General features: G+C 48.3%; 3 protein-coding genes and 1 long non-coding RNA gene across 9 annotated transcripts in view; 2 read left to right on the forward strand and 2 right to left on the reverse strand.

Annotated features, from left to right (window-relative positions):
- The first annotated feature begins 8,539 nt into the window (after positions 1-8,539).
- Positions 8,540-62,548, forward strand: CSRNP2 (cysteine and serine rich nuclear protein 2). 2 transcript variants are annotated; one of them, XM_077328926.1, is made up of 6 exons: positions 8,540-8,827; positions 26,649-26,738; positions 43,919-44,167; positions 46,214-46,473; positions 53,123-53,419; positions 56,723-59,331. In XM_077328926.1, the coding sequence occupies exons 3-6, from the start codon at positions 44,017-44,019 to the stop codon at positions 57,605-57,607; spliced, it is 1,593 nt and encodes a 530-aa protein (XP_077185041.1). In that variant the 5' UTR covers positions 8,540-8,827; positions 26,649-26,738; positions 43,919-44,016; the 3' UTR covers positions 57,608-59,331. The 2 variants fall into 2 exon arrangements, 1 of the variants encoding a protein (XP_077185041.1); XR_013229584.1 differs by lacking the exon at positions 26,649-26,738 and adding an exon at positions 61,327-62,548 and having other exon boundaries at positions 8,543-8,827; positions 56,723-61,209.
- A 1,840-nt stretch (positions 62,549-64,388) lies between these two features.
- Positions 64,389-78,573, reverse strand: LETMD1 (LETM1 domain containing 1). Its single transcript, XM_077328927.1, has 9 exons — positions 78,311-78,573; positions 76,081-76,232; positions 74,204-74,319; positions 72,873-72,955; positions 70,830-71,016; positions 70,125-70,226; positions 68,209-68,361; positions 67,201-67,297; positions 64,389-65,619 (listed from the first exon to the last, which is right to left on the reverse strand). Exons 1-9 carry the CDS (start codon positions 78,427-78,429, stop codon positions 65,546-65,548), a joined length of 1,083 nt encoding a protein of 360 aa, XP_077185042.1. The 5' UTR covers positions 78,430-78,573; the 3' UTR covers positions 64,389-65,545.
- An 8,587-nt stretch (positions 78,574-87,160) lies between these two features.
- SLC11A2 (solute carrier family 11 member 2) overlaps positions 87,161-101,148 on the forward strand; it is a 70,088-nt gene continuing 56,100 nt past the window's right edge. For 2 of the 5 annotated variants that reach the window (XR_013229585.1, XM_077328928.1), the window contains exon 1: positions 87,161-87,289. Coding sequence is in view for 1 of the 5 variants with exons in the window: in XM_077328928.1 (XP_077185043.1) it covers positions 87,250-87,289 (40 nt within the window). In the remaining 4 variants the exon portion in view is untranslated. Of the gene's footprint in view, positions 87,290-89,618; positions 89,673-90,160; positions 90,272-92,966; positions 93,145-101,148 lie in introns of those variants that run through there. The other 3 variants (XM_077328932.1, XM_077328930.1, XM_077328931.1) reach the window with 3 other exon arrangements.
- The window catches only part of LOC143833304 (uncharacterized), a 19,934-nt gene continuing 7,082 nt past the window's right edge, over positions 88,297-101,148 (reverse strand). The window contains exons 3-4 of the long non-coding RNA XR_013229586.1: positions 89,807-90,544; positions 88,297-88,871 (exon numbers count right to left, since the gene is read on the reverse strand). This is a non-coding gene — a long non-coding RNA (uncharacterized LOC143833304). The remainder of the gene's footprint in view (positions 88,872-89,806; positions 90,545-101,148) is intronic.

The raw sequence follows: 101,148 nt of genomic DNA on the forward strand, positions 1-101,148 counted from the left end.
GTGCATTTGCTGGCAGGGAGCTCATGGGAATTGTAGTCCATGGAGGCCCGCAGGTTGACTACCCCTGCTCTGAAGGACCAACAATAGGGCATAAAGGCCTTCTCCTGATGTTGCTTCTTGGCACTGAAATTCAGGGATTAACTGAACATGGAGGTTCCCTTTACTCACTGTGGCTGGTAGCCACTGATAGATCTATCTCTATAAATCTAATTCCTATTCAAAACTGCCTGGGTCCGCCATCATCATATCCTCTTGCCAATGAATTCCACATTTTAATCACAGGGTAAAGAAGTATTTCCTTTTGTCCCTCCGGAATCTGCTGTCCATCAGGTTCCTTGGCAGCTTTCCAAGTTCCGTGCATTTGCAAATTGAATTTGCCCTCCTCGCACAACTGTTACGCCTGCCATTTTAAATCATTTTGTATCTTGAGTGTGCGTGTGCTGGTTGTGTCTCTGTGGTTAGCGACATTCATCCTCGTGCCAGGCAGCAGGGCAGTTCAACTTTCGGCAAGTGCTCAGAAGGGATTGCGATACAGGATGCACACAGTGATCTGGACCATGGTTGTGTAGCCATCTAGGCCAGGGATTTCCAGCCAGGGTTTCATAGACTGATTTCTGATTTCACTGGCAGTCTTCAGGCAAAGGTTGGATACATACTTTTCTTGGATGCTTTAGGATGCTTAGGGCTAATCCTGCGTTGAGCAGGGGGTTGGACTAGATGGCCTGTATGGCCTCTTCCAACTCTATGATTCTATGATTCTATGACTCCTGGGGGTCCATGGCAGTTCTAAAGGGGAACTGGTGGCTTGGTGTGGAGGGGGTCTGGGCTGTCTTCTCAGCACCTACTCCTTCTGGCCTACATGAGGCAGGCCTGCCATAATAGTAGTAACGGTGGGGGGGAGGGAGCAAGGGTGTGGGTAGTGTCCAAGGTTGCCTCTTTCGGTTCAAAGCCAAGTAAAGGAGCCAGTTGCTCATTGCTGGTGAAAATGAGTGTCCCTCGACCCAGATGCTGAACAAACACTTGGAACATCACAATAAAATCAGAGTCCAGTAGCACCTTTAAGACCAACAAAGATTAATTCAAGGCGTGAGCTTTCGAACTCACGCCTTGAATAAATCTTTGTTGAAGAAGAAGAGTTGGTTCTTGAATGCCGCTTTTCTCTACCCCAAGTCGCCTTCCCATTCCTCTCCCCACAACAGACACCCTGTGAGGTGGGTGAGGCTGAAAGAGCCCTGATATCACTGCTCGGTCAGAACAGTTTTATCTGTGCTGTGGCGAGCCCAAGGTCACCCAGCTGGCTGCATGTGGGGGAGTGCAGAATCGAACCCGGATCGCCAGATTAGAAGTCTGCACTCCTAACCACTATACCAAACTGGCTCTCTTGGTCTTGGACTCTGATTTTATTGTGCTACTTCAGACCAACACGGCTACTGATTTGAATCTATCCACTTGGAGCATCAGTTTCCCCCCTGTAAATCTGAATAAAATTCTTGAACACACGTAGACATCAGACTATATTTAGCCTTGGCATCAGAGCGCTTCCCCGCCCTCGGTTGTAGGCTGCATCGTAGCTCCACTTCTGGAGGAGCCTTATTAGCTAGGAAAGTACAGCCTTCAGGAAAATGAAAAGCAGCTGAATGAGCGCAGGCTCTGATAAGGCACATGGTGTTAGGAGCACAATAGCGACTTTGTAACGAGTGGGAGGAAAGAAGGAAGAACAAGCCAAGACTGCAAGGCCCATGGGAAAGTTTCTTATACAAAGCGGGGCGAGAGCTGTAGTGCAGGGGTAGTCAACCTGTGGTCCTCCAGATGTTCATGGACTACAATTCCCATGAGCCAATGCCAGCATTTGCTGGCAGGGGCTCATGGGAATTGTAGTCCATGAACATCTGGAGGACCACAGGTTCACTACCCCTGCTGTAGTGTGTTGACAAAAGGAGGAGCAAAGGTCATGGAGACAGGGCATAGGGTGGCATTCAACCTAGCGGCATGACTCCCAGGCTTATGGGCTCTGCCAATCGGAACTATCTCGCCTCCCGCACATCAAGAGCGGCGTCCTCTAATCTGGAGAGCCAGGTTTGATTCCCCGCTCCTTCACATTCAGCCAGCATATGGGCTAGTCACAATTCTGATAGTGCTGTTCTCACAGAACAGTTTTGTCCAGCCCCACCGACCTCACCGGGTGACTGTTGTGGGGAGAGGCAGGGAAGGCAATTGTAAGCCATTTTTGAGACTTTGGCAGTGAAAAACGGGGTATAAAACCCAACTCTTACATTTGATGACCAAGTCAAGAGGCAAGGTAATGGTGCAGTGGGTGGCAGAGGGATGGGGCACCAGCCTTGTACTCTCAGGAGACCCCAAAGTCAGATTTACCGAATTTGCATTGCACGATTTGTGTTTTTCCCATGCAGACTTCGGTCATCTTCCCTTCTCCCCTGGTTCATTTATTGCAGTGAACGAACTTATAGGGCTGTGGTGGAGAAAGGATTTGTGCAGGAGGAAAATTGTCCCATCTTCACATTGGCACAGACTATTCTAGCTTATCAGTGTTCTTAGCAGGTATCATCTGGCACTTTTCAGCAGGTATGCCTGGTGATCAAACATCCTCTTCCGCTGGGCACATGAACGTTTATTGAACGCCAATGGCACAGTCGGCACTGGAGAGACCAAACCTAACACAATCCCTTACAAGTGGCGTCCAGGAAGACATGGCCGGATTGGCAACTTGGCAGAGAATGATGGAGATACATTTAATCACTCGGGAGTCTTACAGGATGTGGGTTTTGAAGGATTTTTTTTGGGGGGGGGGGGGAGAGCTTTTTATGCTGCATAACATAGTGCAAGAGTAGGCCACAGAAACACCGTTGCCAAAAACAGCCACCTGCTATTTATGCACTGACGGTTTCATGTTGTGCTACAGGCTGGAGTTTTAGTCGTGGCAGGTTGCCCCACCTCTTCCTGCACCCATATGGGGGAGCATTTGGCCTGGTGCACCTCATCCGCTCCCCCCCATTTGTGCTCCTGCGCAGAAGCTGGGGCAGTGAAATTCCCAGTGCGTAAACGGTCAGGTAGAGAGCTTTTGCTTGAGACAGCAAGTATGGAGAGCAAAGTGCATTATCGGAAAAGGGGAGCTTTCGTTTTGAGTTGAGAAGGCCTGGAGGCACAGCAGACAGATCACCACAGTCTAGCCAAGACGTTGTCATCACCTGAGAAGGTGTCTTAGCACTTAGCGAGATGCTCAGTTAAGGAAAAGAACACACATGCCAAGTTCCTGCAATAAAAAGTTTGTCCTTGAGAGGCAGGAGGTGTTTCCGGGAATATAGGGGTGTGTGGGCGTTGCAGTGGTATCTCCCCATTTGAGTGGGAAAACAGCATTTTGATTGGGGGGGAAAGGACTTTGGTGATCACCTCGTTCAGTTTCAGATGAATGCAGCCACCCACACGGGAATGAGAGGGAGACAAAGGCTAGAGGTAACTCCCCAAAGAGCTACCATGTGCAGTGATTCATAACACAAAGGCATGTGCTGGCTGTTGCTACACGCCTGAAACCAGTTTCTCATGTTGAGTTTCAGTGAAGTGTATTGTAAAAGGTGGCGTGCGTCTCCAAGCGACAGAAGGGGCGGCAGGGATTTTGGTCCGATCTCCTCTTGCACTGTGGACCCCAATGTTGCCCAGCGTGCTTTCCTGAGGGTCCACTGACCCAGGAATGAAATTCCTGGGGATTCAGTGAACTGCAGCAGGAGAGTTTGGATGACGATGTTATTCTTTTCATTAGATTATTGTTATGCATGTCTAGCTGGGATATCACATGCAGCAATACCTTGTTTTGCCTCTTGTGCGCCAGTCAGCAGGTGGATCACGCTTGTGTGCTTATATAGACCTCACCTAAGTGTTCTACTGAAACTTTACCAGAAGTTATTATATATATATATATATATATATATAATATATATATATATATATATATTTAGTCCCCAACTTCCTGCGCAGCTGGCTCGGGGTGGCTTGCATCAGAGGTTTAATACAGTTTAAAAACATAAAAACACAGTTTAAAACAATTAAAAGACCAATAATTCTACTAATAATAGTAGATTTGTTGATAAATTTGTGGGCTACTCAGTTTTTAAAAATACAATTATTATTTACTGCCCGCCACTCCCGAACTGGCTCGTGGTGGGTTACAAACGTCCAATTAAAAAAAACATTAAAACGCCATTAAAAATGGACAAAAAATGCATTAAGAGAAACCACATGGCGAAACACCCTCTCCTATCCCCCACCCATCCCTACCTCTAGAAGGAAGAGAAGGGACAAGATAACCCAGGTTGCTGCTTGACACCAGGGGAGCCCCATCAATCTTCCTCACTGCCCCAGCCTCAACCATAGTCCTGGCAGAAAAGTTCTGTTTTGCAGGTCCTACAGAGCAGTGGTCCCCAACCTTTTTTCGGCTGAGGACCGGCAGGGCAACTGCTACGCCCGCGCAATGCGCATGTGCGTTTGCGCCCGCGCGGCCAGGCCGCGCATGCGCACTGCGCAGCCGAAATCGCGCATGCGCGAAAGTGCCACGCATGCGTGATTTCGGGCACGCAGCGCGCATGTCCGCATGCGCGGCCCTGATTCCCTCTCCCCGCCCTCCCGCAGTAAGAAGCTTCCTGGGCCGCAAGCTTGCGGCCTGGAAAGTTTTTTACTGCGGGGGGTGGGGTGGGGAGAGGGAACCGCGGCCCGGCGCCCTGGACTGCAGGTTGGGGACCACTGCTACAGAGTACAAAGTTCTGCAGGGCCTGCAGCTCAACCAAAAGCTCATTCCACCAGGTCAGAGCCAGGACTGAGAAGGCCTCGGCCCTGGTCGAGGCCAGGTGTGCTTCCCTGGGGCCAGGGACAACCAGTAAATTGTCACCTGCAGAGCATAAGGCTCCTGGTGGGACTACTTCCCCTGGTAGGAAGGGAAGCCCAATTAGATGTTGTGCTTGCTCATTTTGGCCTCAATTATAGGCCTGATGGAAGAGCGCCATTTTGCAGGCCCATTGGAACTTCGGTAGTTCTGAAAGGGCCTGGATCTCCACTGGCAGCTCCTTCCAGACTTTGGTCAAGGCCAAGCACACTTCTTTGGGTGGCAGTTGACTAGCCCGATGGTGTGAATATTTCACAGACAGAGACTGGCTTAGTAAAGCCAGTAAGATCCAGCTTAGCGGTTAGGAGGGTGGACTTCTAATCTGGAAAGCCGGATTTGATTCCCTGCTCCCCCACATGCAGCCAGCTGGGTGACCTTGGGCTCGCCACAGCACTGATAAAGGTGTTCTGACTGAGCAATAATATCAGGGCTCTCTCAGCCTCACCCACCTCACAGGGTGTCTGTTGTGGGGAGAGGAAAGGGAAGGCAGGAATATTAGGGCTCTCTCAGCCTCCCCTCCCTCACAGGGTCTCTGTTGTGGGGAGAGGAATGGGAAGGCGACTGTAAGCCACTTTGAGACTCCTTCGGGTAGAGAAAAAGCGGCATATAAGAACCAACTCTTCTTCTTCATCTTCACTGTTCAAAAGGCTGCTCAGGCTGTTGGATCTGCCTTCTCATTTGTGATTCTCTGTGATGGCATCAGGCTGATGCTATTAACTACCCTAAATCTGAATCTGGCTTAAGCACTGCCCTCTGACATCTCTGTGCATTAAGCCCACCTGCAGCTGCTGTGTCTCTATAAAATTAAGTTGCTTTTTTGCAGCTACCAGGCTTTCCTAATCTCTCGTCTAGACAGTCTGAAAATTAAATTTCTGACTCCCTTCACTTAAAAAATAAAACAAAACTGGGTTCTTAATGTATCCAGAGCTCTGCTTCAATGCAGACCTGGCACTGAATCCAATTTAATTTCCATAGTGCAAGCTATAAAAACCATTATGCCTAGAATTGTGGCTGTAGCTATGCATGCTGACTTAAATCCCTTCAGGAGATTCCTTCAATTCAGTTCCCCCATGCTTTGTTTTAAAACAGCTGTTGTGCCTTGTTGGAGTTTGTTGGTGATTCTTCCACAGCTGATGAAAAGTACAAACACGGCTAAATTAAATGGCTAGCTTTATTGGTATTCATTCCATGCCCTCTTCCTCTTTTTCTTTCTGAGGAACAAACCAAGGATAGCTGGAGCCAGACCTCAGAACATTTCCCCTATTTTCTAGCCAGTTTTAGAAAGAGGTATGGCCAAAGGTTTGCTTGTGGTTCCACCGGTAAGGAGAAGACAATGCTTGAACAATGCAGGACCAAGCTGACCAAGCTGACCGTGCTTCTGCCGGAATGAGAAGTTCAGAGGTGCGATCTGTGGCTCAGTATGTATGCTCTGCAGTTGTGAAATCCTAGCCTCAAGGCTTTCGCCATCATTATAGTGCTTGATCCATGTGCTGTCAATTTGTTTTGTACAGTTCAGGGCTGAATTGCAGGCAGTTAAATGGAGTAGAGCAGGCCATGATATGAAGCTAGAAATGATCTGACCCTGCCTTTGTGAGATAGGTTCATTTTGTGGCAGGAACCCAAGGCTTTCCCGCCATCCCTTTCCTTCCCTTTAACTCCATCCAGTGGTGAGCAAGGAAGCTGCACTGTCAAAGCACAGCTTTTTCTCGTTTATGAATGCTGTCCTTTACATTTGGAAGAGCTTTCTACAGCAAGTGGAGTAGCAGGTTGCAGACTTGAGGTTCATTGTCGTAAGCAATATGGATGGTGTTTGTTCTGCCTGCAAAAGCAAAACAAAAATATTTTAGAGGGGGGCTATAGATGCTTGCCTGACCTGGATAGCCCAGCCTTGTTGTTGTTGTTGTTATGTGCGAAGTCGTGTCCGACCCATCGCGACCCCATGGACAATGATCCTCCAGGCCTTCCTGTCCTCTACCATTCCCCGGAGTCCATTTAAGTTAGCACCTACTGCTTCAGTGACTCCATCCAGCCACCTCATTCTCTGTCGCCCCCTTCTTCTTTTGCCCTCGATTGCTCCCAGCATTAGGCTCTTCTCCAGGGAGTTCTTCCTTCTCATGAAGTGGCCAAAGTATTTGAGTTTCATCTTCAGGATCTGGCCTTCTAAAGAGCAGTCAGGGCTGATCTCCTCTAGGACTGACCGGTTTGTTCGCCTCGCTTAATCAGATTTCCACAGCTAAGAATGGTCAGTCCGTTAGTATTTGAATGGGAGATCACCAAGGATGTCCAAGGTCATGACACACAGCAGGTCACCTCTGGATGTCCCTTGCAATGAAACGCTTGTGGGGTCACCATAAGTCAGTTGGGACTTGACCCCCCCGCCCAAAATAGGTGCTTGTGAAACCGCTGTAATTCTTGAAAAATAATGCTGCATCCACATCGAACCACAAAATGCCTTACAATGATAGCAGCAAGAGAGGTTCCCAGACTAAATGCTATGGTGAATATGATACAAAATGTTCACAATGCCACTGGGGAAAAGAATTCCATTCCCAATTATGATGGTATTTTGTGAAGTTGATAGTGACGGAGAATTAATCCAACAAGCAAATAAGAGCAACTTTGTCTGCACTGCTAAAGCCTTTTGGAAACAGAGAATGTGTTGTTGTTGTTAGGTGTGAAGTCATGGCCGACGCATCGCGACCCCATGGACAATGATCCTCCAGGCCTTCCTGTCCTCTGCCATTCCCCGGAGTCCATTTAAGTTTGCACCGACTGCTTCAGTGACTCCATCCGGCTACCTCATTCTCTGTCGTCCCCTTCTTCTTTTGCCCTCGATTGCTCCCAGCATTAGGCTCTTCTCCAGGGAGTCCTGCCTTCTCAAAGTATTTGAGTTTCAAATTCAAAACAGAGAATGGGATGCATCAAAATAGCCCTCTTAGCTGGGTGGCCCAGGCTGGTCTGGTCTCATCACATCTGGGAAGCTAAGCTGGATGGCTGAGACAGGTCAGGTCTTGAAACAAGCACTGCTTTTCACATCTTCAAAAGATACAAAGTGGCATCTTATTTGTACTTACAACGTTCGTCTGGTGCCTTTTATCTGTTCTTAGGATCCCTCTTCCATTGTCTGAGGGAGCGTGCACGCACATGAAAGCTCACGCCCTGAATAAGTCTTTTTTGTTCTTAAATGTGCCCCTCGACTCCAGCTTTGCTGTGCTGCTTCAGACCAACACGGCTCCACTAGAATCTTTCTAAAAAGGGGATATGTCATTCAGAAGTCACATGCTTCTTTGCATTTTAATTCTTTAGTGTGAGAGAAGGGGACAGAAGGATAGTAAAGAATTGCGTTGCCTTTCTCTTTGCAGCCGCTGGATGGGGCATACGGAGCACACACGTGTGCATTAGCGCTTTTGTCGTGTGCGCCCTTTTACCTTCCCGGACTCCATTTCCCAGAAGCCACAGCTCTTTCCCTTCACCTCCGCGGCCGCCGTTACCTTGGAAGCAAAGTCCTTCCGCAGATCGCCTCGTCTCTTCCTCTTCCTCCGCCTTCTCTTGGCGCGCGCCAGTGCCGTCGCGCAGGCGCACGTCCGAGTCCAGTCTGGGCGTCACTACATTTCCCATGCGTCTCCGCGGCAGCTAGCGTCTCTTTAGGCGGCGGCGGGGTCACGTGACGCCGGCTATATAAACAGGGAGGCTGCGCCGGCAGCCCTATTGTTATCGCCGACCGGAGCCGGGGCCGGGTGGTCTGTCCGGTCTGGCCTGTCACCGCCAGAGCCGCCGTCGCCGTCGCTTCCCCGCTCCTTCCCCTCCCCGCTCAAGGCACGGAGCTGCTAGCTGACCATCTTCCCCTCCCTAGGGGACCTCGGCCTTCGCCCTGCAGCCCCGGCCTGCGCAGAGGGAGGGGAGGAGGGACCGGCGGGCGGGAGGAACCCCAACCCGGTAAGAGGCAGGCGGGCAGGCGGGCGGGCGGCGGGAGGAAAGGGCGCGTTTCCCCGGGGGGCGCCGCTTAGGGTCTCCCCCAGGTTTAAATGAGTCCTCCCACCGCCCCGGGTGGGGAAGATCACGACTATCAATCTATCTGCCCCGGTCTCCCCTCCCCAGTGACCTCCTTCCAGGTAAGTGGGGGTATCCTTGGGATGCGAGCCCCCGCCCCTCTTCCCTTCCTCAACAAGGTCGGGAATGCGCCTGATTTCTCTTTTAAAAAGGGCTGGGTGGGCGTCTGGCCTTGACTCCCCCCCCCTCCCAAATTGCATTCTTCATTGAAGACCAGACTGTTTTGGGTTACTTGTTCTCGTTTGCAACCCTTTTAACGTCGTTGGACTGAGGTGCACGAATGAAATCTTAGTTATCTCCGTGCGTTAGGGAAGGGGGACCCCTTTTATCCAAGTAGGCTGAAATATGCCTCTCTTCTATTCCCTCCCCCCCAATAATGCAGCACTTGGTTCTTGTTTTCTTTCCCTCTTTCCAGTATTTGTTTGCTGTCAATAGTATCAGACGCATTAAGAAGCTGCTGAGGCCTACGTATGTAGGTGTGTGTCATGCTTTGGTGCCTTGTGAAGAACTTGCTTTGGCCTTGGGGGGTTTAAAGCTGCTGTCTTTAAGCCTCTCTTGCACAAAAAGGTGGTCTACGGCTAATTTGCTGCTTAATAATAGACCTGTAGCTACTGACAGGTGAGGTCAGCAACTGTATCTTCGTGAGTCAGCGGCTCACCAAGAAGGGAGCTGCTTTTGGTTGGACTTCTTAAGCTCCCCCGCAGGAGCTACTGGAGTGTGGGACTGATCCAGTAGTATTGCAAGGGCTTGTATTCAGGGGGTGCCCTTTCCACGCGATCAAGAACATACTCTGAGCATCAGTAAGTTCCATCCTCAGCTGCGCATTCCTGTGTGAGGGTCTTTCCTCATGAATATGTCTATCAGGGGTCTCTATGTGGCACCCACCAACACCTTTCTTGGTGCCCATTGAGTGTTTTCATAGAAAGTGATTGGAACCAGGTGGGACTCTTACCAAGCAGGGCTTCTGATTGGCTACTGGAAATCCGATTGGCTCTGCAGATTAAAAGAATATTCTTTCTCTGATAGCTGCCCCAAGCAGTATTGGTTTTATTCTCTCTCTCTCTTCTGTCCCAGAATACTTTTAAATCATGCCCTCCTCAAAACTTCACTTAGGCTTCCTGTGTGTGTGTGTGGCTTTGCCTCCCCAGGCTGCCGTTTTGTGGTTGTGCCCAGCACCCTGTGTCAAAATTCCAGAGGTACCTACAGGCTCAAAAAGCTTGGGGACCCCCGGCACAGATCCTTACAGCCCCATCTTTGAAATTGGCTTTTGTGGCAGTTCAGCCAGTGATGTATTACATATGCAGTTCTTCATCCTCTAGGCCAGAGATGTGAGATTTATGGTGGAGTTAGAGGACAAGATGAGTGATTGTGGCAGGACAGTATGGCATTTGCAAGATGGTCTTTTCACATTGATGGAGTTTAGAAGTGATTCACTGGAAGTGCCATTTTGACATATGCATCCGAAGGTACCATTCATTCTGATCAACAGGCCCTGATTTCTCTCCGGGAGGGGGACTTGAATGCTCTTAGAAAGCTATTATCAGGGATGCTATTTCATGCTCTTTACTCGTGTGTCTGTAGTCATAGTGCGTTCACTCTAGAGGAGGAAACGGATACCTGACTTGTTCAGAGACGACTTGAAGAAATGCTGTGTGATTTCATTTGGGTCCTTGGTAGCTCTAGTGTTTCTGGGACTTCTTTTTAGAAGGTCTCTGCTTTTGCCCCATCTATTAGCTCTCAGAGACCAGAGCAGAAGGTTATATGTGCCAGTACGACCCTGGTTATTTACAGCAACAGCAGATATCAGGGAAAGAATGCCTTTAAAGAAAACAACTGAGCTGTGTTGGCACATCCTGAGTCAGGAAATGCTTCCTCCCACTCTTCCATTGTGACATATTCACAGTTAGCTGCCGTCATTCATTGGTGGCTGTGTGCGGTACTCCCCACCTCCCCCCAGCATGTATGCTTGAGGCATCAATTTGTCTCTGTTTAATCAAAAGGAGGCGGTAAAGAGTACCAGACTTCAGCCTCTTTAAGGCTAGTTCTGTCACTCTGTCAGAGCATAGTGGCACATTGCATAAATTAGCCCAGACTCTTATGTACTGAGGCAAGGTGCTTCAGGTAACGCCGAAGGGCGAGTCAACGTAATAAGGGTGGTAGCTGAAGATGGTGGTGATGGAGAACGCAACCTGATAGCTGGGCTTGACCCTACACACTATTCCAATGGGCTGGGAAGAAGGGAGGCTTCATTTTCTCTCTTCACACAGCAATCCCCCCCCCCCCCCGAGAGAGTCAGAAACACTGAGACACAATGGAGCTCAAGGAAAAGGTAGAGTCATTCGTGGTTTGTGTCACCACCAAGAGCAGAGAGTGAGAGGCCGAAATGTCACCTGATTCTTCTGTGCATATCAGATGGTTACTCACGCAGCGTGAAAAGAGTCCCTCTCCCAGCCAACAGTTTTTGGTGGCGTGACGAAAACTTGAAGGAGGCGAACTCGCAATGATCTAGTCCAGGGGTAGTCAAACTGCGGCCCTCCAGATGTCCGTGGACTACAATTCCCAGGAGCCCCCTGCCAGCATTCGCTGGCAGGGGCTCCTGGGAATTGTAGTCCATGGACATCTGGAGGGCTGCAGTTTGACTACCCCTGATCTAGTCTATAAATGCATTGACCAGTGAAGAGACTCTTTGTCCGGGGTGCTATAACTCAAAGTTCTGCCTTCAGGTCATTATTGAAGCCCAAAGGAGATATTTGCTCCTGAACTGGGATTTTGTGATCGTGGGTCCTTAAGTGCTTTTCAAAAGCCGTTTGTAGTGATTTTCAGGTTAGAGAGACCCAGTGGCTATCTTCAAGCATATCCTCCTGCATTCCCCTTTTGGATGGGTCTGATTAGTTACTATTCTCCAAGGCAGCGACTGTCCATTTGGCCACTGTAAACTGCTAAACAGCAGTTCTCCTGTGCGTTACAGAAGCAGAAACAGTTGACCTTCTGATAAGGCAGCTGATCTTAGGCCCAGTAGTAGACGAAAGAGCAGGTGGCGATGGAGTTTTAGCCCAGGGTTTGCCACTCTTTAGGTTCAGGACCAGTGATGTCATAATGATGACTTTTTTAGCATATTGGCTTTCAGGGTCTTGGCCATGACCCATCCAGACTCTGCCTTGTGGTCTATGTCCATGTCCACAAACATAAAACAGCATTAGTGGAGCTGGCACCAAACTAACTGTTAAGGAAGGCGTATTTTATGCTCATAGAAAATTCCATATGGTGTGTCTGCACTTGAGCAGTTTCAGGTTTAGATTGATTCCCCCAGAGCTGTCAGACTGCAGAAGCCATTTTGAAATGATTGTGAAATCATTTGTCTTGTGTTTTATACCACTGCATACAGTACTGCTGCTACTTGTGGAGAATGGGAAGTCTAGATTGTCAGTTATCCTGCAGCACTCCACTTTCACCCAAAGATACTGAATGTTCATGAGATGCTGTGGCTTCAAGCTGTGCCAAATAGACTTGAAGGCATGCCCATAAATCAGCAGGGCTTTATGACCCTCAGAAACAAGGAATGTAACACAGGGAGTTGACATGTATGAATGTCAGACAACGGAGCAAGATGGACTATCTGCTCATCTCCAAACCCTGTTCTAAACAGTACGTATTTAAACAGGTTGTAGGAAAACTGTAGTCTCCTTGTAGCCAGAGACTTTGTCAAGCTTTGATTTCATTTGCTTGGCTCTGCACGAGCTGCTCGCTTTGCACGTCGCTTGCTTCATGATGGGATGACGCATGGGGTTCTCGTGATGGTCCCCGGTTCGTAATTGAACAAGCATTTTGCGCAAACGTTACAATTGCTTTAAAACCTGACCTGTGCTGAAGTATAGTCAGTTGGGTGGGATCACATTTGCAGTTGGGTTGTCTTTCCCATGCTCCTTTTCTTATTCTGTGGAAGTTGTGAGCATTGTGTTGCGTTCTACCATTCCTTGCACGCTCGCATGTCTGGCTACCTCCACTCAGAGGGATTGGTGGATCGGCCATGGATGTAAAACGGGTAGTCAAACTGCGTCCCCCCAGATGTCTATGGACTACAATTCCCATGAGCCCCTTCCAGGGTTTGCTGGCAGGGGCTCATGGAAATTGTTGTCCATGGACATCTGGAGGGCCGCAGTTTGACTACTCCTGATGTAACAGTCAAAGGTCCGTTGTGGCATGTCTTCTCAGCTCCTGCCCTTCTTTCCGGCCTACGTGAGACAAAGCCACCATAGTAGTAATAAAGATGGAGGGAGGGAGTGGAAGGAGGGTGAATGTTGCAGATGGTTATGCCACTTCTGAGAGGCGTGGCAGGGAGGCGTGGCAAGCTGACATCACTTCCTGGGTCCTCAAAGCCTGAATGTTTATTTCAGAGGCTCCTCCACGGTCAAAAGGTTGAAAAAGGCTGGCATAGGCTCTCCTTTGGATTATGGTCTTTCCTTCACAAGCAAAAGGTGCAAGTCTCAGTTCCCCTGTATGAATAAAATTAATATGCCAAAGAGCTTGCTGCTCCTTCCTGAGGCTTTCCAGCACCCATCTACGTGATGCCTTGCACACTGAAAGACCTTGTAGGCTTTTCTGCAAGTATCCCAAACCCTGGGAGGTACCCCAATGCGCAAGGCAAAGTCTTCAGGCTCTAAGCCAGGGGTAGTCAAACTGTGGCCCTCCAGATGTCCATGGACTACAATTCCCAGAAGCCCCTGCCAGCGAATGCTGGCAGGGCCTTCTGGGAATTGTAGTCCATGGACATCTGGAGGGCCACAGTTTGACTACCCCTGCTCTAAGCTCTTAGCCCACAGCTTGTACAACTGTGTGAGCTGTACCAGGACCTTTACCAACTCAGGGCACCCTTGTTATTTTTGCATGGGGGAAGGAGGCATGTGTATTTTGTTTGTAAGCCCCTGTGAATCTCTAGTGTGGGGAGAAAAGCAGGATAACGGTACTTAAATAGAAGAACATCGAGTTGTTTGTGTGAGGAGATGGTTTTGTTCACTTGTACAGGGCATCAGTGTTGCTGCCAGTATTCAGACATCTTGTATTAAGTAGCACCACCTCTACTGAGCCAGCTTGGTGTAGTGGTTAGGAGCACCAACTTCTAATCTGGTGAGCTGGGTTTGATTCTCTGTTCCTCCACATGCAGCCAGCTGGGTGACCTTGGGCCAGTCACAGCACTGATGAAGCTGTTCTGGCCGAGCAGTAATATCCGGGCTTTCTCAGCCTCACCTCGCTCACAGGGTGTCTGTTGTGGGGGGAGGAAAGGGAAGGCAATTGTCAGCCGCTTTGAGACTCCCTCGGGTAGAGAAAAGTGCCAACTCCTCCTTCTGACCTGGTGAGATTGCAGTGGCAAATGTTGCACTGAGTAGGTTGCCACGGGTTATTCCTGGTGCTTTCACAGCAGGAGGTAAGTGGGTGGTTGGCGTACTTTTGTTGGGCCTCGACGTGTTTCATCAAGCCTTATGGTGACATCCCCGTAGCCCGGTGCCATTTTGCTCCTCCGCAATGAGGGTTCCGGGCTGCATCACTTCTGCAGGGTGGTGTGATGTGTCATATATAGCAGCTATGAAATCAGATGCTCAGGAATTCCGGGTGAGCTGATTCCCATTGCAGAAGGCTCTGAAATTGTGAGGCTTAGGAGAGGGTTAGCCTGGAGTAGCCGGAGGATTTTTTCTGTGGGACATCCTACCTTCTCGCTCTTGGAAAATGTTCTGCGTGCTCACCTCCGGCCCGGTATCCAACTCCATTGACGACTTACAGCTTTACACTGAAAAAGTAAAGACAGAAGCTTTCCCTGACGTAACATTGTGGAGTCCCAAAATAGCTTGAGCCTTTTGCCAACAATAGAGAGAACAGGTGGCCCATTGGGATAGAGCTTGTACTGGAAGCGGGTGGAGTTAAGCTGTCAAGCCAGTCAGTGGGACTGCACTGCCTGCCTGCCTTCACAGCAAGGTTAATCAGGAAGAGAAGGGCAGAGGGGCCAACAAGCTTGGGTCCACTTGTCCCGTGGATGGGCCAGGAGTGGCCTGCACCTTACAACTTGTGGAGGCTCCAGTTCCTTCAAACAGATATGGGATCCTGGTCCAGTTCATGAGCTCCTCTTAAACCCAAACTTTTAATTAGGTATGCCCCTTCCTGAATATCAGGCGCCTAGGTGCGCTTCCTCCAGGTCTATGGTTGAGGGCTGGGGTTGGCGAGGGAGATCGATAGGGCCCCCCTGAGTGTGAGTATTAGACTGAGTCATCTTGACCTCCTTCCTTGCCCCTCCAGTAGTGGGGATGGGTGGTGGTGGGGGTTTCTGCCATGTTATGGGATTTTATGTCTTTTAATATTGCGGGTTTCAATGGGTTTTTAACGGACACTGTAACCCACCACGAGCTGGCTTTGGAAGCAGCAGGAAATAAATCAAATAATAACAATAATAATAGTGATGATGATAAAAACATGGTATTTCTGCAGATAATATCTCTAGATGCCATCCAGAAGTGGCAACTGAGACAGTCCCATGTCTGCACTCCAGAATGCTTCTGGCTTGAATAACGCAACGGACTTCTGCATACAGTCATACCCAAGTGCAGATGTAGCAGTCACCCACCCCCTCACAGTGATTCAAAGTGGAACTGGCCTTTTGGGACAAACTGGCTGTTCTTATTCTTGGCTTTATCCCGCCGCAAGTAGACATCTGTATTTATGGCTATTAAGGCAGCGTGCTCTTCTTGATAGGTAGGCTTGTTGGTTTTGCCCGACTTCCTATAAAACACATAGGACTGCAAAGAAACTGTGGTGCTGATTTGTGCTGCCAGCTCCAGCTTTTAAGCCACTAGAAAACAACTTTCAGGGTGGTGTGCAGCCTCTCTCCAGCCTTTTAGCTTCTTTTACAGCTGCAGTGGAATCCAGTAAGGGAATATTTGCAGTGCAGCTTGCTGTGGCTACTGCGCCAGTGTTGGCCTGGGATTTGATCTTGGCTCACCACAACTGCTTAGAGCCGTGTTTTCAACATTTCAGACAATTGTGATACGTGGTTCTCCCCCCCCCCCCTTTGAATTATAACTGGGAGACATGTTTCACCCCCCTACACCTGAAATAGTTTTGCGTTGACAGTGTGATCCTGTTCAGGTTTAATCAGAAACGTTCCCTCTGCCCCATAAGGCTGGCTCCCGGCTAAGTAGGCATTGAGCTGCAGCCTTGAGAGAGAGGAGTAATTGACAGTTCTTAAAGAGCTTCTCAGCTCTTGGTGTTCCTGCGTAAGTTACTGTTCTGAGCATCTTCCCAAAGATGAGAGCAGTGATTCATTCAGAGGCTCAGGGGACAGCATTGGCTGAAGATGAGTAATTCCACTCCTGGCACCTAGTCCCACCCGGCGCAGATGTGGCATTCACCCACTCCCGGCACAGACTGACTGGAAGCAGGCAGGCTGGAGTAGTGAATCATGGAGAAATCCCGCAAATAAAATTCTCCTGTGGCTGGGTATCCTGGGCAGTTGTGAGCATTTACTCTTTGTAGCCTGCTGGTGTCCCCTGGCTCGATAACAGCTGGGGTATAGGATCAGATGACATTTATAATCATTGGATTTTTATTCTGCCTTTCTCCCATAATGGGCTCAGGACGGTTTGCAACATGGTTAGAAATACATAAAGAGTTTAGTTTATCTAAGTGGAAATCCTTACAATTTTAAAAGTTAACAATGCATCTCACTAATTAATACTAAACTACCCCCCCCCCAAAAAAAAAATCCTGCCCCCATTTGTCGCTGCCTGCCCATTGACTATGGCTGATTGCCTCTCTCCAAGGCATGGAAAAAAGAGAGGGGGGGTCTAAGAGGGGCAGAAGGAGGCCCATATTTATTGGATCGCTCTGGCCGGAACCATAGGCCTGGTGGAAGACCCTGAGGATCTGTGAGAGCTCTGTCAGGGCCCTGGTCTCGGCTGGCAGCTCATTCCAGCAGGCCGGAGCCAGGGCTGAAAAGGCCCTGGCTCTGATCGAGGCCAGGCGGATGTCTTTAGGGGCCAGGGACTGCCAACAGATTTTCTCTGGATGAATGTAATGCTCTCTGCCAGACGTTTTGGGAGAGGTGGCCCCTCTGATTTACCATATTTGCTAGCGTATAAGACGACCCCCCAGCATTTCCACTCAAAATATAGAGTTTGTTACATTACATTACTATGGGCCACTATGGGCAGCTATGTCTATCCCAACTGTAGTGTACCCGGCATATAGGACGACCCCCCCACTTGGAGGCAAGTTTTTCAGGGGGGGAAAGTAGTCTTAGATGCCAGCAAATACTGTACTTATTTTAACATACCTATTTTCACGTGCAGAAACGTTTCCGTCTAGAATTGCATTCCCCGCCCTCCCCTTTCTAGTATCTCACTGACGAGAGATTCCTAAATAGATGTGGCATTGTCCTTTCACCACTCCCCATGGCAGAAGGCAAGGGAGATAGTAGCACAGTGATTTTCAGGACCTTTTAAAGCTAGCGTTGCAGCCGTTGCCAGTCTAGTGGCAGTAAGGTCGTGGACATGAAGTCTGTGCTTCCCCCGTAGCTTTTTCAGGCTCTAGAAGATTATGCAGCATTATATTAGAGAGCTGTTTTCCTCAGTTGGCTGTTCACACATGTTCGTTCTACTGCAAGGTTGTCTTGCAGGGAATTGGGCTGTGATATTCCCGTCACATAAATACATCCAGCAAGGAGTTGTCTGTTTTATTACCCTTGGCTCAGGCAGAGGAGTTTGTGCTAGGAGTTATTTTAGAGCCGAATAGATGTCTCCCTTCGTCTTTGACAAAGATGATTTTGAAAAAGCAGCCCTCAAGCAGGCAGAATGGCAGGATCAGAGTACTGTGAGTCTTAGCATGGCTGTTGCTCCCTCTTTACAGGCTAACCCAGGCTTTCTCAACCAAGGTTTCTTGATGGCCCTGGAAGTGTTTCCCGAATGGGTGGAAGTTAATTAATTTTTAATATGTTTTAAAATGTATTAAACATTTATTGGGTGATGTGGCCATATATCAGGGGTAGTCAAACTGCGGCCCTCCAGATGTCCATGGACTACAATTCCCACGAGCCCCTGCCAGCGAATGCTGGCAGGGGCTTGTGGGAATTGTAGTCCATGGACATCTGGAGGGCCGCAGTTTGACTACCCCTGCCATATATGGTCATGTCAATCTACCCCTACCAAAATGTCCAATGATAGGCCTGGAGAGGGTGGGAAGGGGAGGAGCCCCAGGTGGGCATGTACACAGCTAGGGTTCCCAACCATATTGGGCATGATCATGCCACTTCTGGGGTTTCTCGAAGCCTGGAGAATGTTTCAGGGGGTTTTCAATAGTAAAAAACTTGAGAAAGGCTGGTCTGGGGGGGTGGGGGCTGAAGCCTTTCTCGAGGAAGTTAATTTACAAGGAGCACTAATTGCTGCATCTGAGACTTAGTGCAGACTTGGGGAAAGTTCTATTAACGTGGGTGGATGTTTCCATTCTTTCAAGTTTTGGAGCTAATTCTTAAGAGGTGTTGTCTGCATTGGTGTTCCATGAACACAAAGAACACCATATCATGGCCTGTAGACCAACTCCTAATCAGGCTTATAACCTGTTAGCAAAACATCGGTACTAATGTAACACCAGAGGTAGTACTCTGTCGCTAAAGAGGTAGGAATACCTGCATGAAGACAGTATCTGCAGTGGGGCTCTGAGTGAGATACTCCGAAACACTTAAGTATAAGAGCACTGTGTGTGTGTTGAGCCTAAGATGATGAGGAAGAAAACTCCAAAAATAGATTTTTTAAACCTGGAGCAATTCAGCTAGTGTCTGGAAAGGGGGGGGGGAATTTAACTCAATGTATGGTGTTTATGATTTTGCCGTTGATTTTCTTTAAAAGATTGCCTGTTTTGTAATCAGTCATTGACTATTGGGTTTCATGTGTATGCGCTACATATTTATGGAAAGCTTAACAATGAGGAATCCACAGATGTTCCAATCTTGGTTTAGAGAAACTGATGATAAGGCTGAGAATGTAGCAAACAGTGCCAGGAACACGTCTTTCTGGAATGAGGTTCTTTTAAGGGGGATGGGGTTGGGATTTTTTGTGTGCTTTTGAAATGAAACAACCTTTCACCTAGTGAGGCTGGTGAAATTCAGTTACTTGGATCAATATGGAATTTTTCCTAGCTTGTGCAAGCATTGTGTGCCTGATTGTTTTTCTGGAAAAATTCGAAATTGGCTCCAAATATAGAACAGAATTTTTTACTTATTTTTCCTTATTTTCATTGATTAAGATCTGGGCAGCTCCTCTAATCCCCCTGGAGATGTATCTGTCTGTATGAGCAAGGGGACGTGGAGAGTTACCAGTCGCCGGTTGGCTTGGCTTTTTGGATTATGTTGTTATTTTAAGGGGGTTTATTATGGGTTTTAACGTGGTTTTGGCCAGATCGTTAACTGCCATGAGCCGGTCATGGGAGTGGCGGCCTAGAAGTGGAATAAATAAAATAAATAAATAAGATGCTGCTTATTTAATCCGATGTAGTTCTAGGCGTGGGCAGTGATGTGGGGTGGAAATTTTTCAATGCTAAATCTTTCTGTAGGAAATTTTCTTCCCCACACTTACCAAAAGTTGTCATGGCTGTTGTGTTCCAGATCGGTCATGTGAGGTGGGCTAAACCCCGTCACTTGTACGTGGTCCAGACTCATTCACATTATACATGCTTTATTTGCTAGCATTATTTAAATTTTGCTAACATTATTTAAGGATTTATTTAAGATGGAACTGGAAAACAATCCAATTTTTCCTGCAAAATCCACTCGTCACTGGGAATGGCTACTAGTAGCAGCTCTGTCACACCTGACCAAGTCCCTCCAAAAGATTACACATAAAGCTCCAAGGAATTCTTGGTAAACCCAGCAATAATTTGTAGCCTCAAGAGAAGTGAATTCCCTGAGCCTGTTTAGGTAGAGTCTCAGAATTTTACTCTGCTGTTGGGGGTGGGAGTGTGTTGTGCAAATGTATTTCACACCGACACTTTTGGGGGCAGTTCTCCCCCCTCCCCCATCTCTGAAACAGCAAGAAAATGGAACCCTTGGGAAAATAGCTAATAAACCTTTGCATAAACCAGGGTTTTGTGAGACCCTGGGGTTTCTTGACGGTCCTGGAAGGGTTTCCCGAATGGGTGGGAGCTTTTAATATATTTTTTTAATGCGTTAAATATTTATCTGGTGATAAATACATGGTCATGTTGACCCTCTCCCAAGTGTTGGACTTGAATAGGGTAGGAAGGGGAAGGGTCCTGGGTGGGCATGTACACAGCTATGCTTCCCAGCCCTTCCCAGCCCATGACTGCAACACTTTTGGGGGTTTCTTGAAGCCTGAAGAAGGTTTTAGGGATTTTTTCAATGGTAAAAAAGCTGAGAAAGGCTGGTATTAGCCAATGGCTATTGCACTGAGAAGTGTCCTCAGATTTGATGAGACAAGCCCAGAGATTGCTTACCTTCTTTCATTTCCCACTGCAGATCATCTTGGGGCTTGACTACCGTTCTGTGGCGCTTTGGGAGGGGAAAATCTTTTGGGGATGTTTGTCTAGCTCCGCCAGAGCTGCAAACTTGTGTTGTGATGAGCGCTAAAAATAGCCTTAGATCAACATCATTGTCTGCACATGTGCAGGACCATGAGTGGCACCGTGAGCTAATTCAGAATTCTTGAGAAGCAGGTGCCCTGCCCCAGCTGAGGCTAGTATTCCCTGCCTGTAATTGTCAACTGATGGCAGGGCTGGAGCGGGATAGAGGAGAGGGGAAACTTGGGAGCAGTTAGTGGCTGACTACTTCCATCTTTGAGTGATTTCTGAATCAGTCAAGCAGAGCTGGGAGAGACCACAAAAGGCCATCCAGTCCAGCTCATCCAATCTCTTCCTGAAAACTTCTTCTTTTTTTAAGTGCAATTTTTATTTTTCATAAAAGATAGAAATAGAACAGATGAGTTAGTAAACATCAAGTAAATTATGCTCTACATATGTTTTACTGTCAACCCCCTCCATACAATATTCCATTTTAGTTTATCTTCTTTGGTAATTCAGATAAGGGCCCCATTGTTCTTGAAAAAATCAACGTCAGTTTGGCCATCTTAGCAAAATCTGCCAGTTAATTCAACCAATCCAATATTGAAGGCACTTCTTGGGCTTTCTGGCCAGGACTAACCTTGCTGCTGTTGTCATGTAAAAAAATAAGCTTCTAGTTTGAGCTGGGAGGCACTGCGGTGGTGTGCTTAATAACATAGATTCGGGTTTCAAAGGAAAACTCAAACCCCACATTTTCTGCATAATAGTATGAACTTTAGCCCAAAATTTTAAAACTTTTTCGCATTTCCACCCCATATGAAAAAAAGGAACCAACTTTATCTAAACTTTTCCAACATTGGTTATCACAACATTTGGTCTTCCTAAATACTTCTGACAAAAGAGACACCACCACCCTCCAAGGCAGCATAATTCCATCTATGAAGAGCCGTCCCTGGCAGGAAATTCTAATAATATTTAAGTGGAGGCTCCTTTTGTGTAATCTGAATCCATTGCTCCTAGCCCTTGTCTCTAAATCAGGGGTAGTCAAATTGCGGCCCTCCAGATGTCCATGTACTACAATTCCTATGAGCCCACACCAGCGTTTGCTGGCAGGGGCTCATGGGAATTGTAGTCCATGGACATCTGGAGGGCCACAGTTTGACTACCCCTGCTCTAAAGCTTCGGTACACAAATAGGACCTCTCCTCAACATGTCTACCATTTACGTAGAACAAATTTAGAGCCCAGTGGCACCTTTAAGATCAGCACATTTCTATTCAAGGTAGGAGCTTTCATGTGCATGCACACTTCCTCACGTACAATGAACAATGTGAGTGTGCGTTGGTCTTATTGGCGCCACTGGGATCAAAACTTGTTCTGCTGCTTCAGACCCACACGGCTCCCCACTTGAATCTACTTTTTACATACATAAATACAGCTATCATTTCGTCCTTTGTCTTCCTCTTCGCCAAGCTGCACATATCCAACCTCTACCCAACTCTCTCCCAGTCAGGCATGGATTCCAGCCGGTTAACCTTCTGTGAACCTGTTCCAGCTTGTTAATAGCCTCCTTGAACTGCAGCACCCAGGACTGGACACAGTATTCCCAATCAAGGCTAACCCATGTGAATTTTAACTGCCCTCGATCTAGACCAGGTTTTCATGGAACGCTGGGATTTCTTGACAATCCTGGAAGGGTTTCCTGAGTGGGTGGGGTCCCAGGTGGGTGTGTACACTGCTGTGCTTCGCAGCCGTATCCTGCACAGTCGCACCAGGTCTGAGGTTTCTCAAAGCCTGAAGAATGTTTCCGGGGTTCTCAATGGTAAAAGTCTAGAAAGGCTGATCTAGATCCTATGCTCCTGGCAATGCAGCATAATAGCGCACCAGTCTTCTTAGCTTCTTCTCTCTGTAAAATACGTGGGTTCGTAGGAAGAACGCCAGGCTACTAGGGAAATGCACAGCTCTTTATTGGTGATCTCAGCAGTGGAATACACGTTGTAGCAGGTGGGAGCCAGTTTGGTGTAGTGGTTAGTAGTGTGGACTTCTAATCGGGCAAGCCGGGTTCGATTCTGCACTCCCCCACATGCAGCCAGCTGGGTGACCTTGGGCTCACCACAGCAATGATAAAGCTGTTCTGACCGAGCAGGAATATCAGGGCTCTCTCAGCCTCACCCACCTCACAGGGTGTCTGTTGAGGGGAGAGGAAAGGGAACGCAACTGTTAAGCTGCTTTGAGCCTCCTTCGGGTAGAGAAAAGCGGCATATAAGAACCAACTCTTCTTCTTCTTCTATGGAACTGACCAGTGTGCAGTGAGGATCCAGCCTGCCCAGATCCCGCCTCGGACGTCAAGCTCAGCCCTCGTCAGACCCACATACACACTTTCTACTTACTTCCTCCGACACCCATATTCTTCTTTGATGTTGGAAAGCTTTCCCCTGGGGCTTCCTAGCAGGGCAGCTTGCCCACTAACCCTCAAAGTGGAAGAGCTGCAGCCACGGCCTGCCAGGACGCTGGTGTGAGCTTTACAACAATGTAAGAAGAACCCTGCAGGATTGCACCAGTGGCCTGTGGAGCACAGCATCGTGCTTCATGCAATTGGCTGAGCCGTTGCCCCGGATAGTCAACAGTCCTTCGTGGCTTGTGTGCCAGTCTGTTTTCTGTCCTTCTTGCCACGTCCTCCTTTTGAAGTGTTCCGAAAAGCTAAAACCTGAGTGGTTTACTACTCAAGTAGGTGCTTGAAGGCCATTTCTGCTGGCCTTGGGCGAGGAGAAAAGCGAAACGTCTTTGTGCTGTAAGAATGTTTTCATTACCGTGATGCATTATTCTAGTCATGATGTGTCACTGCCTATTTTGTTTACTGACTTAATGCTTTTGAGTCTGTGCTGGGTGATGTGTGAAGAAAGATACATGATGTAACCTCAGAGGGCTTGCACGTCTTAAGAGCTATTTGCTAAAAGTGCTTTTTATCATGGAGATTAACCTAGGTACATACCAGTGCCTTCATTCATGTACCCTCAGTTGGAAGATGCAATCTGACAGCCATTTGTACATCAGGAAAAACACATTATCCCCTTGGTTGATATCAATCCAGATTAGTCGGTTGGCGTGAGCAAGAACATTTTCCAAGCAACCAGACAGGAAGCTTTTGTAGGTTAGAAAAGAACTGCTTCTTCGTCCTCCTTCCCACTCAATCGATCATTATGCCACAAATGACTCCTTATGGGTATGTGTGAACAGGCAGGCATAGCAAGTTGTAGAATTATTTAGAATCATAGAATCATAGAGTTGGAAGGGGCCATACAGGCCATCTAGTCCCACCCCCTGCTCAATGCAGGATCAGCCCAAAGCATCCTAAAGCATTTGTAGGGGGTGGATTAAAAGCCATGTGTGTAAAAGTCTTAGCAGCCTGGAGAGAATGTGCATGTATTTTGAAACAGGTTTGAATCCTGAGGTTCACGGCTGGAAGGAGGACCTGCCAGGAGGTTGATCCAGTACTGGCCATGCAGTCTACATCAGGGCTAGTCAACCTGTGGTCCTCCAGATGTTCATGGACTACAATTCCCATGAGCCCCCTGTCAGCAAACGCTGGCAGGGGCTCATGGGAATTGTAGTCCATGAACATCTGGAGGACCACAGGTTGACTACCCCTGGTCTACATGACAAGAATGCCGTTAAGGGACACTTTGCCATGCTTTCACTAAAATATTGTGCCAGTGGTTCATGAAACTGCAGGAAGGAGTGCCCTGGGAGTGGGCACAGGAGAAAAATAAACCAGGAGGGAGATGAAAGCTGAGAAGAAGGCCTTTGGTAAAAGAAGGAAGTGGTGCTGCCTGACCAGGAGTAGCATATAGAAGAAGAAGAAGAGTTGGTTCTTATATGCCGCTTTTGCCTACCCGAAGGAGGCTCAAAGCGGCTTACAGTCGCCTTCCCATTCCTCTCCCCACAACAGACACCCTGTGGGGTGGGTGAGGCTGAGAGAGCCCTGATATCACTGCCCGGTCAGAACAATTTTATCAGTGCTGTGATGAGCCCAGGGTCACCCAGCTGGCTGCATGTGGGGGAGTGCAGAATCGAACCCGGCATGCCAGATTAGAAGTCCGCACTCCTAACCACTACACCAAACTGGCTCCGATTATATGGTATAATTTAAGCGGAATGGTGGGAAAAGATAGAAGGGCAGCAATGAGAGCTGAGCTTCTCTGAAGCAGAGGTCTTTAAACACAAAGAGTTCTTGATACTTAAAATACCAAATTAGGGTTAAGCAGTAATAACGAAAAAGCCAAAATAACACTTTTTTCTACCCACGGTTCTGAGATAATTCTGTGAGTGGAAAAGATTAATCACAGGTGGCTTTCTCCAAAGGGAGCAGATTAGTAATTTCTCAGTTCGGAAAAGAATGATCCAAATGTTTCTCTGTGAACTTTCGGATGCATAGCTTAGGGTTCAGTAATTTCTTTTTTAGATGCTATTCTGCTGTCTTCAAACATAGCTTGTGTGGAAAAATGGCTTCCACAGACTTGATTTTTAAACAATCCACGGTTCATGTTCCCTTGTCAAGAAGCTGTGTTTCCTTACGCAGTGAGTTACGTTGATAACACTTCTGTAGGAAAGGGAGTCTCCCACTTGACTGGAACAAGGACACAGTGCCTGCTTTAGAGCTTGTAAAAGTAAGTCACTGCTTCCTCCTGCTAATTCTGCCTCTTGCCCAGGCAGGTAGCAATATTTGCCTGGGCAGGTCAGAGGGGAAGGGGGCTGCAGCTGGATTTAGTGGCTGCAACTCGCCACTTGATTGATCACATCAAAATTCACATAGGAGTAAACTGGCATTTTGTTAATGTGTTGCTGCCCAGCGCACCATTGGTCCTTATCCACCCACATTTTTGTTCTTGTTTGCGGGCTGGGCTGTGTGCGCTTCGTGTTGGAAAGGCTGAAACGTTGACTTCCATAGAGATGCTTGCAAGGAGCTAGGGCAGAGTGAGGATCACAAAAAGAGCTTCTGTGCATCATATTGTATGCTACTGTGGACCCTTTTTGCAGAGGACGAGGCCAAGTCTGGGCATTGCGATGTCAGAGAAAAATTTCCCTTGCTGTGGGTAGGTTTTGTGGTCTTCTCACCATGTGCCCACTCCATGAAGCGTGGCTGCCTGGCTTCCCTGAGCAAATTGGCAGCAATTTATAATACTCATCGTTGGAACACTGTGGGTCGGAGGGTGGGTGGTCCAGCCCAGTCATCGACCAAGAAGTCTTTTTAGCTTCTCCATTGTGATTTTCAAGGCTGAGTTGCAACTGTCTTACCACCACTTGAGGATTTCCAACTGGATGTGTGAGTGGACTCCATGTGAGTTTATAAGAGGGCTCTGCGGTTCATGGAAGACCTCACTTTTTGTGCCTTTCTAGCCATGATATATATAGGAGCCTCTTGTGGCGCAGAGTGGTAATGCAGCAGACATGCAGTCTGAAGCTTTGCCCATGAGGCTGGGAGTTCAGTCCCAGCAGCCGGCTCAAGGTTGACTCAGCCTTCCATCCTTCCGAGGTCGGTAAAATGAGTACCCAGCTTGCTGGGGGGTAAACGGTAATGACTGGGGAAGGCACTGGCAAACCACCCCGTATTGAGTCTGCCATGAAAACGCTAGAGGGCGTCACCCCAAGGGTCAGACATGACTCGGTGCTTGCACAGGGGATACCTTTACCTTTAGCCACGATATAGTTCAGGGGTGGCCAAACGGTGGCTCTCTAGATGTTCATGGGAATTGTAGTCCATGGACATCTGGAGAGCCGCCATTTTGGCCACCCTTAATAATAGGTACAAAAAGGTGGTCTTGAGCTTTAAAACTGAAGTGCAGAAACCAGTTCTCCCCAGCAAATGAAGGCTGCATTTCCCCCTGAAATGTGAGTTCTGCTAGGGCCAGGAGGGTCCCTCGCAGGCTGGAAAGTGAAAGTGGGAGCAGCCTGAAAGGGGAGAACCTTTTCCAGCACTCAAAACATGCTGGAAAGTAGTAGGCCACAGAGACCCCGCTCTTAGGGAGGGCATTTCTTATGAACAGGGGTGGCTTCTCCCGTCCGCAGTAATTTTCGCTGAGCGAGAATTGGGCTGTGAGCTTGACCACGTTGGCGCTGCTGGTTCTCATCCAGCCTTTGCTTTCTGCTCTTGCCAACAGGAAGTTCTTGCAGATGAGCTCAACGTACATTCTGGCCGCTTTCCATCCGCGCTGCTAATGAGTTGACATAAGGACTTCAGGCTGTGACAGGTCGGTTGCAGTAGCAGTCGATGCTTGTGGGCGGCAATTACCTAAACGGGGAAGAGCTTACAGTTTGGGTTTTACTGGAAAAGCAGCAGCTCAAACAGTCCATTATTCCTAATTTTGATTTTGATTGAAGACAAGGGATCTCCCTACCAGCACGTCTGTTCATCATGGCCTGACCATAAAGTTCTCATTCCTTTTCTTCTCTGCCAAGTTATTTCTTGTTAGTCCAGAAGATTTAATATATCGTCTTGAAGGTCCCTGTCTAGACAGGAGAGCCAGTTTGGTCTAGTGGTTAGGAGTGTGGACTTCTAATCTGGCATGCTGGGTTCGATTCTGCGCTCCCCCACATGCAGCCAGCTGGGTGACCTTGGGCTCACCACGGCACTGATAAAGCTGTTCTGACTGAGCAGTGATATCAGGGCTCTCTCAGCCTCACCCACCCCACAGGGTGTCTGTTGTGGGGAGAGGGAAGGGAAGGCAGTAATATCAGGGCTCTCTCAGCCTCACCCACCCCACAGGGTGTCTGTTGTGGGGAGAGGAATGGGCAGGTGACTGTAAGCTGCTTTGAGCCTCCTTCAGGTAGGGAAAAGCGACATATAAGAACCAACTCTTCTTCTTTTTCTGGACTAGGGCTAGATTCAAATGAGTAGCCGTGTTGGTCTGAAGTAGCACAATAAAATCAGAGTCCAGTAGCACCTTGAAGACCAACAAAGATTTATTCAAGGCGTGAGCTTTCGCGCTCTTTGTCAGACAGAGAGTCTTCGAAAGCTCACGCCTTGAATAAATCTATGTTGGTCTTCAAGGTGCTACTGGACTCTGATTTTATTAGACTAGGGCTAGACTCCTATTCGACCTCTCTGCTCATGGAAGAAGGGGAGACCGGTTTTTACTGATCTCTTCCTGCAGCTCCATTTTCATTGTCTGATGTTCCTGACGGTGGGGGGTCGACTGACCTGTGGGGTTACAATTTTGCTTGGCATAAAAGACTGCATGGGGGGGGGAAGGTGCTATTTAACACAAATCTGCTTAAGCAGCATAGGATCATGCCTGTAGTCCTCCTACCCCTGCGGAATTTATATTCTGTTATTGATTATTGATGATGACGAGGGCACAAGAATTCATTTTGCATTGAGCCAGGATGCTTGACTTCTCTTTCATCATTTCGAGTTCAAATATTTGCGGTCCTGTTACCTTTGTGTATTCAGAGGGAAAAACAGTATTTTCCTCCTTTGGTCTAAGTAAAAGTCTTGAAAGCCTTGGGATCATGCATAAGCCTGAATGGAACTAATTGTAGAGACCTCTGAAGTACTAATGTTGGCATTTCGTCTTCTGATCCTTTTATTTTTGAATAGCCTTGAAGTACGAAACGCTTGACTTTTTTCCTCTTGATGTGACCCAATGAAGCGTAATGGAATAAATGTAGCTTGTTCAGCCTGCCCTCTGTTCTCGGTGATCAAGTGTTTAAGCCAGAGCATGTGTGAGAACTTAATTCCTGTTGCTTTGAACAGCCCTGCCTGAAGAACAATCCTCAAAAGTTCAGATGAAGAAGCTTTGCAACATTTCTCAGTCTGTGGCCCCAGGGTGGCCGGCCTCATTTTACTTGCTCAGTTAAGCACGCGATTCCTTTTCGTTTGTGCACGGCTTCCGTCGTACCTCATACATAACCTTTTGCCACACCGAAGGATTCCCGTGACTTCAGCACCATGAACAAGATGGTGCCCAGGACGTTGGGGCCAGGGGCACAGCAGCCTGCTGGTTCAGGTGTGGCTTTTCAAAAATGGCATCTGTAGGGTCACCCATCAGTGGGGAGCCAGAGCTGTAAGCAGGTCGGACATTATACACAGTCGTATGCAGGAGGTAAACACTGCTAGGTGCATAGGCTGAAGCCTATTGCACTGCAATCCTAGTCAGCAAATGGCTTTGTGTTAATCCCAGTCTTACCACTGGGCTCAGACTTTGCTCCTCCAACTAACTAGTAACCTTTATTAAGCATCAGGATTTTGTCCGAAAGCTTCATAATTTTTCATGGGTATGTTGCAGCCGTTTCCATGCTCATGCACCTACCCGCCTCTCTGTGTTTTAACCCAGTCCGCTTTGCCCCCCAGAGCACTAGACAGAAATGGCTTGTAAAACCACCTTTTATATAAGGCACAAGTCTAACTTTGGCTGGGCCCCAGCTGCTTTGGAGAAAACATCCGGAAGAAGTTCCTGACAGAGCGGTTTCTCAGTGGAACAGGCTTCCTCGGGAGGTGGTGGGTTCTCCATCTTTGGAAATTTATAACCAGAAGCTGGATAGCCATCTGACGGAGAGGCTGATTTTGTGACGGCTCAAGCAGGTGGCAGGTGACAGTGGATGAGCGATTGGGATGTGAGTGTCCTGCATATAGTGCAGGGGGTTGGACTAGATGACCCATGAGATCCCTTCCAACTCTATGATTCTCAGTGCTCTGCAGAGGGAGAAAAGAGTCCTTTAGTTTCTCATGTGTATGGCTGCCACTCTGGCCAAGGTGGGAGCTTGCATTTCTCGCAGATCTAGCCGCTTCTAGCATGACTGCTTAAATATTCCACAGCTCTCGCGCTCGGCTACGTGCCGGCCTCTCTCACAGGTGGGACAGCCTGCTATGGTGGATTCTTAACCTTCACTGGGCCAGCAGCTGTTCTCCAGACAATAGGATCATTAACAATGCGGCCATTTTTCCTTGGCAGCCTAATTCTATCAAGCTGGCAGTCTCGTCTTGCTTCCTGGAGCGGGGGGGGGGGGGGGGCGGGGGTGAGTCTTAAGGCTTGCATAATGCCGGGATTGTGGGCGCACAGAACTGGCAGGGAAGTCCCACGGCTCCAAAGCATGGCTCTTGCTTGGATCTTAAACCTTGTTTGTAGCTGAACAAAGTTTGAGCTCCTTTAACAAAGTTTAAATTTGAGCAGAAACCTTTGTGTCGCCCAGGACACAGAGTTTGTTCTGTTGTCTCAGACCGACCCGGCTACCCACCTGAATTTTGTTTCCCGTTGTGCCTCTCTGCCACGGAGCACATTCCTCTCCTGCTTAGGCATTTCTTGGCTTTTTCGAAAGATGTCGGGCTTGCCCGAGCGGACGTGACTCTTGCCCAGAGGAACACCTGCTCTGCAGCGAACAAAGAGGTGCACAAGCGGAAGCAAGGTACCAAATCCAGAAAGTAGCGACACTGAGCCAGCACGCTGTCCGTGGATGCAGGGCAGTTGTTAGGGCTGAGTCCAAGTCCATAGCTGCTCTGCTATGAAAGGTCATTCAGTGCTTGGTGGACGAGAGCCAGTGGCATGGTGTTGCTGCGAGGGTGGATGAGAGGAGAATCGTAAAGTGTCTGAAGCACAGAAGGATCTGGAAAGGATGGGGAAGGACAGGGGCAGCCATCTCAGTCGGTCCAGGCAATAATACAATAATATACCGCAGACTTGGGATACCGTAAAGCAGGTTTTTTCAACCCGGGTTTTGTGCAACCTTGTGACGACTCTAGAAGGGTTTCCTGAATGGGTGGAAGTTATATATATATTAAGAGCCTCTTGTGGCGCAGAGTGGTAAGGCAGCAGACATGCAGTCTGAAAGCTCTGCCCATGAGGCTGGGAGTTCAATCCCAGCAGCCGGCTCAAGGTTGACTCAGCCTTCCATCCTTCTGAGGTCGGTAAAATGAGAACCCAGCTTGCTTGCTGGGGGGTAAACGGTAATGACTGGGGAAGGCACTGGCAAACCACCCTGTATTGAGTCTGCCATGGAAACGCTAGAGGGCGTCACCCCAAGGGTCAGACATGACACGGTGCTTGCACAGGGGATACCTTTACCTTACATATATATTGTTAAACATTTGTGATATGACCATATACGGTCATGTTTACCTGCCTCATCCTCATCCCCAAATGGCCAGTGATCCTTCCCAACCATCTTCTGCAGGATCACACCACTTCTGAGGCTTCTCGAAAGCTGAAAAAAATGTTCCAGGGGTTTCTCAATGGTAAAAAAAGTCGACAAAGGCTGCCTTGAAGGCTAAAACGTTTTATTCAAGCGTAAGTTTCCCTTGGCCCATCTCTAAAAATATGTCCTGGAATAGAATTTTCGGAGTCCTTCAGGTGCCCCGAGACCCTTATTTCCTCCAAGATAGGAGATCTAGCAATGCCCACATAGTTTCATGTCAAAACAAAAGCCCAGGGGGCCACCTCAGAGACTAACAACACTTATTCCAGCCTGAGCTTTTGAGAGTCAAAGTTCACTGCTTCAGATGCAGCGGAAAGGAAATAATTTCCCTAATATTCAGAAGATTATAAAAGGAGAGAGCAGGGCAGGGGAGGGGAGTCGACCAGGGAGACCTGGCATCACAAATCCGGTGTGATTCTTTGTCAGGGACTTGAATGGCTTAGGTGGTCATACATAACTGCTCATGCTGAAATAAGTGCTGTTCGTCTTTACAGTGCCCCTGGACGTCTGTTGGGTTTGGCTGCAGTGGACAAATGCGTCTGGTGTGAGATCTTTCAGTCCTGTGGATCTAGTGAGGGAAATTAATCTCTCTTTGTCCCACTTCCTGTGGTGAATATAGACCTTTCTCTTCCTACAGACGGGTATGTGTGTGTGTGTGGGGGGGGGAGAAAATGCTCTTCAAGTTCTGCTGTCTGACCTTCTCCTCTGGGAGTTGCCCTCCCTTCTCTGACCTCTGCCTTTCAGATTCCTTGCTGCCTCCTCCTCCAATCAAATTAACTTCTCTGAAGGACGAAGCATTCCCCCCCCCCCCATCCTTTCTCTTTCTTCTGGCCTCCTTTGTGTATGGCCTGCTGGTGTTATTATTATTTTCTTTTTTGGATCTCCCCCTGCTCAGTTATGTCTTTGCCACCAGCTCTTTCCAGGCACCACTGGATTTGCCCTACAGATATTTGGAATTCCTTTCCGTAATGAGGAACAGGTGAGGCTCTCCCTTTAAGCCTTTCTCACCTTGCTGTTCAAAACCGCTTTCTGGTTAGTTCTGCGGTCAAGAGGACTCCATCACAAACTGGGAGCTATTCTCTCCGTATTGATCTTTTCGAGTTAAAGCGAAAGATTAACGTTCTTTCACTATGTACAATATAGACTGCCTTAATGCCATGTTGGGAGCCGGCGTGTTGTTGAAGTGGTTAGCGTTTCCTTCTAGGATCTGGGTTCAAATCCTTGTTCTAAACAGAGAACCAGACCTATCCACTGGCAATATGATAAATAAAGAAAAATGTCCTATTTTTGTGGTTTTCCTTGTTTATTCTTTAGGACATCTGTCAAAACGGAATCCAGGTAATCTCCGTTTTCAGTTCTTTCATCAGTGACAAGTGCTGAACATTAAATAAGAATTATTATTACAATATCAAAAGAAATTATAACAATAAATGCAATAAGTAAAGAGACCCCCTACCTCTGAGTCTTCAGAATACTTATCAATAAGTATTAAAAATTTAAACATGCAAGTCTACTACAAGTAGTATATTAATCATTATTAACCTTAAGTCTAAAATATATACTGTTGATTCCTATCATACTTTACCTTATATATATATATATATATATATATATTAATAGTATAATACTGGCCACAGGCTCGTATAGTATTATGTGAAATAGGACATTTTTCTTTATTTATCATATTGCCAGTGGATAGGTCTGTTTCTCTCTGTTTGGTTTAATTATTAGACCGTCCTTCTTATACTCAAATCCTTATTCTGCCACAGAAGTTTGCTGGTGACCTTGGGCCACGTATGGTTTCAGCCCCGCCTCGCCTGCGTCACAGATATTGGAGAAAAGCGGGCTATAAATCGAACCAATAAGCAAAGCTGCCTGAAGTGGAGTCAGACAGCTGGTCTGTCAAGGTCAGTCTTCACTGCCTGCAGGCTTTTCTCTGGGATCCAGTCCTTTTGCATCTCTGAATAACAGGAGATGCCAGCGATTGAACCTGGGACTTGCGCACAAACTGGATGCTTTACCAATGAGCTTTCAATCCCCGTCCCAAGGTGATGCTTTGTTTTAGACCTGCTGAGGAAACGGCAGCAGGCGGGGTGCTCCTTGACCTCTTAAGGAGCTCAGTGACAACCCTTCTGCTTGCTCGATAAGCTGCCGATCACTTGCCAGCAAGGAAACATATCCATCTAGCAGTGAGCGGAGAAATGCATGAGACCTTCATGCACTAGACCAGGGGTAGTCAAACTGCGGCCCTCCAGATGTCCATGGACTACAATTCCCATGAGCCCCTTGCAGTTTGACTACCCCTGCAGTTTGACTACCCCAGTTTGACTACCCCTGCACTAGACCTTCGGAACTGAATTGTGGCTTTCTCTGAATCAGCAGTGGGGGGTTCCCACCGCAATCCTTCTCCAAGTTCCCTTCGGCACCACGCCAGAAAAGCCGTTTTTGACAAGATGAGGAAATCGAAGTCTCAGTCGACCGCGAATGAGAACTGCAGGACATGCAAGGTTTTATATTATGCTTCGGCTTTTCTTCCTCCCTTTCTCCAAAAGCCGCATACTTTAACAAGGCTTCTAGTAGGCCAGATGGTCGTCAGCCTTTGAAAGCTAATCCCGCAGAGGCTTCATCCCAGCACAGAGCAATGTGCAGGAGACCTCAGAGGGGACCAATGTACCTCTCTGTTCCAAATTACTTTCAGGCCAGGTTTTAATGAGTCTTGCTGAAAGGAGGTCACCCGCTGAGGCTGGAGGAACAAACAGAGCTAAGTGTGATAGCCTTTTTTTTTTTTTTTAAGAATTAAGTACTGTAACTAGTTTTTCATCCTGCAAAGTGGGTGGCTTCCTTAAAGCTCATAGCTGCACGGGTGCTGTCTTTCTTCCCACCTGTTTTTTACTATGGTAGGAAGGAAACATTTGGGAAATGGATTACCGATCATGCAGAGGGATGCTATATGCCAGGGCTAATGAAACTGCGGCCCTCCAAATGTCCATGGACTACAATTCCCATGAGCCCCTGCCAGCATTTGCTGGCAGGGGCTCATGGGAATTGTAGTCCATGGACATTTGGAGGGCCGCAGTTTGACTACCCCTGCTTATAAGCGTTTGGCAGAGTGCAGTGGGGAAGCCCAGATGGCCAGATGTGCAGTGTTTTGAATCTGAGTCCCAAATAACGTTGGAAGGAGCGAAGCCTCGACTGTTGCCAAAATGCGACATGTCCTTTTACCCTTCTGTAAGCAGCACCTAAAAAGACCCTCTTGTGGCGCAGAGTGGTAAGGCAGCCGAAATGCTGTCTGAAGCTGTCTGCCCATGAGGCTGGGAGTTCGATCCCAGCAGCCGGCTCAAGGTTGACTCAGCCTTCCATCCTTCCGAGGTCGGTAAAATGAGTATCCGGCTTGCTGGGGGGTAAAACAGTAATGACTGGGGAAGGCACTGGCAAACCACCCCGTATTGAGTCTGCCATGAAAACGCTGGAGGGCGTCACCCCAAGGGTCAGACATGACTCAGTGCTTGCACAGGGGATACCTTTACCATTAATGTCATCAGATGTTTGCAGCACACATCCTTTGGGCAGAATAATTTCTATTCTGAGCTTCAGGGAGGAAGATACTGCAAAGAAAGGCCTACGATATCTACTCAAAGAGGAGTCGTTCCATCTTTCTTTTAAGCAAGCTTACCCCCCTTTCCTCATTGGTATTCAGGTTTAAATTGGCAGCCGCCTAGAAGGAAGTTGTGTTTGTGTGTGTAAGGGGGGGAGGGAAGGTGGGAAGTAGTTTGAATATTGCACCTTCTCCCCCCCCCCTCCCCTCCAAATCTCACCTCTTCAGAATTCTGAATATTTCCCCTTTCACAGTCAACTTCTTTTAAAATTCTTGGCCTTCTTAACGTAGCCAGTTCTCAGCAGATTTTTTTTCTTTTGTGGTTATTTTAACAAGTGAAGTTGTTTCTGCACATGTGTGGATTCCCCTTGGTACAGATCCCAACGTCATGGTGGGCCTTGGGGAGGGGGTGTCTCCAGGGATTATATCAGAGTCCAGTAGCACCTTTAAGACCAACAAAGATTTATTCAAGGCTCACGCCTTGAATAAATCTTTGTTGGTCTTAAAGGTGCCACTGGACTCTGATTTTATTGTGCTACTTCAGGGGTTTCTCAACGGGGTTTCAGGGGTTTCTCAACGGTGAAAAAGTTGAGAAAGGCTAATATAGGCCTTAGGACTCTCCTACTCTTTTGATGAAACAAATCCAGTGGTTCCTTAAAGACTAAAATAATAGTTCCAGCATAAGCTTTTTTGAGTATTGCTAATGTCATCAGAGCCTCTTGTGGCGCAGAGTGGTAAGGCAGAAGGCATGCTGTCTGAAGCTCTGCCCATGAGGCTGGGTGTTCAATCCCAGCAGCCGGCTCAAGGTTGACTCAGCCTTCCATCCTTCCGAGGTCGGTAAAATGAGTACCCAGCTTGCTGGAGGGTAAACGGTCATGACTGGGGAAGGCACTGGTAAACCACCCTATATAGAGTCTGCCATGAAAACGCTGGAGGGCGTCACCCCAAGGGTCAGACATGACCCGGTGCTTGCACAGGGGATACCTTTACCTTTAAGCAGCCCCTGGTTTGCGATCTGGCTGAGCCAGCACTGGATACAGGGCTAGTTCCTGTCCCACATTAAGGCAGTCCAGATTCCTGTGTGTATTAAAAAGTCGAGTGGTGCTCAGGGCGTGGGGTGGGGAAAGTTGCAGCGGGTAATTAGGGAGCCGCCGAGCACATCATCCTTACAGTCTGCTCAGCTCCCTTCTCTGGGCAGAAGAAACAGCAGAAATCTCCTCCAGCTTGGTGTTGTGATTTAGAATGGTGGCCTCCAATCTGGCGAGCCGGGTTTGATTCCCCGCTTGCTCCCCCATGTGCAGCCTGCTGGGTGACCCCTTGGGTTAGTCGCACTCCTGATAGAGCTGTTCTGACCGAGCAGTAATTTCGGGGCTCTCTCAGCCTCCCCTCCCCCACAGGGTGTCTGTTGTGGGGAGAGGAGAGGGAATGCAATTGTAAGCCGCTTTGAAACACCTGGTAGAGAAAAGTGGCATATAAGAATCAATTCTTTTTCTTCTTTTTTTTGAGGGGTTGGGGGATTACATTCAGGCTTGGGAAAGGTGGTGGTGGTTTAAATCCCTTATTTAAAAGAAGCTGAATATTCAGAAGTGAGGCTGCTGGGTCTGACTGAGGACGTCCTTTGGGGTGTTTTGTCAGAGGGCGGCACCCTCTGCCCACCCCAGGAAACGCAGCTGCGCGGCAGCCAGGATCCTCTTGCCGCCTGCCACAGCTGGCGGGCATGTTTCTTTCAAGCCCATTTGTTCGGCTTTGTTGCCATGGGAACGGTTGCTAGGACTTGGAAGGGAACAGGCGAGTGCAGAGGGGACGCAGGCAGGGCTGGTCTGGGTGGGTGGTGGGCTCTCGGGAGCGTAGGCTTGTTCCAGGGAAGGTGAGGCTCTGCATGCACGGCACGCAGGAAGGAGGCGCCGGTGGCAGCGCCAGTGGCCGGGGGAGTTGCGAAATAAACTTGCGATGCAGCGGCTTCCGCTTTGGGCAAGATGGTCCCTTCCTTCACACTCGGCCAGCCGTGATGCCCAAGGATTGGGTTGCAGCCTCTCCAAAGGGCTTTACTATGTGATGTTTTGCCTTTGGGACCATTTTCCCAGTTGCTTTGAAGGTGAAGAGCCCGACCGATGCTTACCGGTCACTGGTAAGAGGCCATACTGGGAAAACGCAGGAGTTTCTTGCACGCCCGTTCCTGACCCCTCAGCATGTCATCTGTCTTGGTGTGTCCTTTGAGGATGGCAGTTGCCTCTTTCCTAAAGCGTTCCTTTTGCTTGTGTCCACCCGCCCCATTAGCATTTCCCAGGGGAAGACGCCGGGAGGCTTTTAAAGAAGTTGTTTCTCTCTTGGACGCCTGAGCCCTGACACACAAGTGGAGGGTCCTACTGATCTTCTGTCGCCCCCCCAGCCCCAGTGGAGTAGAGGCCACTGTTCCGCAATGAATGTCTCGTTGCATGAAAGTGGAGACAGGAAAAGAAACGGGGCAGCACCGTAGCGGGTGTAGAAGTACTAGGTGGGTTTGGGCATTCAGGTGTCTGGAGGTGAGCTGCTTTGGGGTTCAGGTTTTTGACTGCGTTTAGGTGTAATGCTCAGTTTTAAAATCTTTTAAATTATATTTTCATTTATTTTTCGCCCTCTTTCTGGAGACAAAGAGCGGGTTACATTAAAAGTACAACGATGTAAAATAGTATGCAAAAAATAGAAGTTTCAGTTCAATTCGGTAAGTTTTAAAACATTAAGACAGAATTAAAAAACACATTTGGCCCACTTGTCCAGCTCCCTCCGTCGTATGGGAAAGAGGAGGGGAACAGTCACGTGAACCCTTTTGGGCATCTTAATTTGGCAGATTCCGACAGGGAGGCCAGTGGGTTTCACATGTTGTTTCAGGCCTGGCAGTACAGCTCCATCTTGCAAGCCCTGCAGAACCATTCAAGGTCATGCAAGGCTCATTCAGCAGAGCTTTCCACCAGGCCATGACCAGGGCCGGAAGAGCTCGATGTCTCTTTCCAGCCTGGCCCTTTCAGGATGATGTGGACCAGGAATTCCCAAGGAAGGTAGATCGGTGTGTCCTGCATAGTGCATTTGTTCTTCCTAGAGAATGAATCCAAACCAATCTAAATATTTGTGCGCTTCCAACGGAGGTGTGGTGCAGAAGGGCTGTTTCAATTATAACCACACCCCAAAGATGAAGAACATCTCATTTCTCCATTTCCCCCTTCTTCCCTCCGCCCACATTCTTGGCCACTAAAATCAGGTGGGCAGAGCCAATATGGTGGCAGATTCTTTATCACAACATTCCAATGCTTGCTGTGTGGGATGGAAGCTTTTACAGAAAGGCAACCAAGAAATCCTAATTAATCACTGTGGAGTCGTCCCCCTCCTCCCCCCCCCCCCCCGGCTTTCAAACAGGCTCCTGTCTCAGCTGATAATCAGAAGCTAGTCTCCCAGGGGAGGAGCCTGCATCAGTCCTGGGTAACAGCTGTACTCTTTCAAGAGCAGCCTGTGGAGAGCCATTCACAGCTTTCCCAGTAGTGTTAACTCCCTGTGCTGAAAGGTGGCCTGATCTTTTAACTTTAACTCATTTGGGGGGGGCTCTGGCTCCTGGCCTCCCGAAAGGGAAGGAATAATATGGGCTTAAGTCTCCTGTTCTTGCTTAGAGCTGTGCTTTCCGGCAACAGCCAGGCTGCAGACAAATGAATGGCAGGACTGCGTATTTTAAGAATAGGGCCTGTTGCTAAATCAGGACTCGCAGACCGCATTCACCGCCCACGTGGCTTGCCCAGGAGAAAAATAGTAGTGTTGCAGTGTTTGTGTCTGGATGTCTTTGTGCCCTAGGCCAGTGCAGGGACGACAACTGAAGAGCCCAGAGGTGTTCTGGGGCCTACCTGCTGCTGTTCTTGTGGCTACCAAGAAAACAATTCAGGTGAGGGAGACAAGCCTGGCCTCCACCCTGTGAGTTTGTTGCACACGTCGTGTGTACGTGTGTGTTGGATGTTGAGTGTTTTTCCAGCAAGCCATTTGGATCAGAGAGAGAAATTTAAGCCCTCGTTTTTGAAGGGTTTGCATGCTTCTGCCAAGGTGAGATTCACCTGATCTTTTTTTAACCACCCTCCTCTTAAGGAAAAAGCAGAACATAATCTCAGAAGCAAACATACACACACACATGCAGCATAAAGGGGACGTGGAGGGAAGGAATGGTAAAATGACTTTGCATTTCTTTTGATGAGTGTTTATGGTAAGGATTTCAGCTCTCCAAGTATTCTCCGTGCACAGTAGCCCTGCCGTACAAAATCGGTGTTCTGGCACTGTCTGTGACCGCTGCCTTGTGCCACACTGGTGGAGAATGTGGGCACTGCAGATCCCCAGAGGATAGCCCTGCCGCACATACCCACCCCTCCAGGGTGGCACCCCACCTGCTGCCCTTCCAGAGTTGCTGAAGACACACCTGGCATCGTAGAGAGTTCCTCAGAGGAGTCAGACAAGTCCTCTACCAGGTCCTTGATAGAGAGGGTGGCAGAGGGGCCACAAATGGACTGGTCCCAGTTCTGAAGATGGTTGGTCGAAATCCAGATGCAGGTATGTAGGAAGATCGTGTACCAGTAGACCACATCCCGTGAGCGGTTGATATAAAACATCTGGTGGACGTTTGATGGGGTGCAAGGTGGGGCCAGAAGAGGAGGTCTGGTGCCCCCACCAGACCTTTGGGAAGAAGGGTACTATGGTCATCCCTAGCCACGTTGAGCACTGAAGGTGATGTCGAGGCATTCCTAGATGCTTTTGAAAGGACTGCTGAATCTGCCTGATGGCCACAAGATCAATGGTCATTTATCATTGGACCTTATCTCACCAGGATAGCTCAAGTGGCACTTAAAGAGTTAGCAAAAGAGTACTCTGCTAATTATGACACCTTGAAGAAGGCAATTTTAGACAGGTTTGAGATCTCACCTGAGCCCTTCTGGCAGAAGTTTAGAGCCCTGACCTTCCAGCTGGGAAGCAGACCAAGGGTGGTGGTGAACAAGCTCAAGGATGCGGCCACTGATGGGTTGACCCCCCTGATGGAAGGAGAGTGGAAAATAGTGGGGAAAGTGGTACTAGAACAGCTCTTCCAAATCCTACCTGGGAGTGCGTTCATTGGATAATCTTCCAGAAGGCAGCCACCCTGGTCCAGGCATCAGAGTTGGTAGAAGCATATCTGGCAGCAGAACACTGAGAGGCTGGAAAGGAGGGACTCAGACCTAACCCAACCTGGAATGCAGGGAGAGGCGGAGGGAACCACCCCCCTGGATTGGGCCCCAGCAAAAATCTGGGGACTCATAATCTTTGAAAAGCAACCGGCAGGCGGTTCAAGGCAAGATGTATTCATGTCAACTATCTCAAGGCCTGGCATGAGAGAGAAAGGGCAGAGTGTGCCTTAGAGGTCAGTTCACAAGCCATACCGGAAGGGGGGTACCCCTATGGCAGGACAGCACAGAGGAATAGGGGTGTATGCCCCTAATGGATGATGCCTTGACACCTGCACAGTGTGTCGTGGTCACCCAGGTAATCGGAAGTTTTCCAGCATTATTTTCCAAGAACCTTAGAAGGACTCATCTGGTAACAGTATGAGATTAGAATCAACCCAGTGGACGTGGTAAAGATGCCGTGGTGCTCCATTCTGTTTAAAAAATGGTCCATAGTACAGAAGGTGAAAGAGATGCTAAACCTGGGGTGTCATTGAGCCCTCTGTTAGGGCATGGAGGAGCCCTAGTGTGATGATGCTGAAACCAGATGGGTCAGTGAAGTTTTGTGTAGATTTCCAGGTGGTGAACCAGAAGGCTCAGTTCGACAACTACCCCCTGCCTATAGCCGAACATTTGGTGAGCCAACTGGGGAAAGCCCAATTTATATCGGTCCTCAATCTCACAAAAGTATATTGGCAGTTCTCTCTCTCAAGGAAGAAGGCAAAGAAATAAAGGCCTTTGCCATAATTATCGTGCCATTCCAGTTTAGAGTCATGCCATTCGGACTGCATGGTGTTGCAGCCACCATCCAACAATCAGGGCCCTCCAGACCTGTGCCCAGTTGTGTTTGATTATATACATAATATAATATTTTGTAGTTAAGATTAGCTTATGCACCTGGAACACTTGGCCCAGGTTGTTGCAAGTACTAAAGGTTGTGGGACTCATGGTGAATCCAAAGAGAAGCCAACTCCATAACCTCCAGTATCTGGGATTTCTCATCGGTAATGGGCAACTGAGACCGGTACTGGAGAAAGTCGTAAAATTAGAGATGTGCGAACAGCCAAGGACCAAACAGCTGAAACAGTTTCTCGGGTTTGTCAGGTATTATCAGTGGTTCATCCCACATTTTTCCACCCCAGTAAGCCTACTGACCGATACATTGACAAAAACAATCCAGGCGAGTGCAATAGACTCCAGAAAGAGTCCACTGCAGTTTGTCTTACAGGGCCGTGTTACACAACCTGGGCTTTGAACCATTCATTGTGTACCTGGACACTTCCTGGTTCTGCGTAGGAGCTTTCCTGTCACAAAAGAGAAGAGGAATATAGAAACCTATATCATTCATAAGCCAGAAACTCACCCCCTTCCCCCAGAGACCCGCTATTCCATGATTAAGTGGGAAGCCTTGGTGATTCACTGGGCCATTGGGGCCATCCATTTCTAATGCTGATACTTCGTTTTCCTTAATCATGAACCACTAAAGTGGATGGCCAAGCCAGAGGACAGCAATGTCCATATCATGAGGTGGTATATGACCTTTACTCCTTTCTCATTTCAGATAGTCCATCAGCTGGGGCGGCAGAATACAAATGCGGACTTCCTCTCCCAAATGTTTGAAAACATTGGCCCAGATGATTGACCCCCAAGGGGGGAGGGGTATCTGGGCATGGATGTGGCAGACCCCCCGGGCCAGTGGGAGGCCCCGGTATAAACCTCGACTTGCAGGCTCAGGCATGACTCAGGAGCCCCGTGACTCTGAGTGTCCCGGGGACATGGGAGCCGCTGACGGGGAGGGGAACAGACGCCACCAGGCTGCGGAGGGTGAAGACAACAGAGGAAAGATCTTCTGTGGTCGACATGGTGGGGACCAACTGGAACCAAGAGGGGGAAAGAGCGGGGCGATGGGGAAGGCAGATGGAGGTGGGACTGAGTCGCGTAGTGAGCCGTGCAGCAGGGGGGCTTGGGAGGAAAGGGGACTGGGGGAAGAAGGAGAGACAGGGGGACAGGTAGTTGAGTCAGGCAGGAAAGAGGCTTGCCTGGGGCTGCAGTAACCCGAAGAAACATGGCATAGAGGGGACGCCAAGCCTCAGTGTGCCCATAGAAGGGAGAGGGGAGAAGCAGGAGTCTACCTACATGCCCCGAATCTCCCAGGGAGAGGCAAGTGAGCTGCCACAAACCTGAAAGAGAAGGAGAATACTTACTTGCAGAAGCGGTAGGGGAAGCTGGCGATGCCCAGGAAGAAGGCAATCTGAAGCAGGGGGTGGGCACAGCAGTTTAAGAAGAGGGGGTGAGACATAGGTAGAGAGATAAAAAGGCAGGAAAGGAGCATGAGGGATGTGTGTGACAAGCAGTGGTATGACGGGAGAGAAGGGCGCATGGCTGTAAAACTGTGGTGTAGAAAATAAATAAATAACTTCATTGACTACTCGGCACGATCTGATTGCATTATTCCTTAAAGGGGCGAGCAAGACAGCTGAGGGTGGCAGCGCCCTGGGGAGCTTGCCACCTAGCACCATACATGTGAAGACCATTTAGGCCAGTAGCAGGAAAGCTGGATATACTTTCTCTACACTGATTTCGTGCTGACCCAGTTCATCCCATTGGTTCGGTGCATTTAAGCCTTTTGGAAGGAATGCTGTGATTTGGACGTCAAGATTTAGCCTAGTCTCTTGGTGCTGGGAGATGAGGATGGGACTGCAGTAGATTGGCAGGATTATTTATTTATTTATTTATTATATATTTATATACCGCCCTCCCCGGAGGCTCAGGGCGGTTTACATAAGAACAAACAACAATATATAAAACAATCCATGAACATGTGCGTAATTTTACAATAATAACTAATGGTTGTAACCATATAACAATGTAACAGAATAAATAATATAGACAATACAACAATGCCACAATACAAACAGGTCCAGAGCATGTTGGTGGAATTCTGAGGGGGGGCGGGGGGGAGCAGGGGGCCTCCAGCCTGATTTGAGACCCCAGCCAACCGTCACAAGAAGTCTCGTGCATGCCTGTATAGTTTTGACAGACAGGTGGCATTCCATTGCCGCCACACACTTGAAAAGATGTAGGTATTGTGTAATGGCTCCACTGTCGTAATTGGCACAAACAAGTGTATTCCTTTGTGGATTGTGCAATGCAGCTGTTGCAATCTCCCTTTTGGTTTCCACTCTTGTCAAAGCCAAAGACTTGGTTTGTTCAGGATCTCCATTTTGTCGTCTTGAGTAATTTTACGTTCACTTGACTCTTGTTCTACTGGTGTCTGCTCAGTGCCCAAAAAGCAAGGCCATTTAATCACTGGGAGTCAGCTAATGCATATTGCGCATGTCTGGCATGTAAACATGTGCAGGAATAGGACAGCAGTTGGTGTCCTCAGACTCTTTAGGCCCTTCTATAAGAACGGTTTGTGAGCAGGGGGTCTAGAATTCTGCTTATAGCTAAAAAAAACAAACAAAAACAGGGAAGAATTTAGTGCTGGAAGCAATGGGACTTTATATAGTTTGCCCCCCCCCCCCCGCTTTTTCCCAGATTTTTTTGTGATCCATCATTTACTGGTTTATTCCTTTCAGACAAGGAGCAAAGAGATTGCACTTTTAGATTAGTCGAGTGGCACTGCTCACGGAAAGCCATGTTCACAATTGCCGACAACCAAAAGAGTCAGATGACTGCTGTATTCCTTGCACACCACCCCCAAATGCACCATACAATATCTCTGTCTCTGTAAGATATAGAAAGGACCAGAGTACCTCCGAGCACATGAGGTTATCACTCCCTACCTCAACCGCCCCTGAATATATAGAGCAGTGGTTCTCAACCTTGGGGTCACTTGGTCCCTTCTGCAGGGTCGGCCCGTTGCTGGCCGAGGTGGGCAGAGGCAGCGGAGCCATGGCACTGGCTGCCTTGATTGTTGTGTGCCTGCACAACCTACAGCCGCTGCCTGCCGGTGCACGTCACTGCCAAAGTTGAGGTTGCAGCACCAAAAAGGTTGAGAACTGCTGATATAGAGTGGGCGGGGCGGGGCTTGCAAGGGAGAAGAGTCAGCGCCAGCTTCTGAATCTGTCCTACCTCTCCTCCATGTGCACATGGGGGGCTGTGTGTGGGCCATGCAGACGGAGGGGTTGCTTTCTCATGCCTAGCTTTCCAGAGCGCTGGCTGCTTTCTGGGCGGCCGGAAGTTGCAGGCGGGCGGGTGAGCTGCTTGATAAGAGTATAGACAGTTGCATGAAAAGAGGAAGGAAACTTGGGAACTTCATACGGCACAGGACTGAGCTTTAATTCAGGGCTGAGAAGGTGAAGGGGGAGCAGCGGAAGGCCAGGGCCAAAAGCACGGTCCCTAGACGGAGTCCATAACGCCGCATTGCTTTCCAGGTGTGGCTGTTTTTCCCCCTCTTTCTCCGTCTCCTCAATGTCCTCCGCTTGTTGTCCATTTCTAGGCACCTGGTAAATCCCATCGACAAGCCTGGGGGTGAAGATCTTCCGTTGACACTAGTCCCCTTTCTGCTCTTTGGCTCTCCATGCGAGCCAGAGACCAATGGATGCCATCACAAGCGCCAGCCTCAAGAGGAAGTTCGATGAGGTGGACGTGGGTTCGCCCGTCTCCAACTCCGATGATGAAATCTCCAACAGCGACAGCGCCGACAGCTGCGACAGCATCAACCCTCCCAGCTCCACCGGCTTCATACGTAAGCGGCCTCGACACGGGGGACCTTGGCCATGCGTGATGCTCTGCTCGGGATATCAGCGTACAGCTTCCACCTGTATTCGCAGTAGACTTCACCTGTCTCAATGGCGGATACTTGCAGGCCTCCCATTTAGGAGTTTGATGGAGTGGTTAGGAGTGCCGACTGCTAATCTGGCGAGCCGGCATTGATTCCCCGCTTGCTCCTGCACAAGCAGCCGGCTGAGTGACCTTGGGCCAGTCACAGCACTGATCGAGCTGTTCTTTTCGAGTAGTAATATCAGGGCTCTCTCAGCCTCACCTCCCTCGCAGGGTGTCTGTTGTGGGGAGAGGAAAGGGAAGGTGATTGTCAGCCACTTTGAGACTCCTTCTGATAGAGAGAAGTGGCATAGAAGAGCCAGCTCTTCTTCTTCCTAAAGCTTTTTCCATCTTGAATAGCAGACCCACTGCAACAAACAGTTTAAAGTCCAGGGCAGGTGGCGCATTTGAAGTTCAGGGGGTCTGCTTCTGGACAGGATCATTTGTCTAGAAGATCCTTTTCCCACGGGTGGCATCATCTATATTACTTTTTCAAACTTTGTACCTGTGATTTAGTAGCAGTCCCTCTTGCAGAAAGGAACTCTTGCCTGTGTAAGGGCTGCGATCAGAGCATTTTGCGTAACTCGCAAACACATAAGTAGTGTTGACTCTTGGATTTGGGACCTTATGGGGCTGGAAGTTCTGACGTCTAGGAATGTACCGCAGGTTTTAACTATCTCTGGTTTATCCTGAGAGAAGATGCATTCACAGAGTGAACTGCCTTTTTGCATGATGTTTATTCCTTTACCAAATGAACCGAGGATTTGTCAGTACAGTATTCAGAAGGAGAAGAAGCTGATATGCCGCTTTTCTTATATGCCGCTTTTCTCTACCCAAAGGAGGCTCAAAGTGGCTTACAATCGCCTCACAGGCACCCTGTGAGGGAGGTGAGGCTGAGAGAGCCCTGATATTACTGCCTTCCCTTTCCTCTCCCCACAACAGACACCCTGTGAGGGAGGGGAGGCTGAGAGAGCTCTGATATTCCTGCCTTCCCTTTCCTCTCCCCACAACAGACACCCTGTGAGGGAGGGGAGGCTGAGAGAGCTCTGATATTCCTGCCTTCCCTTTCCTCTCCCCACAACAGACACCCTGTGAGGGAGGGGAGGCTGAGAGAGCCCTGATATTCCTGCCTTCCCTGTCCTCTCCCCACAACAGACACCCTGTGAGGGAGGGGAGGCTGAGAGAGCCCTGATATTCCTGCCTTCCCTGTCCTCTCCCCACAACAGACACCCTGTGAGGGAGGGGAGGCTGAGAGAGCCCTGATATTCCTGCCTTCCCTTTCCTCTCCCCACAACAGACACCCTGTGAGGGAGGGGAGGCTGAGAGAGCCCTGATATTACTGCCCTTTCCTCTCCCCACAACAGACACCCTGTGAGGTGGGTGAGGCTGAGAGAGCCCTGATATTCCTGCTCGGTCAGAACAGTTTTATCAGTGCTGTGGCTAGCCCAAGGTCACCCAGCTGGTTGCATGTGGGGGAGCGCAGAATCGAACCCGGCATGTCAGATTAGAAGTCCGCACTCCTAACCACTACACCAAACTGGTTCTCAGCCAGCAGAATCATGGGCCACAGTTTCTTGACTGGCCATTTTTCATCTTTTCTTCCCTTATAGGACATTAAATATACCGAAAAATGGTTGTGATAGATTGATAAACTCTGGGCTGTTAGCTATTATGGGAGAACCCATTTAACAGGACGGTATTTAGGGGGATCTGTTTAAAATTCTGTGGTGGTTGTGTGGGTGCATGTGTTTAAAATTCAGGTCTCATTTCTGGTATTCCAATTGGTGTGTGTACATTTTCTTAGTTTCACTGTGGCTTAGTTTAGCTGAAGTTTGAGGAGCGATGTGGGAAGCATGCTTTGGGCGAGGACTGGGAATCGGTGGCCACCCAGGACAGACCGAGGGGAAGGGGTCTTGGCTGAACAAAGACAGTTGCTTACTTCTTTTATACCCACTGTTCTCTCGCACCTCAGCCACTTCCATCTTGAAAAGGCAGAAGCAACTGCGCAGGAAGAACGTGCGCTTTGACCAGGTGACCGTGTACTATTTTGCAAGGCGTCAGGGATTTACCAGCGTGCCCAGCCAAGGGGGCAGCTCCCTGGGCATGGCCCAGCGCCACAACTCCGTCCGCAGGTACACCCTTGGTGAGTTTGCCCAGGAGCAGGAAGTGAATCATCGGGAGATTCTCCGAGAGCACCTGAAGGAGGAGAAGCTTCACGCCAAGAAAATGAAGGTATGGGCAAAAAAACAAGCTGTCTCTTTCAAATCTCTCAACGAGGGTTCTGAACGCCATCCTTACTTTTGGACAAAGCTCCGTACCGTACGGCACAAGCAGCGTGGCACTGCAGCCGGGGGAAATCAGTTTTGCAGGCTCGTTGTGTCGATACCGTAACATTTATGGCTCTTGATAGTTCCTCCTTCCCAAACTTTTAGAGAGTTGCCTAGAGGAAGGACTTGTGAGACTTTCGTGCTCTATATTTTCTGTTTGTGCATATGCAGAACTGCTAGCGTTCAGTTGTACTTGCAGTGCAATATTGAAACCTATGTGTGAATATTTAGTTCTCCTGCGTGTTTCCCCTTCTGCTCGTGTTGGTCTGTACTAGTGCTGTACCTAGCGTTGCCAATTCTGGATTGGGAAATCCCTGAACATTTGGGGTGGTCTGGGGTGGCGTTTGGGGAGGACAGGCTTCAGGGACAGGGAGTGAGTCCATTATAGTGAGCTGATAATGCCATAGAGTCCACCAAAGCAGCCAATTGCCCCCAGGCGAACTGATTATCTCCAGGACCCAACTGGAGGCTAGCTGGACCCCGTATCTCAGTAGTGTGTGTGTGGAAGGGAGGTGGAAACCCACACAGGCCTTCACAAGCAGCCGATATTGCTGTCTGCAGAAACAGGAGCGCAGAATCTTTGAGAACTTGCTCCCTGGGTAAGAGCATATGGTTGAAGAGAGCTTTCCCACCAGACATGGTGGAGGATCTGGGCCGTCTCAGCATGGTTTTGCTTGCTGGGTGTGTGGAGGGCTTCCCTCAAAGCATCTCCTTTTTCGCAGCAGAGTCCTTAGGGCAGGATTGTGAGGAACTGATCGGCTTGTGGCTTTAGTCCAGTCTCCTCGTGGCCTGGCCCCAGCCTTTCCGCAAGCCATTTGTTTTCTGGCAAGCTGTTCCATGAGGGGGCTCTGGAGTTATACAGTCAAAGCGTCAGGGTCTTAGCCTGCTGCCCTCCCTCAGAAACGCACATCATGCCGCAGCCTTCTGGTTTGTGACTCCCATGGGTTGCCTAGCGACTGGGTTTCCCTTCCCAGACTGGCTGCTTCCGTCTACAAACCTAGAATTTCCAATCAGGCCTTCCTCAGGCTCCCGCTGCCATGACAACTGGCTCGGCAGGAGACACAGGCCCATCCTTTTGTTCAACTCATCCGTTCTCTGTGGCCTAATTCCCACAAGCGGCAGATGAGTTGCTAAACCGATGTCTGGACACGGATTGCTTTAGGGATCCAGGAGACGGCCGCATGCTGGAAAGCGTCTCTGTGCAAAATAAAAATTAAAAAATTGAATGTTGGGGGCGAGTGTTCGGCTGGGATCTTTTCTCTCTGACACACTGAACTCTGCAAAGGGTTTCCCACCTGTTGCTTCAATCAGAGCAGCGCAAGCCCAGGTCCAGCACCATCTCCATGCGTGACGGCGTGAGAACCTGGGCCCCTCCGGGCTGAGAAGCCGAGATTTGTGTTAAGCCGCTGTTGGGGGGGGGGGTATCCTCAGGACAGTTGAAAATAAGACTTGGTGTGATCACAGGGAAATGGCACCAAAAATACGAGCAGTTGCTGCAAGGTGGATCTGCTAACGTGGCGCCTGAAGCTTGGGCGGGTGTTTGTGTGAGGGGAATTTAACATCCCGAAAGTCTTGGTTTCCCTTGAACAGGGGTAGTCAAACTGCGGCCCTCCAGATGTCCATGGACTACAATTCCCAGGAGTCCCCTGCCAGCATTCGCTGGCAGGGGGCTCCAGGGAATTGTAGTCCATGGACATCTGGAGGGCCGCAGTTTGACTACCCCTGCCCTTGAAACATAAAAGCTGGGGAGGGGCAAAATGCTTGGAAACGAGTGGGCCATCTCTACTGAAGCCTTAAATTACGACATGGGAAGGAGGGTAAACAGGTTTCGTAGAACTGCAAGGCTGGAAGCGAGCCAGACGACTTTGCTTGTCTTACATGCTTCGGGATCCATCTTGCTTCCTGGTCGTCTGACAGAAATGTCCATGTCTTTCTCTTCCTTTTCATTCGGCTTGCCCACAAATTTTTGACATCTCCAAGACTCCACTATGGAAGCAAAACGAGTGGAGAAGTAGCTTCTTGTTGTAGGAGAGATAATGAACCCTGCATATTGGGCCTTCCTGCCCTGGGGGACGGCTTCTGGGTCCGTGAGTGGGGAGAATGTGCTCTCCAGATGGCCAGTAGGGGGGTGGGAACGTTGGGAATCTGACACTTGTTATATTCATGTCCTCCCCGGGTCTTCCAGGGAGCTCCAAATGGGGTCTCAGTCGCCTCCTCACTTACGTAGAATCCTAAGTATAGAAAAGAAAGAAAAAAAACAATAATAATAATGAGTTGGTTCTTATATGCCGCTTTTCTCTATCAAGAGTCTCAAAGTGGCTTACAGTCACCTTCCCTTTCCTCTCCCCACAACAGACACCCTGTGAGGTGGGGGAGGCTGAGAGAGCCCCAATATTAAGAGTTGGTTCTTATATGCCGCTTTTCTCTACCCGAAGGAGTCTCAAAGCGGCTTACAGTCACCTTTCCTCTCCCCACAACAGACACCCTGTGAGGTGGGTGATGCTGAGAGAGCCTTGATATTACTGCTCGGTGAGAACAGCTTTATTAGTGCTGTGGGTGAGCCCAAGGTCACCCAGCTGGCTGCTTGTGGGGGAGCACAGAATCAAACCCGGCTCACCAGATTAAAAGTCTGCACTCCTACCCACTACACCAAGCTGGACATGGACACATGCTGTGTCACTGAGGCCAGCGTGGTGTAGTGGTTAAGAGTGACAGACTCTAGAGAACTGGGCTTGATTTCCCACTCCTGACCATGCAGCCAGCTGGGTGACCTTGGGCTAGTCACTGTTCTCTTCGGGCTGTTCTTGTGGAGCAGTTCTCTCAGGCTCTTTCAGCCCCACCTACCTCACAGGGTGTCTGTTGTGGGGAGAGGAAGGGAAAGACGTCTGTAAGCCATTCTGAGATTCCTTCAGGTAATGAAAAGCGGTATTATAAGACCAGCTCTTCTCCATCTTCTATAATTGTCTAGCCTACCCTCAGTTGGGTGTAATCACTGGCAGACTTGTCTCTGTGATTACCGTTTGCCTGGTAAATCTTTAAGCTTGTTACCCAGTTGTCCTCCTTTTTGACTGTCAGCTAGACAACCAATCTGATGAACTCTACCAGACCACGCACACTCTGCAAAATAGCAGCTTGCACACCAGGGCCCAGCTACCCAGTGAGAAACTGTTTAATAGGGGTTCGTGGTGCCCCCCCAAGTCAAACCCCACAGTGTAGCCAAGCGTGCTGCAGCGGCTGTCACTGCTGTCCCTTTGAACAACTCACCTTGGGTGTGAAGGGGCAGAGAATGGCGGCGTCTAGCACACAATATTGTTCTGACCTCAGTCGCTCCTGAAAGGAGGTTTTGTTGCATCATGTCTCAGAGGAATCGGTCCCTCTGGAATCTCGTGAATAGCCTGATGAAATTGCTTCCACTGACTTTGTTTGCGCCACCAGGTCTTTTTGCCTTAAGCCATATTGCCAGTTGAGAGGATGTGACAGTGTCCTGCCCTGGTAGTGGGAAAAGGGTGAGAGACCGCATTTGGTATTTCATAGTGGAATCTACTTCCGTGGCTTGTGAGGCCCTCGGTGCTGTCTCGTTAGTAAAATACCTGCACGTCTTCACTGGGAACAGAGGCTTAGACCTCCAGATTTTACGGGTCCCTTATAAAGCCGTGCATGTTTACGGAAGTTAGATCGCTTTGGCTGTTTCTGAAAGGTGGAGGATTGGATAGGATCCCGAGGCTGTTCATAGAATTTAAAAACAGCATGAATATTCACCCTTTTTTTGTTTGGGTGGGCGGTTTTCTTAGCTGTAACTTTTAATTTCTGCAATGCATCAGTTTTCTGGGTTATAAGCAGATTCCGGTTGCATTGGAGGAATGTGGAGCCTTCTTGTTACAGATAAATACCAGAATGGAATAAAGGAAAGGACATGCTGTGCATGTGTGTGGGGGACAGAGAGAGCGCCCTGGAGCCCAGAATTCTGAAAAGAAGATCTGTCCATTCTGAGGAACGCAGTGAGTCCTGTGGCTCATGGCACAGTGGCAGCATGGAGGCTTTCATCCTTCCTTGGAGAACGCACACAAATGCTTGTCGGTTTTGGGGCTCATTCATTAGAGCTGCTGTTCTGTGTCCCAGAAGAAGGCAGATATTGTGAACTCCTCTGGGCAGGTGTTGGAAGGGACTGTCAATTCACAGCCCATTTGAGGCAACCCCATAGGGGTTTCAAGACCAACAACAAACCGAGACACAGATTATTTGCCTCTGTGTCTAGATCGGGCTGGCTTGGGCCACCCAAGTCAAGGTGCATATCTCTCTTGCTTAGTCCCATACATTGAGACCACTAGATGAGGAATATAAACCTTGCTTATGGGACCAGCTCTTCCATTACAACCCCCCCCCCCCGTGCTCTTTGGACTTGATCTAGGGGCCTCTTGCAGGTGCCTGGCCCCAGGTTAGCTCAGTTAGCTGTCAGCAGGGGAAGGGCCCCCCTCAGTTGTTGCCCCTTCCCTGTGGAATGCACTCTCAGATGAGGCCCGTGCTCTGCCGGACTTGCGTAGTTTCCGTAGGGCGTGCAAGGCCTTATTGTTTAGGCTGGCCTTTGGAAGGTAATCCACATGTTTGGGGCTGTTTTAGTGGTACGGTGGTAGCGACATGTTTTAATATTAGCATTTTATTTGCTTTTTTAACCTTATATGGCTTTAATAATGTATGTGGCCCGTGAGACCCTCTGGGGTAGGCAGGGACTAAAAAAATAAAGGCAGATCCATATCTGCAAGCTATCGCACAAAACACCACATTCACTTCTGTTTTGCGATTTGAGGGAAGCGTACAAACGGTAGTCCCCAGAGTCATTCCTCGCAAGAAGCATTTTGAAAAAGCTTAAAACAAACAAACAAACAAAAAATGTGGTATGCAAATACAGCCAACAGGTGTGCATCTGGGATTGCATATGGCAGGCAGGTAGGGTTGGCAAGAGGCCAAATTGGGCTCCTTCTGTCTCTCTGGCGACAAATGTGGGTGTGCCGCCACATCGGATGGCCTCGAGGGAAGACGGCACCGCTTCCTTCTTGCGTGTTGTCTGGACCTCCACAGAGGGAGGGCTGGTCAGCCTAGCACAAGGAACGATACTTTGCGGAAAGATGAATTTGGATTTGAGTGAAATTGGATCCCCTAAGGCAGGGGTAGTCAAACTGCGGCCCTCCAGATGTCCATGGACTACAATTCCCAGAAGCCCCTGCCAGCGAATGCTGGCAGGGGCTCCTGGGAATTGTAGTCCATGGACATCTGGAGGGCCGCAGTTTGACTACCCCTGCCCTAAGGCTTGCACGAGGCCAGAATCCTTTGCAGATCTTGCATCAATTTAACTTGTGGTCTGTAGATTTGACCCCCCCTCGCCAACTTCTACTGCAGGTAAACCTGCAAGTGAGATGCAGTATCTGACATGCTTGGGGCTTTTGTACAGTGTGGCTTTCAGGAGGGACCCTGCTGTGTATGTGTGTTCGGGGCTTGATACAGAAGTGGCATATGAGGGTCCATGGCAGCAGGAGGGAGGGAAACAGCCAAGTAAAGACCTGCTCCATCAAGGGAAGGGAGGGCTGGAATTGGGCAAAGCTGGAAAGCAGCATACGAAAGACACAGGAAGGGGCTCACTGGCTCTCAATTCCCAGAGCGTGTTAACCAGGCGGGAGAACGGGGGGAGAGGGGGAGAATCCCTTTTCTTCAGGGCAAAGGCTAAAAGGGGACCTGGAGGCTTGCCCCACCTCACCTTTCTTTGCAGCAAATCATTTGGAAGCCTCCCATCTTAAGGATTCGGTTAGGGCAGGGAATAGAGAACCGGGGAGGGGGCGGGGCTGGAAGGAGTAGCAAATATTTGCCGTCGCAGAGGAGAGGAAGACAGTGCAGGCACTGAAGAGCCCCACTTTCCCTGCTAGGACACCACCGAATCTTGATCAGGTGCCGCCCGCTTGTTTCCAAGCTTCCCCCTCCACCATGTGGAAATTCTGGGGGTTTTGGTTTGGGGCGGGGGCGGGGAGAATGTTTAAAGGAAGCCAAGGATCTCGGGATGCTGCATCCTTCTGCCAGATACCAGATGTTTCCCTTGCAGAGCAGACACTCAGATGTGTTGAATACATGCAATTCTGGCAGACTGCCTGGATTCCTATGGGCTGCTTTTGAATCCGATAACCAGTGATTTAGAACGGTTTGCACGGGGGACGTGGCCTTGTTCCAAGGGGGGCTGCTACCCATGCATAGGGGCAGCCACTATTGAGCTGGAAACAGGCAACCAGCTTGCCCCACACACAAGTTGAAACCAGATGCTGTGCTGCTTTAGAGCCCTACGGTAGGGTGTGTGTGTGTGTGTGTGTGTGTTGCCATTGCTTTGTTATCTTTAAGTTTTTAAACGTGACCTAAATGTGGCTGGGTTGTGATGGGGAAGAGGATGGCTGCTTCGTCGCTGCAGATTTGAACTCAAGGGAAATCTTGTCTTTTGCAGGCTGGCAAGCGGAGGGCTCTTTCAAGATCTCAGGATTAACCTTGCCTCTGTGTGACCTCTCTCTTCCCCCTCCCAGCTGACGAAGAACGGCACAGTGGAGTCAGAGGAGGCGGACGGCCTGACTCTCGAAGACGTCTCCGACGACGACATCGACGTGGAGAACGTGGAGGTGGACGACTACTTCTTCCTGCAGCCGCTGCCCACCAAGCGGCGCCGGGCCCTACTCCGGGCCTCTGGGGTCCACCGCATCGATGCCGAGGAGAAGCAAGAGCTGCGCGCCATCCGGCTCTCGCGGGAGGAGTGTGGCTGCGACTGTCGACTGTACTGTGACCCCGAGGCCTGTGCCTGCAGCCAGGCGGGAATTAAATGCCAGGTCAGTGGGGAAACCGCTAGGCTTTGGCCCGAACTATGCTGCCTTGTCCGCGTGTTTGTCTTTGAGGGGTGTGTGTGTGTGTGTGTGTGTGCTTGCGCGCGTGCATAGGACAGCGCTTGCAAGGGGCGTGAGCCCTCCTGAACAGCTCTCAGCCACTGCGTTGCCAGTGCCTCTGAGACTTTTGTACTCTCTTGTGGGATTATATGGTGAGGAACAAGGCCTCTATTTCCTCTTGTCTCCAGAGCAGGAATCCACCCCAGTGATCCCAGTGCCCTTTCGACAGAGTAGGTGGCCTGTGGAGGCTGTTTGCTGCTGCAGTGGAGTGGAAGCAATCATGTGCCCAAGCAGTTGGGCAGAGAATGGAGGGGAGGTTTCTTCCTGTGCTAAGGAGGGCAGGAGGGCTTAATCACTCCCGAGGAGTCGGGCTCTGTGTGTGTGTGTGTGTTTGTCTTAGTCTTATTGCTGATAGCATGAGGCGTCTGCTATCCCTCTGCTGCCTTCTGCTGGTTGCCGTGTAGAAAAGGCTAATTTGAACCTGGATTTCTGTGACATTCGTGTCGTTTTAAAGCACGCTTGCCGATGTTGTTGCTATTTCACTACTGCTAGACTTGGGGAACTGTTTAGGATACGGCAGTCCTGACCACTAGAAAATCCTACTCTGTTTACTCTCTGACTCTCTTCTGCATTGCTGTTCTTTTACTACAACCCCCCCCCCCCCCGGAGCTTTTGAAGTGCTTATTGAGCATGCAATAGCTCTTGTTTAAGGGGAACCCATTGGTCGTTTCCAGCATTCTTGTCCATGGGAAGAATCTCATTGTGTCTGAGTTCATTGAAGTCCCCCCTATAAAAGTCTAACATGTATATTTGAGGACGAACTTCCTCGCCCCTCCCCATCTCAAAAGGAATTGTAGGAAGACATGGTCACTCCCCACACCCTGGGTCCCCACCTCCTTCACACCATCCACTAATTCTTGCCTGTTGGTTAGTGTTAAGTCAAGTATGACTTGAGCCTCTTGTAGGTTCTTCCATCATTTGATAAATGAAATTGTCAGCCAGGCATGTGAGAAAGTTGCATCATTCTGGAGTTTGCTTCCCAGCGCACATCAAGGAAATTGAAGTCACCCATGATCACAATCTCCTGTTGCCCAGATATTCTATCAAGCTGCTCAAGGAGCACATCCTCACCCTGGTCAGGCGGTCTGTAGCAGATGCCAACCAGTATACTCATTGTTCTTCCCTCCCTTGTCTTCACCCAGATACTTTCCACTGGAGTGACCCTCTCTTCCTCTAGTATTTCTTGACAGGCAAGCCTTCTCCTCACATATAGTGCCACCTCCTCTTTTTCTTTTCTTTTTTAAACAACTCATATCTGTCCACTACTGTATTCCAGTCGTGGGAATCATTCCACCAAGTCTCCGTAATGCCTACTAAATCATATTTCTGTTTGCATGAGAAGCTGAAGTCCTTCCTTCTTATTGCCCTGGCCTTCACGGGTGAGCCGCTGCTATTTGGTCTCCTACTTTGGAATCCATATATTGGGTGTCTCGTTCCTCTTGTGGCTTGAGTTTAAAGTGTCCCTTGTGAATCTCTCCAGGCTCCTGCCAAACACATTCTTCCCCAACTTGGATAAGTGAAGTCCATCCTGTGCTTGTAGACCTTCTTCTAGAAAGCCTACCCCTCGGTCCCAGAATCCAAATGCCACCTGCTGGCACCACCAACACAGCAAGTGTTTCACCTCCCAACTCATTTCTCTTCCCCTTACGGGCAGGATCAAAGAGAAAGCTACTTGTTCCCCCATTTGTTTCAGCTCTCTCCCCAGGTCTTCATAGTCAGCCTTAACACAGGCATTTGTGTTCACGGCCATGTCATTCGTTCTTACATGGACCATCACAAGTGGGTAATGATGCATAGGTTTGATCAGTTTCAGTATCCTGTCCATAATATCTTTAATCTTTGCCCCTGGCAAGTAATAAACTTATTAGACTAGACCTAGCAGTGTGATGTTCCATGGCTCCTCAGCATAGAGTCGACCGATAACCAACACTTTTCTTTCAAATGCCATTTTGTTCTATCCGTATGTCCTCTCCTCTGTCTTTCATTTTGTTTTGGTTCCTCCTTTGCCTTTGTGCTGCTGCCTAAAATCTATTTCTGAGCTCCAAGGGCACTGAGTGCCATCTTGCTCCAAGCCTTTGGGCTTGTTTTGTAGCAGTAAGGGGAGGCTCCATAGGGAAGTCAACCCCCCCCCCACACCATTCTCCTTTGGACTGCTTCTTTCCTATGCAGGTTTGCACAGCTCCTGTCCATGAAATCCTCTCCTTCCTTGATTTTATTCAAGGTTTTAATCCTCTCCTCCAGGCCCCTAATCTTCTTCTCTAAAAGCCCCATCAATTTACCCTTATGACAAGTTTAGTCCGTCTTGCCTTCAGGGAGGAAAACAAACATGGCACACTCCTTCCAAGTGACTGGATATGGGCCTTGAGTATTTGCTATTGTCCTCCAAATTGATCCTTTCACTCTAGAATCTTTAGGATAAAGTTGTAGCTTCATCTCCAGACAAATCACAGAATCAAGAGTCCTTTGGCTCTTGTCCTTCATCTTGTACCTCTGGCAAGGAGAAACCTTTAAGCTCACAGAGTCACAGCCCAGCACAGGGAAGGGCTTGTAATCCCTTTGCTGCATCCCACACCCAGCACACAGTTCCTCAATCAGCCACAAACAAAAGCACTTAATAAAAACTGTTCTGGCCAGCTACAAAAACACCCACTAACCCACAAATACTGTCCTTATTCATACTCCCAAACAGCAGACTCTATTAGGAAAAAAAAAAGAGAAACTCATCACCTTACCAGCATCTCTCTATGTGCTCCTTGCCTTCTCCCCAGTTCCTCTTTATTTAACGTCCTTAATGCTTGCTGGACAGTTTCTCTCTGCATGAGATTTTGTTGTCTTTTCTTAGCAACAGAACATTATATTTGATCATTTGGGAAATCTGCTCCTGCTAGGCCTGCCTCTTTGCAGCCTCTGCAGTTGGGCAGATACTCCAAGATCCAACATACTTGGGGTTCTCCTTGGAGTTAAAAGCAGTGAGGTAACCAGAGGGGAATCCCACAGGGATTGGCGAGGGACTTCAGAGTGCCTTGTAATTCCGCTATGCTGTTGACTGCGTATAAGCCTGCATGGACTTTGCCTGTTCCTTCGTACCCATTCCCTTTCCCCATCATGACTGAACTTCCGTTTCTTCCAGTTGCTTCCCCTGTGCGCTCCTAAGCCAGAGTTTCACTCTCCCTCGCTTCCCCCACCCAGGTGGACCGAATGTCCTTCCCGTGTGGCTGTTCCAGGGACGGCTGCGGGAACATGGCGGGGCGAATTGAATTCAATCCCATCCGGGTGCGGACTCACTACCTCCACACCATTATGAAACTGGAGCTGGAGAACAAGCGGCAGGTGAGCCGGGCCCAGACTTTGGAGGAAGAGCCCCCTCACGGCTCCAGCAACGACTGGCTGGGCACCCAGTCCTCAGAGACACAGGACTTCCAGGAGTTCATGGCCGAGAATGAAACGGCGGTCATGCACCTGCAGACGGCCGAGGAGCTGGAGCGGCTGAAGGCGGAAGAAGACTCTAGCAGCGGCTCCAGCGTGGAAAGCCTCGGCGTTTGCATCTTGGAAGAGCCCCTCGCAGTCCCAGAGGGAATCTGCCCCAGCCTGGCCACGCCTATCCTCATTCAGGCCCAGCTTCCTCCGGGGTCCTCGGTTCTGTGCTTTACGGACAGCTCTGAGCAAGCCAGCTCAGCTGAGGGTGACCAGCCCTACTTGAACAATGGGCCTGTTGTGTATTACCAGGTCGACCAAAGGTCGGTGCTGGGGGTGAAGGGAGAGAGCAGCGCGGAGGAGTCTGAGATCCCGTCTCGTTACCCAGAGGAGAAGGAGCTGAGTGTCTACTCTGTCCCTGTTAGCTCGCTGATGCCTTGTGGCAGAGCAGCTGCCTCGGGAAGGGCGGAAGCAGGGAAGGCCGCTTTGTCCTCGGATCCCCTTCCTTCTGAAAGCAGCCTGTCCGAGGGTCCCCTGCCTTTCCATCCCGATGTGCCACAGGACAGCTTGTGCCCTCAAGGGGTGGGGCAACCCCCAGATAGAGCTTCTGAGCTGCCTTCCTCAGAGGAACACGCTCTGGGACCTGCCCTGGCTGTGTGACGCACCCCCGTCCTTTCACAGCTTTTATCCTGACGTCTATTTATTGACAGAGTGAGGTTTTATCCGATGGCCGCGGCCGCTGAAAATTATTTAACATGGAGGGAGGGAGCGGGGAGTGGCTACTTTGTACAGGCTCATCATAGAACGAACTGAACCAAGCGCTTGTGGCTTCCTCGAGGGAGAGGAGCTGCCTCCTGCAGGTTGGTTGGGGGGGGCGGGGGGCTGTCAATGCAGAGTCGCTGGACCATAGACAGGGATAACGGGCAGCCTCGATGGAGCGCCTCTTGGTGGCTCTGCAGGGAGGTTCATTGCCCGTCCGTACGTGGACCAAACATGAATGTGTCTCTCATGTAAGCAATAGAGCGAAGCTGCCTTTTCTTGAAGCGCTTTGGGAGGGGAGGGGGGGTGTCAGCAAGGAGAAGGTTGCTATACGATATCAAAGGTCTGTGTGCGCGCACGTGTGTGTGTGTGTGTGGTGGAGCATCTCTCCATCCGGCTTCTCCTCCCAGGGGAAGCTGCCGCCTCTGCCTCCATCCGCATCCAGCTCTCCGTCGTCTTCAGTGCTGTCGTTTTGGGAAACCGCGACCCTTGTCAGCTTCGAAGTGCTCAAGCCAGCTGCGCAGCCCCTAAAGCTCCACCATCTCTCTCTCTTTTTTTATTTGAGCACATGCTGCCCTTCTCTCCCCGGAGGAACTTTTTGTTTTTGCAGGAAAAAAAAAAATTTAAATTAATAGGGGATTAACTTTGACTGTGACTGGTTGACATCTACAGTTTGACGTGCAGCTGTCTTGCAGGAGCCGGTAGCTTCATCTGAAGAAGACCCGTTTTCCGCCTTGCCCGCCTTGACACGGGCTGGCGGGATCATTCTGTTTTAATAATAATAATAATGATTATTATTATTTTTAAATTGTGCTGAATGTTTACTGGGACATCCTAGGACCTGTGGCTGACACTCCGACCTCCGTGCTGAGCTGGTGGGGCTGCCTCCTTGGCGATTTGAGCCCTCCTTGAATCTGGTCCTACAAACGGGGACTTAATTTGGGCAGGGCGTGAGCTTCTTTTCTGTGTGTGGAGCTGTAAAAAAAAGCTATCAAGGACTGAAGTTTTGGGCACTGGCGTGTGTGAGCGAGGAGGGGTCTGCGAGGGAGCTTACCCTTCTGTTTTATGAGTGATTTTCTCCCTTCACTCTCCCCCACCCCCTCCCCACTTTACAGTTTCAAAACATACACCCACATCACACAAGAGTTTGGAGGCATCTTTGCCCACTCGACCGGGTGGCCGTAGACGGCAGGAGGCCTGAGTGCAGCACAGCCAGGCCCTGCAAGGACGGAGAGGCATGCTGACGGACTGGCCCTTTCCGAGGGTTTTGCAAATGTGCAATAAGACAGGCAGGAAGAAGATGCCCGTGTTGTATCCGTCTGCTGAGCTCTCCTTCCAGAGGAGGCAGGCAATTAGCTGTTACACCCAGAATAAGAGGGACGTGGGGTGGAATTTGTCCTGAGAATTGCCACTTGTGCTATGGCTTGGATGCAGGCTAAGGCGTCTGCGGGCTGAAGGATTTCTTCTTTATGGAGCATGAGTCCTCCTCCCCTTCCTCTCATCACTTGCCTGTGAGGGAGAAGGGTCCCTGGGAACAGGAGACTGGGAGGGTATTTTGGGCTGCTACGGGATGAGGGAGAAAAACCATGCTCCCTGGTGGAAGTCCTTGACCCGGCAGAAACCTTCATTTAGCTCCAGACCGGTATGTCTTGCTGAGCACTCCCCTCCTCGCAGGAAGACAAAAGCACTTTCTCTCCCGTTTTCTTGGGCGTCCTTCTCTCTTTTCGTAGTGAGCAGACTGTTATTGCTTCTTTCTACAATCCCGGTTCTGGCCCGGCTGAGGCCGGAACTGTCAGAGTGAATTATCGGTGGTGTTACCTCTAAATAGACCAGCGCCGACTTAAGACGCCGGCCCTGGATTTTCCCTGTTGAAGACTTTGGGCCTATTCAAGATGAATCTGATGCGTAAACTCTTCTGAGCATTCAATTCCCTTCCAGGCCACATTCCTTAAGAGATTCCTATGCAGTAAGAGGCTGCTGCACTTATATTTATTTATTTTGGTGGTTGGAGGGGAAGAGATGGCAGGGGAGACCTAAGCAGTCTGTGATGGAAAACATTCTTCCATTATGACTTGACTCGGGTGGGGTATTTGGGGGATGTAACACATGCATAACATTCAATGGAATGTATTTTCTCTGCTCGGAAAGCTGTGTCTAAGCGGGCAGAGCTGCTTTGGTGACCTTGAGCTCTCTAGGCGCTGCAGTGTTGCGTTTCCAGGAGCTTGAGGTGCTCTTTGGGGAAGCTTAAGGCTTGACAAGACCCCCCCCCCATGACCATTATCCATAAAGGTGTTTTTGGGGTGCAGATTGGGAACCCAACTGAACCGCCTGTTCCGTTTGTCTCATTTGAGTGTTGGCCACCACCTTCTTGCCTCCAGCCTCAATCATCATCATACCTTCATCAGCTTGCCCAGAAAAACCTGGCCTTCCTCAGTGGCACTAGCTTCAATGTCCAGAAGGCAGATAAAAGCCGTCTTGTTCTAGCGGATGGACTTTCTGTGATGTAGTCTTTTGGCTGCGGTGCTCTTGCAGATCACGGAATGCTCTCTTTGCTGTATCGGTCGGACTTTGAGGGAGAGGGGTGGCGGTTTAACTTGAAAAAGCATTGGTTTGTGGCATTGCTTCCCCTCATTTCCCCTTCCCCAGTTCTGTTCTTGAGCTCTGCATTGGCATATGCTGCCTGGGATGCACCATCCCACCTGATCCTCCTGTACTGTTTGCTTCATTAATAAGTGCATAATTGCCATCCTGCCACCTGCTGTGCAGCCGGATATCTGGAAACGGTGCCTGTGTGTTAAGGAGGAAGCAAGCTTCTCCTTTGTGCAGGGGCGGGAGAGCGAGAGAGAACCTCAAGCATCTGAACGAGCGTAGCCTTAAGAGACCTATCGTGGTCCTATTTACTGTCTTGCGCAGCAAAGGGCACCGAGCACAGATGTTCCTGTGGCCTTGTGGGCTGGGGGGGGGGTCCTTGCTGCTAGTGTTTGGGCTCCCCATGCTTTCCCCTGTTATTGTTGGCCTTGAGAGGGACCCCTAATCACACTACAAGAGGACATGTCCAGTTTGCGTACTGGCTGTTTACAAAATTAAAAGGTGCTATTAAAAAGCTGGCTTTATTCTCAAAGGCAGCGGTGACGTGATCCGCTCAAGATGGATGACGGGCATGTCGGTTTAATGGAGGAAAAGTAAAGGTGCGCCACTTCCGGCCAACCTCTCAGGCCAAGTCCCGGGCTCCTAAAAGGTAATGAAGCGAGATCTCTCTCTCTTTCTCTGCTCAGCATGGGCTGATCTGAGAGCACAGCATGAGGGAGGAGGGAGAGTTCATGCAGCGTGTCCAGTCTCCGGCATCCCCTCACCTCTCCCGAGAAACTGGTGGCAGATGACGACGTCAAGACCAGCCCTGTACCTGCTGTCTCCAGCCCCCTGCCCCAGGGTTACTCTGTGCTCGCGGCTGGCTGTTGAAGCACAGAACCAGGGCTCAGGGGCAACTGTGCTTTAGGACAGGGGTAGTCAACCTGTGGTCCTCCAGATGTCCATGGACTACAATTCCCATGAGCCCCTGCCAGCGTTCGCTGGCAGGGGCTCATGGGAATTGTGGTCCATGGACATCTGGAGGACCACAGGTTGACTTCCACTGGTTAAGGAGACATAACATTCATTTAATTTTGTTGGCTTTTAACTCCCATGGTATGTTTTCTCTTCTGGGAGTGGCTTTAAACAGCATCGGTCCCCCGTCCCCCCAGGCCGAAGGGATGGGATTCCCCTTTCTGAGTGGGCTGCCGGCTCACGTAACTCACACCCCTCCGTCCCGTTTCCCAATACTGCCTCGTAGGGCCCGGCTGGAGCATTGTCTTCTGCCTATAGTGGGAACCGTCACCCTTTTAAGGATCAGAGCTCCTTTTGGAAGTAGGAGGGGCGTGCTTGTGATTTACATTCCAAGATGCAAAGATGGTTTGGAGTAGGTTGACAGAAACCTAACCTGTAGTCTTAACTTGAGCAGTACGCGTCCTTCCCCCTGGCAGACGACTCTGATAGTAGCTGAGCTAACTGCTACGCCGGGCCCTTTGCCATAACAGCCTCCCTGAGCCAGCAAGTCCTCTCTGCTGCTCTTTTGTGCCTGCGACCTTGGCAGAATAAAGGTGTTCCGTGCTCGGCTCGGGAAGACAAAAGTAAATGGCTTTTTTTGCCTGGTAGGGTGCAGGGTGCAGTTCGATGCTCCCTTGAACAGTATGGAAGAGTAACTTGAGAACTCAAGTTATTTTTTTTTAAGTGAAACGACAGAATCTGAGCTCTAAGTCTTAGAAAGCTGAGGTCTGGTTTTTATCAAACTTTCTTTTTAAAAAAAGAATGCTCTTTAATGGAATGACGTCTATTCCTGTTCTCTGCCTGGTCTCTCTCTTAGGTTGGGTGGGGGTGATGCTGAGGTGGGTCTCATTGTACTCCTACCCAAACATTTCCCCCCCCCCCTTGATTAGCAAGAGTGTAAAAATTATCACCCCCCCCTTTCCCTCCTTTTTGGTGCTATTGAACTGTTTACAGGAGAGCCAGCCTCCTCTTATCTGCTCGGAAGACAAGTCTCTCTTGATTGGGCCCCGATCTGAGGGGCAGGGCCCAACAAGCCCCGCCCTGCTCTCCACGTCCTTGGTGACTCTGGTAACTTTATAACGTATTCTCCACTCTCCCGTATTAAATGGTATACAGGTGGCATTTTCAATGTGAATTCCAAAGCTTGTCAGGTCCTCGACATTTGTTCTGCCTTTTATGTTCTTTTCATTGTGATAATGCTGTATTTAAAAGAGGATATTTAAGTGTAAAAATAAAGAAATTGCTCGAACTTGCACCAAACGGGCTCACGTTCCTTTCTCTCGTCTTTTCAGTAACAGTTGGAACTTCTGTGTTGTCACTGCTCCTACTTACAAGCTTGGGGGAGATATTCTCACTGCTTTTACAAAAGTCATGTCAGTGCTTTTATTAAGACCAGCCAAAATAACCCATGTGTGCAAGTGTTTTGAGTTATTCAGAACTCTCTTTCATGCTGTATGTCCCTTAAAAAAAAAAGCGAGGGATTGTCTGGAACCATCATTTTGAAGGCCTTCCCTTATAAAAGCATCCTGTGTGAAATGTTGAGCCGGTGGAAATGCTGCTGCTGCTGCTGTCTGGTAGCCCCATATAGAACTGTGGAAAGCTGGCACCAAGTTGTGGTTTTTGGGTTGGACCTAATCAAAATACTGATTTTTAAAAGGCTTTGCTCTGGACTCATGTGGCTGCCTGCAGCTTGTGGCTCCAGTTAGGCAAGCATGCTGCTGATTTTCTCATCTCCCATTCCTCTGCAGGCTTTTCTGTTTGGTGTTGTATTATGACTCTTATACCAGTGCCAACCACTGAGTCCTTGCTAAGAAGAGTTTGTTCTTATATGTCGCTTTTCTCTACCCAAAGGAGTCTCAAAGTGGCTTATATTTGCCTTCCCTTTCCTTTCCCCACAACAGACACCCTGTGAGGGAGGTGAGGTGGTGAGAGCCCTGATATTACTGAAGAATTGGTTCTTATGTGCCCCTTTTCTCTACCCGAAGGAGTCTCAAAGTGGCTTATATTTGCCTTCCCTTTCCTCAGAACAGACACCCTGTGAGGTGGGTAAGGCTGAGAGAGCCCTGATATCACTGCTTAAAGAATAGCTTTATCAGTGCTGTGGAGAGCCCAAGGTCACCCAGCTGGGGGAGTGCAGAATCAAACCCAACTTGCCAGATTAGAAGTCCGCACTCCTAACCACTACACCAAGCTGTCTGCAGTAGTCTTCCTAGTCCAGTGACTGCTACAGTCTTCATTTTTCCAGTCCCGGAGAACTGTGACAGTAGATGAATCAAATCCGGGGGATTCCTGGCTCTCTACCCCAAAATCTGAAAAACATGTTTATGAACCATGGTTTCTGGCAGCTGGTTAAGAGGGGGAGTCTGCTTAGAGCCATCATGCAATGTCACAGTTAAACAGTGGACTGGAAAGGGAGATTTGTGCTCTCAGGTGTGCACAAGAAAGATGAGAAATGTTGCAGTGCGAATGGCACCATCTTTCACTGAATGCCAGTGGATCATAGAATCATAGAGTTGGAAGGGGCCAGACAGGCCATCTAGTCCAACCCCCTGCTCAACGCAGGATCAGTCCCAAGCATCCAAGAAAACTGTGTATCCAACCTTTGCTTGAAGATTGCCAGTGAAGACTTGCAATTGAAGCCGATACTTGTTCTGTACCAGTCACAGGTAATGGCTTACTTTTGAAATGGTAAAACACTAGCAAAGAGACACTGCTTACCTTGCTGAGTCTGTGTGAATGACAGAAATGCAATTTGGTTGGCTGCTGTAGACAAACCTGTTCTGATCCCTGGCAGGCTGGCTGGCTGGCTTACCTTTCTTTTCAGGGTAAACTCAAAGAAGCCTTTATTTAAAAGAATCTGAGGTGTGGTTTGCTCTGTACAAATGCAGACTGTGTGCCAAAAACAGGTGTGCTGGATTGGGGGAGAGCACAATACCACAAGTTTTGTTTGCCACAAAGTCCTAACACCCACTCCCATTCAGATGGTGTGCTAGCACAGTGATTCTGGAGACACAAAAAAAGTTGTCATTATTCTTTATTTAATTCATTTAACGCTCCCTCCCAGCAAGCTGGCTCAGTCAAGGATTGGATGGAGCTGCTGTGATGAGACACTGTCTTTATTAGCTATCAGTAATGGAACAGTCACAGATAACAATACAATCCATTCAATACATGCTTGTGCATTTGAGTTCAACCACTAAAGGAGCGGGTGGGTGAGAATATCCATATTCAGGCAGCCTTGGCCAGAATTCTAGCTGCTAAAGGATTTTTTTCGTTTGTTTTTTTAAATAGTTTTATTCAGCCGAGGGATTTTTTTGTTTCGGGCCAGGTAAACAATACTTTCCCCTTAAGTTTTACGGTAGCATTTAAGACTCAGAAAGCTCAAAAACAGAATGGAAGTGCTTTGTGTTCTAGGTCAGGGGTAGTCAACCTGTGGTCCTCCAGATGTTCATGGGCTACAATACCCATGAGCCCCTGCCAGGCTCATGGGAATTGTAGTCCATGAACATCTGGAGGACCACAGGTTGACTACCCCTGTTCTAGGTAACCCATCCTGCAAAAGAAGTAGCCACACAAGCTGGAATCCCGGGCTTCTATGAAGCTCCAGATTTTATAATACTCCGTCTTGAAAGCCAACATCTGTCCGGCAGAAGTGCCACAGCTTAAGCACTTACCAGGATCTTAAATAGAACGGTACAGTTCTAAAGAAGTAATGAAGCACCTTTGGTGATGCTCTTGCAGCAACATCCCGTGACCACACAGGAACGGATCGCCGGGCTATCACCCAGACGCTAATTTAACTTTTCCTTCATTTAAGGAGGTTGAGAGGGGCAGCACAAAAGCTCTTCTCCGAAGAATGCCAGAGTTTGAGGAAATCAGTCCTTTTGGTGGCTTTCAAGAGCGCCTCCTCGCTGTAGATGAACAGTGAAAACAAGCATGGCGGTTGAGCTTAGTGCATCACTGCTGAGCCAGACCAGGAAGCCTTGCCGGATCCACATTTCTTGCAGAGACATCCCCACGATGCCTCCAGTTGTCTCTTTTTCCAGAAGGTCGGAGCAAACGTTTTCACTCTCCCTCGATTTAGTGCTTTGAACAGAATTACTAGGCTCTAGAGGAGGAATGACCTCCCCCTGCTGGACTCCTACCATCCTCTCTGGTGTGAGCAAACCTCCATTCCTTTTTTTCCCCCTGCTGTAGCCCAAGACTCCTCGTCCCAGCATTTCTTCACGAGTGCTCCAGGAGGGAACTGCACATGGGTCAGCCCTTGGAGGAAGAGAGGTAGTTGGTGGAAAGTAAGACCATGCCATGGGCCAAGAGCGATGCTTCAGTCTCTGAAAGACAAGACAGTATTGTGGCTGCTGTAGCTGCTTGTCATACTTGGAGAGAGGGGGAGGGGGCTGTAATAGACTGGGTTTCTAGGGGGCCTTTGGGGGTACAGAAAAGACGAGAGAACCACTGGAATCGGTCAGCCATGCTCCTGGGCCTTCAGTTTCTAGCACTCTGTTCTGACTACAGCCCAAGGGTTGAGACAAAAGTGCTCCTAGGTGTTTTCTTTCATTCTGAATGAAAGAAAACACCTGGCAGGGGCTCCTGGGAATTGTAGTCCATGGACATCTGGAGGGCCGCAGTTTGACTATCCCTGCCTTAGACGCTCCCTCCCCCAGCTGCTGATTTCTTCCTTAGCCTTGGCTTAGTCATGCTTCAATCCACTCACTTCTCTCCCAAACCCTCCTGCCAAGCTGATTCACTGGGCATCTCTGTAAATACCTGCAACAGCTTGACAAACTCCTTTCGTCCTCACAATGGAAGTGCGCTCTGGCCTTCCTTGAGCCTACTTTTCCTGCCAGAGGCGGGAATGAAACAGGGACGCAGTCTTGCACTGCCCAGTGTCTCATGCAGCCTTCAATTCTGTCTGTTTCCCCTCGCTGCTCCTACGGCTTGGCCTCCCTTCCAGAACAGCCACAGAGCACTGCCTCCCTCCGTTCCAATAGTCCCTCACAATCAGTTTCTTCCCGGATGCATTTGGCTTAGCCATCATCCTCTGCTGTAGCTGTGTCTAAATAGACGCTGAACTGGGGCATGTTCATCCTGTGGAGATCACATGGTTGCTTCCTTATCTTTGCTGCACTCTCCTTGTCCCCCCCCCCTCTCCCCCCAAATTGCAATTTTAATTCTTTGGAGCAGAGATCTAACATAGGAAGCTGCCTTTACAGAGAAAATCATCGCAGTACCTGGCTCAGGGCCATCAACTGACTTACGGCAGCTTTCCCCAGTCTGAGGCAGGTCTGAAGACCCGTTAACTGAGATGGTTTGAAACAGAAGGTTACCAGGAAATTTCTGCGTACGAAGCACGCAACCCTCCCCCCCTTCCACTTTTGGCTTGTTAATCTGTAAAAGGCCAATTAAACAGGGGACTGGTTGAGGGAACAGGTTGCTTTCTCCTATTTCAATACTGTATTCCTTGAGTTTTCAGATGAATGGAAAGTGGCAAGACCATCATCACACTAGCTCTTTAGAACAGGGGTAGTCAACCTGTGGTCCTCCAGATGTTCATGGACTACAATTCCCATGAGCCCCTGCCAGCAAACGCTGGGAATTGTAGTCCATGAACATCTGGAGGACCACAGGTTGACTACCCCTGCTTTAGAAGGCTTCCACTGATGAGCAGCTGCTTTGTTAAACAAGGGACTGTGCAGAACCAGGAGCCCTTGCACATTGATAAGGGAACAGCCTCTAGCTTGCTACTGGAGGGAAGGGGTGAGCAGGAACTGGCAGGGACAACAAGGGCCAATGGTTGGGTAGTGAATACCCCCAGAGTGGAAGAGCAGAATCCATCTTTTCCAAGTTTGGCTGTGTGAGAGCCAAGAATAGTCGTAGCAGAAGCATCCTTGGCCTGCCACTTTCAATCTTACCTTTCAGGGAGCAAGACAATTGCAGCCACTGATTTAGCCACAGCCTGCACTGCAATGGGCTGAAATGGACAGAATTCAAGCCCCGGGTATAACAAGCCTGCAAAAGGTTTCAAAAGCCAGTTACTTACAAAAAGATGTGCCCTGATTTTGAAATCAGGTGCCATGCTCTTCTAACAATACTTCCTAAGAAAGGAAACGGGTTTAAGGGATTTTATGGTGCCTTCAGCCTGCCAATTTTTAATCTTTTTTTAAAAGGGTGTGTGACAATGAGAGGACAGGGAAGCAACTGCGCATGACAGGATGCGCACAGGCTTGGAGTTCTTGCTGTTCAGAATTGCAGACATTTGGGATCTGAGGGTATCAAGACATACGTTTTGATTCATCTGTAATCTGGAGGAGCTGCTGCTGAAATCCAGAAGCAAAAAATGAATGGCACTGCTTTATTTGTGGATCTCTGTGCCTTTCTCCTGATCAGGCCCTTAACGTTTTTACAAAAAGGGTAAGATGGCAGCGCTACAAAGTGTGGTGGCTATTTTTCATTTAGTTATACGAGCTGTTTCACTGGGATCAGCATTCCATTCCTAATATTAGTAGCGATAGTTACATTAGTTAAATGCCCTGGCCTGGATAGCCAGTGCTAGTCAGCTTTTGAGAGACCTTGGGAACTAAGCAGGGTCAGCCCTGGTTAGTACTTAGATGAGATTCCACCAAGGAAAAACAGGGTTGCCACACAGAGGTAGGAAATGGCAAACCACCTCTGAATATCTTTTGCCTTGAAAATTCTATGTAAGTTGGCTACAAGTTGACAGGCAGAAAAAATTATTTAAATGAAATGTTTTCATTACACTGTTTCCCCTGCCCAATACCTTCTATTGCCCAAGATTTATAGTTACACATAGGATAGGATGGGGCACCCAAGTTAAGAGAAACCCAACACAAAGTATGACCACTTCCCAGTCCACAGGGGGCGCTACAGCTCTGTTACGGGGCCATAAAATTCTGTCTCACCACTTGTGCCTCTTCATCCGACAGTTCTCTCACTCCCAGGTTCAGCATGGCTCGGTCCAGGTGGGACAGTTCTGACAGGTGAGTCCGTAGGCGGTATTTTAGGATGAAAGACGGCAAGCGAGGCGTCAGGAATAGAACGCGACTTAGAACTTTCTGAATAAGGAAATGGCAAGCAGCTGTCCACAAAGGCTTCAAAACCATCCAGTTTTCCAGACCAAAGCGTGGTGTAAAGGTAACTCTTTCCTATTTATTATTTATTTGTTTGTTATATTTACATGCCACCCTCCCCTAAGGTTCAGGGCAATTTATACATAAAACAGGAAACAATACAGATATTAATTCTTCCCCCCCTCCCCACAATAAACACTGCTGAATAAACCAACAGTGATAAGGTCTAATCGTCTCCAAGATGTCATGGGTCATATCTGAGGCTTCTTGAGATTATTAGTTGAGGACTACATGGAAATATAGTACTAAGGATGGATAATCTTTATCCATGGTTCCTCTATATATTTGTGAAACAACCTGGGGGGTGGAACGTGTCCAGCTGTCCAAGTTGGAATAGGGCCAAGTTGGAATAGAGCCACTGGCTGCACTACCCCTACAGCTCCCGCAATCCCTCCCTCCGCCATGCCAGAGATAGAGAGAGACACACACAAAGCCCTGCCAGATCGAACATGAGCCCTCATTCTTTCCTATCACTCCTGCTGCGAGGGAGGCAGAGAGACACAGAGAGAGCTGCCCCAAGCTGCTGACCAGCCCTGCTTCCCTCCTAAGGAGCCCCAATTACCTGCTATGCCTTCTGCTGCAAAGCATGCAGAGAGAGAGAGAGAGAGAGAGAGAGAGATCTGCACCTCCCGGTGTGTCCCCGGGTCCTAGTGCCCATTGCATTCCTGATTGCAATGGGCTTTATTGCTAGTCTTTAATCCGCTCCTGCAGAGCGGATTAAATAAAGCAGTAAGGGCTGGTGGGGAGGAGTTAGGGTGGGCTCTGTCCGGGATAAGCCGCGAAGCGGCTCCTGACTCGCTCCTCTAAGTGGCACTCCAGGGCCAAGTGTCCAATTGAGAGGCGCGTTTTGTGCGCCTCCCTATTGGACACTTGGCCCATCTCCCGAACGCCGCACCACAAACTCCAGTCCTCCCGAGCTGCCATCCTGCCCGGATGGCTGCCAGGGAGGAGGCTTGCCCCCTGGGCTCGGGGAAAATCGCTTCCCCTCTGCCCAACGAATGCCCTTCCCCGCCTATGCGGCCGGATCCTTGCATGCCTGCCCGCCGACGACTGCACCCTTCCCACCTGCACCCCGAGCGCCCCTCACCACTTTCCCACCCTTCCCCGCTGCTGCCACCGCCGACACACCCCGACATCGGAACCCCGCTTACCCCATTGCCCTCCTCTCCCGCACACTCGCCGCCGCCATTGCGGCCCGCCCTGGTACATTGCTGCCGAGACGACGAGCGCGCAGCCGACCCGCCACCCGCGCTCCAACTTCACGGAGTGGCCTGCACTCCATGGCCGCGGCCACTACAGGCCCGCCCCCGAGCCGCCACCCGCGCTGCAACATCAGCGCTGACATGATGAGGCCGCTGACCAGCCGCGCCACGAGCCCACGACCTCCCTTCTCGCCTCATCCTCCTGGCTGCCCCCATGACAATGACACCACCGAGCCGCCTCCCGCCCTCCAAGATGGCCGTTGTCACGGGTAAACTCCCCTGCCTTGCGCTGCCCTCGCCTCCTCTGCCCTCTCCCCCGGGACCCCTGCCATGCTGCACCCCACTACCGATGCAGCTTCCAGAGAGCCCTGCCCACGCCCCCGCACCCCCTGCTTGTGCCCATTGTATTTTTGCTACAATGGGCTTTATTCCTAGTATATTAATAAAGGGGGTTGCCAGTATAATGTGTTTTTAAATAGCACTTACCACTTGTTGAGAACTGAGCATTTGGATGCTAAAGGGATGCCCCTCAAATAATGTCCTCACAGCTTTAAGTTCCATCACATCTGGGTGGGATCCTTCTTGCACCTTGAAGAAGGTAAGAGGTTAGTGCAGACAGGCTTTCCAATGTTTCCCAAGAACAGAGGGAGAGGCATAATCCACTGAGACCTCCCACAAAATGTATCCTGCTAATCTGTGTCTAGCTGGGTATACATTTTCGTAGCAGCAAGAGAGAAATCCGTCTGGATCGGATCAGTGTGTACAGAAATATTCCCTCAACCTGCTTTGCTTCAGATCTTTACTGTGGGGAGAAATTGCTAAACCAGGAAGATAGAGAATCCACCATTACTTGGGTTGGATCCAAAGATGGTTGAAGCTGCCTTTTACTGAATCGGATTCTTGGCCCATAAAGCTCTGGGTCCTCTATCCCAACTGGCATCAGCTATTCGTGGTCTCGGGTAGAGATCTTCCACATCAGCTAGTATATGATCATTTTTACTGGAGATGCAATGGATTGAACCTGTGGCCTTCTGGAATGCTGAACTTCCATAAAGTTTCCATTGTAAGCTGACGGCAATGACCGTGCAAACAATAAACCAACTTGCAATATGAATCCGAAGAGTTGGATACCTAAAGATCCATACAAGTGTATCCCTGCCTGTCGGATTACTTTAATTTAGGATTATATACCTTTCTGCAGAGATGCAACATTCGTTTTCGAAGCTGCGAGTCGGCTAGGAAACGAGACTTGTGCATTAGGTCATCAACCACCTCGGCATACACCTCCTTTCTTGTATTGTGATATGCATCCAGGAACTCAACGTGTTGTTTTGGAGTCCAAAAGTGGCGTATCAAGAGTTGCCTTGGGAACAGATACCTTGGGAAGGAAGAATGTTTCAGAAGCAGTGGCAAAGATGCAACAAGGTGCACACCTGGGCAGCGCTATGTGCACAGTGCACTGCTAAACACCCCCAAAACAAGTCAATTTTTTTGAGGTTTACTTAAAAAATCTTGCAGCTTTTAACTGCTCAAGCGTGTGTGTGCTATAAAATGTATTTCACTATATCTAGTTAAGGGAGGGACGAACAGTTGGGCAGAAACTGAAGCCTTAGTCTGTGGAAATGCCACTTAACACCCCCTCCCCTCCCCTCCCCTTGAAGAATGAGACTTTGCACTCACATTCTCAAGCTACCTTCATGGTCCAGGATGCTAAAATATGCTTTTATTTTTTAATTTTTTAAGACAATTTGTAGTGCTTAGGATGCTGAATTCTTTGCCCAATAGCAACTATTTGGGGTTTTGCTCTTGTGTCATTAAGGCAGCAAGAGCCTCTTGTGGCGCAGAGTGGTAAGGCAGCTGTCTGAAAGCTTTGCCCATGAGGTTGGGAGTTCGATCCCAGCAGCCGGCTCAAGGTTGACTCAGCCTTCCATCCTTCCCAGGTCGGTAAAATGAGTACCCAGCTTGCTGGGGGGTAAACGGTCATGACTGGGGAAGGCACTGGCAAACCACCCCGTATTGAGTCTGCCATGAAAACACTAGAGGGCATCACCCCAAGGGTCAGACATGACCCGGTGCTTGCACAGGGGATACCTTTACCTTTACATTAAGGCAGCACTGCACAAAATGCAGCTTCTTCTGTGCTGCAGTTACAGGCTATAAAAGTAGAAGCTCCAATTTAATCCCCCTTCAACCACAGGCTCTTTGGCTTGATTGGACAACTGGTCTTTAGTTGCTCTACAAAACGGGAATTGCATCTTATGCATGACAGCTATACGATTTAACTGTAATAGATGATAAAAATTAACCATAAAATTAAGATGTTGTTTGGGTGATACCAAGAGAGGGGGCTCTTTCAAAGTCTACTGCCTGTTAGCAAATGATATTATAGAAAATACATTTTCAGGGAAAATCCAAAACTGTCACTATGTCAAAAATTTGACTCTAAAGAGAGTGCAGATTAACAGAAATGAATAAATTAAACTTTAAATTTCTAAAATGGCTTCTGGGAATATAGAGTCGTGGAGCTATTTAAGCCTTGAATTTGGGTTTGAATCTTACATATTGAGTTGTCTTTCCTTCTGATGTTCTCTCCCATGCAACACTGTATTTCAGGGCCAGGTGCACTTAATATCATCATCAATCATGTATAAAATCTGTCTTTAAACCGTGTGTTACACTGTTGTAAAGGGACTGTGCCCTAGAATAGAAGACACCAAGGAGAATTTAAGCTTTTCCCCTGCTCTATAAATATAGACTCATTTTCTTTTAATCATCTGGGTTTGTTTTTTTTATCCCAGTGATTTAGAGAAGCAGTTTAAGTGGACTTCTGAAAACAGTGAAAGGTTTCCAGAAAAGGGGGATGGATGACAGCCATGCACACACATTCTACAGAAACTAACCAAAAAGCTTTTCATGCCATGTGCAGCAGGGCATAAAGTAAAAATACAGAGTTCTGACTCAGAGCCCACAAGCGGAGAAAGTACAGGTTTCTGAGTAATAAGGTATGTTCTCCTTTGATCTATTTTTGTAGCAGCTAAAACACACCGCTGTACTGCAACAGCCCCTCTCATTGAAGAGCTAGGAAGAGCGCTTGGCAGCTGAGGAGCAAAGAAAGCACAAACCACTTATGACACACGCCATTCCTGCTGAGTGACAGGGCCAAGTTAAGCTCCTACACTTTCACCATAAACCCTGAGGGCTCTCCATGCAAACAGGCACAAAAAGTATACTTACATGAGCAAAAGAACCAGGTAGTTAGCAAAGGGTGGAAGTGAGAGAATCCCAATAGGAATGGCCTTGATCAGATCTCTGCGAAACTGCACACACAAAACACAATTAGAATGGCTGCAAGGTGCAATCCACGTAGCTATGGCAACCAGGAGAGATGAGCAGACACAGGGACTGATGGGACGGTGGTGTAGAAGGCGGCTGCAGCCTAGCCTGCCATTTTCAAGTGCCTGGAGGCAATGTGTCACTGGTTGCCCTTAGCAAGCCAGCAGTTACGGTTTCACTAGCGTTCCAAATGGAAACGGCTTCTCAAAACAGCACGGTTGGGTTTTCGCATCCCCACATAAAAGAACTTCCTCCTTACTGCAGAAGCATTAAAAAGCACCAAGGTGGACTGGTGGACACAGAGTGACAATGGAATGTACCTGTGACTTACTCTAGGCTACGTTCCTAAGGGCACTTTCCCAGGAGGAAGCCCCTTAAAATAACATTTATTTCTGAATAGACCTGCTGAAGATGATAGATCCCTTAGTCCGCTACATCAATTGTGGTATAACCTCTGTGTGTAAACACTGCACAATCTCATATTACACATTGCACTGGAGGCAAATGCTTCTCCTGTGGCCAAGGGGCCCCCATGACAGGAAGTGCTGCAAGCAGTATAGTGTTTCTAGGGATTTTGGTTTGGGCAGATGTGCCTAGTTGTATTTGTGACGGACCGTGTATTCCCAACCCTCAGCATCCTACTGCTTTCTACCATTGAGTACCATGTTGAATAGTAAAAGGAGTCACTGCCCATGGCCCTGAGAGACTATGCAGCCATGTTAGGTCGGGTACCGAGAAAGCACAGAGCAAGCTTGTCCATGCAGTTCTTTTCTTTATCGGCACCAATACAGCTACAAATGGGAAGGAATAGACGCGGAGAAGCTAAAGGAAAGCAAAATGGCACATACTCCACAAGAAACTTAGCCAATCTGTTGTTGAAGCAGATGGAACTCAGCAAAGTCAGCCCAGGATCCAGACGACCAGCACAATTATCCTTGCCTGGACAACAGGAGCTACAGGATGACAGCCTAACTGGGCCATCTTAGAATAGTTCTAACTGCAGAAGACTCTTATCCGTCCCAAACAGAAGTCAGCTTGCATCCAGGACTGCCCTGATTCTCTTGTAGAACTCCTTTACAGTACCAATGGGGATGGTGAAGCACGACTTCTTATGCAGGAAAACAGAGGTCTTTGCCCAAATGTGAGCATAACAGAGTGCATGGGAATCACAAACAAGAGGGCAGGTCAAACATTAGTCTACCAGGAACAGCAGGCCCCGTGTCAAAGCCTACCTGTCTTAGTTTCTCCATATCCCTGTACGGAAGCTGATAAAACTGGATGTTTTTATGTGCCATGTTGGTCTTTATTCTTCTTATTTCTTTTACCTCTGCGTAGAATACCCGGATCCCTGTATGGACGAAACAGATTTTCAGATCTATAGAAATGTTCTTTCTGTGATGTCTGTGCCAAAGCCCCCTTCCCTAGCCTTTCACCTTTCCTTTGTTTAAATACAGAGCACAAAGGCATGAATCGACAAAAAGATCTGCCTTCCTCGTTCTCTCATCTCAGGTCGGTTTTTGTGGCCTACTTTAGCTCTCCTCCTTTCCTATCTGTAAAGCCTTGGTTAGCAATTATTTTTCACGTGGTTTCAGTAGTTTCCCGGATTTCAGTGGAAAGGTAGGAATGGGGGTGGGGAGCCCATATGGATGCTTCTCTTCAACACGTGACCCTAGTTTTTTTTGCATCATTGTCCACTGAGACCTTTTAATGTCATCACCCTTAGGTACTTGTTTGGTGATTGTCTTAGCTACAGTGGTGGTTCTCCATGTGGTCACTAGCCCATGACTGTAAGAAGAAAAGTTGTTTTTTATATCCCGCTTTTCACAGCCCGAAGGAGTCTCAAAGTGCTTTCCCTTCCTCTCCCCACAACTGACACCCTGGGAGTGGGGAATCAAACTCACTCATTAGGAGCTATCGCTTTTAATCACTGCATTACGTTGTGTGTCTTGTGAAGCCACAAGACACACATACTAGTTGCTGCACAGCTGCATCCTATAAAAATCAGTGGAGGAAGCAAGCAGCAGAGAAATCATGGATTTATCCCACTGTTTTCAAACTGTTCTTGAGAATCAAAAGCTAGAAATTTGGCAATCGTAAAAAAGCATCTCTCAAAGGCAACTTGCCCACAACTCCTGGCATAGTAGCTTCCATTGCTTGTTCCCTTGGAGCTCATAGTAACTGAAAAGTGTTGGATATATTCAACTTGCTCTACAATCATGCAGAGATTCAGGCTCAGATGCCACAATATATGCTTCCCTGGGGGAAATGCTCCCTAGAGGGAAGCCACTGAAAACTTGAGTTCAACATCTATGAAATTTGCTGGTAGCTGTGGTCATGCCACTCAATCTAACCCAGGGGTAGTCAACCTGTGGTCCTCCAGATGTCCACGGACTACAATTCCCATGAGCCCCTGCCAGCAAAGGCTGGCAGGGGCCCGTGGGAATTGTAGTCCGTGGACATCTGAAGGACCACAGGTTGACTACCCCTGATCTAACCTATCTCACTGGACCGTCACAAGAAAAAAATAGCATGAACTTATTTCTCTATTAGATTTCTCCTAACAATCCCAACTTCCACACATAGAATGAGGTGATGGAACCTTGTACGGGAACAGACTGCACTACTACAGATAGCAAGTGGTTTATTTCCCTGCAAGTAAGAAATAACTGCATGCAAACAGGAAAATAGCACAGCAGAGGGAACAATTGTACTCCCTCTCCTTGTTTGCTGGCTTCCTGTTTGTAGGCAGTTAATTGTAAGAGCTTTCTAAAAACAATCCGTGATTCTCCATCTGCAGTCCTGATACAATCTATTCTGCCACCTCCAGTCTCTGCCAAATAATCGCTCTGTATGTATTAATCAGTTCCCTCACTTCTCAGCTTTCCCTCCACCCCCCACTCTCAAATTAGATTGTGTACACAGGAATTGCACCACAGTCACAAGGAGAGTGCTTCTGGCACCTAAACAAGGAGATGAAGGATCTGCCGTCCACATATGATATTGCTCTGTGTTCATCTGTATGTGTTCATATGCTGCCACACTGCTGAAATCATTACGCCTGTGCAAGGGTTTTGGCTAGATGCCCTTAGTTCATTTAGTTAATACCAACCTTTGAGAAAAGTTGAATAGAGCACGTAGAAACGTGGGAATGTTCTCTCCAAATACTTTTCATACTTCTCATTTATGTATTTTGCTTTTGAGACAAGGGCAGAAATAACAGTTTTGGAGTTGGCCTTCGCAGAGAATTGGCGCACTAGTGGTCTGCAACAAAAGAAAGCCCGTGCATTGTTATTAAGCCTTTCATGCCTTTTAGGTTTCACACACACAAAAGGCACAACTACAGGACCAGAAATAAACTACTGAGGAGGGAGGAGCAGCATCTGACTGATGCATCATAGTTTAACAACAGTATAAAGCAGAAAGATGGAGCAAATGTCCACATGAAATCAGGGGAAAGAGATAAGATACACCATTTTGCTCAGTCTCATTGCTACCAAAGTACACTTGGACTTGTGGGAAGATTGGTGTGTGTGTGTTTTTAAGTAAGAACCCAGATTCTATCCCTGTAGCCTGTCCAATTTTAGTGTATGTGCTGCCGAAGCTAGCACATATCCCTGCCATCTGCAGCATAAAGGAGATGCCAAGAGCCAAGAAAGATCTTTTTTTGCTTCAAACCCTGGAGAGTCACTGCCTATCAGAGTATACAATAATGAATTGGATGGACTGGCTGATTCCTATATAAGAGCAGTTTCACTCGTCTACATCTGTAATAAGGGGCCATAATTTAGTACTACAGAATGTTTTGCATGCAGAAGGACCCACATTTAAGCTTTAGCATCACTCAAGAAATGATCTCAAATCTCAAGTGTTTGGAAAGAGGGTTCTATGCTTGAGTATCTGGAGAATTGGAATCAGTCACTGCGGGTGTTATGGAGCTGTGCGAATAGTCTGATGTATCGTGTAGTTTTGTGTGTGCAGACAAGTGTGGGGAGATTTTTTTAAAGCCGTGATGGCTAGTAGCCATTGATAGGTCTATCATTCATTAAATTATCCAATTCCTTTTGGATGCTGTTTATTCTAGTAGATTCAGGTGTGTAGCCGTGTTGGTCTGAAGCAGAACAAAATTTGAGTCCAATGGCACTTTAAAGACCAACAAAGATTTATTTAAAGCACATTTATTTTATTTTATTTATTTATTTAGATTTATATACCGCCCTCCCCGAAGGCTCAGGGCGGTTTACATTGAACTAATAAACCATACATGAAACAGTCTTCGTTAAAAATCATACAATAATTAATAACAGTGGTTGTAACAGTATAACAGTATAATATAGCAGTGAACATGAAAGTTCACACCTTAAATAAATCTTTGTCGGTCCTAAAGGTGCCACTGGACTCAATTTTTGTTCTGTTCATTCTAGTGGCCATCACTAGCATGATAGAATTATAGAGTTGGAAGGCGCCATACAGGCCATCTAGTCCAACCCCCTGCTCAACGCAGGATCAGCCCAAAGCATCAAAGAAAAGTGTGTATCCAACCTTTGCTTGAAGACTGCCAGTGAGGGAGAGCTCACCATCTCCTTAGGTAGTCTATTCCACTGCTGAACTACTCTGACTGTGAATTTTTTTTTTCTGTTACTGGTCAGACAATATTCTGAAGGCGGTTAGGCCAGGGATCTGATGGAACAGAAGGTTGCGTCTTGTGGAGCCAGCTTGGTGCAGTGATTAAGAATGGTGCTCTCTAATCTTGAGAACCAGGTTTGATTCCCCACTTCCCCACATGCAGCCAGCTAAGTGACCTTGGGCCAATTCCAGCTCTCTCAGGTCCACCCACCTCCCAGGTGTCTGTTGTGGGGAGAGGAAGGGAAGGCCATTGGAAGCCACTTTACACCAGGTTTCATTCCCCACTCCTCCTCCACATGCAGCCAGCTGGGTGACCTAGTCACAGTTATTAGGGCTGTTCTCTCAGAGCTCTCTCAGCCCCCTATTTCATAGAGTGTCTGTTGTGGGGAGTGAAGGGAACCGTGTTTGCAAGTCGCTTTGAGACTCCTTCGGGCAGTGAAAAGCGGGGTATAAAAACCAACTCTTCGTCTCCACTGTGAAATTAGAGGGTGGGCAGCGCTACAGTTTGCCCCAGGTAGTGAATGGCGGCCGTGCTTTCGGGACACTGTTCGCCAGCCCTTCTTCCCCTGCTGCGTGTGTGTCCATAAGGGTCAGGTTACGCCGCTGCTTCAGCCAGGGCTCCCTGCCCGTCCTCCAAGGCTGGCCAGGCGAGGTGGTGCCCGCGGGGAGCTCCTGAGCTCGGCGCCCTCTCCCCTCGCACTCACTCGCTCACTCACCTCAGCGCCGGCCAGGGCGGAGGCTCGGGCGGCCGCGGGGTCCGCGAGAGGGAAGCGGCCGGCACGGAAAGGCTGGCGAGGCCGAAGCGCCAAACGCAGCGACAGCCCAGCCGCGCCATCCCGGCAACGCCTGAGGTAGGGGCGAGGTCGTCGCTAAGGAGGGTCAAAGGGCAGGGGTCGCGCCACCGCAGGAGACGGAAGCAGCCGAGGGAGGGAGGGAAAGAAGCAGGGGGTGGGTGGGGAAATTGCGCCGCGTCACGTGAGGTGAGGCGGAAGGGACGCGAAGGAGGCCCCCTGGCGTGTGGCTGCAGCCGGAAGTGAGCAGTCTCTCGCAGACGTGTAGACCCTCCTCTTCCGCCCAGTGCGTGTGATTAAGTGATGCTCGTAGATCTTTGTCTGGGGGCCGTAGAGAGGCGGAGCCTAGAAAGGCAGCCCAGTTGGTCTGTTGCTAGAGATGCCAATCCCCAGGCGGGACCTGGGATCTGTTCCCCTGGAGAAAATGGCTGCTTTAGAAGGTGGACTCCATAGCATTAGACTCCGCTGAGGTCCTTTCCCAAATCACAGATATTTCCCAACTCCTGTACTTTATTGGGAGGAGAAAAATAACCATTCACAATAACTATAGCTGTTTGAGTAGTTCTATTTTAAATAGCATTATGTCACCTATGTATTCTTGTATTTTCTTATACATCCATGAGGTTAAGCTCGCAAAGATCTCAAGACTTCTGGATTATTCTGCCTATAGAAAGTGACTTCCATTTGTACTGCTTGTCCCTCTCTCCTCACCTTTAGCTCTTAACATCTGCTCCTTATCCAGAACAAGTCTTCTGTTCATTGAACTTAAGTGCAGGGTTGATTCTGCTAACATAATTTTGCAGAAGAATAATAAAAATGAAGTCTCTCAACTCTTATGTTTTTAATTGCTATGAAGAAGATGCATTTTATCTCTACATACCCTAATGAATTCATTTAGAAAAAGTTATAAACATTGCATGAATACAAAGTCTCATGTTGCATAATTAAACATCAATCCTTAATTTATGATGAAAACCTTTGGACACAATGCATCTTAAATAGAAAGCTATGTAGATTTTCCCTTAAAAAGCATTTTATCATGCAAAATTCAATTTAAATTTTGTATCTGATTTTTAATTTAAAATCATTTGATTTTTATCCACCTTGCTGTTTCCTTAGGGGTATTCTTCTGTCTTTCTATAGCATTATCTTCCACCAGCAGGTTTCTTATTTTGTTTGGTGTTCTCTGACTAATTCTTATTAGCTCTCCTCCTTGTTTAAGTGCTTATATGTGCAATGTTTCATTTAATTATTTTAAACATTGTGTGTATTGTATACACACACACATATATACAGAGGGGCTATGAAGAATACATATATTGAGATGGGGCCTTTGTAGGGAAGTTCAGATATGGAGCTAATCGATCTATGGGGTTTGCAGGAGACAAGAATCAAAGTTTGTGTGGGAGAACTTTGATGGGGTAACTTGCATAAACTAAAGGAAACAGAAGAACATACGGAAAATGAAAGTACATTATGCTTGGTGGCTTTAGGAGTCTTGGAATAGCATGGGGAGGATTACATTATATGAAAATGTTATATGGGGAAAAGAGTAGTAAATTTGAGGGAAAGACTTTGTAAAGGAGAAGAAGATAAAGATTGTAATAGTCATTCATGTCCAAGCTAGGACATGCAGCTCTGAATTGCTACTTTGTCCTGGAAACTTGCTGTGTTACACTGGACCAGCTATCTCAGCCTGACAAAAGGTAGCTTTGGCTCACAGAAGGGTGAATAAAAAAAAGGTAAAGGTATCCCCTGTGCAAGCACCAAGTCATGTCTGACCCTTGGGGTGACACCCTCTAGCGTTTTCATGGCAGACTCAATACAGGGTGGTTTGCCAGTGCCTTCCCCAGTCATTACTGTCAAAAGGTAATGACGGGGAAGGCAGGGTGAATAACAAAGTGCAAATAGTGCAGCTGGTCTGTTTGGCTAGGCTTAATGGATCCAAGTTGATTTTTATACCCCGCTTTTCACTGCCTGAAGGAATCTCAGAGTGGCTTACAATCACCTTCCCATACTCTCACTGCTTTTCATTACCCACAGGAGTCTCAAAGTGGCTTACAATCACCTTCCCTTCCTCTTCCCACAACAGACACCCTGTAAGGTAGGTGGGGCTGAGAGAGCTCTGAGAGAACTGCTCTTTATGAACAGATCTAGCAAGACTGTGACTAGCTCAAGGTCACCCAGCTGGCTGCATGTGGAGGAACAGGGAATGAAACCCCATTCTCCAGATTAGAGGCTGCTGCTCTTAACCACTAAACCAAATCTGCATTTGTAGGTAACCAACATGAGGGCTTTGTTTCAGGCATCATCCATTAGAGGGCGCTGTGAAGTAACTCACTGCTTCTTCCTGGTTTGCCTGCTGTTCTTCCCCCTTCTAGCCTTGAGGCCTGCTGGATAAAGCAGGTGTTCCGGTCATCCTAGTCCAACAACAGACACTGCTAGGACGTCTGCAGATAGCCCAAACCCCTTTTCCCATTCCTTCTTCCATGCAACTAGTTTTCTGAGAGCCACTGCCTCTGAACATGTAGGTTCCATTTTGGAATCCTGGCTAGTAGTCACTGCTGGGTCTACATCATAGTTGATTCCCCACACCTCCCCATTCAGCCAGCTGGGTGACCTAATCACAGTTCTCTTAGTGCTGTTCTCTCTGAGCAGTTCTCTCAGAGCTCTCTCAGCATCACCTACTTCACAGGCTGTTGTAGGGAGAGGAAGGGAAAGTAAGCTGCTTTGAGACACCTTTGGGTAATGAAAAGCAGGGTATAAAACCCAGCTGTTTTTTGTCTGTCCTGCATGGATTTGCTGAGTCCTTTTTCAAAACCACAAAAGGACCAAACTAGATGACATGTTTCTTCCTAAGCCAGGTCAGGGGTGTTATGTCTGTGGGCATTTGGCTGCTGATGCAAATGAGGGCTTCTGTCAGCCAAGGAAGTAACCAATCAAGGGAACCTGTTAAGGTCCAATCCAATTGCTCTGCTTAGGGCCAATCAGAGGCAGCAGCGGGCTGCCTTAAAGGTATAAAAGTGCATGAGTTTGCCTGTTTTTCCCTGTTCAGTATTTGGAGTTTGTTGCTGGCGTAGCCAAATAAAGAGAGCTGTTCTGAAGACTTGGAGTCTATGTTCACTGAACCTGCAGACTTAATAAAGGGTTCCTCCAGTTATCTAAGAGTCAGATGTGCAGTGGAATGATCCAACTTCTGAATTGCACTGGGTCCTGATGTGTCAGGGTTGTAGCACAGGAGGAGGAAGGACTTTGGCTGTCCTACCCATATAATTTCCTGAAGTGGTCTCCAGTAGGCATTATTGGCCCATTATCTTCAGTTGAAACTTTCTCACTGGGACTCAAGGTGGGACTCCTGTCTTGTGGAAAGAACACATCATCTACTTAAACGCCAAGCAAACGGCCATCACGATGTTTTGTGGCAGTGAACTCCACTGGCTGATTATGTGTCCTGTGAAGAAGCACTTTTGTCCATCATGGATCTGCTGCCCATTGGGGTTTGGGGGAGGGTGACCTTGAACTCTAGTGCAGTGGAAGGGGAAGAAGAATTTCTCTCTGTATTCAGTGCTCTACTCGTGTAATAGGACACAGTTATTGGCAGGGAACAAAAGTCACCCAGTTTATTTCCAGGTCTTCAGGCGGCCAGAGGGAAGCAAGCTGAAGGTTTCAGTTATAGACTAGAGAAGTCAAAGCTGAAGCCTGCCTGTTAGCAGCAACTGATGGGACCCTGACTCCAGAGCCACAGGGACTGGCTGTCATTTCTCAGGGAACTTTCATAAGTTACAAGCAAAGATGCTGGAGCCATTTTCCTTGAACGTGCCTAAGGTGTTTGGATCGAAGGACCACATAAGTGAGGCCAGCGATATTCTTCCTGGCTCAAATGCCTACCTATAGCACATTTTAAAAATCCCATCCTTCCTTCAGGGAGCTCAGGGTATCGTAGCTTGTTCCCTCTTGTCCATTTTTCCTTCCCAGCAATGACCCTGGGAGGCTGAAAGAAGGACACAAGCATAAGTGGCTCAGTGGAGATGTGAATCTGGATCGCCCACATCTGGTCCTTAAATGGAGATTTCAGGCACTGAGCCTTTTGCAGGCCAGGACGATGCTCTACGACTGAGGTGTGGCCCATTCCCTAGTATTATGATGATTTTTAAAAGTCTGGCCAGGTTGAACAGGGCTAGAATGGCCATTGCAGGGGGCTGAGGTGGGGAAAGCGGTGCTGACATGGGAGGATATCAGCCTGATCTTTGCTGCTGCATAAAACATCGCAGCAAAACAGGTTTCAGGAAGATCACATGAACACAAAAAAAGGAAACCCAAGAGATACACAGCATGATGCTGTGGGAAAGTGTGTGTCTTTGTTTGTGGGTCTTCTTCCCAACAGGATCCAAGTGGGGGCAAACAACATATAAATGATTCTGGTCCCTTCAGGAAGGTTCTGTGCCTTGGGGAAGACTCCTCCCTGAGGGCCTTCCAAGGCTCAGCAGGGATTTCTTGGAAGTGGTGTCCACTTTACTGCATGTCCCTGTGTCACGTAGGTGGACTGGATGGTGCTAATGCTATACCCCATGCAAATGAGGAATCATAAATCAACCAACCATTTACTCTTACTAAAAGAATTTATGGACCAATGAGTAGCCTGCAAGAAGGACCAATCAGGTTATTTGGTGGGCCAGCCAAACTGCATATAAGTTTGGGTCATTCCTATGTTCCCTGCTCGTTTTCCGGTTGGAGTGGAAGTTAATAAAGAGTTGATTGTTTCTGAAGAGCTGTGTCAGTGTCTACCCAACCTGCAGACATAACACCCTGTATGAGGAAGCTGGTCATACTAGCTGCCCCTTGACCACATTGTGATGGCTGCGAGATTCAAATCCAGCAGCACCAGAGAACAGCAGTTGTGATTGCCACGTTCCAAAGGGCTCCTGAGGGCAATGGCTAAATGCCACTGCTGTATCACTGTTTGTTTTATCTGGACTTTTATTGTTGCCCCTGATGATGGATTGGTTTTAATCCTGGAGTTTCGGAGCAGCGATTTCCTGCTGACTTTCCTGGAGCTTTTGTCTTCGAAGAACCCCAGATATTTGCAGTAGAGGGTAAGAATGCAGATCCAAGGCAGCTTTCCAGGAAGACAGTTCATTAGGACTGCTATAGTTGGGCCTTCAAGAGCCAGTTTGGTGTGACGGTTAGGAGTATGGACGTATAATCTGGCATGCCGGGTCTGATTCTGCACTCCCCCACATGCAACCAGATGGGTGACCTTGGGCTCACCACAGCACTGATAAAGGTGTTCTGACTGAGCAATAGTATCAGGGCTCTCTCAGCCTCACCTCCTTCACAGGGTATCTGTTGTGGGGAAAGGGAAGGGAAGGCAGGAATATCAGGGCTCTCTCAGCCTCCCCTCCCTCACAGGGTGTTTGTTGTGGGGAAAGGAAAGGCAGAAATATCAGGGCTCTCTCAGCCTCCCCTCCCTCACAGGGTGTGTGTTGTGGGGAGAGGAAGGGAAGGCAGTAATATCAGGGCTCTCTCAGCCTCACCTCCCTCACAGGCTGTGTGTTGTGGGGAGAGGAAAGGGAAGGCAGTAATATCAGGGCTCTCTCAGCCTCCCCTCCCTCACAGGGTGTTTGTTGTGGGGAGAGGAAGGGAAGGCAGTAATATCAGGGCTCTCTCAGCCTCATCTCCCTCACAGGCTGTGTGTTGTGGGGAGAGGAAAGGGAAGGCGACTGTAAGCCGCTTTGAGACTCCTTCAGGTGGAGAAAAGCAGCATATAAGAACCAACTCCTTCTTCCTCACCTGCACCCCAGATAGACTGTTTACGCACTGGGAACTTCACTGCCCCAGCTCCCATGCAGGAGCACAAATCAGGGGTGGATGAGGTATACCAGGTCAAATGGTCCCCGTGTGGGTGCAGGAATAGGTGTGGCAACCTGCCACAACTAAAACTCCAGCCTGCAGCCTGGCATGAAACCTCCAGTGCATAAACGGTCATAGTGTGCCCTAGGATTCACCAGCGAGATCAGGTGGACCTGCCTGGGCCACTGCTGCCAGCCCTGTGGCCATGACACATTGCAGAGAATCATTTGTCATGTCAGATGTGCTGATCTTCAGGGAAGCCTGTCTGCTCTCAGGAATCCCTGTTTATTTATTAATTAGTCTCCACTAATATTCACAGTCAAATTCTACCTGGCAGTGCCTCACATTTTCCACAGCTACAGGTACCTGTAGCACTGGTCATGTCAATTGGGCAGATTGCGATAGTGTATTGCCAGTTGCTGGTAATTCAAATTATTCTCACTGACTAACCCTGTTGGTCTGAAGTAGCACAATAAAATCAGAGTCCAGTAGCACCTTTAAGTCCAACAAAGATTTATTCAGGGCATGAGCTTTGGATTGTAAGCACTCTTTGTCAGACTATGATCTCCTTACATGACAGGGAATATATAGCAAAAATCAGTTATGTTACATCAGTAGACTGTGTCACAACCAAATCAAGGAGAGATCAAACTGCCTTTTATCAGTGATCAAAGGCTTCCACCTCCCCATTTGCTGCTTAATAAAATCAGAGTCCAGTAGCACCTTTAAGACCAACAAAGATTTATCCAGGGCGTGAGCTTTCGAGTGCATACAAATAGAGAAGGATGGAGCAAGCAGCATATGAGGAGGTGGGAGCCTTTGATCACTGATAAAAGGCAGTTTGATCTCTCCTTGTGTTTTTGTAAGAAGAAGAAGAAGAGTTGGTTCTTATATGCCGCTTTTCCCTACCCGAAGGAGGCTCAAAGCGGCTTACAGTCGCCTTCCCTTTCCTCTCCCCACAACAGACACCCTGTGGGGTGGGTGAGGCTGAGAGAGCCCTGATATCACTGCCTGGTCAGAACAGCTCTATCAGTGCCGTGGCGAGCCCAAGGTCACCCAGCTGGTTGCATGTGGGGGAGTGCAGAATCGAACCCGGCATGCCAGATTAGAAGTCCACACTCCTAACCACTACACCAAACTGGCTCTCTTCAGTAAAGTACACTGAATTCTAGGGCATTGATTAGCTTTTTTGACAAAGGATTATCATTGGCTTTATTTGGTTGTGACACAGTCTACTGGTGTAAGAGAACTGATTTTTGCTATAAATTCCGTCATGTAAGGAGTTCTTAGTCTGACGAAGAGTGCTTGCACTCCAAAGCTCACGGCCTGAATAAATCCTTGTTGGTCTTAAAGGTGCTACGACTCTGATTTTATTGAGTAATCCAGATAATCTTATTAGGAAGTTCTGGGCTTCTCAGGACAGAGTCTGGAAACTGCAGTTTTAGAAGAATTTTAAAAAATGATATCACTGCTATGCACTGACCTGGACAGCCCAGATTAGTCCAATCTCCAAACTCAGAAGCTAAGCAGGGTCAGCTTTGGTTAGTATTTGGATGGGAGACCACCAAGGAAGTCCAGGATTCCTATGCAGAGGCATGTCTGTGAACTATAATTTCCACAAGTCCCTGCCAATTGGCTATGCTGGCAGGGGCTCATGGGAATTGTAGTCCATGGGCATCTGGGGAGCCACAGTTTGGCCACCCCTGCATGGGGTCACCATAAGTCAGCTGCGATTTAATGGCAAGCAAAGAAGGAAAAAATACCGTGTTATTTTTCTGGGAACTTCATTGGACTAAGTGGTAGCATCTCTCTCCCATGCATAGTCAGGTCCTACCACACTCTTTTATGGGCAAGTGGCAAAGCACAGGATGAGGTGGTGCTGGGAGAAAGCTCATTGGAAGTAGGAGATACAACTTCCATTTCAGAAGTATCCATGAGAGCTCTTCTTTAACCACTTTCGTAGCGGTGGCTGACTGCTAGTCTTCTGATGAAAAGTAAAACACTGAACTTTGAGATGATCTTAGAGTGAAGGCAAAACCTGCCCTCTAACCCTAGTGTTGGAGGATTAGGTGTCTCAACGACAGTGCAATGTGCATCCTTGCACAGAAGAGCTCTTGAAAATACAAGTCCTCCTTTCAGGCTGGGGTATATGCAGTGCTCTGCAATTACAGGCATTTTGCTCGCCTAGCTGTAATTAGTAGATAAGGTGCTTCGTCTACCAGTGTTCTGTAGACTGCCATAGATGCCTTGCCTAGACAGGTCCGCTCCAGTGGATGTTCTGTTCTTGAGGTCTTGCATATTCAGCCTTTTTAAATCAGAAGCAATGCATAGGAGGCAGGAGAGACTCCTGGAAACCTTCAGGTCAGTTGATAAACTCCGTCTTCAGCGTGCTTTTGAATTGCCAGTCATCGTTGATATGATTTGAATGATGTTATTAATCTTCCTGATGGGGATTTATCAGGGTTGCACGTACCCATAGTGGAAAATGTGAAAGGGTGCCAGTTCTGGAGCTTACGTGGGGGAGGAAGGAACCAGCACAGAGTTCAGAATATGTTCTGCATTAATCTTCGGAATGCTACCCTAATCGATTTTCGCCAAGCAGCTTATAAAATCCCCTTCGTCCTATCAGTTAACACTTGCCCGGAATAATCCTGCAGTGTCCAAGTCCACAACAGTCATCGGCATCAGCAAAGAGAAAAACAAACAAACAACTAAAGATCTGGGATCAAAGTTTCTCGAGCCCAATTAATCCTTTATTAATTATTGGAGAGTCGGTTATATAATTATTCTGAGGACAGTTATAACTTCGGGAGGCATGATTGTGTTTATGCCTTTAAAAAAAACACCAAGCAAAGGTGTAATTGGTTTCTCCAAGATATTTCAAGGAACCCGCCCATTATCCAGCTGAGAAAAGCAATTTTGAAGCGTTCTTATCAGTCAGAGACACTTGCTGTAGAGCAAGGGAGGTGTGGAAGTTTTCATTCTGGGATGTAAGCTCACAGTGCTGCTGGAAGATGACAAAGAAACATCTCCCCATGCAAAACTGTGAGCTGAGTAAGTATTAGCGTTAATTATTATTTGGGTTGCAAAGTTAAAAGAGCCACCCAAATTGAACTGGGACTTCTGTTGGGCAGCCCATACAATGTTTCGATTGCTTTGTAGCATCTAGTTTGACTTGACTGCTATGCAAAGAGATCCTATGCATGACGACACAGATGTAAGACCCAGTGACAGCCTGAGAGAGCAGGTTTATGCAGGATCCCAGTCAGGCCTCTTCAATGGGCTTATTCCCAGGGAAGTGTTCTTGAGATCACACTGTAAATCTACTAGGATTGTTACTTAGATTAGTTCTACTTGTTCTTTACTCTACTTTCTTTGATGCTTGTTTGATTGATGGATGGTGCAACACTATATATAATAATAATTTTATTTTTATAGCGTGCCCTTTCCAGTTGATTCAGGGTGGGTAATAACAGGAATGCATACAATTAACATTACATTGATAAACTGTTGACAACAGTTTTCAACTTTTAAATATTCTGTTAATTATGTTGAGTTACATATTTAAACTGCCTTATAAAGGGAGCCTGGTATTTTGGGTAGTTGGTGGTTTTAGTTTTTTCCTTTTTAAAAAATGGCAATCTATTTAAAAAGTAAATAAATTCTCATGGGATTTCTTAGTAATATGGTTGTATCAAGAGGTCGAGGAATCTCCTTGGGTCCTGGAGGACTTCAAGTTAAGATATGGCAGGTTTCACTTTTAAGATAATTTATAGTACCACTAGCAGTGGAGTTGCACCCTTGCAATGGAGTGGTTAGGAGTGTGGACTTCTAATCTGGTGAGGCGGGTTTGATTCCCCGCCCTTCTGTTACTATGTTTGACACTATGAAAGTACTCTAAAAGTTTGGTTAAGGTAGGCCTTCCCTTTGCAAGATGCCATACAGAAGGGGTAGCTGGACATCTCCAGATATCCACGAACTACAATTCCCATGGGCCTCTGCCATACAGTATATTCCTAACTTTGTTACAGAAGTGAACAGAACTGAGTGGCCTGATCAGTTCACAAACCTTTATAGCTTGCTCTTCCTGTGTGAGAACTGGAATGTTTATCTACCCTCAGTTTTCAAACTGGGTTTTAGGGAAACCTCAAGTCCTTCCTTGTAGACTTACCAACATTTCCTTACCAGGAAGATCAGTATCCTCTGTCCGATATCTTTACCGCAAGCTACCTGCAAGACAGCCTGTCTATCATTGTTAATCCTCCGTAATCCATACCTACATGGGGAGCACTGTTATGGGATCACCATAAATCAGCTGTGACTTGACACCATTTGATAGGATAGCCCAATCTCATCAATCCATGCATACTGACTCCATAGCAAATGCATTGGAAGTCTTGGTGGAGGAGTCCAAGAGTTGGATCCCACCAATTTTCCCTCTTAACCATACCCAATTCGGTCCACTCTGCAGTCTCCTCTCCATGTGTATTTTGTCTTCATGGCTCCCATTATCCTAAGCTGTGGTTCAGGGGGTCCCACCTTAACTTTTTTTCCATGGAAAAGCTGGCAGTATTCAGCCAAGGACTTCCTTGAATTAGAGTTGCCAACTCTGGCTGCTGTTCCAGATCTGAGGAGGCTGGGGAGAGGGAAGGAAGGAGAAATGTGTTGCCATAGAGGCTATCAACCAAGCTTCCATTTCCTCCAGGGAACTCCTCCCTTCTCTGGAGATCAGTTATAATTCCAGGAAAAATGCAGGATCCACCTTGAGGTTGATGACACTATTGGAGGTCAAAGTTTGAAAGCCAGTAATACTTTGGCCACCTCATGAGAAGGAAGGACTCCCTGGAGAAGAGCCTAATGCTGGGAGCGATCGAGGGCAAAAGAAGAAGGGGACGACAGAGAATGAGGTGGCTGGATGGAGTCACTGAAGCAGTAGGTGCAAACTTAAATGGACTCCAGGGAATGGTAGAGGACAGGAAGGCCTGGAGGATCATTGTCCATGGGGTCGCGATGGTTCGGACACGACTTCGCACATAACAACAACAATCCACCCCACTTGGAATTCTGTATACATTATGTCAGCGAGGGTTAATTCCCAAATCAGGTTCCACCAGCATGTTAAGAGCAGTGCTCTAATGAATATGCACTAGGTCGTCCCTCCAGCAGCGTCAAACAACTGGTTTGCCACCAATTCAATTATTTGGCTTACTTCTTTGTTCAAAATGCTAAATGCTGCTGGTGAGAGTATGTCCTGGTTTCAGCTATTGGATCCGGTGCTAAATTTTGGAGTGATGCCCTCAGTTTAAGTGAAGGTGGAAGAAAAGGAAGGTGCAAAGAGGTGTCGAAATAATAATAATATGCTACTGATTTTGTTTTCTTTAAGTACTCAGAACCGTTGCTTGCAATATCCCAGCAATCCACACAAAAGCCATATAAGGTAAGTTGGTATTACCCGCCTGTGTAGATGGTGGTGCCTGGAGAGGGTCAAGTAATTTCCTGGCTCACACCTTATGATATCCCACCAAGTCTATAAACCAGTTGGGAAATTCAGGGATTAAAGGGGGTACTCACCAAAAAGGTACTCCTTTCCCTGACAAAGCAATGAAACATGTTTATTTATTTATGCCATTTATATACCGCCCTTCCCTGAGGCTTCAAGCGCACGCTGCACTTCCTCCCGCTGCAGTGAGCCAAAAGGACCACGCTTTGGGAACCGAGACAAGCCCCGTCAGCCAGGGCTCGCGCGCCAAGCAGCAACGACGCCCCTCCCTCCTTTCCAGCAGGAGGACTTCCGGAGGGTGACGCCGCCACCTCGCCTCGGCCTCTCTAGCCGAACCCCTTGTCTTTCCGGCGCAATTCCACCAGGGGGAGCGCCGCCCCCAGTGCCGGGCCGCTCTCTCTTCCGTCGTCTATGGTCGCCAAGCGGACCAATGAGGGAGGGCGAGGAGGGGCGGTGCCGTTCCCGAGAGGAGCCGGAGAATGGGATGGAACCGGACGGGCTCCGGACTGGGGGGAGCGGCGGCGGTGCTGGCTGAGGTGAGGGCGGGCGGGCTGAGCATCGCTTTTGGAGGCTGATTCTTTCCGGGGGGCTGAGGGGGGGGGGCGTCCAGGTGGGTGAGGACGTAGCGAGGGTCCTTTGCGAGGGTAGCTGCTGGTGTGTCTAAAAGGGGCGTGTAGATGCTCTGAGCGTCCCTAGAGAGGTGCAGGTGGGCCGCCTTGTTGGCCTGAAGTAGCAGAGCCGAAGTTGAGTCCAGGGGCCCCTTTACGACCAGCAGTGCTTTCTTCAAGGTGCGAGCTTCCTTGTGCTTCCTCAGATGCAACGAAATGGGAATCACCAGAGCACATAGACAAGGAGAGAGTAAATTAGCAAACAGCCTCATGAAACTATCCAACGAACATGCGGTATAATGAAGACGTAGCCGATTCGAGAGCTTGGCTAGAACAACAAGCTTATAAAGTTATCAGGATGTCGGTCCTTTGGGTTCAACTCCAGTTGAAAAACATAGGAGAGGGGATAAGAATGTTAAGATTAGGGCATTCCCAAATGTAGAGTACAGTAATAAAAAGAGACCTGTTACTAGCTCCATCTGTCTCCACCCAAGCATAGAGGCATCCCCACAAATGACAGGCCGTGCTGAGTTAGGGCTCCTGTCCTAAGAAGAAGAAGAGTTGGTTCTTATATACCACTTTTCTCTACTAGGAGTCTCAAAGCGGCTTACAATCCCCTTCCGTTTGCTCTCCCCACAACAGACACTCTGTGAGGTGGGTGAGACTGAGAGAGCCCTGATATTACTGCTCAGTCAGAACAGTTTTATCAGTGCTGTAGCGAGCCCAAGGTCACCCAGCTGGTTGTATGTGGGGTATCGTGGAATCAAACCCGGCTCGCCAGATTAGAAGTCCGCACTCCTAACCACTACACCAAGCTGGCTGTCTAAGACCAGAGAACTGGAGCCTAATCTATCTGTATATGTGTACTTGCACAATACATATATGTACGTGTGCTGCATCTTCATAAATTCACACGTATATCTCTTTCTGGAGATAGTGACAGATTTTATTTTCCTGGGCTCCAAGATCACTGCAGATGGGGACTGCAGCAAAGAAATTAAAAGACTCTTGCTCCTGGGGAGGAAAGCTATGGCAAATCTAGACAGCATCCAAAAAGCAGAGACATCACCCTGCCAACAAAAGTGCGTTTAGTCAAGGCTATGGTCTTCCCAGTTGCAATGTATGGCTGCGAAAGTTGGACCATAAGGAAGGCTGAGCGTCAAAGAATTGAGGCTTTTGAACTCTGGTGCTGGAGAAGACTCTTGCGAGTCCCTTGGACTGCAAGGCGAACAAACTGGTCAGTCCTAGAGGAGATCAGCCCTGACTGCTCTTTAGAAGGCCAGATCCTGAAGATGAAACTCAAATACTTTGGCCACCTCATGAGAAGGAAGGACTCCCTGGAGAAGAGCCTAATGCTGGGAGCGATTGAGGGCAAAAGAAGAAGGGGACCACAGAGAATGAGGTCGCTGGATGGAGTCATTGAAGCAGAGGGTGTGAACTTAAATGGCCTCCGGGGAATGGTAGAGTACAGGAAGGCCTGGAGGATCATTGTCCATGGGGTCGCGGTGGGTCGGACACAACTTCGCACATAACAACAACAACAATCTCTGTCTGTTGTGCATGCATGTGTAGTGTGTACATGAGAGAGAGAGAGAGTGTGTGTGTCCTTTGTTAGTGCAAGACCGGCTGTAGCAGGAGAAAAGAGCCAGAGTCCAGCAGCAGCTAACAGAATTTGTGATAAGGGATGAACTTTTGTATGACATGGCTCACTACTTCCTTGATAGTGGTGGAGCCAAGGTACACCAGAGGGAGGAAACTAGAATAAACGAGAAGTATAGAACTGAGAAGTGTGGCTTATTACCATAATAAACAGTTCAAAATTAACAAAGTGTGCATGAGAACCTGAATGAAAGAATATAGTCTGGGAGGAGGGGGTCTCATTCTATGAGTGGGTGTATTTCCTGAAAGATTGAGCAAAAAGGTCTGCAGTCCTGCCCAGTATGCCTTCAAACCAATCTGGCCATGTCTTTAAAGGAACGGGTTCAACTTTATTGGGGGAGAAGGTTTTCCAGGGGAGTTGCATTCCCTGGGGCTCATGGGAATTGTAGTTCATGGACATCTGGCCACCCCTGTTCTAATGTATCTCAGTGTGTATTCTTTGCTACAAGGTTTGTTGGTTGTTGCTAGTACCTCTCAAAGTCACTGGAGGCACTTTACATTGCAGTTGGGGGAAAAATAAATTGTGTCTGTCTGTAAATGTGTGGGTTATGAAGTAGCTTGGAAATGCCACCAACCCTGATTGCCTATTCCCTGTCTGTTGCTAAAGTATGTGACTATTCCCATTTTGCACATAAAGCGTACATTTAAAAAAGAGGGAAGGGAAAGGAATGTTCTCTCCAGTTTTTCCGCAAATTGGTAGTTTGGAAGAAGTCCGGAATTCAGCTGGGGTTTGCATTGAAGTGGGAGCCATTGTAAGCTGCTTGTGGAAGCCCCTTGTAAAACTCCCTTCAAAGATTAAATATTTCTCCAAACTAGTCAAGGTTGGGAGTCAGCCTGACCTGGGGGGGGGGGGGAGACAGACATTCCTTCTCAGTTTTAAACAAATAAGGTGATCATTAACCCCTGCCTTTGTTATCTCCCTCTTCCCCGAGGATCCGTTCCCTTAGCGTCGCTTGTACTCCTGGGCATGGAAGCCTTTACAAGAGATTCCAGTCCAGGTTTTGTAGTGGATGAGAAAGACAGGGGGCTCTCTGGGAAAAGGAGCTAGGCAGTGGTGACTCTGCCTGCATGTGACTTGAGACAGTTACAAGCATGCTGTCTTGGACACAAGGCCAGTCGGTTTCAGGGGAATTAATTGCCAGGTAAGTGTGTCTGAGGAATGAAGCATAAGTTTCTCGTCTTTTTAGAAAGTGTCAAACTTTTGCGTCTGTCTTCTAAAGATCTGGCTATATAGGAACTTAATGGCACAAATCTTTGCCTTAGGGAGGCATTATGCCTTTGAATTTCACATGCTGGGGACAAATAAGAGGCAAGGGCTGCTATATTTACCCCCTAACTAATTAGCTTCCAAGGACACAGGTTTGGCCTCCACTGGGAAAGGGCACTGGATTGAACTGGCCTCAGTGTGACATATACAGGTAGTCCAGTTGTTATAATTAATAACCTCTTCACATGGATCTGCTGTATGAACTGGGTGCCGGTTATATTATCGGCTTTGTGGCCTTTTCTGCAGAGAATGATACCCTCTTATCTGAAAGCCCCAATTTCACCCTGCGTAGCTCTGTTGCCCTGTTCCTATCAAGGGAACAGAATGCTCTTTAGGTAGCATTTCTGCTGTCATTGGATAGTGCTGTGTTTAAAGGTTAAGATCCTTTTGGAGGTGTTGTTTTTTTCTTGCTTAGGTTGTCATTTTGCAGGGCAGTCATATGAAAAGTATGAGTAATGATCCAGAAAATGTTATCCTTGCCATCTTGCTAACTTAGCAGAAGGGCAGGTTGAGTGGGAGCCGAAGGAACTGTGTTCAGAGGAAAGGATGAGAACGGTTGCCGGCTGGTTTCCTGTAACTGTGCTTAGTCTTTTTCATGGTAATAGCAGCGCAAGCAGGGCTACAGGCAACGTGAAGTAGTGGGTTCGAGTGCTGGACTAGGATCTGGGAGACCCAGGTTCGATTCTCCACTCAGCTGTGGAAGCTAGCAGTGAGGGGGAGGGGGATCTTGGGCCGCTCCTAGCCCAGCCAACCTAACAGTGGTGTTTAGTGAGCATGAAAAGGAAGAAGGGAGAACAATTGTTATAAGCTTCTTTGTGTCCCTGTTGGGAAGGGACATGTTTCAGGCTTTGACGAATTCCAGAAGGGGCTCGATTGTGCTGAACATGGATGGGAAGCATTGCTGTGTACACGCCCACTTGGGGCCCTTCCCACTCCTTCCCACCCACCCCAAGCCTATCATTGGCCAATTTGGGAGGGGTGGGTGGGTTGACATGACCATATATGGTCATAAAAAAAGGTAAAGGTATCCCCTGTGCAAGCACTGGGTCATGTCTGACCCTTGGGGTGACGCCCTCTAGCGTTTTCATGGCAGACTCAATACGGGGTGGTTTGCCAGTGCCTTCCCCAGTCATTACCATTTTACCCCCCAGCAAGCTGGGTACTCATTTTACCGACCTCGGAAAGATGGAAGGCTGAGTCGACCTTGAGCCGGCTGCTAGGATCGAACTCCCAGCCTCATGGGCAGACAGCTTCAGACAGCATATCGCTGCCTTACCACTCTGCGCCAAAAGAGGCTCATATATGGTCGTATCACCCAATAAATGTTTAACACATTTATGTGTGTGTATCTCTCTCTGTCTCTCATTAACTCCCATCCATCCAGGAAACCCTTCCAGGGCCATCAAGATACCCCTGGGTTTAAAAAAAAACCCTGCTTGAGAAAGCCTGATCTAAATTTTAAAAATTCTCTCTCTCCAAAGGTTTAAAGCCAGATCCATGTTCTTGTGTACGACTGCTTTGGCAGCAATGCCCCTCGCGGGTCTGCATGCTTCTGAGGCTCTTGCCCTGTTAGCTAAGCAAACGGCAAACACATGAGCAGCCAGAAAAATACAAGGCCTCTTCTTAGCAGGGGAGCCATTTCAAGGGCCACAAGAGCAGTACACAAGCCCTGCCATGGATATGAAATATGTGACTAACTACAAAATTTCCATCCAAACTGGCAGCATCACTGGCATCAGAGTACAGAGGAGGCAGTGTTTGTTCAAAGCATGACATGTCGTCTGTCTGAAAACATCTGCAATCTTAAAGGCAGATGTGGTCATTCCAGGCAGGCCTGCTGCTGCTGGAGCCAGGGAAGGAGACATGATTCAGAGAGCTTAATCTTGGTTGTATACAATATGACAGTGTACAAACAAACCTAAATGCACTCATGCGCAGGGGTGGCCAAACTGGTTTTTCAGATGTCCATGGACTACATTTACCATGAGCTCCTCCCAGCAGTGGCAGGGACTCATGGCAATTGTAGTCCATGGACATCTGGAGAGCCAGAGTTTGGCCACCCATGCTAGCATATTAAAGAGCATTTATTACAATTACTTTTAAAAATCTCATTGTAATGCTCCTGTTCCTAGTTCAGGCTAAAAGATTTCCAGAGAGGTTGCTGTGTTAGTCTGATGCATCCATAACAGAAAGAACTCATACGTTGAGTTTTCGGAAGGAATTAGTTACAGCAAGTGATTTACAAATAATTTAATGTCTGTCATTTATTTATTAGGAAAATGTGTATGCTGCCTATCTGGGGAACTTGTCCAAGGCAGCTTACAAAGTAATAAAGACCTAAAATGTTAAAAGTTATTAATGAAAAGGCAGAATTTTCAAAACACAGCTGAGACATGAAAACAATTCATGGGGCCGTCTTTAAAAAAAACGCCTTCAGAATTGAGGGTCTGGGTGTACGGAAATATTTCATGTCTACTTAATGATGATTTGTACAGCCCTCAGCTAGAAAAATTTTAAAAACTGGTTTGTGCGATGATGAAATTATCATATCGCGCAACAAGATCTAGAGCTATATTTAGTACTGGCGCTGACTGGTTTCTAAAGAAGAGGCCTTTTGGCCCTTTAAAAGCTAGTAGGTGCATAGTGGCGCCTGCTTTCATGAGCTAGAACAACTTTGTCGTATGTATATGTGTCGTCCTTTGGCAGATATAGATTACCTAGGTATACAAGGGGGGGGGGAAACTAGGGGAATCAGAAGGAAAAGCATTGAAATTTCTGCACTTTTTGCTGTTCATTGTCTTTTGAGCCCATTTTTTGTACTTTCTGCATTTTATCTGATGACTCTGGATCATTAAAGCCTGTTCAACAAAATATATTTTAGCCTTAAGGTGTTACAGTTGTTTTCGGTTGTTCTTGTAGTGATGTCATGTACCCAGCAGAGAAGCATTTCCTTGTACAGGAACAGCCAGCCAGAGCCGTGTAATGGTTCAGTGTGTCGGACTAGTATCTGGGAGACCCGGGTTCGAATCCCCACTCATGCCATGGAAACTCACTGGGTGACTTTGGGCGAGTGACACTTTTTATAATTGACTTTATAATATGCCCCTATCAGCACTGCTGTCTCAGGATGGTTCACATCAGTCAGTAGGTACAATTAATAACTAAGATTAAAACAATTCAAACAGTTAAGAATAGCCAAACAATTGGTGACATAAATTCTGATTTCCAGATTGGTGTTAAAAGGGGGAGGGTAGGGGGGACTGTGTGACTTGCCTCCAAGGGAGGCCCTACAGTGATATGTTTGTTTGTCCAAACTGGCCTCAACTCTCTCAGTCTAATGTCCTTCACAGAGTGATTGTGAAGATAAAATGGTGGAGAGGTTTACCAACGTAAGACACTTCATGCCCCCAACAGGGACAAAAGTGAGGTATAAAAACCATCTCTTCTTCTTCTGATAGGTGCTGGGCTTCAAAGTGAGTCTCCTGTCTTCTACTGCTGAGGCTGACATAAGAGATTCACAAAAGCATGTTTAGATGAAGCATCTCCCAGTTAAACAGCATGTCTGTTGTTTTTAAAAAGCTGATCAACTGAGTTTCAAACCTGTTTTTGCCAATCTTTAGTTTCTGAGATATGACAAGATCACTCTAGCCTGGGCTATCCAGGTTAGGGCACCTCATAGGTTAAAGCTTTTTGTTGTTGTACCAAAACCAGTCAGTATTACACAAAGGATATCGTCAGCTGCAGAGCTTCTTGTAAACCCTTATCTAAGGCAAACACACTAGTTAATTCCCATACACAGACCAGTAAACTCCCATTCTTTCAAACTGGCATCAACTATCTCCATCAGGACCTGTTAAACATTTATTAGGAAAAGTGTGTGTTCTTCATTAATCTTTCTCCAGAAAAAGCAATTTAGCACCATCTTGGAGAAGTCATTCTTTGCAATATAGATACGCAGGACCTGCCAAGATGCATGCCGTCCCATTCATTTTGCATTCTGCGGTGCTGTGACGGCAATATTGCCAAAAGGATTGCATCACACAGGAAAGCAGTGGAAAACATGAGTAGGATAAATAGAGACAAGCGTCATGTGAATGTTCCTGAAAGCGCTGCTGTAAACCATGATGAAGGTTTCCTGGGGAAACTGGAATGGGAAAATGTTCCAATTCTGAATTGACTAAATATTGAAATAATGTTAGCAGAAGACGACAAATTTGCCACCCACAAACCTAAGCCATGCACACACACTAGGGTTTTGTCCCCAGCTCTTCCTCCTGATGGATGACTGCCCTGACTCTCCCCCAGAATCTTTAGCCAGATGCCTGGAAGCAGTGACAAAATGGATCAAGCAGAGTCGTCTGAAGCTCAACCCTGCAAAGACGGAGGTCCTGTGGTTGGGTAGGAAGGGACCATGGGAGGAAACGCGCCTGCCCACCCTGGACGGTGTGCAGGTCCTAGTGACTCACTCCGCCAGGAACCTGGATGTGATCCTGGATGCTTCCCTTACAATGGAAGCCCAGGTCACAAAGGTAGCACGGCTGGCATTTTACCACCTCCGCCAAGCCAAACTACTAGCGCCCTACCTGGAACCAGAGCACCTAGCCACAGTGATCCATGTGATGGTCACCTCCAGACTGGACTTCTGCAACTCGCTCTACGCAGGCTTACCCTTATCCTTGATCCGGAAACTACAACTGGTGCAGAACGCCGCAGCCAAGATTCTCACTAAAAGATATCGTGGAGATCTCATATCCGGCCAGTACTCCAAGAACTCGGTTGGCTCCCAGTTGAATTCCGGATTAAGCTTAAGGTTTTGGTAATCACCTTTAAAGCCATACGTGGTCTGGGCCCAGTGTATCTGAGAGACTGCCTTCCTGCCTATACCCCCAGAAGAGTGCTACGCCCTGCCACTTCCAACAGGCTGTGGATCACTGGCCCTAAAGAGGCACGTCGGACCTCAACAAGGGCCAGGGCCTTTTCAGTCCTGGCCCCCACCTGGTGGAATGAGCTCCCCAAAGAGATCAGGGGGAGCTTCCACAATTCCGCAGGGCCTGCAAAAGGGAGCTCTTCCACCAGACATTTGGTGAGGCCGACTGACCCATAACATCTACAGGTCCCCCCCAGACCGAACCTACTGAGGGAGTGTCAAAGTTATTGTTAAAATACTGTTCTAGTTGGTATGTTATTGTTATATTGTTATATTGATTTTGAGAGTGTTCTATGTAAATGTTCCAAAACGTTTTATGTAAACCGCCCAGAGCCATAGGGAAGGGCGGCATACAAATCTAAATAAATAAAAAATATAAATAAATACTTCATGTCCCAACTTTAGAGCCAGGGTGGTGTACTAGTTAAGAGTGGTGGCCTCTAATCTGGGGAACCAGTTTTGATTCCCCGCTCCTCCACAGGCAACCAGCTGGGTGACCTTGGGCAAGGTATAGTCCTGTTAGAGCTCTCTCAGCCCCACCTACCTCATTGGTTGCCTGTTGTGGGGAGAGGAAGTGTTTGTAAGCCACTTTGAGACTACATTGGGAAATGCAAATTGGGGTACAAACTAACAGCTCTTCTTCTGTAGCCTAACAAGATCAGTTTGCAGCACAACAGCCCTGTCTGGCAATTACAGATAAACAGACTGTATTTATACACAGGGGCCCGTTAAACCCATTTCTGGAAGATTTTCAGTTTGGGGCCCTTTTCTGCCCCGTGCCACTGGCTGTTAGGAAGCCAAGATGAAGCAAAACATCTGTGCAGAAACAGCCTAAGACTGCATGCCTTCATTCCAGCTGTTTGAAGTCCATCGGATTTAGAACCCCCTGAGGGAGTTTAGGTTCATAGTCCTAACACCTTAATTTTTTCCATTTAGCTTTTGTCTATGGAACCTGTCTTAGTAGCAGGTGAGACTACAAATAAACGTGTGATGGAATTTATTTGTGGTGATCAATAAATGCTTCAGATATGCATTGAAGTCCGTATCCCATTCACAGTATGACATCTGCCTTTGATTGGGAGTCATCATCTGCAGCCACAATGGTCTCCTTTTTGCAAGTTGGAACTATGGCTGCATGTTAAGCAGGGTGACCACGCACAAGCTCTAGAAATCTGTCTCCAATTGACCTCTTTTTAAAGAAACAACATTTTCTTTCCATGCATACATTAAGATGAAGCCAAGATATGCTTCTGTGCAGACCAGCCTTAGTAGAACCAAACTGGATGTCGAATAAGGAAATATGCTGTTAAATATTAATACCCTTGGATGGCAGCCAGCACCCCACTCAGTGCTCAACTGTGGGGGTTTGTGTGCCCTTGATGACTAACTGCTTGTCAGTAGAATCTTGCTTCTTGATGCATTAATGTCGAAATAGGATGAGGCTATTAACACAGAAAGAGCCTCTTGTGGCGCAGAGTGGTAAGGCAGCAGAAATGTTGTCTGGAAGCTCAGCCCATGAGGCTGGGAGTTCAATCCCAGCAGCTGGCTCAAGGTTGACTCAGCCTTCCATCCTTCCGAGCTCGGTAAAATAAGTACCCAGCTTGCTGGAGGGGTAAACGGTAATGACTGGGGAAGGCACTGGCAAACCACCCCGTATTGAGTCTGCCATGAAAACGCTGGAGGGTGTCACCCCAAGGTCAGACATGACCCGGTGCTTGCACAGGGGATACCTTTACCTTTATTAACACAGAAGGATGATGACCATAGACCATGGCATCAAGAGAGTTTGGCACTGCCCCTGCAGGAAAGATTAAGTGTCTCCAGTCCCACCCATTATACTATGCCAGTTTTCTTTCCTGCTACTGGATTAACTAAGGAAGACGCTAGTGAATATCCCACATAAAACAACCCAAAGTTTGTGTGTATGTTCTCAGTGTCTTCTCTCACTGGTGGTAGCCAAGTCAATATGGGTGGGCAACGTTTGCCTAAGGAACTACACACAAAACAAAAAATTCAGTGCACCACCTACTGAAGTAGTCACTATGACGATAGCCAGTTTTTGTATGTTTGGTGGTCATTCTGTAGAGTAGTCCAGGTCACAAAACGGCATGGCCCCTTTCCTGATAGCTGGATTCTCTAATAAAGTCCTGACCATGCTGTGAAGGACTTCACCAATACCGATTGCATTTATTTGGTTGGTATGCAGTCATCTGGTTGGTATACAAAGACTGGTCCTTTGGTTGGGCGAGAAAGGGTCAGACCAGGAAGCACGCCTTCCCAACCTGAACAGTGTGCAACTTAAAACAGCACAATCGGTCAGGAATCTTGACGCTTCTTTAATTATGGAAGCACAAGAGTAGCACAGCTGGCATTCTTCCATCTCCACCAAGCCAAGCTATTAGCGCCTTTCTGGCCCTGGAGCACCTTGCCACAGTTATCCATGCAACCGTCATCTCTAGGCTGGCTTACTGAAACTCTATCTATGCAGGCCTACCTTTATTCCTGCTCCAGAAACGACAATTGCTACAAAATGCAGTTGCCTGTATTCTTATTCAAGCACCGTGGAGATCCCATATCATCCCAATCCTCCAGTAGCTGTAAAGGTAAATGTAAAGGTATCCCCTGTGCAAGCACCGGGTCATGTCTGACCCTTGGGGTGATGCCCTCTAGCATTTTCATGGGAGACTCAATATGGGGTGGTTTGCCAGTGCCTTCCCCAGTCATTACCGTTTACCCCCCAGCAAGCTGGGTACTCATTTTACCGACCGCGGAATGATGGAAGGCTGAGTCAACCTTGAGTCGGCTGCTGGGATTGAACTCCCAGTGTCATGGGCAGAGCTTCAGACAGGATGTCTGCTGCCTTACCACTCTGCGCCACAAGAGGCAGCTGTACTGGCTACCAATCAAATACCGGATCTGGCTTAAGGTACTGGTCCTCACCTTCAAGGCCAT

The sequence above is a fragment of the Paroedura picta genome, chromosome 3 (genome assembly GCF_049243985.1).
Source record: "Paroedura picta isolate Pp20150507F chromosome 3, Ppicta_v3.0, whole genome shotgun sequence".
Taxonomy (NCBI): Eukaryota; Metazoa; Chordata; class Lepidosauria; order Squamata; family Gekkonidae; genus Paroedura; species Paroedura picta.

Excerpts from the sequence above, each read along its gene's own strand:
- CSRNP2 (XM_077328926.1), top strand. The coding sequence starts at position 44,017 with ATGGATGCCATCACAAGCGCCAGCCTCAAGAGGAAGTTCGATGAGGTG. Across the intron at positions 44,168-46,213 it reads CAGCTCCACCGGCTTCATAC|CCACTTCCATCTTGAAAAGG; the intron begins GTAAGCGGCCTC and ends CTCGCACCTCAG. Across the intron at positions 46,474-53,122 it reads TTCACGCCAAGAAAATGAAG|CTGACGAAGAACGGCACAGT; the intron begins GTATGGGCAAAA and ends TCCCCCTCCCAG.
- LETMD1 (XM_077328927.1), bottom strand. The coding sequence starts at position 78,429 with ATGGCGCGGCTGGGCTGTCGCTGCGTTTGGCGCTTCGGCCTCGCCAGC. Across the intron at positions 71,017-72,872 it reads TACCTGGTTCTTTTGCTCAT|GTATCTGTTCCCAAGGCAAC; the intron begins GTAAGTATACTT and ends TTCCTTCCCAAG. Across the intron at positions 68,362-70,124 it reads TGCTCAGTTCTCAACAAGTG|AAAGTTCTAAGTCGCGTTCT; the intron begins GTAAGTGCTATT and ends TTCCTTATTCAG.